Raw genomic sequence first — 120,268 nt, 5'->3', positions numbered from 1 at the left:
TGGAACAGAGCAGAAACAGTCTCTGCTACCCACTCAGGAGTCCACATGCAACTCCAAACCCCACATCTCATTAGGAATGTTTTTGCAATTGATACTAACATTTGGATCACTTTATATTTGATAGATATTGAATAAACTGATTCATAAATAAATGCTGTCTGTAAAATGTCCAGCAGGTGCTTTCCTACCTACAGCCCTGTATGGAACAAAGAAGCAAGGATTCGTCAAATGGTCTCGTGTTTCTGTATGTTCCGATTAACTATTAATTAATTATTACGATTTATTTGTATTGCGGTAATACCTAGGGATCCCAGTCATGAACCAGGATCCCAATGTGCTAGGTGGTGTACCAGCACAGAACAAAAAGACAGTCCTTGCCCCAAAGAGCTCACAAATGTGGGTTACAATTATTTACAGAAGTGATGGCTCAAATTTCCAGAATTGGGAACATGCCGTTCATATGCAATTATTGTAATTGTGCATGCAGTTAGAGTCAATGCTCATGTCAACGTCCGGCTAGACATCTAAGGGCCTTCTGTAGGTGCAATTATTTTGACTCTGAGTACTTTCACTGTATGTGGGGATACAGATTGGTTGTGCACATTCACATGATAACGAACACAGAGTTCTGGAATCAGAGCCTATATGCCTCACTATTTGGCTTCATATCTAGCAATGCTTCCTGACCGTGTGCTCTGTCATCTGTACCACTGAAACAGTCTCCCAAGAAAAATGCTAGAAGCACCACTTAAGATTAGACTGATTAAAGTCTGGGAAAATAAAATAAATCCTGGATGGGCTGGGAGGATGAGCTCAATCACTGAGGGGAACTAAATCTGTGCCCACACAAGATGCACGTGCAAAATGTGCAGGTGCATGTTTGCACATGTGAAAACCTTGTAACAAATTGTGTCTAGCTGCTGGTTTGTGTGCACAAGGGCTAGGCTTGGAGTGCATGAAAGGACAGACCTGCACATTTTGCTAGGGCATTTTCAGAGGCCGGTCCCCATGGGGCTTTCCCATCTCCAGCTTCTTTTGATCCCCTGACTTTGCCCCTAATGCTACAAATGTAGAACTAACCCTCTGGGGTGAGGGGTGGCTGGAGGGGGACTGAGACATTTGGTGAAATGTGCCCCTGCTTTAGAGCATTTAACAGGAGCTCCCCACCTCATTCCCCACAGGCATTGTCTATGGGGTGACGTGCAAGGTGGGTCTGGCCTCCTCAAATAGATTTTTAAATGAGCCAGATTTCTTTTAAAAACCATTTATTGCGGGAGGTTAAAAGAGTTAAAATGAATCAGCATTTCGCAGTGCATTGTGACCCACAAGAGGGAAGAGCTGGGGGTTAGGAAGGGCTATTGCTGCCGTTGCTCCTTTATCCTCTTCAGTCTCATGAAACAATCACGGAAGAGATTCTCTCTCTATAGCAAGGGCTTGCAAAGTGCAGCCGGAGGCCTCAGCGCAGCCTGGGAAGACTTAACAGGAACAGCTGTTCATCTCTAGCGTTTATGACAGGGAAACTCAAGCAGCAGGCAATTTCTACTCAACTGCCAAGAGAGATCCAGCCCGCAGCCTTGAGGCTGTGCATGCTGTATTACAGGTACACCTCTACCCCGATATAACGCGACCCGACATAACAAATTCGGATATAACGCGGTAAAGCAGTGCTCCGGGGGGGCATTGGATTTAGCATTTTCTATCCTCCAGGCACAAGAGGTCTTTTCATTGCCCATACAGCATCTTTCCAGATCCCTTTATATTAATAACTGTCACCGACAAAGTACATAATCAAATGGTGCCGCTGTTTTGGGCTTAGAACAAGAGAAGAGAAGGGGAGCCACTCAGTATAAACCTATCAGACCAGATCATTGTCCAGCAAGCACCATCTAGTGGACTATTTGATTTTATACTATATATTGTGCAGTCAGGAATAAAAATGACAGTCTCTGTATCTTTCTGAATCCTGCAGATATTCACATCCTTTGAGAGTGTGTACTTGGCTGGCAGTCAGACAGTGTGTGGCCTAACAAACCAAGCAAAGGATTGAGAGGCAGGATTGCTGGGTTCTATTCTTGGCTCTAATACTGACATTGTGTGACCTTGAGAAAGTTCCCTTCCCTCCCTCTCCTGTCATCAGTTTCCCCATCTGTAAAATGGGGGTGAGACTGATCTTCCCTACCAGCTATTGTGAAGTGAATTTGCTAGTGTCTGAAAGGTGATGACTGGAAAAATGGAAAGTATCAAACTGCAGGCATGCAAAGGGTTGAACTACTGTGGGCTTGCTAGCTAGGCGATTAGGAGTGAGATTGAAAGGTGGGTGAAAGGCTGAATCCAGGACTTCATAAACACAGAAACATGGCCCAACTTAAAAAAAAAAATGGTGGGAATCAGCTGCTGTGTTTTTTTCAGCTGGCCTGAGCCAGTGAGTGCCAACATGTATCCTATATAATCATAAACATAGGGCTCAGGAGGTTGTCTAGTGAAGTCCATGACCCCCAGGCCAGGGCAGGATTAACTATACCTGCCAGATGTTATCTAACCTATTCTGAGAGTGGAATTCATCCCTCCCCCTTTGAGGAGAAAAATAATTCAGTGAACCCAGCTGCCCTTCTGCACCACACTCAAATGGAGCCATTGCTGAGGCTGGCAAGAGTTAACTTATTTGATGCCTTTGTCTTGCAGCACTCTACATTCTGTGAAAGTAACATGAAGCAAATGAACACGGTGAAGAATTGGCCCAGCTTTGTTAGCTACTTGTTTTGTAATGATTTTGAGCTGTGGCCAGAGGAAGAGTGAGGAGCAGCAGGAATGGAGGAGCTTGTAAGAATAAGAGAGCACCAAAATGAAGGAAGGGGAAGAGGGGCCGTCGCAACTCCTCACTTGCCTTGTCTAGCCACGACCAACCAACAGGGTTTTGTAGGCACTACGGTAGAGGTGAGGCCTGTGAATTATATCCAGGAGTTTTCCCCAGGCAGCATGGAAGAAAGCAGGATGGTGTTTAATGAAGAAGTTGAATGGTGGGCAAGGCAGTCAGGGGATGCTGGCGGATCGAAGGCAGCAGCTGACACCACCATGAGTTATTAGTTAGGCTGAGATAAAGAGGGAGCCAACGAAGGGACTGATGTGATCAGAGAGACAAGCCATGATGATGATCTTAGCAGCAGTATTCTGGATGGACTTGAGGTGAACCAGGCTGAAATAGTCAAGCTGTGAACAATTCCATCTAACTCAGGACACACAGGAAACTTCATTGGAGAACCTGCTTTCGTGCTATTTCCACCTGTTTTGCAGAGCTAAGTTCCATAGTTCAAATAAAACTCCAAGGTCCTTAGTACTTTAGGATGTTTCTTGGAATGGTTTGAGTTCCACTCTTTCCTACATTTTTCCCCCAGCCCGGATCAAATAGCATCAGGACTTGATCCATGCTGTGTGCTGAGAAATCTGCTGATTGGTGCCATCTGCTGCATTTACAATGTTTGAGTTTGATGCCAAATTATCATAGTATCAGCCTGTCAGTCCAGGCTCCCCCCATTTCCTGTACATCTTCCCAGCAGCAAGGTCATTGCTCAATTGCAGTTGTAAGATACAAGCACCACTGTAGTGCTTAGCAGGAGCCGCTGCCCCAAGGTGACCTGGGAGTCCCTTTCACCAAACACAGTAACAATGGAGCTCTCATTGTCAGGGAAAATGGAATGGCTGGGTCAGTTCTCAGTGCTCCCGCTGGTACATGGAGAGTGGGCTTTTGTTTTATGTTTGTTTGCTGTGGGTCACAGACAATGAATACCAGTTTCAAGGGGAATACAGGCATAGCCTAGAAGTCACATGGATGCTTTATAACATGGGTTTGTTAACATCTTGGGCACCTCTCTTAATGGCAGGCAGTCACCATTTTATAAGAGGGTATCTTTGCTAATGACAGCGTTGCAGTCTCACTCCCCTTGAGATCAGGAAATGGCAGAGGGCATTTCTTCATGGAATTCTCTCTAGATGGACATTCTCCATTGGCCCCCTGCTGAGAAATGTTCTTTTTTGAAGAATGGGTTAAAAATCATTAATCCTAAAAAACTACCACCTGTGACAGATTTACTCAAAAGGAAGGAAAGGGACAGATTGGGGAGGGGGTGAGAGGGCGGGGAGTGTGTGTATGGGTAGGAGAAAGCCACAGGAAGGGGATATTGAGTAATGTGGTTTGCAGGGGGATGTGGGAGGGAGAGAGTGAGAAAATGGGTGTGGGTATGCGCAGAGAAACGCAGGGGACATGAGGGAAACTTGGGTGCATGTACAGGGGAATGTGGAGGCCAGGAGCTGGGGGAAACTGGCCAGTACACTCTGGCTGGTTTGTGCTGCTCCAGAGTAGGGTAAAAGCAGAAAGAGCCTCCTGCTGGAATCTGGCCCTAAAAGTTAAAAGAAAAAAAAGATTGAAGCTATCTAATAGCCTTAACATTCTCTTTGCATTTCTTTAGGGTTCATGTATGAAACTTATTAATAAAAAGCAATACAGAGGAATCCCCAGATAAAAACATTGAGCTGGAATTAAAAGGTAACAACATTATAGGGATTTTGTAATTATCAGAAAGCCCAAGAGATTCAGAGTTAAGGCTAAACTTAAAAGAAACCCAAACCGTGTTAAGATATGGAATGCACAGGTAAGGCACCCAAATAACCTTAATTGTGCCTTCTAGTGACATGATGAGAGAGAAAAGTCAACAAAATGAATGTGTCTAAAAATCAGTTTAATCTAATCTGGGACTACAAACACTACTATGCATTAATAATAGTCGTATAGTTATTGCATGGCATCACTAAAGGTAGAACCTGTTGGTTCCAGCTGATGCTTGGAGCTGCGGCGCAACACAGACGATGACGCATTGTTGATGAATGACTGCTGACTAGGTTCAGCGGTGGCCTAGAAGAACTGCATCACGCCACTGAAAATGCCATCGCTTGGCTAGAGGATTATACACATGCTAAATAAAATAAATCACTATGGGGAAAGTTATGGTTCTTTAGGTGCCTTAGCTGTGGGTTTCCAGACTGCAGCATGTTTGGATTTCTTTTAAAAGCATTAACTCTGAACTTCCTGGATTTGCAATGCTTGTTTTGGGGATAATTACAATATCCCTGTAATATATTTACCCATAAATTACTGATCTATACTCAACCTGAACTCCAGATGTAGATTTTATCTGGGAATTCTCACGGAGGTTCCGCAGCACAGAATGAAAGTACAGACACATACACCTGCTACAACCTATTTGTAAAGAAACTGCAGTAGCTCTCAAACCTGCTACCCACTGATCTTGAGGTTTACAAGTAGAGATTGCAATAGTGCTTGGCAGGGCACATGCAGACCGTTGGCCCTTCTATCACAGGCCTGTAGCTGGTGTTCAGTGCGGAGCGAGCTTGGGAAATTATTTGCCCTGTGAAAAAAAAGTAGATGAAAATGGAATTGGGGGGGGGGGGGGGGGGAAGGGTGTCATTTGGTCATTTAAAGAAAACCCCAAAGGTTTTGATTTTTGACAAATGTAAAAACACACAGAGACCCTTCAGTTTTCAAGTGTGTTTTTTGGTGACAATTTCAGTTTAGTCAAAAGTGCCATTTTCTGCCAACAGAATGTTTTGACAGAAAATTTTCATTCAGCTTCAGTGTTATTGCCCTTCACCATCTAGTTTGTATGATGTGTATCTAGTCTCTCTGCCCCATTCCAGACTCTCTGCCTATAGCAACACTGGCCCAGAAACAACCAATGAGGAAAAACCCGTAAGTTGATGTACACAGGAGCTGATTTTCTCCTACAAACGCAGTGTGGCCTAGTGGACTGGGATTCAGATCTGAGTTATTGCCAGCTCTGCTATGGGCCTGCACTGTGACCTTGAGCAAGTCACTTCACTTTTCTCTGCCTCAATTTCCCCATCTATAAAATACACAATACTTACCTCCTTTGCAAAGCACTTTAACATGTACAGATGAACAGTGCTATGAAAGAGCTAATATTATTAATATTATATAGGGTGCAGAAACATGCTCTATTACAGTCTGCACTTCTAAACATAGCTGTGAGGAAGAAGCCTTCAAAATTTGCTTCAAGTAGAACCATCTATGCAATACTCAGATTCAGCAATGAAAGACACCCTGCCCAACACACAGATTATTTACTTATCCTTCCCACACAAGTAGGCTGGTTTAAGACAGAGCCCTAGCTACATATTGTTTCTTTAAGTTACTGGGCCCTACTTTGTCTTAAGTATGTTGCAGTTAAAACGAGAAAGGATCTCCCAAACACCACAAATCCCTTGATTCAATCATAAAAGGCTATTCTTCTAAGACATATAGCGCAAGCAGTACAGGCAGCTCAAATGTCCACAGCACAGACCAAAGAACAGAGGGAGTTTATTTGATCTACAATGAATTCTTTGAGCTTTGCAGAGTTTAATGCATTCTTTTAAAACACTAAGCTCAGAGGCTATTGTCTGTTTTTCACTTTATTAAAAAACTACACTGTATGGTGCAAAGAAACATTTGATCAAATACACAGCAATGAGAATGGCCAAATTCCCACCCCTGGCTCTGAGGGAGCACTTCATCCACTCATTACTACTGAATTTCCAGCCCATGATTCTCCATGGATTCCTTATAGTCAAGTGTACATCATTTCTGCCATGTGGGACATTTTCTTGGGAATATATAAGTAATATTCCATGTATCCTGAAAGATCTTCAATTGTCACATCGTCCACGAAGGCTCGAGCTTGCTCAGAACAAGATCGGGGAGAACCTGATGAAGCCACACCAGAGGGCGATTTGTTCTGCAGAGACTGGGAATGGACTTCTAGCATTGCCTTTTCACATTCCGACAGGACGCTCCGTAAACCAGAAAAAGAGTACACGTCCATGTCTTGCCACTGTCTGCACTGGCATTCCTTGTCCTCGCAAGGACACTGCTTGCTATCGCTGAGCACGGATAATGACTGGAAATCTGAAGGCTGGCTAGAATCCAGGTTGGTTTCAAAGGACGAAGAAACAGCAGCAGAATTCTCTCTTGAATTCTCCAAAGGCTGTCCAGTTGTGGAAGCTCCCAAAGGTTCATTTCTGGCTCTTCTGCAATCACTGGCATCAAAGCAGGAATCATACTTGTCCCCTGTACACGGTCCTTCTGCAACACAAATGTCTGAGCTGATATTACTCTTTGAAGTGTCTGGCTGGCTTTTGTGTTTCAACTGGCTGCGGGCAGAAGATGCTTTCATACTGCAGTAGGTAAACTTGGGAGGATGCAGGACAGGAGACTTGGAACGCCTGCGACGCTGGGTTCTTGATGACCCCCTGGAGGGCTTCCTCACACACCTGTTAGTGAACAAAATATGAACAATTAGGTTACTCAGAACTCAATTCCGGAGCCTAATGCTTTCCAAAACAGGACCTCACGTACAGCAAGACAGTGTCAAGTATCAGACCTGAATGATGATTATCTACACAGCTACAGAAAATCCCAGCACGCCACTGGTATCTGAATACCCTCAGCAGACTAAATCACAGAAGAGAATTGACAAGAGATATTCGGAATCACATTCACAATAGCTACAAATGCCAGTGTTGGTGATTAAACCCTTGTGTGTTTAAATAAAAGGGAATGGGGAGAGAGAACTGACCTTCCCTCCACCCTAGATTATGCTGGAAGCAGAAGAAAGTGGGAGAACAGCATCTAGAGAGGATTGTAAGAAGGATTGTGAGGGAGCGGATACCCCAAAGGAAGGATGCTTTCCTGCTGGAAGATTGTTTTTGTAACTGAACACACCAAGCTGAGGAGGTTTTGAAGTTGCTGTTGAGGGAAGCAGCAACAGACTCAGGAGAAAGAAACTGATGCTGGGTTTTATTTCATTTATATTGAATTACAAAATGATCATCCAGGACACGTAAGGATCAGGGTGGAAGAAAGGAGAGGAAAGGACTGAGATGACAATTGTCACAGATACTGATACTCAGGAGGATGTAATTGATATGATGACAGAAGAGGAGTTGATATGGAATATTGTTATAAATACTGTAGGAGCAGAAATGTATTGATATGTAACCTCGTTATTGAGAGAGTATAAACTTTTACTGGGGTAGTGGAATGTTTACTGCACACCATAATGCCTGGCTTCAATAGGGGCTGTAGGAAGAACAAACGGGGAAGCAAAACAATGGCTTCCCAGATAAGAACATCTAGGTACATACTTGAAAGACAATGAGCCATGGTGTTAGGATCAGGGATCCTGTCTCCTCTGTTTTCATCAAGTTGCAAACTTCCCAGATCAAAGGGCTACAAACACTTAGGAAGTATTTTGATGCGTGGGAAGATGGAGAGGGTTGTCTCTAGTCAGCAGCTGTCTAAGGAGACAAGTTGTCACGGACAGGCTCTGTGGAGGAGTCTGAAGGAACTGGTCCTTCCCAGATCTAAGAAGTGGTAAGCCTTAAGGGGCAGAGCTAGATATACGTACAGGCTGTCCTATATTTTTTAAGATCTGTTTTCTATGAAACGCTTTTGTGCTAAATAACTAATACTTTGCTTTAAGGAGGCTGTTTGGTCACTGCTTACCTCTGTCATTGCCCCAGAGGGAACAGAATTCCAGGGTCTGGAAATATATCAGATCTGTTGAGGTAATCAGTTAGTACCAGGGGACTGATACCTGAAGCCTGGTCTGAGAATGGAAGAATCACACAGTTCGACTCAGAGCCAGGTAGCAGCTAGAGACCTGAGAGCTGAAGGACGATATTACTCAAAAACATCAGGAGTGATCAGAGGTGCAGTTAGCCCAGTAACTGTGACACATATGGATACTAGTATCTCTTGAAGGGAGACAATCAAACAGGATTTGCTTCAAGGGTTTGTTAAAAGGCTATTAAAAAGAATCAAGATGAACTCTAAGTTAAGGTTTCTATAAACAAAAAAAGGGGAGAAATAATATGGCTCAGCTGCTTAATTAAACAAGCAATCCCTGTCTGAAATGATGTTATGCATGTTTTCATCATCTCTAATTAACAAGGAATAAATATACAGTTCAGTTAACAATGTGTTTTACCCATGCCAAGTCTCTTTGGCACAGACAGGTTGAGGTTTGGTTCCATCCATAGCTGTTCTTATCGGTGCTCTCAGACTTGTTCCCTCATCCACAGACAGAGATGCGGTAGATCTGAGTGAGAGGAAAAATGCTACATTAAGACAGTGCCACAACATATGTCTCAAAGTGTCTCCACATTGATGTTGTGCCCTGCCCCGCTCAGAAGGCTATGTTAATGGTAATGGGATGTAAATCCATGTTCCAATTTCTATTGTCACAGGTTCATTGCTAAACAGAGACTTATGGTTTCACTGAAAACAGAAGGACGGGATGTCTATAGCAGGAGACCAAGGAGCCAGTGGGAAGGAAGGGAGATGTGGCAACAGAAGTGAAGAGGCTACCTATCCATTATTCCTCTCAGACAGAAATGAAATGCAAGGCAACTCCTCTATAGGACTCTAGGCCCTGTTTTTCAGAACTGCAAGCATACAATTCCATTACCAGAAATGCCTTGTTTGCCTAACTCTCTCAACTGCAGTAAATGCAAATAGCCAGTCAGAAGTCTAATGAGCCATCTATACATACAAACCCTGTGATTAAACATGTGTTTCCACCCCAGAGGTAACTACATTGCAGTGGTCATTGAAATGACTCCTTTATGTCCCTTACTTACCTGAGGGGAGATTGGAGACTTAGGTAATGCCTCTAAAGCATTGAACAATGGAAGTACAAAGTGTTTTTCATTTTATTAAAACTTGACAAACTGAGCTACTTTTCTACAAGCTCACTTACCCTGCTGCATCTACTCTTAGCTTTTTGAAAGCTGTCTGCAGACTCTCTTCCTCTCTGTCTTTATCTTCTGAGTCCATTGATGAGCTGTCAGAGTAACACTGATTGGGCCATGGAAGTGTGCACTGAAAAATATACAAATTGTGGTTTGATGTTGGGAACTAAAGACTTACTGGTCTCTGAATAAAACTCCACACAACTGAAATGAAACACAACATGGTGACTCATTCCTCTAGTGTCAGTCCCATTGCCTTCAGAGTAAAACCATTCCATTAATATTATTTATTCACCATGAACTGTGTCCTCAGCATTGTTCACAACACAGAGGAAGACACAACCTCTGCCCTGAAGAATTACAATCTAAGTCTTGCCAAGTCCCTACACGCCGTTTTAACACAAGATGTACTTTGGCAGTTGGTATTAGTTTATAAAACAGTAACACTGCCATTCCAATTTCACTTAGGCACTTGTCATTGACAGAAGGGACACTGACCTCAATCAGCCCTACTGAGTAGTTTCTGGTCAGCATGCTGAACCAACTCAAGGAGGAACCTTTGTGTCAATAAGCTAAAGAGAAGCTAGTGAGAAAGAGTGAAGCCTATAAAAAGTATATATATTATCTGCTTGAAATCATACAGAGAAGAGTTCATTTCAGTCTATAGGGCTACACCACAGACAGGAGTGTAGGATTTAGAGACTAAACAGTTAATTGAGTTGTACTGCTTTTGTAATCTGTTACTTTAGATAGGCCACACCTAGCCTAGACAAGGAGATATAAATAACAAGTAGAGCCCTACCAAATTCAGGCTTCCATTAGGTCAATTTCACGGCCACCGGGGTCTTAAAAAAATTGGTCAATTTCATGATTTCAAATGTTTACATCTGAAATGTCACAGTGTTGTAACCCTGGGGGTCCGGATCCAAAAGGGGATTGTGTGGGGGGGGTCCCAAACCTGTTCTACAGGGGTAACAGGATTGCCATTCTCACTTCTGTGCTGCAGAGTTTCCTGCAGCTGGAGGAGGCTCCCGGAGGTGGAGGTAAGCCCGATTTCTCCAGTGTTGCTGGAAGCACCCCAACCGGGTGCTCCTAGCTGCTAGTCAAGGTTAGTGATGGATTAACGCATGGGCCCCGGACAATTTGAAAAATGGGTGCCCCAGCCCTGGCAGGAGCCACAGGGCGGAAGCCCTGAGCCCAGGCAGGAGCTAGGAGTGGGGGCAGAAGCCCCGAGCCTGGGCAGCCTGGAGCTCAGGCAGGAGCTGGGAGGGCAAAAGCTCCAAGTCCCAGCTGCAGCCATGCGGGGTGGCAGCCCCCATCCCAGGTCCCCAAGCCCGGGCAGGAGCCATGGGGGGGCGGAGGCAGCCCTAAGCCTGACAGGAGCTGTGGGGGCTGGAATCGCAGGGGGTGGAAGCACCAAGTCCCGGCTGGAGCCTGGGTGCCCCCAGCCCCGGCAGGAGCTACTGGCGGGGGGACAGCAGCCCTGCGCTTGAGCGCCTAGAGCCTGGGCAGGAGCCATGGGGGGGGGGGGAAGAAAGGGGGGCAGCCCTGAGCTGGGCTGGAGCTGTCTGGGGGTGGCAGCCCCCAGCCCTGGTCTCTGAGCCCAGGCAAGAGCCACAGGGGGTCGAAGTCCCAAGCCCTGGCTGGAGCCACGGGAGGGGGGAGCAGCCCTCAGCCCGGCTGCCCCAAGCCTGGGCAGGAGTTGCAGGGGGCAGCAGCCCCCAGCCTGGGTGCCCCGAGCACTGGCAGGAGCCATGCAAGGGTGGCAGCCTGGAGCCCAGCTCTAGGGCTGCTGCAGCGCAGAAGTGAAGGGGGTACTCATTTCTGCGCTGCCTGTGGAGGTAGATCTGATCTCCCTCCAATAACAGCTGTGCAGGGCAAGTACAAGTCTTGTCCCTCCCCAGCCCGGCTTATTTCCGGGAAATCTGATTTCACGGCGTTGGGCTTATTTCATGGTCCATTACATGTTTTTTTCATGGCTGTGAAATTGGTTGGGCCCCAATAATAGGAATTGAAGTGTTGGGCATAAACAGCATAATTATATGGAAGGACAGAATGTAGAAATATTTACCATTAAACAGTTAGTAGTGTTGTATATATTGCTCTTGCTACTTGATCCCTGACTTGAAGGCAGGTTTCCTCCCTGCCACACCTAGCTTGGACTAGGAGCAGAAGACAATTAAGCCCACATTGGAAGAAAGTACCTCTGTGTACATCTATCCAATCAGTCCTGGGCTATAAAGATTATAGAGAACAAATGAAAGCATTTTGCTGTCTGAATCTTAAGGAGGTGGCTGAGCATAGTGCTCGCTATTGAGAAACTGGCTGATCATAATGCTTGCTATTAAGAATTCACTGCTATCTGTTGTCCTAGGTGGATTTTCTCTTCTGTACACTGCCCCACTGCTACTGGAGAGCTCTCCCATAGGTCTAAGAGCAAATATCAAGGGATCACTTTCTTCCACTACAGCAGAAGGACCAGCACCTTGATCTGGGTCCTCAGACATGAGCTGTGTTCTCCAATATCTATTCTTTCATGCTCTATGTCAGTGGTTCCCAAACTTTTTACTCAGATGACCCACCAACTGCATTTAGTCTTTTTTTGCAACCGACTCAGGGATCATATTTGGGGGGAGGAGGGGCAAAATGGGAGGCCTCCTCACCCTGCTGGGGGGCACCAACCACCCACACCAGCACCCTCTGCCTTGGCCCCACAACCCAAATCTTAGCCTAGTGTGGAGGAGAGGCCTGGGGGAAGGAGGTTGGACAGCAAGCCCACCCTGCACTCACATACCGGTAGATGCTCCTGTCCCATGGACTTGGCCCAGTTACCCACTCTGGGTGTTGTGATCTGGTGCATAGGATTGCGGTGCCACTCAGGTTTGGCCAAGCCACCCCCGAGTAGCAATGCAACCCCAAACATCAGGTCACAATCCCTGGAGCAAGGAACTGGGCCCACCTCTAAGAGAGTGTTTTGGGGTGAGTGCAGGGTGGGCTCACTTTCCAACCCTCCACCTCCGAGTCTCCCCTCTGCACCAGGTTCACAACCCATTTAGAACTTTGTTGGGAGCCACCATTTGGGAAACACTGCTCTATGTGCATCATAGGCTGCAAAGTGAAACTTACAAATTGCTTGGGTACATTTCCCTCTGCAGTCCATAGTGCACATACAGAACTGGCTAAATGGCAAAAAGACACGCAGGAAAAAGGAGAGACAACAAATCAGGGTGGAAGTAGAAAGACAAAGTTAGTCACCTCAGAGCTGAACCAGGACAAAAATGCCTCAGTTGTACTCTCTGCTTATAAATTCCTGGCTTGGAGCAAGGTGCTGCCACTCTCTTTCTGCCCTGATTCAACAGCATCCCAAAGGCTATTTAAGCCTTTTAAAGGTGTGCAATGTACCTTCAGATCTGGGACTAGACAGGAAGGTAGGTGACAACAACCTGACTCTTTGTGTAGTGAAAACTCAACTATTTCAATTTAATAAGCAGTTGTAAATATATTACATTTAACAGATACAATAAAACCTTGCATGCCATACAATGCTAACGACCATGCTTTTTGGACAGCTGCGCTGTCCTTCAGCCTGTCATCCCCAAAGTATTCAAGGGGAGCGTTCTCCGCATGTGCACCTGTTGTGTTGCTGGGTTTCCATTGTATCTATCTAGGCTTTTTACAGTTTAATCACCATGGTATCTGAGCACCATCATATCATGTTGTATATATCTGCAAAGTAGAAAGGTGTGATAAAAATATTCATAGCCAAATAGAAAATAACACAATGTGAAGTGTGATTCTTCTCTAAACGATAACTCTATAAAATGCCATTTCTTACCCTATAGATCTGTGTATTCAGTCATGCTTAGTTTTCTATCAAAAACACATTTTTATTACTGTTTACTTCAGTTAGCTCTGTGCAGCTCTGGGAGAGGAAATGAGATCCTATTCTGGGAGCTCCTCCATCAACAAATTGTTAACCACATTGCTCAGTTTCTGTCCTCAGGGTATGTAAAACCATGAAAGACAACTCAAGGTAATGATGCTACACTGATGCCTGTGAAGGCATAATTTAATCTTCATAACCTGCAATTTGATTTGACTCAGTCCTGGATGAGTTTGTGGAACTGGCACGCAGGAAACATCCACCCCAACACTCACTTGACAAGTACAAAAGGCCACACTTGACTAGGAGTCATTGAAACACAAACATCGAGTCCCACAATGACTCTTCCACACAGCCTTCTCTGAAAAGTGTGGTTTTATTTCCCACCCACCTACACATACACGTTTTGTTTCAAATTTGACTCAGGCCTTGCTACACAGAAAAGTGGTACTGCTTTAACAAAGCCAGGATAGGTGAAGCAGTACAATCCTCACAGTTACACCAGTACAAACGTGCTTACAGTGGTATAGCTTAGGGCTTGTCTACACTGGCACTTTACAGCGCTGCAACTTTCTTGCTCGGGAGTGTGAAAAAACACCCCCCCCCCCGAGCGCTGCAAGTTTCAGCGCTGTAGAGTGCCAGTGTAGACAGTGCACCAGCACTGGGAGTGCCCCTCATGGAGGTGGTTTTCTTAGAGCACTGGGAGAGCTCTCTACCAGTACTGGTGCCGCAAGCCACGTTAAAGCGTGGCCGCAGCAGCGCTTTAAGGTTGCCAGTGAAGACATGCCCCAAGTCACATATATGAAGGGGAATAACCTGTATCGGTATAAGGTATTATTATACTGGTATAGCTGTGTCTACACTAGGGCTTGTACCCACATAATTATTTTCATGAAAAACCAGAGCCCTGGGCGAGGGTTACACTGCAAAACCCCTGTGTGTAGCTCAGGCCTCACTTGCACAGACCCTTCGATCCTGGCCCGGTGCTGCATGAAGAGCAGCAGCTCCCCGCTCCCCTTGTTCTCTGCATTTGTCTCTCCTTGCGTTGGAGAGGAATGAGCCGCACAAGCCGCAGAGGGGCCTGGCTCGGGAGGGGGCGATGCCAGAGCGCGGGTGGGCACAGAGCGCGCTGCTGCCAGGCTCACTGGGCGACCCGAAGAGCAGAGCAGCTCTCCGAGGCAAGGGGCGGCCGCCGTTTAGCGGTGTGCCTACAGCGCCGAGCACACGGGGGCCAGGGCCCTGGCTCGGCCAATACAAGCAGGCCAGATGAGCTGTGGACGCTCCCTGCCGCCCGCAGCCGAAGGGGCACCGTTCCCTGACCCCTCCTCCTCACGCGTGCGATGCTTGCCCGCTGGGAGACCCTGAGCGGCAGCAGCAGAGCTCAGGCGGGCTCCCCTCACAGCCAGCGCGGCCCTATGCCCCGGACGAGACCCCGCCGGGTCACCTCCGGGCCTTCTGGGGTTGCGCGGCCCCGATACTTCTTCCACGAGAAGGGGCATAGAGACCGGGGGGGGGGGGGGGGGCAAGACAGGCCCTCCCCGCCCGGCTGCGTCACTCACCAGAGGGCCTCCGACTCGCTCGCCGAAAGGGGATAAAAACAACAGGAACTGACGTAAGCGCACGCGAGGAGCAGGATTGCTGAGACGCATGCGCAGCCGCGTCCCCTGCAGAACTATCATGCGGGGGAGGGGGCCGCACATGCGCCATTTGTGTTTCTGCGTCCAGCGTTCCCGAAGGGCGCATGCGTGCAACCAGCCAGCCACCGTCCCCTTCCTGATGCTGAGGGTTTTCCTATCCGGGTTATTTGACCCGAACGGTGACTCCCGCCCCGCCCCGGAAGAAGCCGCTGGGTCTCGGGGCGGCGGCGGGCTCCTTCCCTGTGGGGCTGAGCGCGGTAAGTGCGTTGGGCGGGACACCCACTCCCCCTTTGCCCGGCCCGTCCTCCCCGCTAGGTGCCCCCTTCTCGGGCGGCTGCTCTGCCCCTTCCCCCGGGCCAGCGGGCTGTGTCCGTGCGGCAGGACAGCGGAGTCCCCAGCCAGCCGGGAGCCGTCAAGCTCGGTTCCTCCCCGCCCTGACCGAGCGGTGGCCCCCGGCTGGCCCCAGCTCTCGGCTTCCTCCGGGTGACCGTGGCTGTGGGTCCTGAGTCACCCCGGCCGGGCAGCCCGGTCCCCGCTGCGGGGGACGAAACATCGCTCCGGGCTGGGAGCCCAGGGCGGGGCCGGTCCCGGGGGTATGGCTGGGACCTCAGTCACCGAGCTCCCGTCGGGTGCTGCCGGCCAAGGGCGGTGAACGAGTCGGGTTTAAAAAGCGCTAAATTAAAAATTCCCGCTGGGCTCTCATGGCAGCTCCTGGCCCTAGAGGTAACGCTGATGTTCATAAGTGTCTGAGCCTCCTTCAGGCCGGGTTAGACTTTGTATCTCAGGGGACGGACGAACTGATGTCTCGTTTCCGTTTTATTCACTTACAAACGCTTTACCTTTTCGTGTCCAGTGTCCCCACGAGGCTTTTCAGAGACTGGTCTCCAAATGCAATAGAACAGTGGTTTTCAACCTCTGGTCCACGGACCCTGGGGGTCCACAGATTATGCCTAAGCTTTCCAAAGGGGTCTGCAGCTCCATTTGAAATTTTTTAGGGATCTGCAAATGAAAAAAGGTAAAAAAAACCCCGCTGAAATAGAATGACTGTGTTTGCACAGTGATATTCATACAGTCCAGCCTTTTGCCTGGTGGTGAGTTCCCTGTGATTGCTATTTGCAAAAGTAGGTTTTTAGAAGTATTTAAGTCTGTTCTATTGCCTTTGGAAAGAGAAATGGATTGAGATTATATAGTATGAAGACAGGTAAAACAAGAATATAATTTTGGCAGGCATTAGCTAGTTTTAAATCTCCAAAACTTTTTTCTCATGATTACAGTCTTCTGAGTGATCATCAATAATCTGGACAGCTTCTGAAGGACTTAAATTCATCCTAACAGTTTATCATAAAATGCATAAGTTCACAATCAGTTTAATTTTGCTCAGTACTGTTTTGTGTTTTGCCAGTGAATAAAGGCAACAGGATCACATATCCTGTAAAAATTCCACCCAAACTAAAACTGTCACTGTATTAAAAATCTTTTACTAAGATTTTTAAAAAATTTTTGCTCCATTCCCTTGCTACAGCCAACTGCTGCTACGCTTCTTAGGCTGCTGTGATATGAAGTGTTTTGGCATAGCTTCAAGTTTAACTTGGTATCAGTCTAAAATTGGCAAGAAAGTATAAGCTGTTTTTAAGGATAACTTTTCTTTGGGACCGAGAAGAATAATTTTATTGAGGCAGGTCCCCACACTGTATTCATGACAGAAATTGTTTCATCCATGGGAATGGAGCTTGAGTAAACAAACATCCAGGTAAAGTGGTAACAGTACCCAATTAAGAGTGTACCATAAGCCAGCCTGGTTTTTGTTAATCTTTTCTCATTTGTCTGCTCAGATGAACATCACAGTGACCAGTATTGTATTCAACCACTGTCCCTGGTGTTTACTTGCTGCCTGACTCAGTTCATAGTATGTGCGTCAAACACATTATGACACATCCATCTTTCTGGATGTGTCATAATGGCACCCAACTAGCAGCTAAGGAATACATCTGAATGAAGTCATTGCAGAGCGAGCAGCAGACACACCAGCTGGGAGATCTGAGGGGGGCGGGGAGGGGGCAGGTAGAAATGAGATTCTCAGGTAGCAGAATTTACTCTTCATATTTACTTGTTTCATTTTGTCTTTTGAGAATGTGTGACTATTTAGCTGCAGCCCTCTTTCATCTAAATGTATTCTCTCTTCCAGCATATCAAAGAGTTGGAATTAATTTAGAAAATGTATTATTCAAATACCAATATAAGTAGTATTGATTTAATAGCTCTTATTAATTAGCCTTATTATGGTAGTTGATATCTGTTGCTCTTAGGCATCTATCTCTCTAGTGACTTGAGAACTCAGCTCTGTAGTGAGCAATATTCCATTTATATCTGTCATATCAAAGAGCAGCTTCATAAGGAGTTGGGAGACAATGTCTGTGTATGAGGTCTCGCCCGCGGGAGTATATGGAGTTCTTACAAATTAAAAGAATCATTTTAACTATACTTACTGGTCTAGTACTCCTTTACCAATCAAGAAAACTTCAGTTTAAACACCAGGTGTTAAAAGCTTGTTTTAAACTGATGAAAGCACTAGAACAATTACTAATTTGCTTTTGGGCAACTGATTACCAGTAAAATATTGACCTATTGGAAGGAGCTGGAGAAAAGCAACAAAGATTGTTAAAATGATTGAGAGACTGTAAGGATTGATGTTCAGCTAGGCCAACTGACAGCTAGTTGCACGAGAAGTAAGGGACACAAGTTTAGAAATAGTTTTTGGGCCTTAAACATCAAAGAGGAGATAATTAGTATGAAATGCTTGGATATAACAAGGGTCAAAAAACTGAAATTAAGAAAGGGTAAATTCAGCCTGAAAACCTGATAGAACTTTTTGAGGCTGGGATCTAGGCCTGGTCTACACTTAAAAATTAGATCAACCTATCTGTGTTGCACAGGGCTGTGAAAAGTTTTCCACCCTGAGCACTGTAGTTAGGTTGACCTTAACCCCCAGTATAGATGCAGCTTGGTCAATGGAAAAATTATATCATCAACCTAGCTACTGTCTCTGAGGGATGTATTAACTACATAAACGGAAAACCCTCTTCTATTGGGTGTAGGAAGCATCTACATTATAGCGCTACACTAGCACAGCTGTAGCTCCATAGCTGTGCTGCTGTAATGTAGACATACCCCTGGTTTGTGGAGTAGTCTTCAAAGGATATAGTGGAAACCAAATCAATTTACTTTTATAAAACAGGACAAAACCCCAAAGACTGTACTATAGGGCAGCAGTTCTCAAACTGTACCAACAGTGGCCCACAGAAAGTTGATTGGTGTGGTGGTACTGGCCCTCCTTGTTTGCTCTACTGCTTCTGGAGTGGAGTTTTGGTTACAGTAGAACTAAGTATAGGAATCTATAGAAAACTCCTTCATTGAAGAGATCTATCCCATCCCTTGCCCCCACTTGGCTCAGAATTGACACCAAATTATTTTACTGTAAAGGTTTTTATTTGCCTGAGCTGTTACACATGATGATGGCTCTATCATTCTTGCATATCTTCCTGCTCCTCTTTCTGAATCATCTCATGGAAATGTCTTAGTATAGTGACCAGGGCTGTGTGTATGCTACAATTTACTGCTCAGAATTTATTGAGTTATGATGATGATGATGGGTCATTATAGTAAAGTTTTGAACACAGTGCTGGTTGTCTCCATTTTATTTTCAAACACTCACTTTCTGCTTTCAGCACCATAAGGTAACTCTGTCAGCACCCACAGTGCCAAGGATGAAAACAGAAGCTAAGGATGGAGAAGAGGAAAGTCTTCAGACAGCTTTTAAAAAGCTAAGAGTTGATGCAGCAGGGTAAGCAAGCATATAATGAGGTAATGAGAAACTATATGACTGAATTGCTAGGGAACCACTCTACAAATCTGAAGGGTTTGAGGTAGATACCAATGATTAGGTAGTGGAAGGCTTAACTGTAGCACAACAAATTGAAGTCATTTTTTTAAGTTTGTAATCAGAGGGCTGTTTAGCTGTGGGGATTAGTAAATGGGATACAGATCACTTCCCATCTAAGTTGCTGGTTCAAGTCCAACGTGGGCTAGCAGTGACCAAAAATGGCTACTATTTGATAGCTGTCAATTGGTTGCCCATATTAAATGAATTTGGGCTGAGCCCTGGTTATCAGAGGACACGTACACATTATTAGAATGCTGCTAATGTAACTAGTATTTATTGGCAATACCGGCAGCCAGGCCAACCATTGAATTGAACCATGGAGATGGACTCCCTTCTTACCCCCCTCGAGTTAGGTGGTCTTTCCACATCAGTATTGAAGATACTGGTGAGGTGATGTAGGAATCCAGCATTGCCACCATTGGACTCTAGTGTCCAGGAATGACCATTTTTATAACAAAAACACTGAAAGGGAGGATGTTGTGTACATCTTCTCCTTACTTGGGTGATCTGATATGCCGTACTTGATTCACTGCTCCACGATACTAGAGCACAAAAAATCTGTCCGTCTACTTTTAATTCTCACAATGGCAACCCTTTCCTACTTCATAAAAGAACATTCTATACGATTATCAAGTCTCAACTCTCAAACCTGGTCTACATTGGAATTTCACCCACTGGTGTAGCTGCACCAGTGCAAACGCCTAATGTAGGTACAGTTTACACCAGAGCAGCATGATTTGCGGTGATGCAGCCTTCCTTTTTTTTGAAAACAATGTAAACTGGGCTGGTGTAAATAACGCCTGTATAAGCTATTTGCACCAAAGCAACTGAACAGGTGGTTAAAATCCAAGTATAGACAAGGCCTCAGTTTCAAGATGGTTAGGGTGACACTGGAAGCCTCGCAGAGCCCCAGTATATTCAGGGTCTTTCAATACAATTGACCAGGCTCACTAGAAATCTGTGACAAACCCCTTCCCTGCACATGCCCCTCTCTCCAATATGCTTCAACTCTTTTCCAGTAAAGTGAGCTCTAAGAGATGATGTGATCTCTCCCACCTTCAGTCTCCATTTGACTGGTCTGTGTTCATAGCAGTTACAGTAGAAAGAGGAGCTTCTTTCTGAATGTTTATATCTTGGTCTTTTCTACATGTCAACTGTCCTGAGCCCAGGACAGAGTGTAAGGACTGAATTTCATTTCACAGGAAACCTCCACCTCCAGTCTGAACCAATTTAGTGCAAGTGTTGCAAAATAATTCCCTGGTTGGCTGAAATCCAAAGTGTCAACCCTCAACCTGAAAGGATACTCTGGACTATTACAACTCCCTGAAAATGGGGTTTGGGATGGATTTGTGATGTTCTACTTTGACGCTTAAGGAGCATCATAAATAAATGAACACGCTGCACATACCAAGCATATTTAATCCAATGATTTCTGTTTTGATTTTTAACTAATTAGTTCTCTCTCATTTAAAATCTGAAGTTGGGTGCTGGCTCCTTTTAATCAGATTAAATGATTCCTAATCTCAAAGATCAAACATTTGCAACTGACTAAAGAGCCTGAAAATAATCCTATGAGAAATGTCACACACCTATATATTCTCATCTTGCATTCCGATCCTGACCGTGACAGTCACTGTATTCCCCTACCTGATTCACTTTAGCTCTCTGTACCCAAGTTTTTCTGTCTGTATAAATGTTGGTATTACCCTCATTTCAAAGTACTTAGGAGTGAATTATTATAACAATAGTTTTACAAACATAATGTCCACATGGAGTTTTCTTTGCAAGTGCAGTACAGTAAAACATACCTAGGATTCTTATTTCCCATGTTTGGGAGAGGACCAAAATACGTAAGGATAAGGCCACTTCGGTAAACTTAAAATATCAAAGTCCTTGTACAAACACTGCTGCTTGGAGCTGTATAATACTTGGACTTTCCACCAAAGTGCCTTATGAGTAAAGATGAATGATCCATGGATTGGATATATGGAAACTGGAGGACACAGTGGTGATGAATGGGAAGGGTGATTCACTGCTGTTACTAAGTGGAGGTTACTACATCATAAATTCCTACTAGTCTCAAATGTCATGGCAGCAGCTCAGAGCTGCTTTACATCTGTCAAGTGAGCTAAATAGTTTAGGTTGCCAATATGTAGTCTTCATCTTAAAGCAGTTTTAGTTCAGGCCCTACTGGTCTTTACATTAAATGAGCCATTTTTTCTTCTTATAAAGCCTTACTGCCCCTCCACTGACTACTTTGGGTCTGCCCTGGTCCTTCTGCTTCACTGTGATTCCCTACTCCTTTTTAAAATGCAGTTCAAAACCCATCTCTTCAGTGCCTTCAGCTATTGCAGTCATTTGTTTTCCCCACTGCTATACTCTTACCTGACCTCATGCTTCACCTTCTCCTCCTTGTCCATTACTGCCCATTTTCTCTTCCAGGTTAATTGGTTTCTGTCATGAGAGTTAAATGAGCAACTCAGTATGAAACTGTATGAACAGTCTTTTGAGTTAGTGGGAGAGGAGTGAGTATGCTTTCCTGACCTGACTTGTCAGGACTTTCCAGAAGGTTGATAGACATGGGTCTAAACTTTCAGAATTTCAAGCCTAATTTGCACTTGCCCTTTGAGTAACTGCATACACAATTGTAGTTATGTGTACAGACTGTGGGCAGCTTTAAAAATGTGGGCTTGGGAAGCCAGTAAATCTTCAAATTCTATTTAAGCCAAGGCTCTGAGAATGTAATGTAATGTACTTTCAGCTCTGTTGGCCAAACCTACAATAGGGAGAAGAGTTTCTTGTAGCTAACATTTTCCCTGTACACAAGGATGAGTGTGGTTCCAGTTAAACAGTCTATTTATATCAAAGGAATGTTTATATTTAGGAAAGACTGGCTTTAAGACTTTTTTTTTTTTTTTTTTGTGGCTCTAAAAAATTAGGTATTTTCTGGAGTCTGTTTCTCTAGGAAAAATTCCATTTAAGGCTGTTGTGTATAGCTTAGAGTTGCAGTGTGAAGGTCTAATTTAAAAGCTAGTAGCTAAACAGCTGCCATTCCAATTATTTGTTAAAAATTATATCCATATAATGCTCCTAAGCATTTAATCAAAATTCAGAGAAACTCCATGGACATCCTTTACACACACACACACCCCAATTTTCACATAAGTGTAATTGACACCAGCAGTTTTTGTCCTTTCACCTACAGAATCTTCTTTCTACCCTGTTACTCAGGTTGATTTTCTTCTGTTAAGATTTTGTTTGGTTATATTCATCATTCTTCCCACACCATCAAGTGCGTAAGGCAGAAGTCAAACAGCCCCAGTCATCCCTATCCTAGACTTGTTTATCCAGATTTTTTATATTCAGATGTAATAATGCTTCTTCAGCCCCTATTATGCTATGGAACATGCCTCTGTGTCTCTTGCCCTTAGAAATGCTTATTCAGGGTATTCTTGAAATTGACCTGAGACATCTTCAGTCTGTATTACTTGTAGGTGGTTGTGCCCATTCTAGGACCTTTTCTTTACTTGCTCTCAGTCCATTTTAGTTTGAATATTCTATGAAGACACTTTCATTTAAAGCTGTTCAAATGTGCATTGGTCCTATTTTTCCAGGACCCTGCTCCATATAAGGACACTTATAATATTGCTTCTAAAGATCTTAAGTTTGGTGTTTTTGCTAATCACATTGGACTTCCATACTTAATTTTTTTGAAGTACACTTGGCTTTCCTATTCTGGACTCTACATCAAGTTACATTGGATATGTTGTTTCAGCAACTGGCTCTGCTTTTGCAGAGTATCAAGTGGAAGTTATCCAGCAAGAAAGGGTAATGGAGCAGGCTTACTATTTCATATATTCCAAATCATACAGAGTCTTCAAATTCTACTTTGTGGGGAGATTTTCCCTGCACTTAAAGAAACTCACATTTTTGCATTAGGGGCCTAAGTATTTTAGTAATAGGCAAGGAATGGTGCTGAAGTAGACTTGAGTTAGTAAAAGCTCACAGACATGTAAGCTTTCTCATGTCTCCTACTAGTACAGTAGTGTTGTACACTGTTTGAGAGCTGCTGCATTTCACCTTGATAGTTGATTGAGGTTCAACCAATCTGTAAAGTGCTTTGAGATTCTTCATACTGAAAACCTCTCTGTAGAAAACTAATCCATTTGTACACTTAGTGGATTCAGAAAACATGGGTTATAAGCATTCATTCATTGGTCATGGGAGCTATGCTGTGATTAAATCTAACTTTACTTCCTTCTGGTCTTCAGCAATGAGCAGCAACACATAAGCTTCAGACAGAAACTGGATTATATAAGCCCCTGTCCATTCCACTGCTAGTAATCTGCTTTTAAAACCGTTTTCACCTGCCTGAACATGGTTGTAATGCTGTTTGCCCACACTTAACCCATTTTATAACTGTGTGATATCTGAGCATTTTTATAGAATGTAGCTATAGCAAAGACTTATTGGCTCATATACATTATTCTCTATTGTATATTTATTGGTGTTTTCTTGCCCCCTGTTAATGCGTAATTGCAGGTATTGTCTTGGCTAACAGCTTGCAACAAGGTATGGTTTGGTAAATAAGGCTGACTGGAACTGTTATAATCTTATTTAATATTTATTAATTTTAGTGCCAAAAGGTGTGTTAAGAACGTAACAGGACAAATGAAAAACCATGATCCATGCCCGGCAAAGCTTAGACTTCAAAATTAAACATAATGTGATATAACAGATGAGTGTAACAGGGTGAGGAAGGACACAGGTTACTACAATACCATCGTATGCTTACTTAATTGATGTATGTTCACATATTGGTGGTTCATTATGAAAATTCACTGTGAATTTTTAACACTTCAGTTACAAACTAGCACACTGTGTGTCTTTCCTGGTTTGGTGCTTCAATGAAGCTTTTAGGAGACCATTTACAAACAGTTTGCTTAAGGCATTTCTGGTTACAGAAGAATGTGTTTTTTGGGAAAGAAAATTCATAGCCTCTCCACAGTATTTTGACATATATCTTTCTCATTCTCTTCAGTTAATGGCACTGTATTTATGTTCCTCTTTCAGATCCACTGCTTCTCTTCCTGTGGGTGAGGGTACAATTCCAAGAGCACTGGTTAGAACAGCTACAGATGAAACCAAACCTAAGAATGTGTGCACATCTAAAGAAGCCTGGCATGGGTAAGCAGAGGGCAGCCTGGGACTGACTGAACTGTTTTTTAAATGTAAATGAACTGGAATTATTTTAATTCTAATTACCCAATTCTGTTACTGGTTTTGGATTCTAAACAGACTTGTTCACAAAAATTTTACATTTTTTAGTTTCCCTTTTAAAACAAACATGCCTGTCATCTCTTTCCCCTCACTCCCATGCCATTAGTGTTCTGTTTCTAAATATACAAAGTGAAACACCTCTGAGCTGTGGGTGAAGTTCTGAATGCTGCAGTCGCATCAGCATTAGGAACAGGAGCAGTGTAAACCTATCCAGCAAGCTGCTGTACTTGGAAATGAGTCATTTTAAGTCATGAATCCTTTCTTGCAGGATCATTTGGCATCATACCGTAGAGAAACATCTAAGGCACCTCTATCTCTGAATCTTTTGCCTTTTGTTTCCTTAATGCTTAGTGCTTATGCAGCATTTTACATTTTCAAATTGTCGTTAAAACATTCTTGAATCGCTACTATTTTCATGTGGCCTCTGTGTTGTTCTTTCATCCCATGTGCTAAGTACCCTCCCTCACCTCTTTCAGAATCCTCCTTAAAACCACCTTTATTCTTTCTCTTACATTGATCTCTCAGGTGCTAGCTCCACACCTTAGTTTACCAGAACCGGTATCATGTCTGTCTGAGTTCGTACAATCTTGTATACCTGTTCTGTAAAGCTCAGTGGATGCTACTGAACCTCATTAAAATGTAATATAAATACAGTAGAACACCAGAGTTATGAACACCAGAGTTATGGAGTGACGGGTCAACCACACACCTCATTTGGAACCAGAAGTACACAATCAGGCAGCAGCAGAGACCAAAAAAAAAAAGCAAATACAGTACATGCATCTGAAGAAGTGGGTTTTTACCCACGAAAGGTTATGCCCAAATAAATCTGTTAGTCTTTAAGGTGCCACCGGACTCCTTGTTGTTTTTGCAAATACAGTACAGTAGTGTATTAAACATAAACTACTAAAAAAAAAAAAAAGGGAAAGTTTAAAAAAAGCTTTGACAAGGTAAGGAAACTGTGTTTGTTTCATTTAAATTAAGATGGTTAAAAGCAGCATTTTTCTTCTGCATAGTAAAGTTTAAAAGCTGTATTAAGTCAATGTTCTGTTGTAAACTTTTGAAAGAACAGCCATAATGTTTTGTTCAGAATTACGAATATTTCAGAGTTACAAACAACTTCCATTCCTGAGAAGTTCGTAACTCGGAGGCTCTACTGTACAGTGGAGGAGTTTGCTTTTTAAATAATTTTCCTACTCTGATTCACAGAAAAAATAGTACTTGCTCCTGGTTATAGAGTAAACACTCACTTGTGTATCTTCTACTGCTAGGTCTATGAGGAAACCTTCAAGAGGGGCAGTGAGAACCCAGCGTCGGAGGCGTTCTAAGTCTCCAATCCTTCATCCTCCTAAGTTTATCCACTGCAGTTCAAAAACGCCTTCTGTGTGCAGCCATCTGGTACACAAGAGCCAGATTGACACTCCGGACAACAGCACTGGGCTAGGGGTGCCAATCCCAAAGGAATTCTGTGCAAATGAAAAATCCAGTCCTGTTCTTGATGGTGCTGGCCACCAGGGAGTTGGTGCTGAGCATTCGGGGGCTTCTGTTGCAGAACCAGTGCAAGAGAACAAACAGGAAAACTCTTCTGTTGCTGTTTCTCTGATGTCCAAAGCAAGTCTAAAGACCACAGATCTTTCTGACTTCCAGTCAGTGTCCAAACAAAACAAGAGTAAGCCATGTGCATGCATGGACAAGGCCTGTCAGTGTAAGCAATGGCAAGACATGGAAGTGTACAAATTCTCCGGCTTGCAGAACACCATCCCATTGTCACCGGAAAGAACAGTTGCTGAGGACCACTCCCAGCCTTTGCCATCAAGAACTCCCTCAAGCTCTCCACGATCTTGCTCTGAGCAAGCAAGGGCCTATGTGGATGATGTGACTATTGAAGACCTTTCAGGATACATGGAATATTACTTATATATTCCCAAGAAAATGTCTCACATGGCAGAAATGATGTACACCTGACATCAATGGGCTTTAGAGAAAGGGTTTGATTGAAATCTGCCCTCAGTCATGCTCCACATGAGAAGCAATCCACTCCCTGCTCACCGTGCTTGCAATAAAAACACTTCATTGCATCTCAGCTAACTTTTGTTATTTAAACCAGACAAAACACCTTAATTTAGAAAGGTGACAGCTCTAACCCTAGAATGGTGGTTGGTTTGGTTAAAGAACGGTCTCTTCCCATATCTGCTTATGGAACAGATAACTTGGGAAATTCTGCATTGATTAAAGGTCTTATTTAAAAAAAACAACCCTGCAGTTCTGGGTTATTGCACAGACTGGTCCATAGAAAGCACTATATGGGATCAGACCTCTTTATTTGGGAAGCCTGGTGCTGCATCTTAGCTCATCTGAGGTACCTTTTTGATGTTTGATTGCAACTCATATGCAGGCAGTTATGGATTCAGGGTTAGCTTTGGAAACTTGTCAAGTGGGGCTGTGTAGCACCAAATTATGGGAACACTTTAAAAGTGGGGGTCATGCCCCATTTTTTCCTTAAACTTTATATCCATTGCTCTAATTATTTCCAGGTGCCTGAATTTTTGCTTTTCTGGGGGGGTGCAATGTTTGTTTTTTATGATTAAAGAGCAGTTTTGTTTCTAGCAGGATAAACTTTCTCTTCATACTCTCTGACCTTTTCTTCCCTTTTCTTTTCTTCACAGCTCTCCTATTCTCCAAGTTAGTATAGTATCAGGTGCTAGTATTAACATTGCAAGAAGTATTATCACATTAGGCTTCCTAATCAGAGAAATAATTCAGGTAATCAGAGCTTCTACTTTTGTCTGCTGCAGCAGAAGTAGATGGCTTTGTATCTTGAATGTAATTGTTCCTCATTTAATAGCCAAAGGAAAAGCAATTGATGAGGTGAGTTGACTCCTTTGCAGTTTGTTTTTTAAAAAGTGCATCAAAAGACCAAAAATAGCATTTGCCAACTTCTTCAGTGTGCTTGTCTGCACATCCTTCCCCCACTGTAATCCTGATTATTGTTAGACAAAAATACCCAAACTTGTCCTCCCTGCAATTGCTCATTTCTGAGGGCTTGTCTACACTGGTATGCTAGATAGGCGCTGCTGTGATTGATCCAGCGGCATCGATTTAGCAGGTCTGGTAAAGACACAATAAGTCAATGGCAGAGCGCTCTCCCGTCGATTTCAGTACTTCCCCTTTCCGAGAGGCGGAAGGTAAGTCGGCGGGAGAGCATCTCCCACCAAAGTAGTGCAGTGTAGACACCACGTTAGGTCAATGTAAGCTATGTCACTCGGTGGGATTTTTTTTTACACATCCCTGAGTGATGTCACTTACATCGATTTAAGTGGCAGTGTAGACCAGCCCCTTGAGACACATTTTTGACATAATTGAGACATAACAGACCTGCAGGCTTCAACTAACACTTGGTCAATTGCCAAGCCGGGACACCTTGGGCCTTCCTACTGCCTCCATGTGTTCTCCTTTCCCTCCCTTCTGGCAATCCATTTACTAAAACATAAAAATATTGGTAGTGTGATCCTTGTCTTGTCGTGAGGCAGAGTGCTGATGGATACATGTACAGTTCTCCACTGCCTGTAGTGCATATCTCCCTGCACAGAAGAGCAGCTGCAGCTCAAATCTGCATGTGATCACGTCAAAGCAGCACCAACAGCTGTCTCCTGTTCTAGGTTTAGCAGCGGAGAGGTGCAAGGGAGTATACTGCCAGGTACTGAAGCGACCCCTTGTGGGGAGGGCATGAACCAGTGTTATCAATTGCTGATACTTTTGTAGTTCTGTGCCTTGTGTGAGAGACCAGAAGAATTTAGGAGAAACACTTCCTTGCTAAATTCCATTGGCACCTCTGGTTATTAAGAATGTCATCCCTGCCCCATTATCTGCAGCTTGATATGGCTTAATGACCTAGGATGATCATTGTCTATCAGTGTTATAATCTATCCTAGTGAAGTGGCCTCACTATTAAGACAGATTCGATGACCCCAAACTAATTAACATTTCTTAATGTCAGAAGTCCTAAATAGGCAGGCTGTTCTGGGTCCATTTTCCCCTTCAATTTCCCTGCATTCAGATAACTTAATAAGATTTGTCACATGTATTTGAATGTGAAGTAGCTCCATTTCCTTGTGTGTGGTGGTCTGCTGCAGGAATAGAACTAGAATTGTAAACTCTGAAATTTCATTTTCTCCCCCAATTGCTCATTCTTTTGTTTTTTTCCTATATATATAATATGCCAGTACCAGCTCATTGCATTGCTCATCTTCTAATTCATACAGTAGGTATTACATCTGGGGAATGGGAGTAATACCTTTTATAGGGAGGAGGGCCCAGTTACCATTCCACTATTTTGTTTTCTCATTGGAGTCCCATAGACTTAGGGGTAAGGATTTATATTTTGATTGCCCTGTTCTGCAGTACATGAAGTGCAGTGTGGTGGAGCTGGTACAGTCAATTACTTTGTCCTGAATTTGATGAGTGAATCCTGCAGCACAAAGCAATATCTAGTAGGGACCCTAAAGGAAAACTGTACAGTAGTTGGGTATGAACTGTTGATGGTTAGGGAAGGAAAAGCATCTAAACAAGTTGGTAATCCATGTCTGGCCACTAGATGTCACCTTTACTCCATGTCCATGACAATATAGACCCACTGGCTAACTGATACTTACCCTAAACTTTCTAAGTAGTGCATCAGTTCAGTCATTTAGGAGTCCTACAGCCAAGTGGTGCTTAAAATGCATATTTGAATATAATTTTGATTACAGTTTTGTTGTGGAATAGTGTTGCAGTTTGTAATGTAAATAACTTTCATGGTCTTGAACTTGCCCTGTTTTAAGGCATTAACATCATTGGTGGTGGTAAACCAGATAGGGATAATAAACTCTGCTCTTCTAGAACAGCATGAGATGTACTTGAAGACACTTCAGTGTTAATAACTCTTCAATTTTATCACAAGTCTTGCAATATTTTGTTTCTTTTAAAGTCCCAGCACCTGGAGTAAAATGGCTACATGAGAATCTCAGTTCTCATTTAAAAAAAATAAAAATAAATCTACCCCTCAGAGCAGAGTGAGTTGAAAATGTGACCAGTCTGTACCCTAAAGGCTCAAACCAGAAGATAGTGAAAGAACCCAACACTTACTATTTTAGAATCTTATTAAGCCAGTTTTATAACTTGAGGTCTAACTCATGATGTTTGAATGCTTGGGGTTGACAGTTCTGCACCTGGCATTTCTGAGCCTCAGATATGATGCTTAAGATACTATGGTGATAAGTGCAATATAAGAAACTGTAGAATAGAATTTTGTCGCTAGTTCTCTTGTTTGAATGACATCTCTGAGAACCTGAATGGCTGGGTAAGGGAAGATCCTTGGCCAAAAGTGTGCTTTAAAGCTGGTGGTGTGTTTTCTTCTAGAACAAGGTTAGCCTAAGTGACTGTTGCGCTTAACTTTGTTGTGCGTGCATGTGCAAATGGCTAGGTGTATTTGCATGTGGAGCTGCATTTAGGCACCATGTTACATGTACTTTTGCAGTTCTAAAAACTGAAGCCCATAAAGATAGCATCAGTTGTAAAGCCCCGTACAACCATGCAATGGGTTGTCTTAATTTTACAGATGAGACAAGATGTTGCAGCATGCCTGGACCCAGACAACAAATCAGTGGTAGAGCTGGGCTTAGAACTCTGGAGTTCCTACCTCAATACTTTACCTCTTAGTAGGGGTGCATAATGTGCCAGCAGTACCACAGGTTGGCTCCATAACTGCCATTGTTTCCTGCTCCTAGTAATATGGTGGTGACTAAATAGCACATCCTCCTTTTATAGCCTTGCTAAGTATCTCCTTGGAGTATGGGAAAGATTTGGATCAGTGTGACATGCTGCGGTAACTTTCCCCCTCTCGTTCCTGTGTACTCACCAGTCTTGTATTTGAAGATGGGAGTTATGTGCTAAACACTTCCAGATGTGATTTATTTATTTTTTTAAAGTAGGTCCTATGGCCCATCTGAAGTAGGTAGGGAACATTGGGGCAGCCAGCAACCTCTCTTTGGAGATGAATGCATCTTCTGTGCAAACTTGGTCTCAGCTGACCTGGGAAGTGGATTTCAGCAGATGCTTCGCATGCATTTACAGTTGCTTGTTCATTGAGAGCTTGTCTATATTTGAAAACATGCACTGGCTAGCTAAAGAGATTTAAAATTGATGTAAAAATGTGCAAACCCTCCCAGTCTAGATCCACCCCAACTGCTTTAAACCTTACTTAAATCTGTTTAGTTTAATTCTGTAAATTACAGATCCAAGCAAAACTGGTTTAAACACATCTACACTAGTGGCTTGAATAAACTAGATTTTTTTCAATGCAGACCAGGCTTAAGATAACCCTGGCTCGGACTACGCATCGCAGCATGAAAATGGGAAAGTGCAGTGCTCAATTACACCTGTACGATTGGTGACAAGACACTGCATTGTCAGCAGGGCAACTGACATCCCTTGGCATGAGTGATGGAGATGAGCATAATTTCAAATAATGTTTGTAACTCAAAACCTTTCTTGGGGTTTCACTTTAATGTGTATATTCTTGTCTTCCTCTTGCCCCCCTCCCCCCAGTACTGCCTGTGAGTGAATAAATGGGCTTTAATTTAAAATTTTAGTGCTTCATGCAGCATACTTCATCTCATTCCCCAAAGTTTTTGTCACCTGAACACTAAACTGCCTGTTCAATGTGGCCTCTGCCCCATTCATGTAACTGTCAGAAACTTTGGTGGAAGGAATGGTGTTACTGGGGAGCAAGACTGAGCGGATGGGTGAAATTGGCAGGTAACAGACCTGAGCCACTTCCCTGCAGATGGTAAAGGTCCTATTGTGTCCCCCTTAGCAGGAGAGGCAGCCAGAGGTCTTGTAAGGCTGCCTCCTGTCCTGAGAATTGTGGGACTGGTCTGAGTCTAGTTCTTGCTCTTCAACTGTGCTGGGAAAGAGGGAGGGGAGGGGATATTTAGAAAGCTGTTATCCCTTTGCTTCAGTGAGCGGGGAAGGCGTGGGAGCAGTTTGCAGACGCATGTTGGGGGGACAGTGCTGCCTCAAACACTAGCTTTATATGAGCTTTTTGCCTTGACTGGTGTTTCTGCTCCCCATAAGGATGGAAGCAGGACAGCAGCAGCTGGGGTGGGACATGGTGGCCCTTTGCTCTCTCTCCCCCCCCGCCCCCCAGTCCTAGCCATTGTTGTGGGATGACTGTGTTCTGAGAGCAAACCCGTAGTCATCTGTCCACTTCCTGCCCCCTACATCCTCCAGTTCCCCCCTGCCCTCCCTCCTCCCTGCCCCAAATCAGGAAACATGCCCCAGCCACTGAGCAGATCTCTGTGCAATGGAGGAAAAATGCCAAAGTAACTAGCAGAAGCTCTCCCCCCTCTTTCACGCACCTCCCCTAGCTACTTCCCAGGGTCTATTTTTAAGCAGGCACTTACTTACTTTCCCAGCTTCTCCCCTCCCCTCTTCTTTTTCTGGATTCCTGCCCAAGGGGGTGGGGGGGTGTCTCTTTCCTCCTTCATAAAAGGCCCCTGGAGCAGGGGCTGGGCCTGTGGGGGTTTATTTTGGGAGCAGCTCCTGGGATCCGATGGCCTTGTTAGGGCAGCGCTGACCTTTCTACCGCAGGAGGAGGAGAGAGGGAAGGGGGAAGGGGCTGCGAAGGAGAGACAGACACACACACAATGGGACTCTGAGGAGGGAGGGACTCTGCAGGCAGCCGGAGCAGCAGCAGGAGCCGTGGGGCATAGCAGCCTGGGCGGGTATGATCAGGAAAGGGGGACCCCCCCCAGAGAAGCCTGGGCCCCCCCGCCCTTTCCTGAAAAGCCTCTTAAAGGGGCCGGACGCTTCCCCAATGCACTGTCCGGGAAATGCGAAGCCTGCAGAGATACAAGTCAGATCTTGCAACTGAGAGTTTTATCCCTCTCCCCCTAGTCTGCCCCAGTCCCACAGCATGGTCCATGCTTGATTGTCCAGTCCCCTAGGTGGCAGGTGGGTGCTGGGTTGCAGAAAGGTCCCTGTGGCGTTCACAGTGTTTGCAGTGTCCTCACCAGATCCTTCTCCAAGACAGGATCCCTTCCCAAATCCCTCCCTCTCTCCCTCTATCCTCTGGCTGGGCAGCACAAGGCAATCATCCCCTTGGTGCAGTACCTTGCTTTGAGCATGTTTAATTTGGAAATGTGGCAACATTTTAAACTCTCCAAATTTTCGCTTATGAAAAACAGTCCAGCTAAGTAGGAAGGGAAGAGGGAAAGAAAGAGGAAGGAAGGAAGGAGCAAAGTGGAGATCCCGGCTTGCTGAGCTTCGATGGCACCATGAGTGGAGGAAGGTTTGATTTTGATGATGGAGGAGCATATTGTGGGGGCTGGGAAGGGGGGAAAGCCCATGGCCATGGCATCTGCACTGGTCCCAAGGGCCAAGGGGAGTACTCGGGTTCGTGGAACTATGGTTTTGAAGTGGTGGGCATATACACGTGGCCCAGTGGCAACACCTATGAAGGCTACTGGTCGCAAGGCAAGAGGCACGGTTTGGGGATCGAGACTAAAGGACGGTGGCTTTACAAAGGCGAATGGACCCATGGCTTTAAGGGACGCTATGGGACAAGGCAGAGCATGAGCAGTGGAGCAAAGTACGAAGGCACGTGGAATAACGGGCTGCAGGACGGTTATGGCACTGAGACTTACGCAGATGGAGGTAAGGATGACACTGGAGGGGCCAGTTGGGGTCAGGTCAGTGAGCAACATATTTGACCTGTAAATCCAGAGACTGTAAATCATCCCAGGAGAGAGGGAGTTCAAGTCAGATCACCAATAGCAAAAGCTGGGGAGGAGAAATCAAGGCACTTTACTAGAACATTCTACCTCTACCATATATCTTTATATATTTCTGTGTGTGAGCGAGCTTTGTGTGTGACAACTTTTTAATCTACTCGCATTTAGGCCCTAATTTCTGTAATCTGGCTGCCCCTTGGAAAATTGCAACACTCAGTAATCTACACACATTCCCTTTTCCGTACACCAGAAAAATGAGACAGACCTCAAATAATTGTAAAGCTTCTGGATGACTATGCTTTCTATGTGAAAAACTTCCTCAAATGTCTTGATTATAGATTTTTTTTCTCCAAACTTTATTTTCTATAGCGTGAGACTAGTGAAAGACTGGATTATATTATGGGACATCTGAAGAATTATGGGCCCATGACTACAGCAAACTATAAAGTAATAAGCATTAATTCTCATTGGGCAAAGAGTTGTGAATGTTTTCGCCTTATACATCACTGTATCATCTACAGCATTTTAATGTTCTGTGTCTATTTATTAAATACCAAATTGCATGAATGCACTGAACATGTGTCTGACTAAAACTCAACCCGAATGTTTATCAAAGCTGTCTAGAGAATTTAGTCACCTATCTTCCACTAGTATAAATCCCCTAGACCTTGAAAATCTCAGCCCGTGTTCACGCACAGAGGCACTCAGTATACAAGTATTCGTCAGACATTTTGCAAATGCTCTGAACGGTAAAGAAAAAAATTAATTAGATGAGGTGGGAAGCGTCTGAAACTGATGAACAATCATAATGCAACATCACAGGAATCCTGTGCAAGTAATTCTGCAACTCTTCAATAGTGGAACAGTGCGTGCTGCCATGTTTCGTATGGCTAGTCAAGAGGGTGATTTGTGGGGGAGGGGAGTACTCGCGGATATATTCCTGAGGATTGCACTTCATTATTATTATTCAGGACCCACAATGCCAATTATTTATGAAGAAAAATCATTTGAGAAATGTATCTCTTCATAATAAAAAGGCATATCACATTTACAGCATTTCTCAACTGCGGCCACAAAGGGCTTTTCTTGCGGTCACAGCCTCGTGGGTGCTGATTCAGGGCAGGGCAAAGCAGCAATCCCTCCCCCAGTGTCACCAGCAGGTGCTGGTCCATGCCCCCTTCTGAAGGCACAACCACTGTAGGATCAGGTGACCAGTGTGAGTTCTCCATCTTCCCAGGGGTGGTGCTGCTTGGGCTTCAGCCCTGGTGTGGTGGGTGGCAGTCTCTGGCTGTGCGGCATAAGGCTCTGGCCCCCTGCGGCAGGGCTTTGGGTTCCGGCCCCGGAGATCCGGTCCCAGGCTCACCCCCCGCACGTCACCCCAGCCCCTCCTGCCTCTTCCAGTCTCCAGACATGCAGCGGGACCCCAGGTTCCGGGCTCACCCCTGCCCTCCATTGCCCCGACTCCCACTGCCACCTCAAGCCCCCACATCACCCCTGGTATCCCAGCCGCCCTAGCCAACTCCCCATCCAGGGTTTAATTTGTCACCCAGCTTTCTGGGGTTAAGTAAGTCTGCTGTGAAAATGATATTTACAAATATTGCTTTTCACAGTAGCAGACTTACTAGCTAGCAAGTCTAAAAAAAAAAAATTCAACCAAAAAAGCAAAACATGCAAAGCACCTTATTTAAGTTTCTATTCTGTTTCGGTCCAGTAAAGAATAGAGACAACTGTACATTATTTTTATTATTGAGTCTGCAAAAACCCCAACATACATAAATTACAATGATTTGGACACATATATGTGCATATTTATTTGTTTTTCCTAAAGTTAATTAAGCATTTTAGGAAAAATTGTCCGAGTGGCCACCAGCAAGAGTTTTGTTGGTGAGAAAAAAAATTTGTTGTGAGAACCCCTTAGAATAATAGGAGAGTTCAAGCTACAGTATTGGCTTTCCAGGGCTTTGCTTTAATGTGCCCTTATTCAGCAAGTTACTTAAGCACATGCCTAACTTTAAGCAAGTGCTGAAGTTCTTACACTTATGGCACATGAAGTTGCAGTTAAAGCTGCAGATTAGAAGTGACCAATTTCATTTGTCCAGTTTTTTAAACCTCATCCTTCTTCTATCTTCAGGCTATGTGATTTGTTAAATAATCCAATGCAGTTTACTATACAGTGATAATAGAGAGCAGGGACTAAACTATGTGTTTGTAATGAATTGAACTATTGACATGAGGATCTTTAGGTCATTTGTAAAGTGTATATATATGTTTAGTGTAATGACACACTAATACAGCTGTTGTCCAGCTACTATCTTTCATTTATATAACACCTTTCATTCTGAAGGATGTCAAACTGCCTTAAACCATATGCAGCGATTGCTTCATCCACCAGTGAAATGCAGCTACCTTTGCGGGGAGGGATAGCTCAGTGGTTTGAGCATTGGCCTGAACCCCAGGGTTGTGAGTTCAATCCTTGAGGGGGCCACTTAGGGATCTGGGGCAAAATCAGTACTTGGTCCTGCTAGTGAAGGCAGGGGGCTGGACTCTATGACCTTTCAGGATCCCTTCCAGCTCTATGAGATAGGTATATCTCCATATATTAAAAAGATATTCAACAGCTCACATTAGCACTACAAAAGAAGGGCATCTAGGCAGGCAAAAAATTGGCATAAAACTTAGAGTTTAACACTTGAACACTTCCCTACTCTTGCATGTAAAAAACCCCTCTATTGGCGATAGTGCTCACTTTTACTCCTGGGGGAGTTCTGAGCCAAAAAATTAATTCTGTGCACAATATTTTAAAATTCTGCATATTTTATTTGTCAAAATAACACAATGTAATCATGCCAGTTTCAATTATTTTGGTCATTTATTTCAAAATACCTGTCAGCAAGTATGTCTGTAACAGTACAGACAACAGAAAAGATTCAGGAAATGTTTTTTTGATAAATAACATACTAGGCATATTAATACAGAACTGTGAGTAATAATTCATGTACACTACAATACAGAAATGGATTTCCCCTCAAAAGCAGTGCAAAGGCTTGGGGGGAGTCAGGAGCAATGGAGGAGCTGAGGGAGTGGCAAGTAATTGCTGGGAAGGAGCCTGGGAGTGAACCTGGAGGGTTGCTGGGTGTGGGTGGGAGAAGTGTGGAACAGGGTTTTTTTGGGGGGGGAGGGGCAAAGGGATTGTTAGGGAGTTGGTGGGGAGCCTCTCCCATGCAGATCCTGGCTGACCCCCTCACATCTCCCATTCAGTCAGGCACATCTGCTCCCTTCCCTGTGTATCCCTGCACTCCCCCCATCCCTGTGTGTCCCTGCCTCCCCACTCAGCCACCTCCTCCTCCCTGTCCCCATGTGGTCCTGCACCCCTACTCCTATTCAGTCAATGCTGTCACCCCATTAGCTCCTGTGTCCCCACACCAGTCTCCCCCCAGTAGCCCTTCTGAACCCCAGTCTATGTGACTCCCCAGGAGCCCTGTGTGCCCCATTCTGTCCATTCCCCCCATATCTGTGCCTCCTCACCTGGGCCCATGGGCAGGGCACTTTGAGGGATGCAGCCTCTGACCCCTCCTTCTCCGTGGCTGGCTGCTCCGGAACTGAGCCAATTGCCCTCTCTTCTGGTGCCACAGCAGCCCTTGGTGAATGAAAGGTGTAATTGCAGTGCCTCCCCAGCAGAATCCATTTTCTGTGCGGGGGGGGGGGGGGGCGGAAAGACCTGCAGGGGACATGAATTCTGCGTGTGCACAGTGGCACAGAATTTCCCCTGGAGTAGTGTCACTTACACTCATTGGGTCTGGTTCAACATTAAAGCAGAACCCAGACTCATTAGGGACCATGCCACCTAATGTATCCGTAACACATATAAGAACATGAATGTTTGGGTTTTTTTAAATGTGGTTAACTCAAAGCATCATGATATAGTTCTGTTGACAAAGAGTGAGACTGGAGCCCTTTAAGAGAATAGTGCTTTATAGGTAAAGGGGAAGGTGATCTAGGATAGGGAATGCCCTCTGTGTGTGAATGAGCTAAGCATGTTACAGCATTGAGTGAACGATTGCTTGAGCTTCAGTCTCTGACATTATTTCCAAACCCCATCATTTTTTGTGCAAGGAAGAGATGGGGGGGTGTCTGGAGGGGCTCTGGGTGTTTGTTTGATCATACTAAACCACACAGAAGAAGCTGCTAATGTAAAAATCTGGTCTTCAACCCCTGTTTTGCAATACAATGATTGTATAACTTTTTTAAATGTCTTTTGTTCAAGCTGTGGCCTGAAAACAGTATTAAATAGTGCATGACTGTTTCTGGGGAGCTGGGAGAAAGCACTGGTATAAATTCATCTCATGGGAAAATAATTAAATTCAGTTGTCATGAGACCAGTGGGAGAGGGGAAAAGAAATGATGAGGCAAGTTTCAGGTGAGCTATGAAATGAGCTGAAGACTCAGTGAGGTGAAGAGGTACAGAAAGGCTGTTGCAGCTGATTGGAGCTGCAGAGAAAAAGGTTCTTGCACCAACAGTGGTGAAATTATGCGCTGAGAGGAGGAGGCTGGAGAAGAAAAGAGAGAAGGTCTATGGGGTTGGCCAAGGTGAGTCTGTGCAGAGTTTTTAAAACAGGGAGGGCAATTTTTTGGACCCTGAAGTGAATGGGGAACCTGGAAAGGGAACCAAGGAGAGGAGTGATATAGCCATGCTTCTTTGTGTGTACCAGACGGTGAGCAGCAGTAGGGCTGTGCATATTCTGGAGTCTGAGCACCTGGGCCATGTGGAAGCCATCAAAGAGGGAATTAGCAGCAGTAATCAAGCTGAGAGGGGACTGAAGCTTAGAGGAGGATTTCTCTAGAGCTGGAGCTGAGGGAGTAACCATGATTTTGCTGCTAGTTCTGAGTATTGCCAAGTGCAGACACTAGAAAGCAAACGTATATGGAATTCTTCACGCTTCCTACTGCTTCTGAGCTGCAGTCCTCAGACACAGCTAAGGGACTTGGAAGTTTGGGCAAAACTCAGCCCTAGTGTAACTTCATTGACCCCAAAAATAACAATAACAGGGCTTATATAGTACAGTTCCTCCATAGATCTTAAAGTGCTTTACAAAGAAAGCATCACCATTTAACTGAGGATAAGTGATTCACCCAGGGTCATGCAGCAAGTCAGTAGCAGAGGTGGGAACAGACTCCCAGTCGCCCCATTCAGGGTCCAGTTTCCTGTCCACTAGCCCATGTTGTCTTTCCAGCGGCGCTTTACCAAGGCTGAATTTGGCCCCAAAATTGATGCTTTTTAGTTATGCATTGTTTTAAATCAATCCTCACTCAGATGACTTGTTCTAACAGTAAGCACTAAGTTTTCATTAGTTTGTTTTACTTGCGTGTCTATTTAATCTGTCTGTCCATCACACAAAGTATTTCTAACATGTCTATCATCATGGTATCTGTGCATGAAACTTTATGACTGTAAGAATTAGGGATACTATTTTGGCTGTTGCCAGTAAGCTGGCAAGTAAGCTCTTTAAAACTACAGTGAGAGGGTTTTTTTCTTATGCCCAGTGTGGAAAGGGAAGAGGGTGGTGTCTCCTGAAGAATGGACCCTGGTTCATGAAGTGAGATACACTATGTGACACTCAAATTTCAGCCCTGGCCTTTGAGCCCATCAATGACCTGTGGATCATCCTGCCTCTGTACTAATTGACCACAGCTACTTATGGAAGGTGTGATATATTATCCGAGCTAAGCAGAGGGCACACACAATCCATTTGTGAATCAGAGTGATTGAGACTGAGGTCTCCAGAGACAATGATTAATCCGCTCTGCAACTTGATCCTTCCCATCTTGTGCGTATATAAATAGAAAGGGTCAGCTCCATTTAGGAGCAGACCCAGAAATCTCTAGAAACACAGCAAAACCACAGAAACCAGCCGGACTCCCATATGTGCCTCCTAACAGGAGTTACTAAGAGCCAGGTATGGTATCTTTTGTGTAAGAGTGGAGGCGGGCATTTTATAGGATTTCTTGTCATTAAAAAAACAGCAAAGCTTTCCACTGATGATGACATAAAGGGGCATTTTTGGCTTTTTGTTGTTTTTCTTTCCAATCTACACATATCTCCATCCACCCTGTTACTTCATCTATCAGCCCTCTGCCCTGGCCCTGCTAACGTGGGAGTTAATACCAATGGGAAGTTCTTGGCGATTGAGTGACTCTGCAAATTAACATTCTGGCCTTTCACCTCTGCAGATCTGTGTGTTCCAGCTTTGACTTAAGTCACAAGGGAAAGCGAGGCTGTGGCCCATCCTAGTCCTAAATACAGGGTTTTCCACATCACAAAATACACTGCATGTTGGCTGAGATTTTGGGGCCCAGGGCTGCAGTAGCTGGGGTAGCTGTGGGTCAGGGTGGATCTGTGTGGGGCTCAGGACTGGAGTAGCAGGGGTTACTGTATGTCAGGGCTAAGATGCATTGGCGAAGCTCTGCTGGTGGAGACTTCAATAGCTGCCTGCACCAGATCTCATTCTGGCCAGTGCCCTTATTCAGGTTCACAAATTTATACAAGCCATTAAGAAGAACTAAAGAAAATCTGATTCTGTTTACCCACTCCCACTTGCCTCTGTACATTCCTTTCCCTGCTTTGCATCATTGGGCTTGTCCTGATGGGCCTTGGCAGGAGAGGGCCGTTGCTTTCTCTCCAGCTCAGTGATGAGTGGATGTTTTTAGCCAGGCTGGACAGAACACAGCTGTGTGTCTCCTTTCATTGCTCCTCTCCTGCGGCCACCCTTGGTCCTGTGAACAGTTGTATTTCTCAAGGGAGTAGTGGAGAAGAGGCATGCCTGTTCTGTGCTGTGGAATGAGATGCTCCACATTCACACTAGTGGGTGTGAATTATCCCAGCTCTGTGGATCTGAGGAAAGAGGCCAGGCTGACTGCATCAGGGCTGTGCCTTTATTCAGATGTGATTTCCAGCTCAGGTCTCTGTTCCTTTCCCTTCTGCCTCCACTCACCTCTGAGGAATCTACTGTTCCAACTCTAGACAATTTTTCATACCAAGAAGATTATGCCATTAAGCAGCATTTTTCAAAACCGCTTTGAAGACTTTTAGGGTTTTTTTAGCTGTTGCCAGCTCTAAATCCCTGGTTACCAGCACCAAGCTTCTGACTCTAACTAGTGACCTCAAGAGATCACTTCCAGCCCTACATTTCTATGATTCTGACTCTAATGAGAGTACTCAAGGCTTTTGCCCCATCAGGGACAAGATTCACATTTTCAGGGGTCTCCAAACTGCTGCACTTTTGTTCTATGGCCTCTGATTTTGGGGGAAAGCAAATGGGAGATTTCAGAGGCCGGGACCTGTTACTGTGACCATAAAAAAAAAAAAGTGTATTTGATTATTTTCTTTAAAGGTGAAAGCAGGGCCGGCTCCAGCATTTCTGCCGCCCCAAGCAAAAAACAAAACAAAACAAAACAAAAGCCGCGATCGGCAGCGGCAGTTCAGCGGCAGGTCCTTCGCTCCTAGAGGGAGTGAGGGACCTGCCACCCCCGAATTGCCGCAGGTGCCGCCCCTCTCCCTTGGCCGCCCCAAGCACCTGCTTGTTAAGCTGGTGCCTGGAGCCGGCCCTGGGTGAAGGAAGAGGAGAGGAAGTTTTCCCATTAAAATGTCTAACCTGGTCAGGTACAAATCCTTGGCTCAGCCCAGGCAGAGGGAGGAAAGCTGTTGCTGGGGGGAGTGCAGACAGATAGCTATTTCTAAATGTGGATTTCACTAAAGCTGGCCACAATAGGGGGAAAATATCTAGGAAAAAATTTACACACTTTGTCCACACCCCCACCTCCAACCCACCCATATTTGTAGTTAATTTTTTTAACTTTTAAAAAATCTGCAACCAGCTTTGATCTTCACAAAGTGGAAGATGGCTGATTTGCACATGGTTCTAATCCCACATGTATTAATGATTCAGAATAAATAGTTACATATTTCCATTTTACAGCTCCTTTTATCCAGGGAATTTAAAAGGCTTTACACATACTAATTAGCTAAGGACTTGGCTCTGTACAAACTTGCTGCAATTTAGTGCAAGGTGTGTTTTTAAACCAATTTAGTTAAACCAGGACAAAACCCTGCCTGCACACTCTGCACATGTCTACACTAGGAAAATAAAAGGTCAGTGCATTTTTAACCCAGAGTAGCTTCCACGTGTTAAAATCCTAATGTTGAGAAGGCAGTTGTAGTTCTGGCACGTTAGCTTGTCAGTTTAAACCCTAAAGAGGAGTCTCACTAACATATGTTAAAACTACACTTATCTTGTCTACACTAAGATTTTTCCATGTTGGTTATCATGGATTAAAATTATAAACTTTCCCCCCCTAGTTAAGACATTGCCTCATTTTTTAGGGCATGTCTTCACTATAGTTTTATACCTTGTTAATTGATTGCCAGGCTCCAGGTGTTCATGGCTTACCATAGGCTGACCCTGTTAGCCTGGAACACACATTTGGCAAATACCCAGACTGGCCTTTACATAGGTGTTAGCTAGGTCCACGTTGGCTTTGTCTTCACAGACACAAAGGTGGTTATTTACAGCGAGGTAAGTAACAAGGTCACTAGGTGACTCAGTGCTGTATCCCTTTCACCCCTACTCATGGTTGACCGCACCTCCTTTTCTGTGTGCCCTGGGCTAACTGCTGGGCATCCTTCTCCTATAACATTGCTTTTATGCCACTGTAATTCCACTGACTGCAATGAAATCTGCATCTGTTTCTCACTAGTGTAAGTGAGAGGAGAATTGTGTCTTTTAGCAGGCTCGTGAGCTGTGAGTAAAGGTTGACACTAACATTGATTCCATCTCGTCAACACTCCTTTCCCTGGCTTTCTCTCTGCCCCTCTCTGCTCCCCTTGCACTGATCGGGGATCTTGCTAGGAAGAGGATATGGGCATCCCTATCTCTTTGACTGATCCCCATATGCTGTCCTTTGCTATGTGACAGGCAGGCTGGTGCAGGAATAAGTTGTCTTTCTGCTGCTCACTGACTTCATTATTCAGTGCTACACAGCGGTGGCCACCTCAGGCTTTCTAACTACTCTCAGCAGTTGCCCAGGAGGCGCTGGAGTTTGTTTTATGGCTTTTGCTGGGTAAGAGGGTGAAAGCTCTGAGAGAGGCTATAAATCATGGCTTGGGAAGTGACATGGAAAAACACAAAGCTGGGTCCAGGCACTTTACAGGGAATCAGTTTGTCCAAAAACATGCTGTGAGCTCAGTCAAGGACTTTCAGTGCCTTATCTTCTCTGCCTGCTCGGTTTGGGGTTTGTGCTCAGGCCCCATTTACAAGAGGCATTTAGCCACGTGAGCTTAACTGTTTGAAACAAATTCATCTTTAACAAGAGTGGGCTGGGAAGCGTGGTCAGCACCAAAACCAGCTTAAACTGAGTGTAGAATCACTGGCCGGCCAGTCTATATGTAAATCGAGCGGGCTGAACCATTCTAAACCAGCTCTAAAATGATCCAGTGAACACACTTAAAGACCCAGAGTGAGATTTTCAAAAGTGCCTATAGGAGTTAGGCACACATCTCCCTGACAGTCAGTAGGAGATGGGCACATAATTGGGCTTTTAAAAATCCTGCCCCTCCAGTGTGGACGGGTGCTTACAGAATGTGGCTGGGAGGTGGCATTGCCTAATGGTCAGAGCACAGTTGTAGACATCAGGGGATCTTGGCAGAGGCAGGAGGTGTTCATGTTCTGCCTCTGCCACGGACTCGCTGTGTGACCCTGGGGGAGTCGCTTAAACTCTCTGGGCCTCAGAGACTTGCTAGAATTCTGTTTCAAGCTCATTAATATTGAACCAATATTGGATGGAGTCTGCTATCCTTAAGGCATTGAAAGAGGCTGAAGGTCACTAATGTCCTACAGAAAGGTCTCTAATGTCATTCCATATTATGTGTCAGCTCCGCTTTCAGGCTGCAACCCCAGCACAAGCAGAGACAAAGTGGTTGAGTTCAAGGGCCATCCATATACAGAATGTGAACTTATTTATAGATGAGTAATAAAACTTGATAAAGGATCATTGTCACCATTTTACAGAGGGTCAGAGAGGGGCCCAAGCCCCCACAGCTGGTGAGTGGCCGAGCAGGGAATGGAAACCAGGTCTCTTGACTCCCAATCCATGCCCTACCCACCAGACCATGCTGTCTCTTTTCTAAAGCAGTTTCTCCAAACCATGGTAGGAAACAGCATGAAGAGAATTTTGCCATGGTTGGTTGTTCCCGTTCGGCAGGTGGCCACTTCACACCCCAACTCTTCGCTCTAACTGAGCCCTTTGTTTAGCGGCCTCAACAGAGAAACCAAATGCCAAGTGAAGTTTGGATTCCCCCCCCCCCCCACCTTGTGGTTCTAGCTCAGGGTTGAGGCGTTCAGGCACTATGCTGAGGAGTACAATGTGAGAACGTAGATAGCTGGAGAGAGGCACACGGGGAGGGATTTGTGCTGCTGCTGCACCTGGGCACCTCTTCTGTTCCCTGTTGGAGTGTGTAAGTTAACACCCTGCTGACAGGCTCAAAATGGATTTCAATGAAACCGGCAGCTTGGGAGTAAAGATTATTTGGCAGAACTGGCCAGGGAGACTGTAAAATATTCACTCCCATTATTGCCAAAGAAGGAATCAGAAACCATCTCCTGGGCAGGACTATCCTGGGGTTGACTAATAGATTGTGGAATTTAATTTCTTGGAACCAGGCTGATCCTTCCCTTTGGATGAGAGCTGGAGAGGGGAGGGAGAGAATTGACACACATGCTGTCACCACCCTCACCTGACGCTAGTTAGCTAAGCAGTGGTTGCACCCTTTGCAGAGGATCATGCAGTAACTGATGCTACGGCAGGGAGGATGCTTTCTGTGTCCTTCTCTGCGTAGGGTTTGCTTCTCTAAGGGTGACCATACTCTGCTACCTGCCAGTAAATCACTGACACTGTATCTTGTCCCAGTTTAATGGAAAGCGGCCCATTTAGAACAGATGCCCATAAAACTGTCCCCTGCACAGCTGGCCATTTGCCCGTGAGAAACTGAGCCCTTAGGAGGGGCGAGTGGTCATGCTTTGCAATAGTATTTAACAGCTGCACTCCCCTAGCACCTTTCATCTGCTGATCGAGGGCAGCATGGTGCGGGGGACTGTGTTCTGCACTGTGGTTTGGAAAGGGATGGCCCATTCCTAACTCTCAGTGACGAATGGAGGCAGAGCTGAATGCTGCTTTTGTTTTTGGTGGATTGCCAGTTACTGAGGCAACCGTATCAACAGAGTGAGGGAAATCCAGGGAGAGAGGGATTCTGGTGTGAGCAGAATTAGCATTCTGGGGTATTGGCCGGGCAGGAAACGGGCTCCCCCTTGGGAAACCTCCAAAGCAGCCGCAGCAGTGAAACTGCTTCTTTCCGATCGCTCTGTATTGAGGCTCCACAATGATATTCCTGCCCCCAACACAAAAAGCAAAGGTTTTCCCTGTAGCCCATGCTACCCTTCTCTAGTGCCCTCCCGAGGGTGGAGCTTGACATTAGGAAATTAAGCTTCACTCACATCCCAGGACAGAAGGCAGGATTATTGTCTCTGTTTTACAGCGATGGGAACTGTGGCACAGGAGCAGAAGAGACTTCCCCAAAGTCGAGAGAAGAGACCGTTGAGGGGGGGACATAACCATCTTCAAATATGGAAAAGATCATTACAAAGAGGATGGTGATCAGTGGTTCTTCATATCTGCCAAGGGCAGCCCGAGAAGTAAATTGGCTTAGTTCACTGCAAGGGTGATTTAGGTTTGACATTAGAGGAACTTTCTAACTATAAGGATAGGTAAGCTCTGGAACAGGATACCTAGGGAGGCTGTGGAATCCCCATCCCTATAGGTTTTGAAGAACAGGTTAGACAAACACCTGTCAGGGAGGGGCTAGGTATATACCCTGCCTCAGTGTGGGGGGATGAACTAGTGACCTCAAGAGATCACTTCCAGCCCTACCTTTCTCTGATTCAATGACAGTAGCTTATCTAAGGGGCAGTTTGACTCTACACTGAGGTAATGAGTGAGGGACGGCTGCAGTCCACACTGTGTTCCCGCCACTGCAGACCCGCCTGCTGATGAATTGCCAAGTCACTTCCGCTCTGAATGGCTGGCTCATGGCAGCCTTTTGAACTCTGCACATCTGAGGGCATCTTTTCAAATGGCTGGAGGAAAACTGACTGGGAGGCCGCTACAGGAGGGACATTTTAACTCCCCAGCTTAATCATTTTGGGTTGAATCTATCCAGAGCTTTGTAAATGAAGGGACCACAAGTAAGGGCCTCCCTGGTTAGCTAGTAAGAGCACCTAGCAACCTGATCCAAAGCCCACTGAAACTAATGGGAGTCTGATTTCAATAGGCTTTGGGTCAGGCGTCTAATCACATGGCACTGCCAAGCAGAGAGCTGCTTTGGGAAACTGGCCTCCCAGGCCAGCAGAAGCTGGGCGTGCTAGGGAGGCAGCCTGCTCACTCCTGACTGGGAAGGGAGCAGGGCCAGCTCCAGGCACCAGCTTGGCAAGCAGGTGCTTGGGGCGGCCACTCTGGAGAGGGGCGGCAGGTCCAGCTATTCGGCGGCAATTCGGCAGATGGTCCCTCACTCCTGCTCGGAGCGAAGGACCTTCCACCGAATTGCTGCTGCAGATCGCGATCGCCCAAAACCCTGGAGCTGGCCCTCGAAGGGAGCCCTTGGTGTAATTCTTGATGAGCCCCATTCTGTCCCCTTCCACATGGGGATGCTGAGGGAGTCACCCTTAGCTCTCCTCAACCAGAGGGAAGCTTAGTGTAATGCAAATCCTTCAAAGGGGTGAGGGGAAGGGAGAAGGTACCCTGCAAACATCCCAGCCTTGGGTCAGTGCTGGAGGGCTTCTGAGGTGTGGCTGCCTCTCTTTTCTACCTATCCCTAAAGCTCGGAGCTTTATCCATCGTAACAATAAGTTATGGGCTTTGTTCTGGGAACAGTGAAGGGCAGCGTATTCAATGGCTGCAGGAATTGCTCTCCAAGACAGACGCTTTTAGAGTTGTCTCCTAGAGTCTCCCCAGCATTTTGAGGACAGTTTTGGTCTATTTAGATGCTTCTTTGGGCCCAACCATATTAGTATCTGAGCACCTCACAATCTTTTAATGTATTTAGCCTCTCAACACCCCTGTGAAGTAGGAGGGTGTCGTTATCTCCACTATTCAGACGAGGAACTCAGGCTGAGTGACTTGCCCAAGGACTCACAGGAAGAGCCAAAAAACTGACCCCAGTGCCTCAGCCACAAGATCATCCTTCTTCCCAACCTTCAGTTAACTTCCCACCTCTGCTAGGCAGCCCAATGTGTGGCTGGTCCCTGGGGAGAGCACGTTCGCTGTATACAACATTAGTCATTTTCACCGTATGCAATACAATAATGTGAATCACTTGTGCAGCTCTGACCTTTCCCTCCCAGCAGAGGGCAGCAGCTGGTGCACAGGCACGAGGGCAACCGTTATGTCTTGCGGTGGTTTGATTTGCTGTGCATGTTCTTTGTATCGAGGCATCGGTTTGGAAAATAAGTGTCATGCTTAACGAGCTCCTTGTTCTTGCCTTTAGGAACGTACCAGGGCCAGTTCACCAATGGCATGCGCCACGGATACGGCGTCCGTCAGAGCGTCCCATATGGCATGGCGTCTGTGGTCCGCTCCCCTCTCCGAACCTCTCTGTCTTCCCTCCGTAGCGAGCACAGCAACGGCACCTTGCCACAGCAGGACTCGCCGGCGGGCAGCCCAGAAAGCATCCTCATGTCACCCACTATCACTCGGGGAGGCTTTGCCCTCAGTCTGTATGCGGATGCTGGAGCCAGCAAGCCGAAGAAAGGGGGCCTCTTCAGACGGGGCTCTCTGCTGGGGAGGCTAAAGAAATCGGAGTCCAAAACCTCCCTGGCCAGCCAGAAGAGCCGAGTCAGCTTCCTCAAGAGCGAGAGCGGCATCAGCTCCGCTGCCAGCGATGCCACCTCCACCATCAGCTTGGGCGAAGGGGCGGAAGGGGAGGAGTTCCCGCCCTTCGAGTCTGACATCGATGCCACCACCACGGAGTCCTACATGGGCGAGTGGAAGAACGACAAGCGCTCGGGCTTCGGGGTGAGCGAGAGGTCGAGCGGCCTGAAGTACGAGGGCGAGTGGCTGGACAACGTGCGGCACGGCTACGGCTGCACCACCCTGCCAGATGGCAAGAAGGAGGAAGGCAAATACCGGCAGAATGTCCTGATCAAAGGTATGAAGAAGCGGGTGATACCACTGAAGAGCTCCAAGATCAGGCAGAAGGTGGACAGGAGCATGGAAGGGGCTCAGAGGGCCGCAGCTATCGCCCGGCAGAAGGCTGAGATTGCAGTATCCAGGTAGGAGCTCCGGCTCTGACAAAGGCACTAAAGACGCACCAGATTTCATTACTGCTTGTGATGTTTGTTTGTTATTGCAGTTTTATAGAAGAGTAGCTAGGAATCCCCCTGTTCACAGAGCAGAGTGATATGTTGGAGCATGCAGCCCAGCTAGCTTCGGTGTCTGTTTGGCTCCCATAACAGTAGCATCTAGCACCTCACTATCTGGATATCTTCACTACACCCCTGCGTGTTAGGGGAGCACTGTTATCCCCATTTCACAGATGGAGACACTAAGAGACTTGCCCAAGGTCACACAGGAAAGTCTGTGGTAGAGCAGGGACTTGAACCCATATCTCCAGGGTCCCAGACTAATGCTCTAACCACTGAACCATGCTTCCGCTCTGCTGCATAGAGCTGCTTGCACTGATCACTTAAAACCCTTGCAGCTGCTAGGACAGACTTGGGGGGATGAGGAAGAAAGATTGGCTATGGTCTGAGCATCTCGCAGCTCAATTACTTAAGTCCCGTGAACCTTTCAGATTTCTCTGTCTCTCCCCCCCCCCAAATCTAGCAGAGGCCGGACCTAGGGGGTGGGGGAAGGCTACTGAGCCACTAACACTAACCTCAACAGGACAGAAAAGGATGGGGTGGCTGGGCCAGCTCTTTAGCTGTAAATTCGCATGGCTCTGTTGACATCCAATGGGACAATGCCAGCTGAGAATCTGGTCCACTGTGTGAAACTTCGATGCCATCATAGATGCCAATACTCTTAAGCATTTATAGAAATGTTTGGAGATGACAACACAGGGCTGCGCCTTTAGTCCCCAGTGAAACACATTGGAGCAGGTGGATTTTTTTTTATTACTAGGGCAGAATGAAAAATAGTCTGTTTTGGCGACAATAGATCAGGACAGCCTTCTGCACGGGGACAGTTTGGCCTCTGGGTGACCCCTTCTTTATTAAGAGAAAAACCCAACAACAAAACCACCACTCCAGAAACATTCCATCTTACAGTAGAGTCACTGCAGGATTCGGGGTCAATAATGTACAATGCTGCTGCAGCGGCTGTTGGTCTTCTAATGAGGGCTTTCCATCTGTTGGGCACATAGTCACAACTTCGTCACATTGGGCTACAAACAGAACAGCTCAGCGTTTCCTGAGAAGTGTGTGCTGTACCCTGGTTTCCACTCCTTCCCCTATCACAGTGCCACAAGGGTTCAGGGCATGTAGTGATTTGGGGGAACAAGATTATTGTTGTAACCTAATTTTAACAAGCCAAACAATATCAAGGGCTAAAGCCAGGTTCTGCTTGGATTTCATCACTCAGGAGGCAGGTCCCTGAGCTGGGAACCATACTGAATAGTGGGAGATGGCAGACTGGTGCAATGAGTTCCACTGCTAGTCCATGTATCACTCCAGAGAGCGGGGACCTGCTCCAGCGATCTCTTTACATTCACCCAGGTTTTTGAATGATTTACCAGGATTCATGTGCCATGCAGCAGAAGTCAGCTAAACTCTACTACTGACAGCTTGGAAACTGCTCTCTCAGCTCAGACTGGTTTAAGATACTCTGGAAAGTAATAATATGAAATACTTTGGCTAGGTTCTCTCTGCTTTGCCTGTGCACTTAGAATATTTTGTCATACGTCTGCAGGTTGTAAATAAATACTTCTGACTCTCTGCTTAAAGCAACACTGGCTAGTAGCTCAGGCCATACATTTAGGTTGGTATTAAAAAAAAAAAAAAAAAAAAAAAAAAAGATGGGGCTTGCAAAACCTCAGAGAATAGCAATATTGGCAAACATTTAAAATAACTGGAGGTTTTTTAATTGATCTTTCTTCCTGTACTGTTAGAGACCCAAACATAACAGCATGCTACCAAAGGCAGAGAAGAGATGCAAAGTGAAATGGGCTATAAACAGAAGATGGAATTGACCCATCTAGTTTCACCTGACAAGCAGAGTGAAGTGTAAGGGAACCTGCAGCAGTGGTGAAAAAGTGCATTTAGATTTTTGAAAGTTTGTTCAGCTTTAATGATCAAAAGAGTTATTGGTAATCTAGAATAGGAGGATTTTATTAAAATATACACGGCCAGGTGCTTAGGTCTTTACTGAGGGATAGGTTCTGCCACCCTTATGCTAAGTGTAGCTTACTTTGGTGGGGTCCCATTGATTTCAGTATGAGTAATGGTGATGGAATCTAGCCATGAATAAGGACCAAAGGATTTGGCCTTATGTATTTAAAAAACCCAAGCGTTCCTTTGTATGTTACCAGTTTGATTTCAGTGGCATGAGTAATGTACTGCTCAGTGCGAGTGTGGGTGGCAGGATCTGGCACTAGATTTGTACTCACTCCTTACCCAGGCAAACGGCTATTGAAATCAATGGAAGTTTGGCCTGGATGTGGCTCATGGTTCTTTCTTGACTTGTCCCTTTTAACTTTGTTCAGCTTCTCAGGAGATTATTTTTTGATTACTTTGCCTCATTGCCAGGCAGGTGCGAGGAATACCTGGTGAAATACAGCATGGTGCCTCCGTTTAAAAACCATCAACATCCCTTGGAAGCTAGGCAGATCCGTTGCCCAATAATATTTCAGCTCAAAGTTTTGAACCACGGCTCCTGAGGGAATGTTGAGTTTGGCTGCTTTTAGCGTGCTTGGTTAGTGCAAAGACTGTCAGAAAAATATCGGCAAGTTTCGAAAGAGTATCTTGCAGAGACGGCGATGATCAGAATAACAGATCCATGCTGCTGCCTGAGCTCGCGAGCAGCACTGGGCCATGTTCGTCTTGGCACAAGGTGCTCCCTGTTACATCATCTGGACAGGCCTGGTGCTCTCTTCATTCCTGTGTGGCTTTGTAGTGTACTGGAAAAGGCACATTCAAGGAGCAGCGAGGCCATAAATAATGCTGTTAGAGCAGCAAAGCTGCTCCCCAACCTCTGGTCAGTTTATATAAGGCCCTTTTTAGTAGACACGATTTACACTTCAAATCCAAAGGAGACTCTGTGGTGTTTTCCATCAGGGGTTGGAATGCATCCATTGCTCTCACAGGGGCCGGCATCCTCGCTAGCACAGCTTGGAAACCATTTCCTATTAAGGGAACTTTTGAGTCAGAGGAAATAAGGCATTACAGCCCTTTTCCTTAATGAGTCCTCCCCTCTCGTACACTGTGAGCCAGTGGATAGATTGCCTCTGAGCATGCTTCGCTGCTTCTCCAGCTGGGCGCCTATCTAAAACCAAATGTATGTCCTTTCCTAAACTGAAAGCGACGATCAGAACCTGCCAAGGTTCGTGTGCTGCCCTAGTCCGTACCTGGCAGTGTCAGCCTCGCCCCTGCAGTGCCTGGGTTTGCCCTTGTGACAGTTAGCTCAGGGAGCCAGGCTTCCGACTCCTGCCTGCAATGAGTTCTGTTTGCAAATTTGTGTTCGAGCGGCTGCAAGGGGAGGACTGGCCTTGCAGGCGATCCAGCCTGGATGTGGGGGTGCAGACGAGGAGGGGGTGGTGACTCAGGAAAGGGGGGAGCAGAGCTTTGTCTTCTGCTCACTTCACAATCAAGTCACAGTTTCAGTGAATTTTTACCTTTGGGGCCATAATTGCTGCCTTTGCTTCATTAGGGGCTAGCATCCCTACTCACAGCGTCTTTTTTTGTTAATGTGTCCCTTCCCCCTCCTTTAATCTCAGCTTTGAGGGCTAGAGAAAATCTAATGCTCGGAGTGTTGACTGGAGAAACTCTTGAGCTCTACCCTTGCCACTGAGTTTCTCTGTGACCTTGGGCAAGACACTTGCTCTCTGCCTCAGTCTCCCCACCTGTAAAATGAGTCTAATACCTTTCTGAGGGTGTGAGAACTAGTTGACTAATATTTATAAAGTGCTAGGTAATCATTCATTTTCTTCTAACCATAGAGTGTTTCTCCTCCCATCAGTCTTGCCACTGGGCTTCTGTACACTTTCGCAGGTGGAGCTATCTATCTAGCTAAGGTATTTATGGGTATGTCTGCACTGCAGTTAGACACCCGTGGCTGGCCCATGCCAGCTGACTCAAGCTTGTGGGGCTCGGGCTAAGGGGCTGTTTAACTGATGTAGACGTTCAGAAATGCGGGCTCAGACTGCAACCTGAGCCCTGGGACCCTCCCACCTCGCAGGGTTCTAGAGCCTGAGTCCGAATGTCTACACAACAATTACACAGCCCCTTAGTCCAAGCCCCAGTCACCTGGCAAAGGCCAGCTGTGAGTTTTAAGTGCAGTGAAGACATAGCCTATGTGGCCCCCATCACCAGAGCATCTGAGCACCTCATAATTCCTAATGTGTTTATCTTCACAGCACTCCTGTGAGGCAGGGCAGTGCTATGATCCCCATTTTACAGGCGGGAAACTGAGGACCAGAGAGACTAAGTGACTTGCGCAAAGACACCCAGGAAGTCTGTGGGAGCAGGGACTTGAATGCAGGTCTGCCAAGTTCTAGGCTAGCTCCCTAGCAACTGGACCATCCTCCCTCACTTGGAAACCTGTCAGGGCCAGGGCTAGTGCTGGCTTCTTGCTACAGCCCTGTCCCAACTACCTTTCCCTTTGTGTGTCCCCCTAGTGACTCCACACCAATGCAGGGACCTTACGCGGTGTTTGGGTGACTTAGACAATCCCCTCCTGGAGCTCATCCCGAAACCATTTGAGAGACAGGAATTGTTTTCAGTATTAAGAGAATTTCCAATCCCTCATCTCCAATCAGAGCTACCCAGAGACTCTTGGTCCCTGGGGAAACCTCCCTATCCAGCCAGTAGTGACCCATAACACTCTGGCCAAAATCCTCCATCCTAATGCCTAGTGTGACCACCTGCTGAAGCAGGAGACCTTGGCATGTCCTGGGACAAGAACGTTCTCATGACTCTATCAGGATAGTTGCACTGCCAACAAAACTGCGTGTGATGAAAGGGGAGTTGGCCCCTTGCCTGTATAGGGAGGGAACCACCAGCAGCCCCCTCATCTGGGAGTGTAGCAGGGCATTTGCCAATGAGGCAAACTGGGGGAAGCCTGGGTAAATGTGCTGATGTTATGAAGGTGGAACATACGGCTCTGCAAATTAAGGTTTGAAATTTGTGGACTATGAAGGAAGTGACACTGGAATTTAGCAGAAATGGGAAGGTGGCTTCAGAGTGGTAAAATAGTTTCTTTAATGCACAAATTCTAGGGTAGTGAAGCTGGGGGATCAAAATACAGAATGAGCCACTTGAATCATGATATAAAAGTGCATTGAAGTCAATGGAACTGCTTGGCCTTACCTCAGGGCAGAATTTACAGCACAAAACCCTGGTTCCAACTGATGAACAGTATCTTGGCTTCTGGTCCTTATGGAAATGTCTTTAGCTGCATGGGAAGGCTACATGACTCCTCTATTTAGAGGCTAGTGCTCATCTTTATATGGGAATGCCAGGGTATCATTAGGGTCTGGTTACTCAGGCCAAGCAGTCAGATTCTGCAGGAATGTGAATAAATCTGAGCATCTGCATATTTGTACATGATCATGATTTTTCACTGGCTTTTTACACCTCAGGGAGCCATTTAAGGAGCAAGTTCTGGCCTCCTATTGGCATTTCCACCATTCAGAAAGGGAAATATCATGAGAAGACCAGTACTCACTTCTTTTTTTTGGCCCCATGAAAGGTTCCGTGAGGCATGGTAAAACCAGTGAAGCACAAACCCAAAATGCTAGAACCTGCCCAAACCCCAGCTCTTTGCAGCTTTGGCGGCTCAGGCAAGCTGCAGAGGTGTGAAGAAAGATAAACCCACACCTATGCTGCACAGTCTATGCCCAAATGTGCTTCCATATTCTGACCAAAACCCAAACCTTTATTTGGAGCATGACAATCTACATGTAACAAGCATTGACAGATCAGGGGACAAACATGCCATAGACCACTTTACCCCTGGGTCACACCTCTTCCATGTCTCTTGCTGTGAAATGTCACTGTAGCAGCATCTGTGCACTGTTTCAAAGGGAACAGAAACTGGGTTGCAGTTTCTGCCCCCTGCTGGCTGTGGATTTTCTGAGCATCTCCTGCCAGAATATGGCACAGTTGAGTGTGTTTTCCTTCCAGAATTGTATTGTTTTGGCCCTGACAGGTCCCATTATAGTTCTTTCTAAATTAGAAATCCAGCAGTATTCCCAGAAATTTAGATTTTCCTTTTCATGATTTTAGTAAAAAATTGTGGAAGTTATGTTAGTGTAACCCTGAATGTACTGGCTAAGTGTGGACAGACTGTTTGCAGGCTTCCCTCTCGCAGCTTTGTCAGGGCACTGCCCTCCCACCTGGCTGCCACCCTGCCTTTCCAGTCCTGGATCTGCCACACAGCTTTGCCAGTGTATCTCGTTCAAGACCTACAGCAGCCAGTATAATGAGCAGAGACTCTCAGTTAAGCCCAGTTAATGTGTTTGTGATGTTGCCAAGTGTCAAGTGCAAACTAGATTGACCGTCACGCTGGCTTGCAACCCAGATGTTTGGTGCGGTGTGGCACAGCATGAATTCACTAACTGCTGTGCACAAACCGGCCCTCTTCATTCATCAGTTACCCTAGTTTGGGGGCTCGTTAAGTGAAAATGTATAATGCAGTGTGGGTAATGTGGCTAAGGAAAGATGACAAATGGGGTCTTGAGATACCACATGGGAAGTTATTTGTCAATTACCAGTGTAGAACTGTTGGCTACAGGACAAGCATCATGTTAGGGGGAGTGAAAAGAAAATACCTTGTAGAGGCAAATTACCAGGTTATATAAACTAAGAAGGCACGGGCCTACATGGCAAGAAGCTGTATTGGGATGTTTCATTCAAGTGGGAATCACAGTGCCAGGGAATGTTGCCCATTCAAAGAGTGGCCTTTGATTTTCCCTTCTTTGTTCTGTGCCTATGTTCCCCCGTGAACTGGCAGAGCGAGATCCTCTGCATGGGGCATAGTACTAAGGCGAGAGAAATAACTATGGTACACATGCATCTAAGGCCAGTATTTCAGTTTGGGGTGACCCTAGTGAAAGGTGCTCTCCAGGCTGCTAGGTTGTGATTGGAAATCTGCCCTCCCCTTAGGCCAGCCCGAGATTTGTTGAGTCTGTGCAGTAGAGGCCCCAAATACATGAGGCCTCGAGCAGCTGCTAACAGGGCTTGTGTGTCAGGCTGGCATTCTGCTTCCCTGAGAAGCTCCTGTGGTTTCTGGTCAGCAGAAAGAACTCAGACCTACTGAGAGTTGTACAATTAGGAAGGCTGGTGTCTGTGCGGTTACCTGACGGCATCTGTGCTAGAATGCAGGCTATGTGCTAACTTGTCAAGCAGAGGGTAAGCGATCCCTTCGAAAACAGGCAGCTGAGGGACAGCTTTCATCTCCTTAAAAATAAAAACCCAAGATGAGGCACAGAGCCTGGCTGCTTTTTGAGGACCGGAGCCTGGATCTGGGTAAGACTTGAGTGATTCAGCTTGGTTGGTTTGCTGGGGGTCTGAGACCCCCTCAAGTCATTAGCTACAAAGCAGTCCTTACAATTGCTAAGGAGAGTGAATTTCCTTCTTTGCCTAAGAAGGCTTTTAAAAGGGCCAAGATCTACAATGAAAATTCAGCAACCCCTTCTCGCTCTGGGTCACGCTCAGCTCTCCGTGACCCCATCAAATCTCTGCAATTTGGCATTTGTGCCAAATGAAATCCTAGCACTTCTTAGCCAACTGGAATGAAAGCAGCGTTTTTTAAAGGGACACTTCCATGTGTTCTGTAATGTGTACATTGTAGCTTTGGCCCTGTCTTTTGAACACCTTGAAAGTTGTATATCGTGTTAACAAATATCCTCCAGAATATAGCTGTCATGTGACATATAGTATTTATTATCACCAGGAAACCCAGACATGCGACAGCAGGAAGAAATCACTGCCACACTTTACTGATTTATCTATAGGCGCCTCACATGGAGGTATCTAAGCACCAGGATTTTTTACTGGAGACAAACACAAATCAAAATTAGCACAGCTTTATGTTTGGGCTATACAACATCTAAAATCAGTAGGGTATCTACTATTTGACCATACATCTTTCCACGGCTTTATAACATAGATTCAAAGTGCTTCCACATTGTCCTTTTAATACATAATGGAAAAACTCTCAAGAATAAATTTAAGGAGAGGCCAGGCAGTGTATAAATAGCATAACAGAAATGGGATGAAGTTGCGGGTACCGGAAAACACTCTGGGATTTTCTTTCCCAAAGCCTGGCCTCAATTAAAATTGTGTGTGAGATTCTCTTCTTGCCAGTTTAATGGTTTACTCCAAGGTTTTGAATTCTAAATAGCCTTGCTGTCTGTGTTCTGTGGGGCACTTCTGAGCTCTCCCTTCAACTAACAGAGGCACTTGTCTGCTGAGACGTGAACTGAAACTGTCATATCATTTTTCTGAACTATTCTGCCTGTTCACATTCTTAAGCAATGTTACTTATATCTCCATGTGCTCAGCCTTTCAAACTTACGTTACCTAGGCAGGAATGAGCGTCTCCTTAGGGGACCGTGGTGTATGGTGTAAATGACGTACTGAAAGCACTGGAGTCAGCAGAGAGTCCCTGACTAAATAAGGGAATGCACAGCAATGGTTTATCAGAGCTACAGGAGAATGCAACAGCTGACAGCCAAGGCCTGTGACTCTTAGCCAATAAAACTTGAGCCAACTCAGGTGGACCTTAGCTTCATGGTTCCAGTAATAAAGTACTTGGATGTGGCTTGAGAAAGTTTTGACAGTTCAAGAGCCACCATCCATTCTGTTCTGGGGTATTTGAAAGGGTTACACCAGCCACTAGAGAAATCAAACAGCAAAAGGAATGGCTCACAGCCTTTCACAAAGCAACTCCATACATAATGTTCAAAGAGCTGGACCTCACCTGTGATGTTTGGAGCCAAACTGACGCCTAGTCCTGGAGTATGAACTTCCAGTTCAGTCTATGATATAGGCAGGTGATAACTGCAAAGTTTGTATCTGTATGTAAACTTCCCCAAAGTCGGGGAGCGTGTGGATCTGGGAGGTTCAGTATTGCCAGCCCCAAGCATTCAAAACTTACTAGTTGGGTCTCAATATTGTGAATTTGGCTTTAAAATAAAGAGATTTTTAATAACAGTACATATGGGGTTCATTTTCTTTCCCTTCTGGTTTGTGGGTGTTCAGCGTGCAATCCGGTCATGGTGTAAGCTCTTCTCCACAACCATGAAGGGTAGAAACATACTTTTTTATGATTATATTGATGACAGCTAAGTATTCACATAGTTATGTATTCACAGAGCTGCATGAGCTGAGGCTTTGAGAAAAAAACCCAAAGCTTGTGAGTCTAATAATAAAATTGCAAGAGTTGGCAATGCTGGAGTGTAGTTCAGGCCCATCAGTACTAGGGAGGTTTCCCCAAGTTTAGATAAGGCTCTGGGCCCTTCTGCATTGTTCTGATTTTTGTGGCCTTTAATGCTCACTCCCGGCTTGGGTACCACATAGTGGATGTGTAATGAATAGAATTGCGGTCTATCCATGTAACAAGCAGATAATATGGAGGAACTAAAGTGAGCCTGCTTACTAAGGACAGAATCCCGTGCTGAGTTCTACATGGGACATTTGATATAAGGCAGAATAGTTGGGAACAGCATTTACATAGTAACGTGATCAGACCCCTTAACAAGAAAAAAAGGAGTCGACCGAAATAAAGTTCTGTTGCCAGTTACGGTTCCGTAGTCAGTGCTCACCGGTCCCTGCTGCTCCCATGAGAGGAGACACCGGTCACATCACAGCACACGCTCTCATTCCAGCCCGTTTCCATAGTATGAGCAAAGAAACATTGAGAAGGCAGGAGGGAGAGATCATTCCCAGTCCTTTAGTTTGCTCCATTGAAGAACCCTTCTCCTTGCCAAGTTGGGTTATGCACACTCCCCTCTAGTGCCCATTAAAGCTTCCCTGAGTATCCATCACTTGAAGCTTTACATTTTCTAAAAGATACCATCTAGCTCAACCAGAAGTCATTGGGCTCGATGCAGGAATCACTTGGTGGAATTCTCTAGCCTGTGTTACGTAGGGAGGTCGGACTCGCTAATCATAATGGTCACTTCTGGCTTTGAAGTCTATGAAGTAGTAAGAGGGGGAGTCACTCCAGGTCTGCAAAAGGCACCCCAAGCTCATGCTGTGCGGGGGAGTAAGTGACTGAACCGTGGAGCCAAACTCAAATCCCACACGCAGCAGCATGTTCAGCCTCCACTAATCAGCCAGGTTGTCCACGCGTCCTTTGATCTGGAATCAAATGAATGAACATCTCACCTGCTCAGCAGACACAAACACATGGGAGTTACTGTACATATGGGCAGGGAGATGTGAATGTACCCATGACCCGCACGCCTGTACCCTGTGTGCTACTCCCCTGGACTCCGGGATAATGAATGCAGTGGTTAAGGGAAGCTGCTTAGGCTCTCTTTTCCGAGTGAGTGTATGTCTACGCGTCGAGCTAGGGGTGTCATTTTCGGCTTGAGGAAACATACCTGTGCTAGTTGTGCTTGAGCAGCGGCGCAAGGGGTGGTAGCTGCCCCAAGGACGATCCTGTCTGAGGCTCTAGGTATGTACTCAGGGCAGCTAACTGGTCTTGCGCCACGGCTACACTTTATTTTTAGGTAGGTCTCCTCACATTGGAAATTACACCTCCAGCTTGAAGTGTCAATGTACCATGAGACAGCTCCCATACCATTAACATTCCATGTATTTGAAAAGGGCGTGACACTAAATAAAGCCTGTTAATTCATCATAAAGTCAGATATCCCCAAACCACCTGCCTTTATTTTAGCACCAGCTGAAGTCCGGGGCCTTACTACATTGGTTTGTGGCTTTTTATAGGCATGCTACAGCTGCACTAGCCCCAGAAATGTTTGTTTCTCTCACATGAAGCAGAACGAGGAATGCTCTTCCTTTTGCATCTGTAGAGCCCTGCACTGTGCATGACGCTGTTTGTCTCCATGAGCTGGGCTGCTGAGCACACATGATCCTATATGTGCTGTTTGCCGGTGCAAACTCAAGCGCTATGCATACCAGGGAGGGCGCACAAGCAGAAAAGGGAGGCTTGCTGAACATGTGGGCTTCAACAGTCAAGCTGCCAATTTTGGTTGGACGTATTCCTGGAGGTTTCATCACATGACATACTCTTTAATTAAAGATTAATCTTTAATTCCTGCAGACTCCAGGATTGTCAACCCCATTCAACAGCCACAGCATTCAGCTTATTGACCCATCACCAGCCTCCTATGACATATGGCCTGAGGGAGCCTTTGGCTGGGGAATCACTGACAAGAGAGACCTCAGGGGCTTTCACAGAATCTACTGCCTGCACCGTAGTGGGTTATTGTAGTTCACAGTGTCTATTTGGGAGAAAGAGAGCACTTCCACGCTCCTGTTTGCTTTCCTTGCCTCAGAGTCTCACGTACCATAACTTCCTTTCCAGGCTGACTCATGTATGCACATAAAATGGGTCTGTCTGCAAAACATGAGGAAAGTCCATTAGCCTGCTAGCATGGACGGAGCCTGGTGCCAAGCACGGGAACACCTAGAGGAATCCGCTCATTGGTTTGGTCACTAGAGCTGGGAAACAAGAATGGCTGCGGTGGTCATGGGTGGAGTAGCCAGGCCACCTTGCATGTTTTGACCTAGATTAATGTGATCTGATGAGCTCTGATGTGTATTGAAGAAACATTTTCCACCACTTCCTTGACAGCTATCTATAGTAATTGGTCCCTTCTTTAGAAAGCTCAGCAGAGAGGCCAAGCACTGAATAGGCCAGGGAGACTCCGCTCCTTTCTCATCCTTAGAGGTTGTTCCTCCAGGCCAGGGATGAAGAGCACTTGGTGGGGAGCAGTGCAGGGGAAGCCTGTCCTGTCACTGCCTGTGCCAGACCTGGCCTTGAGACACATTGGGCTGTAGTTTTTAGCTCTCGGGGAGTGGGGAGGATGGTACAGACACACACATGGACCGTGTGGTCTGAAATTTTCTGCTGCCGCTGGGACATTAGCCGTGTTGGCTGGTGTGAGTGCAGTCCTTCCCTCTCGTGTGTGATGGCTGCAGAAAGCTCCTGCCTCTGTTTTTCCAGGCTGTTGTGTTGCTGAATGGATGTGAATGTCACACTCTCTGCTGAGGTCAACCTTGCTGGCATCCGGACAGCGCAGGCTGCATTGCTAGGCAGGACGTGCTGCTGGGCTGCTTTTCTCTGGTGCTTCCTCTCACGTCTACCTTTTCTATCTCCCCTCCCGGAAGTGACATTTCTCCTAGAGTTTGGGCCACTGTTTGCCTCAAATCTACTTGGAAAAAGAATATGCAAGGCCATCGTGAGTTAAAGTTTGGCTGCATCATTTGGGATTACTAGAGAAGGAGGAATATTTCAACAGGATCTGTTGAGCTCCCTACCCAATTCTACTCCCCCAAAGTGGCAGATCAGCAATCTAGTGGCCCTTATCACACAGTTCGTGTCCTGGAGCTACTCAGCTGGTCACTTGAGCTTCATGAGCCTGAATTATAGGGGCTGGTTTGGGCTTTTATTTATTTTTTTAACCAAAGAGTGTGGCCCTCCACCTAGCCAAGAACCCCAGGGAAACAATTCTTGTGTTTGCAGAGACGGCGCAGGGCAGTTGTCGCTACAAAAATCCTGAAAGTTAAATCAGAAGAAGGTTGTGCTTCTTAAAGAAAAAATTACAAGAAATACTTTGGTATTCTTCAGTACGGCTCCCAGACACCAATACTGAGCCCTTATAAAATGCTCCGTGTGTGTCAAAGCACTGTAGAAACTTCAACTGCTCTCTCCTCATCCCCTCACTGTGAAGGAAGTGTCAGTATCCCTGGGGAGACTGAGCCCACAGGTGTCAGAGGGATTCAGTGTCAAAGATGAGATTAGAAGTCGGCAGTGTTTGTCTCTCTCTCAAGTGAGTGCAGTTTCCTAGTTATTACCGAAGGGTTCTTCAGTACAGCTCTGAAGAAGGGCAGAATGTTTTAGTCAGGTTACAGTAGTGTCTGCTTCTTTCTTTTGAATCGGGTTTTGTAAGGAGGGACTGAGATCATCATGGATTTCTATTCTCCTTTTTGAATCTCGCTTGCATTGATAAGGATGAAGAGTTTAAAGGTATTGAGGCACCAATACATGTAGATAGGTGCCCAGTGGGATTTTCTAAAGCACCTAGGTGCCTAATTCCCATTGAAATTTATGGGAGTTGGGCACCTAGGCACTGTTGTAAATCCCACCAGATGCCTGTCTGTATCTTTAGGCATCTCAATGCCTTTCACATTGGCCATAAGGGACTGCAGTGTTTCTGGAAGGTGCCAGTTGCTCTCAGATAGTTGAGCTAGCTATGATCTCGCCTGTAGAATGCCTTTGATTCAGGGCTGGAAGGAAGGATGGCTGCATGACACTAACTCCCTTCCGTGTGTGTGGTAAATGATGCCGCAGGAAACCTGGTGAATGGAGAGCAGACCCTTTAAGGAAATCACATTCACCTGGTTTGTGGACTCTGCAGGCTCATATAAGCTTCAGCTGGTGCACTAGTACTGTTTGTGCAGAAAGTAGGTTTGCTGGGGAAGAGGGGGGAGTTACTGCTGTGTTTGCTACTATTCTACACCACTAGCTTAAGCTGGCCTTATGCAGGTTCTCTAACGTGGGCAGGGGGTGAACATTACACATCTGACTGTAGCTGAAGGGGATTTTGTTCCTTGCAGTTTGGATGGGTGCTATTTTGCCATTGGTGCAGCTAAAACTCTTTCCCTTTGTATTAACAGTTTCTGAGTGCTCATCCCAGGGCTCCCAGACTTTGCCTCTCTGGTGCCTAATGAGCACAGTCCTGACTCCCAGTGTGTGGGGTTCATTGCTCTTAGTGGCAGTAGTAAATATTCATAGGAGAACTTTAATGTTCTGGGTGGACTGGGAGGGAAGCTGAGGTCTCCAGGCTTCTCTGATTTCAGACATTTGACATGGGTGGGTGTGTTCTGAAAGGGAGACCCTGTGTCGTATCTTCCCATCCCTTCCCTTCTCTGTTCTATCTGGGCTCTTCATCTGGGCCCATCAATGCCACACAGATGAGATTCCCCCTGCTCCTCTCAATAGTAACAGTTGGGTAGCACAGTTAGTGGCTAGAACAAATCCTTCTCTAAAAGGGACTAGATCCCCAAGACATTTAGCCTACCTCCCTTAATCACCATTGTAGCCCAGGGCCTGTAGAACCATTTCCACTGAATCCCTTGTAGTCTACTGCAGGCTCATCATTTCAGTGAGGCTTCTCCTCCAACTGGGTTCTCATAGAGGTCATCCTGGAATGACACTACTTCTCTTTTAATACTAAGGAAATGGAATAACAAAAAGTCCTTGCTGCTCTCATCTGTTCTCCTTTTCCTTTAGTAGCCTAGCAGAGAAGTGAGATTCCCTTTGGTTATTTTCACAGATAGTTATTCTGGGAATAAAAGTGTAGAATTTGGGTTAACCTAACCATTCTTTCCAATGCACCTACGCTGTGAGCAGGACAGATGGTCTTGGGGTTAGGGTACAGGATTGGGGGTCAGGAGAACTGGGTTCTACTGATTGGTCTGCTGCATACTTCCTGTGTGCCTCAGTTTTCCCATGTGTAAAATGGGGCTGATAATACAGGGGTTGTATTAATGTTTGATGTGTGAGAAGATACTATAGTTATGAACACCAGAGAAATGCATGTAAATAAGACACTTGATACAAATTGCCCTTTTCAGATCTTCCCCAGAACTGAGTTTTCATCTAAAACACAGACTAGCCGCTGCTTCTGCAGAATCAAAGCCACAGGTGTTGATATATTTTTGGCCTAGCACATTTTTAAACTGAGAAGGATTTCATCTTCTAAAGGCATTTGCACACAGCCCTGTCAGTTTTCCAGATCCCTCATCTCAAGGGGAAAAATACAGGAAAATCCAAATGCAGCTTCGCTTTGAAAAGTGACTGTAAAAATGTCAGCTTCTTGATCAACAGAACTGCTATGTGTGATGCAGAGCCAAAGCAACTGTGCTTCTGACAAACATGAGATTTTTCTTTTTTTATTCCAGTTAGCCCTGCTGAGCCTCCACACACAAGACAGGGAGCTGGATTCTATTCCTTCATGTGCATCGTCAACAGAATTGTGTACTGAGTTTCAATCAGTGACACTTGGGAAAACCCACAAAAGACAATGGGGGGGGGCAAGGTGTCACTGAGGGGCTATATTTACTGCACAACCTTTCTGACTGGTGATGGTACTGTGAGGGAGATAACCCAGAACTGCATGAAATTCCACAGTCTGTGTTATGCAGGAGGTCGGACTAGACGATCATAATGGTCCCTTCTGGACTTAAAATCTGTGAATTTTGACCCTTGAGGCCAAAAGGGCTGGTAGAAAAATTTGTGTCAAAGCTTATTTGCAATGAATAATTGCCCTTTTGCTTTAATGGAACATTTTTCACCGAAACTTTTTGATTTCCTTGAAAATTTCCAATTTTTTCTGTTTGTTGGAAAATAGAAAAACCCATACTGAAAATATTTTGGTTTTTCACAGTTTTAGGCCAAAAATATTTTTGGTTTATGGTTGCCAAAAACTGAGCAATATGTGGGTTTTGTTTTTGATGAAAAATCAACATTTTCCTCGGGCAAAAATACCCATTCCTGATTAGCTCTTGAGCCCAAGTAGTTTGCAGGGCTGTCAGTCAGAAAAACATACCTTTACTAATAAATGCAACATATTTAATCTTGGTACCACTGAGAAATTTGCTCCCTTCATCATTCATGGAATCTATATTTAGTCCTGTGACCCCACCTTTCTCCCTGAGTCAGACTGCACTTGAAATGAACAAGAGGGGACTGCTGGCAGGGTGTTCTCCATGTGGGATCCTTGATTTTGGAATTGATTTCCTCCACCCCCCTTCACAAACGTGTGTGTGCACTTGGTATGGAATAGTCCATATTTGTCAACCTAAGGAGCATGCTGTTAGGCCCAAATGCATCCCAGGGAGGGAGTGGGCTGAAGATTGGAAGAGCTTGATTGCTGTGACTTCTGTAAAGGGGTTTTGCTTTATTGTCTTTGATGTATTTGTCGGTGGAATGCATCATCCAGTTTGATCTTACTGTGAAAGTTAATTATAAAAGGGGTGTCCAGAGCATGAGATGAGCACCTTTTTATATAATTTATCAATCTAAATCACTAGCATTTGCAGTGATTGTTCACAGCATGAGGGCAGTGTGCCTTGGCGTATTACTGTGGGGCTGATCGCAGGCACTGGGCTGCACAGACTGATTTGTTATCATAGGGTTGCTGGGCTGTGCACTCTGATTGGAAGAAGTTATATACTCATGCTAATAGGCAAAGCAGCAGACAAAAGCCTGGGAGCAGGCCAAGAAATCGGGCGAAAGGAAGCGCAACAGCTAATAGTGAGAGATTGAATCTACCCTTCTGTCTGCAGAGAACTGCACTGACTTTGTCATGACATACTTTCCAGCCAGGTTGGAGGGTGAATGGAAAAGCTTTTCACCAGCTGAAACTCTAGTTCAGGGCTCTGTGTTCTTCCTGGAGCAGGAGATGACAGCAGTAAGAGTTAAAGCATTTGTTACATTCCTTACACTGATATCTCTGAGGCCCTCCACTCTTGCAGGGCAAACAAGGCCCATGTAGTTGTTCAATACAGCCGGCTTTATCTCTGATATGTGTGGCGTATGGAGTCTGCAAGTCCCAGTAGGCAGCGTTCCATCCTGAGCTGCCTCTGGGCACTGCATGTTGGGGCCTGCAATCTGCATTAGCGGCATCTCTATATGAAAGAGAATGGCAGCTGACTCCCAGACAGTTGCTCATGTTGGCCCCTCATCTGGGTCAATAGCTGCCTGAGCTGCGGCATTAAAGAACATGGTATATTAATGAAGCAGCAAGAAAGCAATACTGAGAATTAGAAAACCTTAGAATGTTTAGCTAACCAGTTTCCCTTGCTCAGAATGGGGATCCTTTGGTAGACGCCTTGATGAAGATAGCTGCCGACTCGTCTGCTGTAAGATTAATATCACTTTAACTGTTCTGTGAGGAAGTATCATTCACTGAAGGATACAAATGGCTTTGAGCTATTTAGGGCTGAGGATAACATTTCAGTATTTTAAAAATTCACCAGGTAATCATAAAGACTAATGCTTGCTGAGCTTGTTAAATTTCAGTGAACTTTGACAACAATTCCTTGCTCCTAAAGCATTCCCTAAAAAAACAATGCTTTTTTCCAAAACAAGATGGTCTGGGCATTACCCTTTATGCCAGAAGGAAGGAGAGAAGGTACTGTTTAGCTAGCATAGGTATTTACACAGTGCCAATCACTTCAGTAGCTGAGTGCTGGTACCACTGAGTGAAAATCCCAGTGCATCTCACAAATGGGTTGTTTGAGAAATGATATTGGAAATCGAAGTAATTTCAAGGTTATTACGTTTTATCTTTTTTTAAAATACAGTGATATGCTGTAGAACAGTAAGTATATTTCCTGCATTAAGTAGTTGCTAGATTGTATTGTATTTACTACTTACACAGCACCCTTGGTGTGCATGAGCATTAACAACTATCAGCAAAAACCCTGCCCTAAGGAGTTTACAGTCTAAATTGGATGGATACGAAACACACAAGGTTGATATGCAAAGGATGAGCGGATAGTGAGGCCGCCATCTAGCCCAGTGGTTCCCAAACTAGGGGCGCACTTGTTCAGGGTAAGCCCCTGGCGGGCCGGGCCGGTTTGTTTACCTGCCGTGTCCGCAGGTTCGGCCGATCGCAGCTCCCAGTGGCCACAGTTCGCCACTCCAGGCCAATGGGGGCTGCGGGAAGCACTGGCCAGCACGTCCCTCAGCCCGCGCCGCTTCCTGCAGCTCCCATTGTCCTGGGAAGGACAAAATGCAATAGACTTGATATTTGAAATATACAATATCTTTCCCGCCCCCTATACACTACTACTGCAATGTACCAAATATGGCATTTATTGATTAAATGGACAGCAGCCATCAAGACCCAGACTTTTAGAAGAGTTAGATGTGCACTTTGCAGGTGAAGTTAGAGTGATTGTACATGCAAAATCAGGTACTTGCACACTCAAAATGAACATAATCAGCCATTTGTATATACAGTTATCGAGTTTGGACTTGCAAGTGCAGCAATTGTGCATTCAGTTAGATGTGCAATTCTATCTTCATTTTGCACATCCAACTTTTCTGAAAACCAAAGGCCAACAAACATGTTACATGCATGATATGTAGGGTTATCTGACCTGTCAAATTAATGCATGTAATATACAGGCATTCATATTATTATTTGTATTATGGTAGCACTTAGGAATCCCAGAGAGGACCAGGGCCTCATTGTGCTAGGCACCGTACAAACTAGTAACTAAGAAAGTCCTGCCCCAGAGAGCTTACGAGACAGGACACAACAAGCTGATGAAACAAACGGGGTAGGTGTGCGTCGAGAATAGACTGTAACAACAGAACAAACAGGGTTGATCAGAGAAGCCAAGTTGCCTTTCATTAACATGTTAATTAGTGAAAATTCATGTCACATTTTTGAACCAGTGATATTTGGAATGATCAGGAAAAAGGGGCTCAGTTAGTCATTCCTGATGGAGGTCTCTGAATCAGTCTGATAAGGCAAAACACTGAGTGGTAAGAGCTGTGCTGAATGGGGCTGTACTTCCTGTACCATGTACAGAATAACTCTCCCTACCGGACGTGAAATAGTTGGGGCAGGCATCTGAGTTATTCCACTATTTCTGGCTACAAGGTCAACTCAGCACCTGTAGGTTGTAAGTGGCTCTCGGGCTGTCTCTGGCATTTGCAGTATTCTTTACTCATTCTAATCTCATCTACAGTCCAACGAAATGTGGATGCGCAAAACACAAGAACAGTCCAAGAAGACAGGTTTATTGGCTTGGCTTATGGGCTCACCTGTTAGTGATCGGGCTCAACTTCAGCTCCGATACCCTCAGAGGATTTTAGTAGCAATCAGAGGAATGGATTGGGCAGCAGCACTACTGGGAGTCAGCCAGAAAAGAGAGGAATGGTGCTGTATCCCTGCGCTTGTACAAAAACTATTACAGCATTAGAGCTTTTCTACTCTCTCAAATGGAGTGCTAGCTAAATCTCAAGCCATGCTGGCGGCTCAAGAGCAGCAAAAAGCATCACCATACAGGAAAGAGTGATTCTGGATCAATAGTAGGATGCCAGCTCCCCAAAGCACCTGAAAGGGGGACTAAAATACAGGGCAGTGCACTCCAGAGGCAATGGGCAGTGTGCAGCATGCATCACATGCACATCTCCTCTTGACCTCTGCTTTAGACGAGTGCTCCCCTTCCAAAGAATTCATGCAAGCTATTTTTAACTGTGCCGACTGGGAAGCTGAAATTAGGAAGAGAACTTCTCCACTGCTACAACCTGAAGTCTGTGCTCCCTAATATGTAGGTGCTGCTGGCTGTCCCCAGGGGTGCATTCCTAGATCACTGCCTTCCTAGTTGGGACAGAGAGTTCTGTCATGATTTTTAAGGGGCCCTTTCCTTCCTTTCCATTTACTGTTACACATTAGATTTGGATTGTGTATTGTGTAGTTCTGTTTTGAAGAAGAGCTATTGACTTCTGCGCTGGTAAGTTTAGAGTGGAATTTTCAAAGGTGCCAGTCCCTGCAGCACCTTCCTTCCCACGCAAATATTCTGCCTTGCTTGTCTTCCCCTTGAATTGCTCCCTGGTGTGGCACTAGATGTTTGCATAGAGTTGGTAGAAAAACGTCACTTTTTTCAGGAAAAATTCACCCTGTTTTTGACCAGCTAAAGAGCTGGCTGAAAAAATTCAAATTTCTAAATTTTTTTGCAAAAAGTGTTCCTGTTTTTTACCAGCTCTAGCCTTGGGGGAAATTGCTGCCTCTTAAGCACTTTGAGGTCTATAGTTGAAAAGCTACTTCTTTGTCCTTCTTCAAATCCCTCCTTAAAACTCTCCTTGGCTGTGATGCCTACAAAAAATGTAGCAATGGTTAGGCGGCTGGTGTGCTGAGTCCATTGCCCGTCGTGCTGAGCGAGCAGTATTGTCTCATTGTTTCCTGGTGCTTTCCCGTCTGTCTCTCCACTTGTTGCCTGTTGTCTTGTACCTAGATTGCAAGCTCTCTGGGACGGGGACCATCTTTTTGTTCTGTGTTTGTACAGCACCTAGCACGATGGGGGCCTGGTCATGCCTGGGGCTCCCGGGTGTTATGGTAATACAAAGAATTCATAATTTCAGAAGGGCTCTGTAAGAGCTAGGTTTTGTTATTATTCAGAATCACTAACCAGCATCTGACTGGCCAACAAACACTATGATTGCATGCCTGTTCCTATCCTAGTGCAGCTGGCTGAATACAAGCTCCTCTGCTGTAGAGTTGTGCCTTTTCTCCCCACCCCACCCACCAGCCCAGCATGTTAATAAATCCTTAGCGGTCCCCCTCAGATGGTAATGAACAGTGGCAATCTCCACTCATACCTTCCTGGCCGCTACAGTCCCAGTATCACCTGGCTATGAGCACGCTGTCGGTGGAAGCTGAATGCAACATATTTACCTCCAAAGCCCATCAAGGTCTGCAAAACCCAGGCACTAATCCCAGAACCTGTGCTATAATAAATTATCTAAATCACGGTAGCCCACAAGTCCAGGGAGCCAGCATCTTAACGTGGGAGCAGGGTCCTGATGTCTGTGTGGGGTAATCAGACATTGAAGCGGTGGACAAAAGCCCGTGGGGAAGAGAGCTTGTTTGAGTTGCATAGGCACAGGTTTGAGAGCTGACTCAGCTGCTCAGGCTCCCAGCGCCTGGCAGATCATAGACTCATCGTCTCAACACGTGATGCGAGTAAGGTGCCAGTTTCTAAGCAGTAGCTCCAGAGCATGTTGTAGCCCTAGGCCCCAAGCTCATGGTGTTAGAAGAATTGCAGGAAAATGCTACATCAGTGGGAGTGAGGCAAAGGCCAGCCTCACAAAGCGAGGGGAATCAGCCGCCAGCATAACAATATCTCTTATTTACGCAGCCCCTGGAGGACCCCAAACTCAGACTATGTGCTGGGGGGGAGGGGGGGCAGATTACCAGTTACAGTGGTGAGAATCCAGATTCACTCCACCGTCTGCAATAACTGAGGTCAGGATTGGCCCCGCCCACATCCCAGTGAGGCGACTACAGTCTGCTGAGCTACAGACCTGCTGCCCTTTCAGTTGGGTAGTGTGCTCTCCTTCTCTTCCAGACCTGAACTCCTGTGCAGTTCCCCTCGAGGAAGTAGCTAGGCTCTGCTCTCACGCCAGTGTAACTCCGCAGTTGCTCCATTGACTTCAAAGGTGTTGCACCCGCTTATGCTAGGGTTAGGTCTGGATCGCCATCACCAGGCCCTGCAGCTTTCCTCATCCAAGCACTGAACTCAGCCCAGCTGTGCTCAGCTTGGGAGGACTGACAGGATCATTGCACCAGGTCACATGGTTCAGGCTGCCTTTACTGTACTGTTCTTGCCTGGCCTGGGTCTTGGCCTGTAGGAACTGTATTACTTCAGAGGAAGCATCGCTAGAGCCCCACGCAGCAGTCTGATAAGCACAAGATACAGCAGCCTGTTAGAAGGAAGGGAAGCCTCTGTGTACCAAACCGGGACTGCCACAGGATTAGCGTAATCAGGAGTTGTCTTGTCTGGTGTAACCCCCCAGGCCATGCCGTAGCTGTGTTTCATCCTGGTGCATTAAGGAATGAGCTGGGGTATCTGCACTGGCTGTTGCTAACATGTTAGCGTGTGCATTCCTCACGCACCAGTGAGGAGGGAAGCCCACTTTCGGGTATCAACGTGGTAGAGCCGTATGCACCCGCTCCAAGTCCCTCACCATCCTCTGCTTGAGTAGCTTGTTCTAATAACTGAGCCATGCAATGTCCCACTTGGGGTGTTTGTGCTGACCAAGCCTGAGCGAGACAGGAGCTCTGAAAGCTCTGACTTTCCACGCCTCACCATAAATCAGTATGTGACATGACTGATGGCAACTATGTCTCAGGCCTTGTCAATTTGCAAACTCTAGAAAGGGGATAAGACGGTATCTCATCACATGGCAAATCACTTCCTCTCTTTGCCCTTCAGGGAGAGACTGAGGTCATGTCTACACAGGGACATCCAGGAAAATAAATCTGAATGAACTAACAGTGTGAATTTGAGGTGGATTTGTTAAACTGCATTGAATTCCGGTGTGGATGCAGTTATTCAGAATGAAAGTGGCCTTAATTCGATTTAGCATAATTCACTTTGGAAGTGAATTAAACTAAACTGAATTAAGGCGACTTTACTTTTAAATGAGGGTGTTCACACAGGGTTTTTAATGCAGTTTAACTAATCCACTTCAGTTCAGATCTTTAGTTAATTTGGATTAATTATCCTCAATGTCCCTGTGTAGACAAGCCCTAATACATCCAGAGCTGGTTCCTAGTTTTAGTTCCCTAAAAGTACATTCAAGTTAATCACCTAAGGGCGAGGCCCCACTATCATGTTAGCCCATACCACAATATACTAAAGGCAAGCAGGCTGCTGATGATAGGGAGGTGACCCTCCATCCAATTTAACCCCCAGAATGGCAAGTCGAGGTGGCTGCAAATAGGAATGTGCCTGCCTGATGTCTCCCAGTCTGAGAATGTTTGTTTCTTATTCTATCATATGTCTCTCCCTTGGACATTCTGCTACTGAACATCCCAATACCCCATTCTTCACAAACCCTGGGCTTTGGTTTAGGAGCCAGATACCACAACAAGGGCTGGATTTGTGCAGCCCTTCCTAGCCATGGCAAGCACGTGCTCCCACAAGTGGTCCCACTGGACCAGAGTCTGTGCTCTGCTCCAGCCTCTTCATGCCACTCTACCGGCAGTAAACCTAGCAGAGATGGCCTCTGGGGATCATGGTACCTCAGAATGGCTCTACACTGCCTCTCTCACAGCCCCCAGCATAGAGGGTGTGTTGGGGGAGGAAGGGGACATGGCCACAGCATGATGAGTATAAGTTAGGGTGGCCATGAGGCAGCTCTGACTTAAAACAAGGGCCAAGAGAAGCTCAGGAATGTGGAAGTTGCAATGGTGGCTTAAAGCCCCTCTGTCCCTATGCTGGAGGAACAGAAGATCTGGCCCATCCTCTTCAATGGGACAACAAGGGAATGAGCGCTCACCAACACACACAAGGGTGGCCCGTTCTAGCCCCAAGCATGCAACTTCAACCACTTGATCAATGGGGCAGACAACGTCCTCAGACACTGTAGGGCAAGTGCTGAGATTCCCACCCTAATTTAGTAGCTAAAGCCTGGGCTTCTTTCTCTGGATTGCCCCCTCCGGGATCCAAGTGCGAAAAATAATTTTGGACAGAAAAACAAAAATTGTAGAAAACTACCCGAGACAGCTCAGCTTGCAAGCTAAGAAGGAAGATGATGGGTAAATGTAAGCAATAGGATGACTCCTGTTTGGATTGCCCCCTCCGGGATCCAAGTGCAAGAGCGGAACTGTTAGTGTTTGTCAAACTTCACTCTTTCCCGGAGCATTGCTTTGGAGAGTTAAAAGGAGCACCTCTCTGCAAAGTGAAGGCTGCTTTCAGGCTCTGCGCTGAGCACTGTGAATCCACCCTGATTCCCCAGGCACGAAAAGCACATAAATATGCCACTAGGCCCTCCCCAGATTGTAGTGGAATTAATCACACTGATTATATGCTACCAAAAAAGGAGACACTTTCTCTGTTTACAGCTTCCCGTGATCTCCTGCATGCAGTCGAGGTTTAAAATTGCAGACTTCTGTCTCATCAGCTAGTGTCTCTGGATGTTTCAGGAGCTCTAATAATTTTGGACAGAAAAACAGTTTTCTACAATTTTTATCTGAGACAGCTCAGTTTACAAGCTAAGAAGGAAGGTGATGGGTAAATGTAAGCAATAGGATGACTCCTGTTTTCAACATAAAGGGAGATGATTCCAGATATAGGAATTCTGAAGCATAGGGGGGATGTATATTGTGGTCATTTGCATGTTAAGAGTCAGAATGCCCTTCTAGTTCACAGGTATTTTACAGCATTGCTGAGCATGAAGTTTTGGGAACATGCTAGCCATTTAATTCTTTTCCATAATCTTTGCAACCAAGAATCATGGAAGTTCTCTCGCTTTTCATCGTAAAGAAACTTGGGGGCAAAATTTGAGCAGCCTCTTTTATTGCACCAGCAATATTTGTGTGCGCCAACCCCCTCCCCCCTCATGCATATGTAAGTGGGGATTTGGTGAAAGAGAATTAATCCTGGTGTCCTGGCTAAATTGAAACTCTGGTGATTACATTCTATCTAAAATTCCCTTTGCAGAATACAGTATCTTTCCTCAGTTCCAGTTCTGAGATGTTGCTCTACCATTGTGTGCCATCAAACAGCATCTGTACTTCACCCCAAAGGGGTCTGTGTATCAGTGTGGGGAAAAGGATCACTGCATGTCACTTAACTAGCTCACAGATTATTGCAAGGCTGAATTAATGCTTGTAATTAATAGTATTCATGTTTACACATACAGATCGATAATCATACATCTAACTGTCCTTATGCATACAAATACATGTGGTTTTGTATATGCACATTTACATATCCACGAATATGGATTGGTGTGATTCTGGAAGCTGCTGAAAATCTGGTCTTCATGACAGTGTTAGGAAAACAAGTATCCTTAGCCTGGGATGGAACAGGGTGGCTTGTGTGTGCACAGAATTGGTCTCTTCTGTTCTGAAGGCTCAATTTCATTGTTGAAGTCAGCTTCATACTTAGGGTGACCAGATGAGAGGAAGAAAATATCGGGACACATGGGAGGGAGGGGGTCACCAGCGGAGCAAAAAAAAATAATAAAAACCCACTGGAGTGTGAAATATCAGGACAAATGCCTAAATATTGGGACAGTCCCGATTTTATCGGGACATCTGGTCACCCTATTCATACGAAACAGGCATCTTTGTTCCAAAGCTAGCTTAACTTCTCATGTGAAGATCATAGGGACCAAAATGCTAGGTATCTTAGCAATATCACAGACAGACAGATAACTTAGTTAGCCTTATGAAGCAAGCAGGAGATGTTTCTCTACAGGACTCAAGAAGCCAAGGTATGGAAGAGGAGACATCTGTGCCACCGCTGGTGGTTTTCATATTACAAGGGCAGCTCTGGAGGTTGGTATGGATAGGGGAATCTGCCTGAAAGACTGGACTCTTGTTTCTTTTATGGTCACTTGAGAGGCATTCAGGACAGAACTTGCCAAACTTTGCCCACTGTTGCATGCTGGGATCTGCAGTTCCATAGCCTGCTCCTATTCAGGAAAGATGAAGTTTTCTGTGTACCACACTCGAGACTTTTGAGGCTGCAATTGGCCCTTAGGCCATAATGTTGTTGTCATGTACATTGTATAAGTGTCCAAACTGTGCAAGACACATATGAGGGCATGGTCCCTGCCCCAAGAACTTATAATTTTAAATACAAACAAACTGACAAAAGGTAGGGGAAAGGAGTGTTCCTTGGTGTTCCCTGGCTATGGAAATGGAATCCCATCCTACAGAATTGCAAGGATGCCACATCTCGGAGGGGGCCTTTCCTTCCGTGTCCCACTACAGCAGGTGTAATTGGCTGGGGCACTCCTGCTCCAAGTCCCCAAGGTTGAAGGTGTGGAAGCCATGCAATAGAGCTGTGCCGTTTGTTAGCATAATTACTGGCTAATTAGGCACATTTGCAAGCACCATTACCCTATTCTTATGCACAGCTAGGTGTGCACGTGAACACACACTATGCTTAAGCAGTTGTGCAACTAACTTATTTGCCAGTCTGTTCCGTTTTGCTTGGCTGTCCATAGGCTGTGGATTTTCATTTCCATTGGGTGGCTTCTGTTTGCTGGCAGGTGGGGTTAGCTTAGTGCAGTGCTAGTTTGCCACCTGTCGATGGGTAATAATCATGGCTGTTTTTAACTACGTAATGGTGCCCAGGTCTATGGCAGTAGGGGTGGCAGGAAACATCCTAGGAAAATGACTAGTTGGCTGGTAAACTTTTCACTGCTCCTTCAGTCCACTTGTCAAAGGGATTATTGGGAAATGAGGTGCCAGATTTTTAATTCTTCAGTGTTCTCTGTGTAGCCAATGCCATGTGCTTGGGCCATGCTGATCATAGCTTCGGGAGATACTTAATGTCATGATGGTGTTTTCTTCACAGGACCTCCCATGCCAAAGCCAAGGCAGATGGAGCTGAGCAAGCAGCTCAGGCAGCTAACAGTGAATCGAGCGTAGCCAGGACTATGGCCAGGGAACTATCTCCAGACTTCTATCAGCCAGGTAAGCTGGGGGAGCAGCTTCTACTTAATCCTCAGGTGCTGTGCCCCAATCAGCAGGGAGCGGGAGGGTGCAAGCAGAGGCTGAGAAGAGCAGAGGAGTGTTTTGCGATTTCCCAGGGGGTCGAACGCAGCCCATTGGTACAATGTGGACTGGCCAGTTTACTCAGTGATATTGACCCAAGACACTTTCCCAAAAGCTTTTTGCTCCCCAGGTCAGCAAGGGCTAGAAAGACTTGGAGGAAAAGAAGCAAATAAAGAATTAAAGAAATTGGTGCTCGCACCCCCCCCCAATTCACCCCGCCCTTTCTATAGGTCTGGCTGCAGATTTGCCTGGGCCCCAGTTGTGTTCCCATAACCCACTGCTTGTGCATTGGGTGTTGGAGCAGTTCATCATATGCAGGCCTGCACTTTTGAAGAGCTTTACCTTGATTTTTGTTGGTCCAGCTTTGCCAGAGGAATTCATAGTTTCATGTGTCTCCACACTGGACAGGGGGTTGTCAGGTTTAGCTAGTTAATGCCTATAAAATGCGGTGAGAAAGTTACTACTGCAAAATATTATCATTCATTACTATTTAATTTCTTCCCACAGATGCAGATTATTCTGTTAAGAAAATCCTTGGCAGGCTATTTCTTGAGATCGAGCAGTAGGGAGTTAATAGATGTGATGTTTACTACTAGAACCTGATCATAAATGCCAGAAACTTTGCCGAATTACAGCCAACTGGAAATGCATTCTTCTTACGTTTTGTAAACCTGACTTTGTCGACTGAGGGAGCAGATCTAGTGGCTAGTGCAGACAACTTGCGGTCCTAACTCTGACATCTTTCTCCTGACTTGTTTTGTTACCTCAAGCAAGTCACTCCACCTCTCAGTGCCTGAATTTACAAAGAGGCTAGGTGATTTGCCTAAGGTAATACAGGAAATCAGTAGCAGAGATGGGAATAGAACCCAAGTGTCCAGACTCCCAATCCCCTTCATTAACCAGTAGGCTGTGATGCTTACTTCTCCTTTGGTTTGAATACCTTGAGGATTACAATGATCTCTGGTATTAACATGAAAACAGGACACACAGTAGGAAAGAAAAATTGCTCCTCTCCAACACAGAGAGAAATTCTGCAGGTTGAAGGAGAAAAATCCCCACAGATATTGTCCAAATTCCCTGCAGACTTCTGTTGTCCCTGGCTTTAATAGCCGAGATACATCACTCTGTGGGAGGACTTCCTGGGTACCCAAAGCATGGTCAATTCTGTTGTAGCTGGCTTTAAGCTGGGAAGCACCATCACACGTTGGCATGTGTGTGAGCCAACATATGACGCTTCAGTTAACAATAGCTCATTTGATCCCAGCATGAGACTGTCAGCTGTCACTTATGGTTCCACAATTCACCTAGCACACACCAGGGTATTTATAGCATGCATGTAAGAGGAAATTGGAATTCCCAGTGTGGGTTTTTTTTTTAAGTATATATTTAGATTTTTTTGCATCTGTGGTGGTTCCATGATGTAATTTGTGCACTCTTTGCAAAATGCCCCCCCCCCCTCCCCGGGCTGAAACAGCATGTCATTCCTGCTTCAAACCTCAAATGCTTGAATCAGCTAAATGCCTTTTGAATTTAGAGTCACATCAGATTCTTGCATCTTCTAATATTTTATTAGCATTCCTGTTTTCCTTCTTTTGCTCTCTTTTTAATGCAAATTATGTTTTATTGAGAGAGTGGAGTACAGAAAAGCAAAATGACACAACACTACCAGGAAAACATGCACCTGTAAACAAAACTGTAATGGCCTGAATTTTCATTTACACTCAAATCCCTTTATACCACTCTGCCAGTTTAAAAGGGCATAAACGTAGCGTAACTGAGAATCTGGCCCACTAGCAATCAAATTCCAACCAAGTGTTATACAAATGGAATTTCTTCATGTCAATCTTTCTTATGTCAGGCTGTTCCTCTCTCTTTTACTGAGTTTTATTTTAAGTACGTGATTTTTAAATAATACAACAACCTCCAGTTTATCTGCAGACTTGAGTTTATGGGGATCAAATAAAGACCCAGAAATCACATGTACACAAAAGAGAAAATAAATGTCATTTATTCGCTTTTGCATGGTTTCAACCCATGGCAGTAACTCCCATGACTTCTCATCACGTGACACATCAGTCATTTCTATTCACAGTGCTGTCTCCTCCGGATTCAGGCCATGATTGGTTGCACACATCTGGCAGTGTGATGTCTCATTGTAGATGCATCCTTCCCCCTCTGTTATGGGTGCGAGGTAGAGCTGGGTAAAAATTTTTGGATGAAACTTTTTGGCAATAGCAAAAGTTTCGCAAATTCATGTCAATTTTGTCAGTTTGGTTCAGATGGAAAAAATCTGAAAAAGTCGAAACCTTTGACGTCAATGTTTTCAAAATGAAATGTTTTGAGGTTTTGGGGTCAAAATGACTTTTTATTGCAACATTTCTGTCTTATTTTTTTTTAAATGCAAAAATGTACAAGCACTGCTCAGATTAAAAACCAAACGTTTCATTTTGGGTCAACCAAAATATTTCTTTCAAGCCAAAATGATTTTTTTTTTTTTTTTTTTTTTTACTTTTTGCTTCACTGAAAACTCCAAAAAATTTCATTTTTGGTTAGACTTGAAACAATTTTTGTCCTGATTTTTCGGAACGATCAGTGAACTGAAAAGTCCATTATTTGCCTAGCTCTTGTGAGAGGAGTCCTGGACTTACACAGCTACGTTCCCAAGGGTATGTCTTCACTGCAGAGTTAGCTTGGGGGATTGGGACGCAAGTCTCAGCACCCTGATTAGCCTAGCCTGGCTGTTAGCATCCCCACAGCAAAGCTACACCTATGTTACTGTGTCCTCACTGGTTCTGCACTTGACCATGCATCCTTGGGGGCATATCCCGTGGTTCTTCTTCGAGTGCTTGCTCATGTCGATTCCATTCTAGGTGTGCGTGCGCCCATGTGCGCGGCCGTCGGAGATTTTTGCCTCAGTGGTACCCAAAGGACCGGCTGTAGTGCCCTCTAGAGTGCCATGCTCATACCGCGATTTATCAGGCACTGCCGGCCCACACCCTCTCAGTTCCTTCTTACTGCCATGGTGGTCAGTCAGAGCGCCTCTCTTGCTTGTCAAGAGCTAGCAGTTTCTCCCATTGGACTTCATGCCTTCAGGCCTTTGTTTGATTGTAGTTAGTGTTAAGTAGTTGTTAAGTGCATAGTTAGCTGATAGTTAAGGTCTCAGCATGCCCCGAGCTCCCAGGTTTAAGCCCTGCTCGGTCTGTGGCAGACCTATGCCTGTGAATGACCCCCCAACAGCTGCCTTGGGGGAATCACACATCAAGGAGCGTTGCCAAATCTGTAAGAACTTTCGGCCTCACACCCAGAAGGAGAGGGACATTCGCCTCAGGGCTCTCCTGATGGAGTTCGCTGCCCGCCCGGCTTCCGAGCCCTCTGCGCAGGCCGTACTGAATACTTCGGCCTCTGTGCGCAGTGCGCCACCGGCGCCCAGCTCCTCTTGGCAACGTTCGCTGTCACTGGTGCTGAAGAAGAAGGCAAAGAAGCACCCGCCAGTGCCAAGCAAGAAGGCCCGGGGTCATCCAGTAGAGAGACCAGGCCTGTCCGCTAACCTTCTCCAGAGCAACACAAGCCTGCCTCTGCAGCTGGAGCTCTTAGCCCTCTTAAAGGTCCATCACTGACTCTGGTGAGCAGACTGGGACCCACCATCCTGCCTGCACTGTCGTCATCCCAAACCCAGGCGCAGAGAGAGCACAGTTCGCCCTTTCGCTGATCCGCATCTAGACGTCGGTCTTGGTCACCAGCAGCGTGGGACCGCTCCCCCTTGTGTTACCGGTCTCCGCGGCACCATTCCCCCTGATGCCAGTTCTCCCCGGTAGTGGGACCATTCTCCCCAGTATAACAACCGGTCACTTACGTGTGGCCAGCGCTCACCAGTAGCCACAAACAGCAAGCAGACCCAGGAGTCGATGGCTCCTTCCTGGTCGCTGGAGAGTGGTTCCTCTGGTGCAGAGGCCCAATTCAGCCCATTGCCTCAGTCTCCATGATGGGATTGGGCACCGGAAACTGCTCTGCCGTCCACGGCACCGCAGTGGCAGCAAGGCCAGTGGCCAACACAGTGGCCATATTGGGGAGCATAGGGAGTTCTGGTGATGACAATGCCTCCTTCGCAGCACGCATCAGTGGCCGTGTCAGAGCGAAGATCGACGGCCCCACCGGCACCAGGCCCGATACCAGAAGCTCGCTCTGAGGTCAGGGTGGAGGATCCGGTGCCCACCCCCAAACCTCCCTCTCCAGTGGCTGCCAAGCCCTCGGCGCCTCCACTGGTAGCCAGGGCCGCCTCCTCTTCTCCGGAGGAGGCAGTCGTGGGACGTTCCAGGGCCAGCCCCCCAGATGACTTTAAAGAACACCAAGCCCTTCTCAGGTGGGTGGCCCAGAACTTGGGGCTGGAAGTGCAGGAGATGGCGGAGCAGGAGGACACCCTTTTCAATGTCCTCTCAGCCTCCACGCTCCCCCGGATTGCCCAATCTGTACATGATGGGGTCCTCAAGATTGCTAAGGCTTTGTGGCAGACCCCATCCTCTATCCCACCCACCTCGAAACGGGCCAAGAAAAAGTACTTTGTGCCAGCCAAAGGTTTCGAGTGCTTGTATACCCACCCTCCCCTGTGCTCGCTGGTGGTGTCAGCGGCCAACGAGAAGGACAAGCAGGTCCCCCCTACCTCTACCCCCAAGAACAAAGAAGCCAAGAAACTTGATTTATTTGGCAGAAAAATTTATTCAACAGTCAGCTTACAATTTTGGGTGGCAAACCATCAGGCCCTGCCGGGCCGATACAATTTTAACCTCTGGGACAGCCTCCAGAAGTTCCAGGACTCTCTTCCTTGGGGTCAGGCTCAGGAGTTTGGTACCCTGGTATAAGAAGGGACCGCAGCAGCTCAGCAGTGAGGGTTGTCGCATTGGCAGTGGTTATGCGACGCAACTTCTGGTTCCAAATGGCGGGCCTTTTCCAGGAGATGCAGGCCTCAATTCAAGACCTCCCCTTTGACAGAGTTGGGCTCTTCTCCGATCAGACGGACACCAGGCTACACGGGTTGAAGGACACTAAGGCTACCCTTCGTTCATTGGGCATGCAAGGAGAAGGGACACCGGGTTTAGCCGTTGCCGCCCTTCCTCCTCTCTCTCCCCAGCCCAGCCCGAACCTGCTAAGCACCTGAGGGGGGCTAAAAACAATCGTTTTGAGGGTGCACTTGAGAGCAATTCCCCAGTCAGCTGGCCAGATCCTGCCCATCCTTTCCTCAACCACCTTTCTCCCTACCACTCGGCCTGGTCGCGGGTTACCTTGGACCGCTGGGTCCTGGACATAGTAGCTCGGGGCTATACCTTGCAGTTTGTGAATACCCCTCCTTCCCACTCCCCTGCTTCCCCGTCCCTCTTCAGGGATCCCTCTCACGAGCAACTCCTGGTTCAGGAGGTCGACAAGCTTCTGCAGTTGGGGGCTGTGGAGGCGGTTCCTCAGGACATGGAAGAAAGAAGATTCTACTCCCGATACTTCCTAATCCCGAAGGCTAACCTGGGGCCTCAGACCCATCCTGGACCTGCATGGCCTCAACAAGTCTCTCAAGAAGTTGAAGTTCCACATGGTCTCCCTGGCCTCCATTATCCCCTCCCTGGATCCAAGGGACTGGTACTCCGTTCTCAACTTAAAGGACGCTTATTTCCATGTCTCCATATTCCCAGGACACAGACGGTTCTTGTATTTCATAGTGGCAGGGTGCTACTTCCAGTTCACGGTGCTACCATTCGACCTGTCCTTAGCCCCCAGGGTGTTCACGAAATGCATGGCGCCAGTAGCGGCTTACCTCAGACGCCGGGGGGTCCAGATCTTTCCGTACCTTGACGACTGGTTCATCAAGGGCAGGTCTCTGGGACAGGTGCGGAGAAGCCTCGATCTGGTATGCTCCACTTGCAGCGACCTGGGCCTGTTGATAAACACGGAAAAGTGCACGTTAACACTGGTCCAGTGCATAGAGTTTATCGGAGTGGTTCTCAATTCCTGGGCCTTCCTTCCGGAAACACACTCTCAGGCCATGGTGGATCTCATTGCCCACGTGAGGAGACATCCGATCACCACGGCCCTCACTTGCCTGCAGCTGATGGGCCACATGGCAGCGTGCACGTACATGGTCAGGCATGCCCGGCTTCATCTGCAACCCCTGCAAATGTGGCTAGCAACGGTCTATGTTCCCAGCAGGCATCCCCTAGACCGAGCGGTCACTGTGCTGGACCACGTCCTCTCGCTCTTGAACTGGTGGCTAGACCCCAAGTCAGTGCTGCGGGGGATTCCCTTTGTGTCCCCATCACTGTCGCTCACTCTGGTCTCGGACGCGTCAGTTCTGGGCTGCGGAGCCCACGTGGGCGAGCTCAGCACCCAAGGTCGGTGGATGCAGCACGACTTAGCTCTTCATATCAACGTCAGGGAGCTCAAGATGGTGCGCCTGGCCTATCAGGCATTTTTGTCCCACCTGAAAGGCAAGGTGGTGCAGGTCCTCATGGACAACACGGCCGCAATGTATTACATCAACAGGCAAGCGGAGCTCAGCCTCTGGGTCCTTTGTGTGCAGAACGCCATCCACCTGGTGGCCGCTCACGTACCTGGAACCAGGAACATCCTGACAGATCGCCTCAGCAGGGCCTTCTCCTCTCGCCATGAGTGGTCACTCCATCCGGAGGTGGTCAATCTGATCTTCCGACGATGGGGGACTCCCCAGGTGGACCTGTTTGTGTCCAGGCAGAACAGGAAGTGCCACGTGTTCTGCTTCATATACGGCGGGGACAAGGGTTCCCTGTTGGACACCTTCCTGATCCCGTGGTCGGGAGCGCTGATGTACACCTTTCCACCAGTGCCGCTTATCCACAGCGTCCTCCTAAAGGTGAAGCAAGACAGAGCGTGCATCATTCTCATTGCCCCGCGTGGCCTTACCAGCACTGGTTCGGCAGGCTGCTGAGTCTTTCGGTGGCCGACCCGCTGCAGTTACCTCTCCGTCCGGATCTGCAATCCCAGAACCACGGCAATCTGCTGCACCTGAACCTGGCGTCGCTGCACCTGACGGCGTGGCTGCTCTGTGTCTAAGCATGGACGAGCGAGAGTGCTCTGCAGCAGTCCAACAGGTCCTGCTGGGCAGCAGGAAACCTTCCACCACGGCTACCTACGTGGCCAAGTGGAAACGCTTCGCATGTTGGTCCTTGGATAAGTGTGTTCGTCCTGAGGAGGCCTCCTTGCAGGACATCCTGGACTGTATGCTGCATCTAAAACTCCAGGGCTTGTCGCTGTCTTCGGTCAGGGTGCACCTGGTGGCCATTTCTGCATTCCACCCTCCGCTTCAGGGCAGGTCTATCTTCGCCCATCCCATGACGGCACAATTCCTGAAAGGTCTAGAGCGCCTGTACCCACACGTCCGAGACCCGGTTCCCCCGTGGGACCTGAATCTGGTGCTCTTGAAGCTCATGGGCCCTCCTTTTGAACCCCTAGCTTCCTGCTCCCTCCTGCTCCTTCCCTCGAAGGCATCCTTCTTGGTCGCTATAATGTCGGCACGTCGGGAGTCCGAGATCAGGGCGCTCACGTTGGAGCCACCCTATACGGTCTTCTACAAGGACAAGGTCCAGCTGCACCCACATCCGGCTTTTCTGCCCAAAGTTGTTTCCCAGTTCCACATGGGCCAGGACAGTTACTTACCAGTCCTCTGTCCAAAGCCTCACGCATCAGATGAGGGGCGCAGGTTGCATACACTGGACGTCAGACGGGCGCTGGCCTTCTACATCGATAGAATGCGGCCGTTCCCTATGCAGTTGTTTGTTGCTGTCGTGGACAGGATGAAGAGCTGCCAGGTGTCAGGCCAGAGAATTTTGTCTTGGATCACGGCGTGCATCCGCCAGTGCTAGGAGCTGGCGACAGTGCCCCCACCAGTGGCTGTGACGGTTCATTCCACTAGAGCACAGGCGTCTTCTGTGGCCTTCCTGGCACAGGTGCCGATCCAAGAGATCTGTCGGGCCGCCACCTGGTCATCCGTCCATACGTTCACATTGCACTACGCACTGACCCAGCAGGGGCGATTCCTGAAAGGTCTGCCGGCTTTGGTAGAGCTGTACTACAAGCTGCACGACGATGAACTCCAAGCCCACCTCCATGGATACTGCTTGCGAGTCACCTAGAATGGAATCGACATGAGCAAGCACTCGAAGAAGAAAAAACGGTTACCTTTCGTAACTGTTGTTCTTCGAGATGTGTTGCTCATGTCCATTCCATTACCCGCCCTCCTGCCCCTTGGTCGGAGTTGTTGGTAAGAAGGAACTGAGAGGGTGTAGGGATATACCGCTGCATAAGTGCGGCAATCTAGAGGGCGCTACAGCCGGCTTTACCGGTACCGCTAAGGCAAAAATCTCTGATGTTCACGCACATGTGCGCGCGCGTACCTAGAATGGAATGGAATGGACTGGACATGAGCAACACATCTCAAAGAACAACAGTTACGAAAGGCAGGTAACCATTTTTTCTCTGTGCTGAGAGGCTCTAGGAGTCATTCCCAGTTAATTATGTCAATTGTGTGAGAACTTGTCTCTTCCCTGGGTGGAATCGTGGGAAAGCATTGGAGGACTGTCGTTACTTGAGTGATTTTGCCTGCATCCTCACTACAAAGTGAGCAGTTTCCAGCTTGAGTGAAGCACCCAGGTTCTAACCCACACTCTCAGCCGGGCCAACCAGCCCAGACTTAAAGCACCTCCAAACACAGGTCAGAGGTTTTTTTGTGTGGACAGTTGGGGGGTTTGGGCTAAAACCCAGATAGGGGCCTTGGTAACTGTGCAGTGAAGACATACCCCAAGAGGGCTGCCCCTCTTTTGTGGGTGCCACTCAAGTAGTTAGAAATACAAAGTGCTGTTCATTTAGACGGGTGCAAAAAGAGTGCCTACGTTGCCAGTGCAAATCGCACCAGCCCTTTAGTAAGTATTCTGCACAGTGTCCCAGCCAGTATCACGGGTGTAACAAAAAGGGGCAAAAATCCCGCAGGGAAAGGGCCTCGCTGAAATGTCGCACTCAGAGGCAGGCGACAAGGCACAGGCTGAGCAAACGCCGGAGAGTGAGAGAGGTGGGGAGTGCCGGCATTTGTGAGATTGATTTTTCTTGTGTGAATTATTCAGAGGGAGAAGACGGCACCAGCTGAGAGGTGAGGAACCCAAGGCAGGTGGGGAGGCCGCTGGGCGCTATTTTGAGGAGACTGAACAACTGGTGAAATGGCCTCCAAATAATCTAGTTGCAGCCAGAAATAAATGGCCCTGAATGGGTCTCTTTATGATTGACAGGAGCGTGCAGGCAGGGCAGGATGGCTAAAATAAATCCTATACTTCTCCCCTACCCCCACCTTTGGTAGGAGTCACCCTATACAGGCCAGAGTTAGCAGCATACTGCTCACACCACTGATTTTTTAGCAGGAGTCAATCAACTTCCAGGCCAGGCTCAAAACCTCAGTTAATACTTGGAGGAAGGGAGAAAAAGAGATTGAACGGCTAGATAGTCCACTGCAGGGAGACTGAAAGGCCCTGTTCCTTTGGAGCACATACTCTGCTACATACCTCTGTGTTCCCCAGAAGCTCTCAGGATCAGCAGAACCACACAGGGGATGCTGCTTCCAAAGACAGTTGTAGGTGGCATGGCTTGAACAGGAGCCAAAAGCATAATTCAGAGCAAATAATGTTTTAATGTGTGTTGCTTCAGTCTGTTCCTAGACTGCAGCTTAAGATTGGCTCGAATTATTATTGATCATTTGTATTACCACAGCACCTAGGAGCTCCTGTTGTGGACTAGCACCCCATTGTGCTAGGTGCTGGACAAATTCATTGTTCAAAATGGTTCGCCAAGTAATTCCTGCCAGTGGTTCTTGCTCTGCTGATCAGTCACAGGCAGCATGTTGCATTTGACGTTCAAAACGCAAACTGGACCCCTGGAGTATTTCTGTTCCCTGACCAGCTAAGCAGAGCTCTTGGAATCAGGTTTCTGGTCTGAATAGTCAGGATTACAAATGTAAAATTTGCTTTACATGAATGATATGCTTGAATAGTCCCTTAAAATTCACTGTCTCGGCCAGCACACTTGTTTGCTGAAATACTGGCAGAAAGTGACCACAAAAGGGCGTGAACTCAGAGTGAATAGAGTCTTTTACTCAGATGAATAGCCACAGACATGTTTCACTTAGGCACCCACCTCTAATTAAATCCGGGTTGTTTGCTCTAGTGTAGGCAGGATTTTTTGGCAATTGTACTGGACGAAACAGACTCCATCTTCTCCACCACCTCTCAGAAGGATTCTTAGCAGGGGTGTTGGATTGGGACCATGTGGAGTGGAAGGAAGCTGCAACCAGTGGGAACATGATGTGGTCTCCTGCATAGGGCACTAGGGCTCTGCCACTAAACTGCTATGTGACCTTGGGCAAATCACTTCCTCTCTCTGTGTCCTCTCCCACCCTTTGTCTGTCTCATCTATTTAGACTGCAGGTGCTTTGGGCAGCGGCCGTCTCTTACAATGTGTATGTACAGCACCTAGCACAATGCAGCCCTGGTCTCTGTTGGGGCCTCTAGGCACCACTGTAATATCAGTAACAATAACCACCCTCCTGTAGACCAGGGGCCAAAGTACCATCCCTGCATCCTCACCTTTGCCTGCTGCCCTTTGACAACTGGCATAGGCCAACGACTCTACCCCATTCTGTTCAGATTCCTGCACTCTGCCCCCTGGTATCACACCTTCCAGCAGTGCTTTAAGCGATGTGACCACGCATCTATTTGTTGTTTGTTTTTTTCATCATCTCCCCACAGGGAGAAGCGTGTGCAGGGCATGTTGGGTTGGTAGGGTTTTGTTGTTTGTTTTAAAGAGGCCAGATTGTACTACTGTACTTCAAAATATAAGCAGGTTTGTTTGGTGGGGACTTGCTGTGCAGTCTTTGTGCAGGGCTACCGAGAAGCAAAGATTTACTGATAGGCAAACAATGATCTAAGATGTGTTGACACCAGCAAGTCAGATGAGGTCAGACGTCAGAGTGAAATCTAAAGCCTGGAGTCACCTTGTGGAATTGTGATGGGTCTTTGCTCTGCTGTTCTGAACAGGATCTCCATGCCAGAGGTCACTTAGCTGAACATTGCACAGGTCTGCGGAGCCAGGCTTCATCTACACACTTGGCTGTCACAGCAGGCCCTTTTGCCTGGATGACTCATTTGGCTTTCCCTGTACAGGTGCAGGGAAGTCCAGCCAGGGAATGACTTTTTGTTTTGACCTATAGCTCCTTGTCTCAGTTTTCCCTTAGCTGTCTGTTTGAAGGGCAGTGTCAGAGATAGAGATAAGTGTCTGTTTCCAATGTGTGGTGAATCTCTTCTGAAAACATACGGTGATTTTAGGAGTTTAGATGTATTGCAGAAAATCCAACCTGGCTCTTTTCACATGAGATGGTTAGAAAGTCCTTTCTTCAGGCAAAGGGAAATCAATGCATGGAACAAATTTCTAGGGCAAGTGACTAGAACAAAGAATATAAGAGTGAGAGACATTCACATTTGTTTCAGAAGGAGGGGAGTGAAGGGATCTGGAGAAAGTCAGGAAGGTGAGGTTGAGACTATGTCTACACTGATTTTCCAGTGCGTGTACACGCACTCGCACTTGCTGTCATCATGCTAGTAGCGGCAGTCAAGGCACAGCTGAGCCGTGTCAAGTACAAACCAGTGGGTATGTACTCTTCACAGTCAGGACTCTGGGATCCTATTCCAGCTCTTCACGTGACTTACTGTGTGACCTGGGAACATCACCTTGTATCTCTATGCCTCAGCTTCTCCATCTGCGTAATGGAGAGAACAGCAGCTACCTCACTGTGTTTCGACTGAGCTGCGATTGTGATATTGATTGTTTGTAAAGAATATTTTGCTTCTTGGGTGAAAGGAGCTACAAAGGTGTATGGGAGAATTTTTATTTCCCTCTCCCTAGAATAGCAGGGATTTTTCTTTAGTTGACAGGTTTATTAACAGAGAGGGAGAGAATCTTCTCTTGGCCTTTTCAGTGTATCCTTTAACCCGGAACGGGGTGTCATCTTCAGTAAAAGTCCCAGCTAGTTAAGTCACTCGGAGAAATGCAGCAGGACTGTTTAGCTGCTGGGAAATGCAACAAAAGGCCGGTTTGGGAGGAACTTGAATGAAATACAATAATATTCTCTAAGTGAGAAGAACCTTCTTGTCGTTCTGCATATTATCTATTTTTTCAGTGGAACCCTGCAGGGTCTGTGTGCCGGTTTCAGATAGGAATGTGTTGAATCACCGACTGGTGCCTGTATCAGACTGGCCTTGCAGAACACAGGATGAACCCATAAAATCAGGGCTGTCCTTAAAAATATAGTATGGGTGGTACACAATCTTCCTGCTGGGTCACATCCAAACTATTGACCTAGACAGTCTCCCATGGAACTAGACAGTCCCCATAAGTGGGCTTCAGAATATTTTAAGGTAAAGGCTTAGTTACTTGAACCTGGTGCTTTATATAGAGTCCATGTCAGAAACGGCACATGGCCGAGTACAGGCAGGAGGCCTGCAGGAACCATCCAGCACACGCAGAGTGAGTTACGTTACCTTGACCTGAAGAAGAGCTCTGTATAGCTCAAAATCTTGTCTCTTCCACCAACAGCAGTTGCTCCAATAAAAGATATTACCTCACCCACTTTTTCTCTCTTGTTTACCTTATCCTAGGCTAGGATCTTGGCAAAGTGACAATGTAGACATTACAGTCTGTGAGCAGGTCCTGCTTCTAACTGAAGAGAGCAATCCCGGCCAATCCAACTAGACTACAGGATCTTTCCCATCTATAATGTCTATGATTCTGAAAACCCCCTGTTCCTGATTTTCAGATATTTAGTTTCGGAGGTGCAAAGTTGGGTCTGTGATGCATATTAGTAGAGAGAATCTAACTTCCTGTTTGTACCTACAAATCAGGTCATTTGATGTGTAGTATTTGCACCTGCAGTGAAGTACAGACACAAAAATGTAGATGCAGTTTTATGCAGGCACAAACTTGCACCCTCAAAAACAGTTGCCAGGTCATGGAGCACCAGAAAAGTAGGTCCCTTGTGTTCCCACATGATAACAAGAATTGGAAGGGGCCCTTAAGCATGTGTTTACGTAGACCCTTTAGCTCATGAGAACCAAGAGGCAGGCAGAAGGTGACCAACTACTCATAGAGGATGCTGTAAATCTCTTCCTTTCTTCTCCTCCAGGCCCTGAGTACCAGAAGAGGAAGCTGCTCCAGGAGATCATTGAGAATGTCGAGAATGTGGCGAACATGGAAGCAGTACTGCCACCAACCAAATCACCACCACCGTCAACCCCTCCAGAAAACCCTCAGCTCCACGAGAAAGACTCTGACAACCGCAAGGAAAATCCAGCCCGAATGCCATCTCCGAGTCCTGCTGGAACGCCGCCGGAGGCAAAGCGGGCAAAGCAGAGTTCACAGAGGGATGGCTTCCTCAGCCCCGGCAACTGGAATGGGGATCACAGCAGAGACGGGAGCCTCACAGGAAGTAGGCCCAGCACACCATCCAATGCACTGTTGGCACATGGGGAGAAGGCAGCAGCCAGTAGCAGACCTGCCTCACAGAACTCCATTCGGCTCAGCAGTACCAGGACTTCAGCAGACCAGATGGAGATCAAGCCCCTTCAGAGGATAGTGCAAGAACCTGATGTCGAATTATACCAAGGCTATCACAGCTATGCAGTGAGGACCTCCCCAGTCACTCCCCCCTTGGACTTTGAGGAAGAACCATTCCCTGTCCCCAAATCACCTACCAAGTCGGTCTCCCCAGAGCCAAGAACTGACGTGAGGGCTACTGAACACAAAGCAGAACTTCAGAGGAGGGGAGGTACACCCATCACTCAGCAGGAACCACCACCTGAAGAGAAACCAGTGCCCAAAGCAGAATCTAAACCAGAGCAGTCCGGGCCAGAGCCCAAACATAAACAAGAGCTGAAGCAAAACCATGTAGCCGAGCACAAGGCTGCCGTGAAAACAGAAGCTGCAACTGAAGCCAAGCCTGAGCAAAAGACTGAGACCAAGGCTCTGGCTAAACCTGAACCTACAGTGGTAGCTAAGAAGGAACCTTCCCCTGAAGCAGTGACACAGGAAGTGGATGAATTTGAAGAGGTGATGTTGCATGGTAGCCTTATTAGAATGGGAATTTTATGCGTGTGGGGCAAGATTTTCAAAGCTGCCTTTGAAATTGTGCATTCTCTTGGGGTGGTTGCACACCTCTCACCAATTTGCAGGTGCAAGTGTGGGTACAAAATCTGCACATGCACTTTGGAAGGCTGGTTTGAGAGTTCAACTTCTAGTGAAGCATCTTGCCAGTATCTTGGTTAATTGGAGGTAATTTAAATGTAATATAACTTTAGATGAGACCAGATGCCCCAGCGTTTCTTCTGGCCTTAAAATCTATGAAACTATGAAAGATCTCTGGGATAGTTTTATCCATGCCGAATGCAAGGTTTTCTGCTAGCGACCAGGATGGCTCAGGAGATTGGGAATTGACCTTTCACCTCCAGTTCACTGGTTTGTATCTGGAACAACTGGGCAGTGAATATTAACAGGTGAACTTCAAAAGGGTCTGAAGGTTTAGATACTTAGAGTTTCAGAGGCTTCTTCAAACCTTTACGGCCTAGAAATTGGGCTGGAACCCTCATAAGAAGCGGCTTTCCCAGTGTCTGCAGGATTAAGCTGGACCACAAAGATGGTGTTTCTCATCTGATTTAAAGATAGTTCTGCTTCCAGTCTCAGGTGAAGGAGGTGCTTGGAATCTTTTGTTACAAATATTAATTGTTTTGACTGTCATATGAAGTTTGGGTTTGACTTTCTGCCTCAAGGTTTGGGTGATTGAAAGGGCGGGTTCTTATTTTATCCTCATTGGCTTACCTCTTCCTAATCAAAAGCCGTTGTTACCACCAGATGGGTTGGTGGCCTGTATCAAGCGAACCGTGGTCTAAAGCCACCATAGTGGCCTAGTGGACGGATGCCCACATCACAAAACCCCTGTCCACATAATCTATCTAAGGTACTTTTATGGCCCTCGTTGCCATAGTACCTGAGTGCCTCACAATCTTTTTACTATATTTAACCTCCCAATGTCTCTGTGTTATTACAGATGGGGAGCTGAGGCACAGAGAGACCAACTGTGAGTTTCAAAAGTAACTGGTGATTTCACATGCTTCAATTTGGGGTGCCTCAACCTGAGACAATGTAAAGGGCCCTCATTTTCAGAAAGTGCTGAACACTCATCCCCTGAAAATCAGGCCTATTTCCAGTATCTCAAGCTAGGCTCCCCAAATTTCAGACACTCAGCATCATTAGTTGCTTTTGAAAATCTTGGCCTAAGTGACTTGGCCAAGGTCATACAGGAAGTCTATGGCAGAGTGGGGAATTGAATGCAGGTTTTCTGTGCTCTGGGCTACCACCCTAACCACTGGACTGTCATTCCTCCCTGATAGTGGGACAGGCCCCTGCCCTGAAATTGGGATCTGAATGTTCCCTGAAGCTCCTGATTGTGTTCTGATGCCAGGTTTAAGTTTGCCCACTAGAGAGGAAGGGGCTGGCCAGCAGATCAGGATCCCAAGTCCTGGGGGCAGTTGAATCTGGGGTTGTGGTTTGGGCTCATGGCTTGAAGGCAGAAGTTTAAAAGTTATTCTGATCCAGTCTGAGGCGTCCCTGATGACAAGCATGTGAGGGTGACTGATCGTTACAGCCTCAGGTTACTGTATAAAAGTGAAAAGGAATCCAGTTACTCTTCAGCCTGAAAGTAATATGCATTCAGTTTGATGACTTTTGTTAGCAGCTCCTTTCTCCTGCCCCAGGTCAGGTAATGGCCTTCCTTTCCCCGGTCATTGTAACCCCAACTGCTGCTGCAGTCTAGCTATGCAATTCACACGCGTGACACTAAAGGGACCAAAATTGATCCACAACTTCTGGCTTTTGTGCAATGTAATCATTTACATGCATCCAGTTCCCTTTTGGATCCCATAGCCATTTGTAAGAGGGGTTTGTTTGTTTTTTCTCCCAAAGCAACTTTCACAGCCAGTCCTGCCTCTGGATGAAAAAGAGATCGTCACACAGAAAATTATTGTCCAACATTGTATTTAAAATGTTCCTTTGTCTCTCTCTATTCCTGGAATAGTTTTCACACATCAGATGTGGGTGTGTAAAATAAGCGTGTGCTTCATCTATCTCTCAACCTACAAGGAAATTAAAATTGTTTTTGCCCAGCCCCATGGCAGTGTTGGAACATCAAATAATACAATAAAACAACAATGACGGAAAATCAATATCACAAGAAAATGGCTTTTCTTTTCTCAACATGCTGTTTTCTCTTCTAGTCCCAAATTAAGACAATCTAACAAAAATAAAGTGTTTTTCTTCTTAAAAACAGCAACATTGCAAACATGGACAATTTGTGGCAGAGGCAATGGAATTTTGAAAAACAACTTGAAATGAATTGTACTAGTTGTTTGCCCAAGTCCAGAGAGACTGCCATGGTCTTTTCAGCCTGGTCACATAGCGAAGAAGATTTAATCATAGGACAAGAGTGAGAACTGCTGGATACTCAGCACTTTTGAAAATTAGGCCAGTTATTTAGGTGTCTAGACTTAGGCACTCATTTTTGAAAGAAATTGGTTTAAAAGTGTCTTTTGAATTGGGTGGTAGCTCAGGGAACTGTAGCTATGTCTGCATTTGAATCATGGTGGTTAATACTTTGCTTTGAATTTTTTCCCTTAGGGACCTAACACAATCATGATCTGCATGGTCATCTTATTGAATATTGGTCTGGCCATCTTATTTGTACATTTTCTGACATGATGTGCCCCTCAGTCAAGGTAAGATCGACATATACATGGAAATGAAACAGTGAAATGAGTTCAGTGGGAGAAAATTCCCTGCTCCTGTTTTGAATATATTTCCTTAAAGAAAGACTCCAACTTCTTCCTTTTTAAAATGGCCAACTTTGCCGGCTGTGCCAATAATTCACAGCCAATAATTTATTCAATAAGTGTCGCCTCTTTTTGTGTTTGCAATTAGTTTGCAAACCAATAGGGATTCTCAAATGTATTCATTATCAAAAACATTAGTTGAAGAATTCTTGGTCAGTTGTTTTTTCATGGGGGTGGGACTTCGTTTTTCAACATTCAAATCTGAACTGTTTTGACTGAGTGTAAGTCACATGATATATTTTTAACCTCCCTCCCCCACCCCAGTTAGATGAGCATGACTTACAGAGTAAGATTTCCAGCTGTGGTAGATCTAGCCTGGTTCAGATTAGGGTTAAACTAGGGATCAGAGACTGGTCTGGACACTGAATGGGGATGAAGGTTTAGCTTAGGCTTGGTGGCACTAAAATCTTGCACGCAGTCCCTGTGAGGCTACAGGCCCAAACAGTAAATCTCTCATAAGTTCACACAAGCTTTCTATCATCTTGGGCTGAAAATGTGCAAGAAAACTATTGAATTTTCACCCTAACCTTAGTCCTGACTTGGCCTCAAGCCTGAACTAATGCTCACAGGCCCTTCTTCAGCTCATGCCCATTCAAAGTTTGACTCAAGCTCCTGTTCTGTTGGGACGACCAGTAGCTAAAACAGCTCAGCTAAACTCTGCTTTATTTAGCTTAATGTATTAATCATTATTCCAACGGTGTGAATGAAACCTGTGGGGGGAAATACATTAATAGTCTTTACTGCCTTTTGCAATAGGATAAACAGCAGCTCTTAGCGGCCAGGTTTCAAGTTCATTCCAAATCTGCCCACAGACAACTTGCAGCATGTGAAGCATGTGTTTCGGTCTCAAGGACTGAGCCCAGCTTCCTCCCTTATAAAGGATCCAGGCAGAAAGGGACATGCCATCCTAGCACACTCCCTCTGACCAGAAGCTCCTCATGCTCTCATACAACATACCTAGGAATGGCTGTACATATTGCTCTTCACTAACTCTTCCATTGATCTTTGCCCAGAACAGGTGTTACCATTGATGTAGACCATGGACCTTGGCAGGGATTAAACTCTTGGACATATGGAAACATCAAAGAGGAGGACTTTAGAACCTAAAGTTGCACCACAAACATGAACCTTAAAATAAAGCTTTCAGATTATCTGGTTAGCATCACTGCTCCCAGTTGGTGGGTGACTCTCCAGTCCAACAAAAAGAAGCCTGGATTTTTGCAACCCTTCCTCGTTCTTTCCTTTGTAGGAACTAGCCATTGCCTTAAAGTGTTCTCACCAAAGTCACTGATCGTGCCAGGGAAGAGGGATTTATCTGTAGTTGTAGAAGCATGTACATTTAAGTGCCCTGTGTTCTTTGACTCCCTTGAGGGACCCCGCGTCAGAGATTTTCCCAGAGAATGTCAGTAAACGCAAGGAGATAATACAATGCACACGTTAGCCAGGAACATTCATAACAGCCAGGCCAGAGCTGGGGATGTTCAACCACTCCACTAAATCCAAGAGTATTATCAATCCACTGTTAGCAAAAGCCTTAGGCTGCTTCCCCTGCTGCTACAGAAATGGAGTTAAAGTATTTACTAACAAGGCATAGCCTTGAGGGAACCCATAGTTGGAAGGCAGTGAATCTAATATCATCCAAGGTGAAGAAACCAAAAGCATTTCCTCTCCTGGCTTCCGTAATAATTTCCTGCTGAGGGGCAACTGAAATTGGGCTGAGTGTAAAGCCAGCTAGCATCCTCAGACCAGATAGCTGGATCACACACGCTGCTGCTGAAGAACCAGTAGGCAGGTTGCATTGCGTTGTACATGCTTGACAGATGGGCTAATCAGTGGGCACTTGAGTGGGCAAATACTAGCAGATGGAGACCATGTCCGCTTAAGGACTCTGCAGCACCCACACACTGGGTCTTTTTGCTGAGAGTTGTCCACGACACCAGCAGTTAGATAGGATCATTTTGCAGCAAATTACTCCACAGCTGTAATTTATGAAGAAATATTTGGCCTGAATTCCTTTGTTTCAAACAAACAAACAAACAAACCAACCCCAGTTTAAATGTTGCATTCAGAACCTGATGTAAGTTGCTATTAAACGAGGCAACTAGCTTCCAAATACAGAGATGCCATTATTGCGCATCTCCAGTGTCTTCTCTCGCTCATCCTTGGGCTGCAGGCATGGCCTTCCGGCCTTGTTGTTCCAACAAAAGGGAATGGATTTTCCAAATAATCGTATGCAGCACCATTCAAATGACAGAGGTCAGGTATTTTTGTGAGAAAACAAAACAAGGGATCCAGTCAGACTCCAGCGTATCTGGGCCTCCGGCTGAAAAAGACACAGCACATAGGCTTTAATCAGCAATAAAATAAAGAGGGGACAATTCTAGGCGTTGTTCTGGTGTTCTAGACATAGAGGCCTTAGCGATATGCAATAATCCTTACAAAGAACTACAAACTGACAGTCCGACTGTACTTTTGTAATGAGATATTTCCTTCACAATATGTTCTGACCCTTAGCAATACAAGCATATAAAGATGGCACAGATGAAGTTACAGTTTAGTGTGAGACTGAGTGCTTGGACAGTTCTTTCTTTTTAAAATCAATATGTATTTTGTATCAATTTCTAAGGTATTTTAAAAATGTATTTACAGTAGATCATGCACCTCATGTACCCTGAAGTCCCACAGCACAGTACCAGCTGGGAGAAAATGAGAGAGAGAAAAGAATGGCAGAAAACTGATGGATAAAGGGAAAAATTAAAACAGTTCCAAATGCCAATCTGTAAAGATTTGAGATACAATGTGGCAAATGTGCAGGGGTTAATACAGATTGGAGACACAGGTAAAATCCTCTGTGCAGTTTAGGTATAATTTATCAGTTGTTGAAGATAAAATTCAGATAAACAGGAGTGATAGTTCTTTTCTCTCCCTTCCCCCCCTCCCCCGACCATATTTATTTTGTGACTATATTTAGCTCAGGAATGTTACCACAGTAGCACTTACATGGTATTAATTGTGGGAGGAGAAATTAATTTGATCCCTGTCTGGAAACCATGTGTCTGTTCCAGCCCTGAGAAAGCAGAGAAGTATCTCTTAGGAACTTTCACAGAGCACAGGGGGGTAGCAATTCATCTTTTTTGAACCTGTCTTCTTTTTCTAAATATAAATGTATTGTAAACACCAGCCTCAGTTGCTTTGAAATTTTATGACCCATTTGCTGGCACTTAGTTGCCAGCTGTACCGTTTCAATATGCCTGTTGCTTTTTTTAACCACATATATGATTGAGAGATCTAAGAGATCTTTATTTATCTCTAAGCACAAAACCGGATCTTGTAAAAAATGCTAAGGCGATTTCTCTCCCAGTTTGTATGCATGTGATGTGCACTCAGTAATGTGCTTTGTTCCCAGTAATGTTCTGAGAAAAGTAGATAGATTTGCTTTTATAAACAAAAGCCCTAAGGGGCTACATGCGCATATATATATATATATATATATATATACACACACAGAGAGAGAGAGAGAGACAGCCTCTTAGGGCTTTTGTTTCTTTAGATGCAAAGTAACAGATTTACCTCAAACTGCATGCCTTCAAAAATGACTAGGATATTTTGATAAACTTTTCAGGTCTTACAAAGGTAGAGATACATTTAATTCTTCACAAGGACTGCCTTCTTCACAGGTTTTGCAAGATGTGTACTGTCCATGATCGGTGTAATACCGGCCAGAATTTTAAGTCAGTTCTGCTGGATTACGTGCAATAATAAACAGTTATCTGCTCACTTTATTTATTGTGTATTTTTAGAGTCAAAGGCCGGGGAGGGTGTGTTTAGGACATGGTAACGTGGCTTCCTTACCTCATTTGTTAAAGGAATGCTTAGGATTGTGTGGCCCAGAATTTGACTTATAACACCTGACTTTGTTCCCTTACATCTGTGTGAAAAATTCATGGCTTTTTTAAGGAATGCTTTTTCAAAACACGTGTCAATTCTGGCTTTTAAAAACTTTGATGCCAGCAGCCCAGCTCCCATTTAGAACCCTACAATAAAAAAACCCATGCATGCTCCCCACTGCTCACGAGTGACCCCACAACACTGTAACAAATCAGCGCACACAATTCAGCATTATGGCGGAGACCCTACAATAACAAAGCAGGGCATGCTCCCCACTGCTCACGAGTGACCCCACAACACTGTAACAAATAAGAGTACAACATTTCAGCACTCAGGGAAGAGACCCTTCAATAAATAACAAGCTAGTGTGTGCAGATCTTTGCTCATGAGCAACCTACAGTAACCAATTTATAAACACCTACAGGTACAGTAGAGGGGAAGTCATTGTACTTATGGAACCGATTTTAATTTCAAGGAAGAACTTTTCAAAAAGTGGGCAACTTTGAGTGCAGCCCAGAACGGCACTGTCACTCGAAGGGCTGGGGACTGGGGTGGATGGCCTGGGAGCACTACAGAGGCAGCCTACTCTGCCCATTGGCCCGCACACGCCCCTCAGTTTCCCCTGCAGTGTTATTCACCGGCTCCAGAACACTCGCTGCCTTCCTCAGCTGAAGGGTTGGTTCAGCCTAACGCGGGTTGTTGGTTTGGGAGGGGGACAGTTTGGGAGAAATAAAGGAGACTCTCATCCCCATTAAGACATATCTGAAAGCTGTGAGACGATATGCATGTTACTGCAAGGGAAAGATTCCAAACCTAATACCCCGCAGAGATTCCAGCCCAGAAATACCAGCTGCAGTATAGAATGGAGAAACTGTAAAATAACTCTCGGGCAGAAAGTGATCATGCCAACCAAAGGCAGCAGTTGTCTTCCTATTCCCTTATATTTGGGGCGCTAGAACCCTCTGCTGGAAAAGTGATGCCATTACACACTAAAGGGCGATACACACAGACCAAGAATGTACACTGAGACGAGAGCAGGGTGTGAATATGGCTTTGGGCGTGGTTTCGCTATACAGAATTCTAATGGAAATGGTGAGGTCATAGCTAATGGGAACTGATCCTGGTAAGAGTGGGTGAGTGGGATTAAAACCCTACGGCCAGATTTTGAACAGTGCTCAGCATACAGCAGCTCCCATCATTCTCAGATGGGGGACGGGGACCTGCGCACTTTTGAAAACCTGGCCATCAGCGTCTATGCCTAGTCAAGGTGACAGATGATAGTGCAGCCTCTTCACAATCAGCAGCCCTGGGAGGAGGCTGTGAGCTGGCACCTTTGCAGACTTCATACCTGGGCTCTGGTGCCTCGCCTCTCTCAGATGATTTCACTAGCTCCTCCTGCTGCCTTTTCTGGATTCCTTACAAGTCCTGGCTATACATATAATGTGCACAATGGGAGAACAAGTTATCTGCTCTCTAAATCCTGGCCACTTGTTGCTAGTCTTATGCATCCATGCATAGAGACGCACCCACATGCACATGCATATGTTTCGACAGCTGTGTCACCATTGAAAAGTCAGCCTTTACCAACAACTGCCACACAGTGAGATGTGATATAGCTCAGGGTATGTCTACACTACGAGAGTAGTTCGATTTTAGTTAAATCGAATATGTGGAGTCGATATTACAAAGTCGAACGTGTGTGTCCACACTAAGGACAGTAATTCGACTTTGTCAGTCCACACTAACGGGGCAAGCGTCGACATTGGAAGCGGTGCACTGTGGGCAGCTATCCCACAGTTCCCGCAGTCCCCGCTGCCCATTGGAATTCTGGGTCGAGCCGCCATTGCCTTCTGGGTAAAAAAATGTGTCGAGGGTGCTTTTGGGTAACTGTCGTCATCCAACCGTCACTCCCGCCCTCCCTCCCTGAAAGCGCCGGCGGGAAATCAGTTCGCGCACTTTTCTGGTCAGTGACAGCGCGGACGCCACAGCACTGCGAGCATGGATCCCGCTGTGACCATCGCTGCAGTTGTGGCCGTTGTCAACGCATCGCAGCTCATCATCGACCTTTCACTGAGGCAGATAGAGAGAAATCAGGCGAGGAGGCTACGGCACCGGGGTCAGGACCTGAACTCCGAGAGTAGCACACGCCTGTCTGAAACCACGACACCCAGTGCCGAGGACATCACGGTGGCAATGGGTCTTGTGGATACTGTGGAACGGCGATTCTGGGCCCGTGAAACAAGCACGGACTGGTGGGACCGCATAGTGCTTCAGGTCTGGGATGAATCCCAGTGGCTGCGAAACTTTCGCATGCGGAAGGGGACTTTCCTCGAACTTTGTGAGTTGCTGTCCCCTGCCCTGAAGCGCAAGGACACCCGGATGCGAGCAGCCCTGACTGTCCAGAAGCGAGTGGCCATAGCCCTCTGGAAGCTCGCAACGCCGGACAGCTACCGGTCAGTCGCGAACCAGTTTGGCGTGGGCAAGTCTACCGTGGGGGTTGTTGTCATGCAAGTAGCCAAGGCAATCGTGAAGGTACTGCTGTCAAAGGTAGTGACCCTGGGAAACGCGCAGGCCATCATAGATGGCTTCGCCGCGATGGGATTCCCAAACTGCGGTGGGGCTATAGATGGGACTCACATCCCTATCCTGGGACCGGACCACCAGGCCAGCCAGTACATCAACCGAAAGGGCTACTTTTCAATGGTGCTGCAAGCACTGGTGGACCATAAGGGACGTTTTACTAACATCAACGTTGGATGGCCGGGCAAGGTTCATGACGCTCGCGTGTTCAGGAACTCTGGTCTGTTTAGAAGGCTGCAGGAAGGTATTTACTTCCCGGACCACAAAATAACTCTTGGGGATGTGGAGATGCCTACAGTGATCCTCGGGGACCCAGCATACCCGCTAATGCCCTGGCTCATGAAGCCCTATACTGGCGCCCTGGACACAGAAAAAGAACTGTTCAACTACCGGCTCAGCAAGTGCAGAATGGTGGTGGAGTGTGCTTTTGGCCGTCTCAAGGGGAGATGGAGAAGCTTACTGACTCGCTGTGATCTCAGCGAAACCAATATCCCCATTGTTATTGCAGCTTGCTGTGTGCTCCACAATCTCTGTGAGAGCAAGGGGGAGACCTTTATGGTGGGGTGGGAGGTTGAGGCAAATCGCCTGGCTGCTGATTACTCCCAGCCAGACAGCCGGGAGATTAGAAGAGCCCAGCGGGACGCACTGTGCATCCGGGAGGCTTTGAAAGACAGTTTCCAGACTGAGCAGGGTCACCAGTGAATTTTAAGTTTGTGGACTCAGAACCTGAACTTGCCACCGTTTCTTTACCCAGTTACCGTTGACTATCCTCTCCAGTTACATACCCCCTTCACCCCCTTCCCAAAAAATAAAATCTGTTCTGTTTTGTTAATGAACACCGTTGTCTTTATTACTGTTTTCGCGGGAATGTTTTAAACCTGGGACGCAGACTGTGGCGGGGTGCGGGTTTACTGTTGTGATGCAAATGATGCTTCTAAACTCCAGGAATGACGGGTTCCGCAGTGGTGGACTGGTTGTTTCAACAGAGCCTGCCAGCCCTCCTGGGCGGGACAGCGTGTATGTGTCGGCTATGTGACTGTCTGGCAGGGGGAGGAGGGTTACAGCTCCCCTGCTGCGGGGCTCTGTGATGCATTAGATCTGTAACTGCCCTCCCCCGCCACAAAGTCACAGAGCAACCCCCCCCCCCCCAGAACACGAAAACCACCTCCCAGATTGAACAGGGTCACTAGTCACTGCACTGGGTATGTGTCCTGATCCTGGACCTGACCCCGCCTCTGTACCCTGGTAAAGGTGACTGTCCTGTCCAATTACCATGCCCCTTCCCCTCGTTCAGACAGACTCTCCTCCAAAATAAAATCATGGAAACAGTAATTAACAGAAACGAATATTTTATTATGAACCACACATGAAACGTGGGGGTTGAAACTTGCACGGGGGCTTCTGTGAGGTGTGTAGGAAAGGACTTTTAAAATTTTGGGGAATGAGAGCCTTCTAGTGCTAGAGCAGTCTGCAGGGGTTGACTGAAAGTTTTAACGGCCCTTGCCGCCCCTCCTTCTTTGTACTTTGGGTGAGGGGGGTGTGGGACTTGGTGGCGGGGGAGGGCGGTTAGAGATAGACCGCAGCGGGGCTCTGTCCTCCTGCCTCCGGTCTTGCAGAACATCCACAAGGCGCCGGAGCGTGTCCGTTTGCTCCCTCAGAAGTCCAAGCAGCTTTTCAGTAGCCTGCTGGTCCTCCTGACGCCACCTCTCCTCCCGTTCCATGACTGCTCGGTGCATTTGGGACAAGTTCTCCCTCCACTGTGTCTGCTGGGCTGCCTGGGCTCGGGAACAGCTCATTAGTTCTGAGAACATGTCCTCCCGCGTCTTCTTCTTCCTCCTCCTAATCTGCGCTAGCCTCTGGGAGTGTGCTGACAGGCTGGGTTGGGAGACAGTCGCAGATGTGTCTGTGTGAATGGGAAAAATGGAGTGAATTCCTGAGACAGATAAATGAAGTTGTGTACAAAGAACCTAGTCTTTCTCTGTGAACAAGACCATGCACTGCACCTCTCACATGCGCACTCAGGACAAGGTCGAATTTTCGGCCATCGCCTTCAGTGCCTGGGGTCCTGCAGTGGTCTTGCAGTTATCTGAGAAGCGTGGCAGGACACCTGAACTTCTGTAGCGTGCAATCATGGTAAGCCGTAGACTTCTGGCTGCTTAAAACTGTACTAGTAGCACTGGCCTCCTTTCACATTGAAAGCAATGCCAGTCTCTGCTGCCAGCAATCAGGACAGCATGAACTATGCCCCTGTCCCACCCCCTCGCGGCTGTTCCAGGGAAAGATCCCTGTATGCTGCCCCTCTCCCTCCACCGCGTGGCTGTAAAGCAGTCCCAATACTAACATTCCCCTCCCTAATTCAAAGCAGGGCGTAATGAGCGACATCACCCTGCTGAGGATCTCGGAGTCCCAGAGGGAAAGGATGTTTCGAGAAAGCCTTCAGAAACCAGGGCCGTTTGCCGCTATGCTCTGCAGGGCAATGATACCAGACTATCTGATGGTGTCGTGGCGCGGTAACGTGTCCTACCACGGAGGGCCCAATAAGATCGCCCTACCCAGGAACCTGATGAACAGGCTGGAAATGTACCTTCTTGAGACCTACGAGGAGTTCTCCTATGAGGATTTCGCCTCCATCCCCGGCCATATTGACCGGATTTTCGCGTAGGTGCACTGGGACTAAAGAGTGGAGCGTCTTGGGCAGCATAATCATGACTTACCGGACATTGTAAAAAAAATTTTAAATACTTGGGACTAAATTGTGAAGAGCCTAAGGCAGACAAATCATGAAAAACCCTTTGTTACGATTGTAAATATTCCAGTTTTTTTGCAGTTAATTGTTTACATGTTTAAGCACTTTAATAAACAGCCATTGTTAATATTATAAATATTCTAGTTCTTGTAAAAATAAATGTTTAGATATTTAAAGCACTCACTGCTTGATCCTTCCCCTGATTCTGTCTCCGGGGTAAGGGATGGGGACGGTTGGTAGGGGATCTCGGTAAGGGTGATGAAGAGCTCCTGGCTGTCGGGGAAATCAGCGGTGCCAGCGCTGTCGACTGCCTCGTCCTCCTCATCTCCTTCTTCATCTTCCCCGTCCGCTAACATGTCCGACGAGGAACCTGCCGCGGACAATATCCCATCCTCAGAGTCCACGGTCAGTGGTGGGGTAGTGGTGGCGGCCGCACCTAGGATGGAATGCAGTGCCTCGTAGAAACGGGATGTGTGGGGATGGGATCCGGAGCGTCCGTTTGCCTCTTTGGTTTTTTGGTAGCCTTGTCTCAGCTCCTTGATTTTCACGCGGCACTGCGTTGCATCCCGGCTGTATCCTCTCTCTGCCATGGCTTTAGAGATCTTCTCGTAGATCTTTGCATTCCGTCTTTTGGAGCGCAGCTCTGAAAGCACGGACTCATCGCCCCACACAGCGATGAGATCCAAGACTTCCCGATCAGTCCATGCTGGGGCCCTCCTTCTATTAGATTGCATGACCATCTCTGCTGGAGAGCTCTGCATCGTTGCCAGTGCTGCTGAGCTCGCCACGCTGTCCAAACAGGGAATGAGATTCAAACTGGCCAGACAGGAAAAGGAATTCAAATTTTCCCGGGGCTTTTCCTGTGTGGCTGATCAGAGCATCCGAGCTCGGACTGCTGTCCAGAGCGTCAACAGAGTGGTGCACTGTGGGATAGCTCCCGGAGCTATTACCGTCGATTTCCATCCACACCTAGCCTAATTCGATATGGCCATTTCGAATTTAGCGCTACTCCTCTCGGGGTATGTCTACACTACGAGAGTAGTTCGATTTTAGTTAAATCGAATATGTGGAGTCGATATTACAAAGTCGAACGTGTGTGTCCACACTAAGGACAGTAATTCGACTTTGTCAGTCCACACTAACGGGGCAAGCGTCGACATTGGAAGCGGTGCACTGTGGGCAGCTATCCCACAGTTCCCGCAGTCCCCGCTGCCCATTGGAATTCTGGGTCGAGCCGCCATTGCCTTCTGGGTAAAAAAATGTGTCGAGGGTGCTTTTGGGTAACTGTCGTCATCCAACCGTCACTCCCGCCCTCCCTCCCTGAAAGCGCCGGCGGGAAATCAGTTCGCGCACTTTTCTGGTCAGTGACAGCGCGGACGCCACAGCACTGCGAGCATGGATCCCGCTGTGACCATCGCTGCAGTTGTGGCCGTTGTCAACGCATCGCAGCTCATCATCGACCTTTCACTGAGGCAGATAGAGAGAAATCAGGCGAGGAGGCTACGGCACCGGGGTCAGGACCTGAACTCCGAGAGTAGCACACGCCTGTCTGAAACCACGACACCCAGTGCCGAGGACATCACGGTGGCAATGGGTCTTGTGGATACTGTGGAACGGCGATTCTGGGCCCGTGAAACAAGCACGGACTGGTGGGACCGCATAGTGCTTCAGGTCTGGGATGAATCCCAGTGGCTGCGAAACTTTCGCATGCGGAAGGGGACTTTCCTCGAACTTTGTGAGTTGCTGTCCCCTGCCCTGAAGCGCAAGGACACCCGGATGCGAGCAGCCCTGACTGTCCAGAAGCGAGTGGCCATAGCCCTCTGGAAGCTCGCAACGCCGGACAGCTACCGGTCAGTCGCGAACCAGTTTGGCGTGGGCAAGTCTACCGTGGGGGTTGTTGTCATGCAAGTAGCCAAGGCAATCGTGAAGGTACTGCTGTCAAAGGTAGTGACCCTGGGAAACGCGCAGGCCATCATAGATGGCTTCGCCGCGATGGGATTCCCAAACTGCGGTGGGGCTATAGATGGGACTCACATCCCTATCCTGGGACCGGACCACCAGGCCAGCCAGTACATCAACCGAAAGGGCTACTTTTCAATGGTGCTGCAAGCACTGGTGGACCATAAGGGACGTTTTACTAACATCAACGTTGGATGGCCGGGCAAGGTTCATGACGCTCGCGTGTTCAGGAACTCTGGTCTGTTTAGAAGGCTGCAGGAAGGTATTTACTTCCCGGACCACAAAATAACTCTTGGGGATGTGGAGATGCCTACAGTGATCCTCGGGGACCCAGCATACCCGCTAATGCCCTGGCTCATGAAGCCCTATACTGGCGCCCTGGACACAGAAAAAGAACTGTTCAACTACCGGCTCAGCAAGTGCAGAATGGTGGTGGAGTGTGCTTTTGGCCGTCTCAAGGGGAGATGGAGAAGCTTACTGACTCGCTGTGATCTCAGCGAAACCAATATCCCCATTGTTATTGCAGCTTGCTGTGTGCTCCACAATCTCTGTGAGAGCAAGGGGGAGACCTTTATGGTGGGGTGGGAGGTTGAGGCAAATCGCCTGGCTGCTGATTACTCCCAGCCAGACAGCCGGGAGATTAGAAGAGCCCAGCGGGACGCACTGTGCATCCGGGAGGCTTTGAAAGACAGTTTCCAGACTGAGCAGGGTCACCAGTGAATTTTAAGTTTGTGGACTCAGAACCTGAACTTGCCACCGTTTCTTTACCCAGTTACCGTTGACTATCCTCTCCAGTTACATACCCCCTTCACCCCCTTCCCAAAAAATAAAATCTGTTCTGTTTTGTTAATGAACACCGTTGTCTTTATTACTGTTTTCGCGGGAATGTTTTAAACCTGGGACGCAGACTGTGGCGGGGTGCGGGTTTACTGTTGTGATGCAAATGATGCTTCTAAACTCCAGGAATGACGGGTTCCGCAGTGGTGGACTGGTTGTTTCAACAGAGCCTGCCAGCCCTCCTGGGCGGGACAGCGTGTATGTGTCGGCTATGTGACTGTCTGGCAGGGGGAGGAGGGTTACAGCTCCCCTGCTGCGGGGCTCTGTGATGCATTAGATCTGTAACTGCCCTCCCCCGCCACAAAGTCACAGAGCAACCCCCCCCCCCCCCAGAACACGAAAACCACCTCCCAGATTGAACAGGGTCACTAGTCACTGCACTGGGTATGTGTCCTGATCCTGGACCTGACCCCGCCTCTGTACCCTGGTAAAGGTGACTGTCCTGTCCAATTACCATGCCCCTTCCCCTCGTTCAGACAGACTCTCCTCCAAAATAAAATCATGGAAACAGTAATTAACAGAAACGAATATTTTATTATGAACCACACATGAAACGTGGGGGTTGAAACTTGCACGGGGGCTTCTGTGAGGTGTGTAGGAAAGGACTTTTAAAATTTTGGGGAATGAGAGCCTTCTAGTGCTAGAGCAGTCTGCAGGGGTTGACTGAAAGTTTTAACGGCCCTTGCCGCCCCTCCTTCTTTGTACTTTGGGTGAGGGGGGTGTGGGACTTGGTGGCGGGGGAGGGCGGTTAGAGATAGACCGCAGCGGGGCTCTGTCCTCCTGCCTCCGGTCTTGCAGAACATCCACAAGGCGCCGGAGCGTGTCCGTTTGCTCCCTCAGAAGTCCAAGCAGCTTTTCAGTAGCCTGCTGGTCCTCCTGACGCCACCTCTCCTCCCGTTCCATGACTGCTCGGTGCATTTGGGACAAGTTCTCCCTCCACTGTGTCTGCTGGGCTGCCTGGGCTCGGGAACAGCTCATTAGTTCTGAGAACATGTCCTCCCGCGTCTTCTTCTTCCTCCTCCTAATCTGCGCTAGCCTCTGGGAGTGTGCTGACAGGCTGGGTTGGGAGACAGTCGCAGATGTGTCTGTGTGAATGGGAAAAATGGAGTGAATTCCTGAGACAGATAAATGAAGTTGTGTACAAAGAACCTAGTCTTTCTCTGTGAACAAGACCATGCACTGCACCTCTCACATGCGCACTCAGGACAAGGTCGAATTTTCGGCCATCGCCTTCAGTGCCTGGGGTCCTGCAGTGGTCTTGCAGTTATCTGAGAAGCGTGGCAGGACACCTGAACTTCTGTAGCGTGCAATCATGGTAAGCCGTAGACTTCTGGCTGCTTAAAACTGTACTAGTAGCACTGGCCTCCTTTCACATTGAAAGCAATGCCAGTCTCTGCTGCCAGCAATCAGGACAGCATGAACTATGCCCCTGTCCCACCCCCTCGCGGCTGTTCCAGGGAAAGATCCCTGTATGCTGCCCCTCTCCCTCCACCGCGTGGCTGTAAAGCAGTCCCAATACTAACATTCCCCTCCCTAATTCAAAGCAGGGCGTAATGAGCGACATCACCCTGCTGAGGATCTCGGAGTCCCAGAGGGAAAGGATGTTTCGAGAAAGCCTTCAGAAACCAGGGCCGTTTGCCGCTATGCTCTGCAGGGCAATGATACCAGACTATCTGATGGTGTCGTGGCGCGGTAACGTGTCCTACCACGGAGGGCCCAATAAGATCGCCCTACCCAGGAACCTGATGAACAGGCTGGAAATGTACCTTCTTGAGACCTACGAGGAGTTCTCCTATGAGGATTTCGCCTCCATCCCCGGCCATATTGACCGGATTTTCGCGTAGGTGCACTGGGACTAAAGAGTGGAGCGTCTTGGGCAGCATAATCATGACTTACCGGACATTGTAAAAAAAATTTTAAATACTTGGGACTAAATTGTGAAGAGCCTAAGGCAGACAAATCATGAAAAACCCTTTGTTACGATTGTAAATATTCCAGTTTTTTTGCAGTTAATTGTTTACATGTTTAAGCACTTTAATAAACAGCCATTGTTAATATTATAAATATTCTAGTTCTTGTAAAAATAAATGTTTAGATATTTAAAGCACTCACTGCTTGATCCTTCCCCTGATTCTGTCTCCGGGGTAAGGGATGGGGACGGTTGGTAGGGGATCTCGGTAAGGGTGATGAAGAGCTCCTGGCTGTCGGGGAAATCAGCGGTGCCAGCGCTGTCGACTGCCTCGTCCTCCTCATCTCCTTCTTCATCTTCCCCGTCCGCTAACATGTCCGACGAGGAACCTGCCGCGGACAATATCCCATCCTCAGAGTCCACGGTCAGTGGTGGGGTAGTGGTGGCGGCCGCACCTAGGATGGAATGCAGTGCCTCGTAGAAACGGGATGTGTGGGGATGGGATCCGGAGCGTCCGTTTGCCTCTTTGGTTTTTTGGTAGCCTTGTCTCAGCTCCTTGATTTTCACGCGGCACTGCGTTGCATCCCGGCTGTATCCTCTCTCTGCCATGGCTTTAGAGATCTTCTCGTAGATCTTTGCATTCCGTCTTTTGGAGCGCAGCTCTGAAAGCACGGACTCATCGCCCCACACAGCGATGAGATCCAAGACTTCCCGATCAGTCCATGCTGGGGCCCTCCTTCTATTAGATTGCATGACCATCTCTGCTGGAGAGCTCTGCATCGTTGCCAGTGCTGCTGAGCTCGCCACGCTGTCCAAACAGGGAATGAGATTCAAACTGGCCAGACAGGAAAAGGAATTCAAATTTTCCCGGGGCTTTTCCTGTGTGGCTGATCAGAGCATCCGAGCTCGGACTGCTGTCCAGAGCGTCAACAGAGTGGTGCACTGTGGGATAGCTCCCGGAGCTATTACCGTCGATTTCCATCCACACCTAGCCTAATTCGATATGGCCATTTCGAATTTAGCGCTACTCCTCTCGTTTTGGAGGAGTACAGAAGTCGAATTTAAGAGAGCTCTATGTCGAACTAAATAGCTTCGTGGTGTGGACGGGTGCAGGGTTAATTCGATGTAACGGCGCTAAATTCGACATAAAAGCCTAGTGTAGACCAGGCCTCGTTTTGGAGGAGTACAGAAGTCGAATTTAAGAGAGCTCTATGTCGAACTAAATAGCTTCGTGGTGTGGACGGGTGCAGGGTTAATTCGATGTAACGGCGCTAAATTCGACATAAAAGCCTAGTGTAGACCAGGCCTCAGTGTTCTCCTACGTTTAGAATGAGAACTACAGTAGTGACTAGAATAAGAATAGAGCCAGTAAACATAATTAGAACACTCATATACTGTGGTTTGGAAATGCAATAAAGTTCAACTTTACAGTGATGAGCACAGGACATTCACTCATAGATGCAAACCCGTCCTGTAATTGAGACACACAGACAATGGGTGTACAGACACACAATTGTACAAATATGTCACACACACACACACACACACACACACACTATAGAAATGTAGGGCTGGAAGGAATCTCAAGAGGTTCTCTAGTCCTGCCCACCATGCTGAGACAGAATAAAGTAAACCTAGTCCATCCCTGACAGGTGTTTGTCTAACTTGTTCTTAAATTCCTTCATGGGCAGGGATCCCACAGCCTCCTTGGGCAACCTATTCTGGTGCAGAACTGTCCTTGATGTTTCTCCTAATATCTAACATACACACATAGACACACACAGAGGCTTCTCTGATACTTATTTGTAGGACCAAAGTTTCAGAAGAGCTGAGGCTCCCTTCTTGTGGGTGTAATTGGGGCCCACATTTTTGTATCTAAGGGAACAAATCTGGGCACTTGCTCCTTTCACGACATCGTTTCCAGTGAGATTAATTTGCTTTATTCGATGGGAAGGCTGCTCTGTTGCTGGGTGATCATTCCAACTGGACTATGAATTTTGCGCATTGTCCTGATGCCCAGGGCTTGCCTGTAGGCTTTTAAATTAAATCTAAAGAGGCTATAAAAACTGTACAGTGCAGGTGGTCTGATTGGCACTCACAATTCATTTTGCAAGCAGAAGACAATGGGTGTGAATTCATTGCACCCCCATGACGGGAGATGGCCAGGCTTCAGGCCTTTTGAAAAATCACCCCATAAAACCGCAAACAGAACAACACAGGGTAATGTTAAAGGTGTAACTGGATGGTGACTTTTGAGGCTGACCTTCCATCCTTAACTCCCTGAAAAGGTGACCTCTCTTCCTCCCATACACACACTGGCCGCTGGCAAACCCTGTGCTCACTGCTTGACTTTTGAAATCGTTGGCCTGAAAGCTGGATTCTTCTCCTTCCTTGCCACAGGGTGGCACAAAGGATGTTTTGCAGCCAAGATGTGCACAGACTGCGCTCTCCAATGTACAGAACCTTGGTTTCCTACAGCAGATTCTATCCTACAGGTGTCTCTGGGCAGCAGCCTCTCATGTATAAGAGTAACCATGTTTGCCCCGTGGCTTTCTCTCAGCAGCAGTTGTGACTGTGTATGTACATTCTCCAACCCAAACGGCTGAGTGGAATCAGAATCTTAGCAACACCTTCCTGGGACTAGCTCACCATAGCCTCCAGACAGGGTAAACTTACAGCTCTCCCTTGATCCAGGTTATTTTGCTCTGAAACAGGCCTGTAATTAGGTCATGAATCCCATTCCCTGTTACAGTTAATTGGCTTTATTACTTGTCCACTGTGCATTTCTGTAAAGCTCATTCTAACTCTTACCCCCGTTCCTTCCCTTCTCCCTCCTTCACCATGAATGTAAAGTGAGACCCAAGGTCCATGTGCCTTTTTTCATAGGAGACTTGCAAATGCAAACAGTTTAAAGGTCTAATCACCCACCACATGCCCCCATGGCTGATCTGCACAAGTAAGTGGAGTACCACTGAGCCCCCTGATCCACCAGCCTGGGCTCCCTTTACACTGTACTGCTGTGACCAGCCTGCCGAGCCCTCTCCCAGGTTCCTGCCTACACTTTTACCAGCACACATACAAGTAGGGACACACCCAGCTGCAGTTACATACAGATGCTCTAATCAGCTCTGCATGGGGAGGCTTCAGCTAAGGAACCTCCCAGCTACTCAGGCACACACTCCCCTCTGGAGTGTAAACCCAAAATTATACCATCTTGCGCTGCACAGGGAACTGTACAGCATAAGCTCATGAAATTCACCCCCTCCCTCAATGTGGAGAGGAAATATACAACAGCTTTCTGCCCCGAGTTATAATTTCCACATACACCGGTTTTAGACAAAGCAAAAACAAGTTTATTAACTACAAAAGATAGATTTTAAGTGATTATAAGGGATAGCAAACTGATCAAAGCAGATTACCTAGCAAATAAACAAAACACACAAACTAAGCTTAACATACTAAAGAGACTGGATATGAATAGCAGATTCTCACCCTAAGTGGTGATACCAGCAGGCTGCAGATTCTTAAGGGGCAAGCTGCACTAATTTACAGCTTAAAATCCCCAGGTGTTCCATTCACATGCTAAAAATCCCTTTAGCCTGGATCCAGCACTTCCCCCAGTTCAGTCTCTCTGTTCCTTAGGTGTTGCCAAGAGTCTCTTTGGGTGGGGAGTCAGTGAAGAACCTTGATGATGTCACTCCCCTGCCTTATATAGCTTTTGCATATGGTGGGAACTCATTGTTTCAAAGCTTGGTTCCCACACCAGATAGTGGAAAAACACTGGTATTCCAAGATGGAGTCCGGCATCAGTTGATCTGGTAGTGTCACAGCGGCCATGAGTCAGAGGCTGTTTGTAGCATCCTCAGAAAGACTCCCCAGGTTCAGGAATATAAGCTTCTCCTAAGGCCTATTGTTTTCCTAATGGCTCATTAACCTGAATGGGCCCTTCCCAGCCAGCCATCTAGATTGAGGTTATGTCTACACCAGTGGTCCCCAACCTTTTCTGTAGGGCGGGCGCCGGATGACTAGCCGCCGAGGACCGTGGCCGCCGGACAAGCAGCCGCCGAAATGCCGCCGTGAAGCAGCAACGTCAAGAGGCGTCGCCACCGAAATGCCGCCGTGAAGCAGCGTCATCAAGGCTTCTTGACGTTGCCGCTTCTCAGTGGCATTTCGGCGGCTGCTTGTCCAGCGGCCAGTAGGCGGGCGCACATGGATGCCCCGGCAGGCACCATGGCACCCACGGGCACCGCGTTGGGGACCCCTGGTCTACACAGTTGACATTAAAGCACTGCTGCGGCTGTAATAAAACCACCTCCATGAGGGGAATAGCTACCAGTGTAGCACTATCTACACTGCCACTTTACAGCACTGAAACTTGCATCACTCAGAGAGGTGTTTCAGCACAGTAAGTGGCAGTGTAGACAAGGCCTGAGAGTCTTTTGCCTAGTGGGCATTCCCCAGGTGTAAACACATTTGTAATACAGATATATAGTCAATATTCCTAACTTCAGATACAAAAATGATACATGCATACAAATTCATGTTCAGTAAATCATAACCTTTCCAATGATATCTCACATGACCCAGCTTGCATAAAATACATCAGAATTATGCCATAATCATATCATAATAATATCACTGTGAAGAATATGGGGTGCAATGTCACACTCACAAATGTGTGTACATGTGTGTATATATATATATGTATATATATATATATATGTATATATATATATATATATATATATATATATATATATATATATATATATATATATATATTTGACAGCAATAATACACAGTGGAAATATCATATCATGCTGTGTGTGCATAGCCACAACCACCCATGTTCAGACTTATTTGCTATAACTCTGGATACAGATATACTAGAGCTGTGCAGAGGATGGTAATTCCATCTCATGAAGGATTTTGACATTTCAAAATTTGGCTTCATTCCAAATCAGAACGAAACCCGAAAATTCTCCGCAAAGCAAAAGGGGTTTATTTTTACATTGTTTTGGGTCAACTGAAATGTTTCATTTTGACTTTTTTTTTATTTTAATATTATAATAGTACATAGTATCATACAAAATGAAAAAATAAAGAAACAAAAAGTCATTTTAAAATGAAATAAATTGAAAAATCCTTCCGAACGTTTTTTTTCCAAAACAAAATTTCAGCTAAATTGACACAATTTCATGAAACATTTTAGTTTTGATGGCACCATTGAAGTTTTTCTCACCAGCTCTACCATATACATCTTTCTCTTCAGCTATGTCATTCTCACGTGCCCTCCTCCATCATAACAGGAATATTTCAGACCTCACTGTTCTTCTGTTGTCATTCAATTCTTACCACTCTGTGGATGATAATGGTTTTAATAGGGTGTTAAACTGCTAATGTATTCAGTTGGGTATGTGGTCTTCAAGGATGGCTAACACCACCATTTTCATATTTACAGGAGAATCTAATTGATGGGACAGGAGAGCAGTGTGGACAATCAACAGATGATTCATGAGAACATGTCTATTTAATATTTATACAGCCCAACCACTTCATACGAAGAGCAGAAAAAAAGAAAGTTCTCTGAAGTACTAGCATTTAACCACAGACAAATTGGAGAATTGGTCTGAAATCAACAAGATGAAATTAAGTAAAGAGAAATGCAAGGAAAAATCAAATGCACAAATACAAAATGGGAAATAACTGGCTAGGCTGAAATGGATCTGGGGTTACAGTGGATCACAAACTGAATATGAGTCAACAGTGTGATGCAGATGCAAAAAAGGTTAATATCATTCTGGGGTGTGTCAACAGGAGTGTTGTGTGTAAGACACGGGAGGTTATTGTCCCGCTCTACTCAGCACTGATGAGGCCTCAGCTGGAGCATTGTGTCCAATTCTGGGCGCCACACTTTAGGAGAGATGTGGACAAATTGGAGAGAGAGTCCAGAGGAGAGCAACAAAAATGATAAAAGGTTTAGAAAACCTGACCTATGAGGAAAGATTAAAAAAACAAACTGGGCATGTTTTGTCTTGAGAAAAGAAGATTGAGAGAGGACCTGATAGCAGCCTTCAAATGTGTTAAGGGCTGTTATAAAGAGGACTGTGATCAATTGTTCTCCATGTCCACTGAAGGCAGGACAAAAAGTAATGGGCTTAATTTACACCAAGGGAGGTTTATGTTAGGTATGAGGAAAAAATCCTAACTACTTAAGCTCTGGAATAGGCTTCCAAAGGAGGTTATGGAATCCCTGTCATTGGAGAATTTTAAGAACAGGTTAAACAAACACCTGCCAGGAATGGTCTAAGTTTACTTGGTCCTGCCTCAGCACAGTGGTCTGGCCTCTCAAAGTCCCTTCCAGCCCTAAATTTCTATGCTCCTATGATTTCACAGCCACACATTGCACAGATAGACTTCATAGCCTTTTCTAACACAAATGGGGTTTGTGAGAAGACAGATCATTTGACACCACATCCATTATTATTAAGGCTATGTTTTAGTCATGGGTATTTTTGTAAAAGTCATGGATAGGTCATGGGCAATAAACAAAAATTCACGGCCTGTGACCTGTCCATGACTTGTACTCTATACCCCTAACTAAAACTTGAGCCGGGGGTGCTCTGAGGGGGAGCAGTCCAGGGGCACCCCGGGTGCTCGGGGGTGGCCCGGGAACCCCGCTGGTGCTGGGGGGGAGAATTGGTGGGGCTGGCAGGCTCCCTACCCGGCTCTGCATGTCCCTGCAGCTCCTGGGGGGGGGGGAGAAGGCTAGAGGGGTCCCGGCAATAGGAGCTGCGGGGGTGGCGCCTGTGGGCGGGGGCAGCACGCAGAGCCCCCTGGCCCCTCTGCTTAGGAGCTGCAGGAACATGCCGGCCACTTCCAGGGACCTTCCCCTCCCCCCCCGAGGTAAGCATCACCCCGCATCCCAACACCCTGCCCCAGCCCTGAGCACCCTCCCCCACCCAAACTGCCCCAGCAGCAGCCAGTGTGGCTGGCCCAGGGGCTGCCTGATCCGCTCGGGCAGTCCCAGAGCCAGCTGCACCGGCTGCTGCACAAAGGTCACAGAAAGTCACGAAATCCGTGACTTCTACAACCTCCATGACAGACACTCAGCCTTAATTATTATTCATTGTACAAGGTACAAGCTTAAAGAAGGAAAATCTTGTCTGAATGTCTTTTCCCCCACAAGAGTTATTTCCATCAAAGACAGGATTCCCAGTTCTAGTGCCAGTCGTGAGCACTTTACTTCTAACATCTGAATTCCCACACTGGCCTCACATGCTCAGTTGCATATTGTGAAGTCCCGATGCGCTGCCTTTGGCACGGTTCATATAATCTTGGTAATGACGGAGTCCTGTTGGTTTGTCTCGTTTTATTCTGCAATTGTTGCAATTCTGTCACTTCTGCCTGCTTGGTGAAGTGCCTGTATTAGGCCATTCCTTAGCTTCCTTCATTGGTTTCTCTGATGAGTCTTTGGGAGGAATGTGTCCCAGGGAGAGGCTCATTGGAAGTATCTGGATATTGCAAGTGCTGCCAGTCCCCAGGATCTTTCCACACCCTAAGATGATGGTTACTTCACAGCCTCTCATTATTTAATGCTGCCACTTGCAGCTGTTCATTTACTATTAATTATTTGTATTGCTGGATGGAGGCTCGTAGACATTGATCGACGGAAGCTCATTCACCCCTGTTGACTGCATGGTAGCAATGCAGACAGTCATACATGTGGTGGAGAAGTGTACGATTGAAGGTGTGAGGCAAACCTGCAGCCAGACCAGGGCTGCTCACTCAGCTTCAATGACTCACCCCCCTCCATCAGAGCCTGCATCCCTCAGACATGCTGCAGCAGCCTATCCTTGGGCAGGGCCTGGGTCAGATGACCCCCCCCCCCCCCCCCCAGGTACAGGTATTTCATTCTCACCACCAGCACCATGAGTTAGTCTGTGCAATAGCACCACTCAGCTAGGAACCCTCCTACTGCCTTGTGGTGTTACAAACTTCCTAGGTTTACAGCCTTCCCTCAATCCTGTCCCTGACCCTACCTCAGTCTTGTTCCAGCCTGCTTCAGCCTTATCCAGGACCAATTCCAACTCGCTCCAGCCCTGCTCCTGAACCCCTCCAGCCCAGCACCCAGCTCTTGACCCTGAGGCCCTTGGACTGACTCCAACCTGGTTTTGACCTTTGGCCTGCATCTGGACTCCAAACTACAATCCCGATTTGGCTTGTCTATGGAGGGTGACCCAGGTTCTGACCCACAGCCTGTCCCCTGGCCTCAGTTTCAGCACTGTCCTTGGCCCGGTCCTGACACTACATCCAGCTCCTTGGTACCTATTCTGAACATGCACAACCTGACAGACGAGTGGACTGCACTCTTGTGCCACTCTCGATGTTCAGCCATCTGACTGCTGGATCAGTCTAGATAGCGACTTGTAACACATACGAAAGAAGAGGATTTGTATTATGGTAGCACCTAGGACCCTCAGTCATGGACCAAGGAGCCATTGCGCTAGGCACTGTACAAACACAACAAAATGATGGTTCCTGCCCCCAAAGAGCTTACAGTCTAAGTATAAGGCAAGAGACAGCTGGTGCATATAGACAGGAGAGCACAAGGAAACAGAAAGACAATACTGGTCAGGAGAAAGGCAGTGGTCTCCGCAAACCAGCTGTCTAACCATTGCCAAGTTTTTGTAGGCATCCCTGCTCAGGAGAGCTTTTAGGAGGGGTTTTAAGGAGCACAATGAGGTGGCTTTCCACATGTTCATAGGGAGACGTGACGGGCAGCATGTGAGAAAGCATGAAAGCGCCGGTTTAAAAATGTTTTAAGGGGCAATGAAGGCTGGCATCATTAGCAGAACGGGTGGGAGTCGACATCTAAAATTGCTACTCATATTCACTGCTACTGGGCTCCTTGACTCCATTCAGCAAACCACTTATATATGTGCTTTTCATTGGCTTTTATAGGATGTAAACATATCTGAAGTGCTTTGCTGAATTGGGAGGAATAAATGTGGGCCAAAGGCATGTATGTATAGTTCTGGGACAGTGACTGAAGAATGCTCTAAATAGAGCATCAATCCCTCTTTGCACCCCAGAGCCCTGCGGAGACTGAACAATCCCAAAGCCGATAAACTGGTTTCCTGAGTATCTTGCTCTCTGGCTTCCTGAGACAGTTTTGTGCTTTGGTTTCTATTACATTGGAATTTACCATTGGCTCTCAGTTTACTCCTTCGTCTCCATAATCTCTCTGGATTTACAGAGAAGAGATAAAGTGGAACAGTAATTTTCTTTCTCTCTCTGAACTACTGCCTTAAAGCCAGTTTGTGCGTTGATTTAAGGGCTTTATGATGTAGTCAATACCCTAGTACTGACAACCAACTAGACAGCTGTACTGGTCAAATTCAGATAGGAACAGAGATTTGATATTAGTTTAGAATTTCATATCAATGCACCTTCAAGACTTGTTAGTGAAAGCATATGCTCTGGTTGCATTTCACCTGCAGTACTTGCAATTTTAAATTATAGCAGTTTATATATATATTCTTGTATAGCACCTTTCATTCTAAAGATCACAAAGTGCTTTACACACAATATAGATAGGGACTATTCACTCGCCATTGAAATTCACAATCCTCTGGAGTGAAGTATAGCAAGAATTCACCACACAGTTGTTGCTACAAGGGGAAATGGAAAATAATCTCCTTGATAGTTTCAATCAGGGAGAAAGCAGGTCAGCAGAATGTAATTACCTGATTGGAATTTAGCCTTGCTCACATTTCTGATTTTGTGAAAAGCGCCTCAGTCTTGCATCTCATAAGAAAGACAGACAAAGAGGTCGATTTTCAGTGGGGGCCTTACTTGTACTCCACCTCACTGCCCAATTTTGTATGCAGACATACATGTTGCTAAACATCTACAGCCCAACAGCTGCAAACACAGAAATATTAGCACTTGCATCTGCAAAGCTATCCCCTTCAATTCTAAGATTAGACTACGGTGCACAAACAGATGTTAATACACAGAAGCATATGTTATATACCTGCAAAGTACTGGTGGAAGTGTGAGTGTCCACCAAAGGGAAACTGGAATCCTTTTGTTTCCTAGGTTACAAAGGAAGAGGAGGGAGTCTCTGTGACATACAGACTGAAGAGACTCCAGAGCTGTCAATGGGTTAATAACATTTTTTCTGATACTTCCTTGCTGAATTGCATCAGGAAATGGTGTAGAGCCACGTCTTAAAACTAATGACTCAGGGAACTAATTAAACATTGGGTAAAACAACTGGGGAATGAATGAGAAGAAAAATGAACTATCCAGATGCCTTTCTGAAAGAGCTTATTGGAATCCACACCTGCATTCCCAGTGGTGAATAGACCAATTCATGGCAAACCCCTGCTCATCTTCTAGATTGACTAGGCCTAGGGTTGCAATAGGAAAGCATCCATGGTCATGTGTTTTGCAAGACAAAAGGCTGGTGTGTTCAGTTCAGGGTAAGTCTACTCTTAAAAAGCTACAACCGCACAGCTGCAGCTGTACCACTGTAGAGCTTCAGTGAAGACCCTCACTACAGCAATGGGAAGGGTTCTCTCAGGGGTGTGGATGTTTCAAGATGAAGAAGTCACCCCATTGGAAAAACCTTTTGGGGATGATATCCCCAATTGTTCAGAAACTCTCATGTTCACGTTGGCCTGTTCCTGCAACTCTGCGTGAGGTGTTCAGCCAGCCCAGCTGGAAAATCCAATGCTCCCACCTCCTCCTGTGGTGCTTTCACAGCAGTTCGGAGCCAGTGGATTGTGCTGTGGTTATGCACTTAGGCATTGTGCACCAAGAGGAGTAACCACGTACACTCCTAAGTTAAGACCAGCAATTAGTTGCTGCTTCTCTTGTATGCAAGATTTTCAAGTGTGCAGGTGGTAAATTAGTGGGATGCAAGACTGTGTGTGTGTGTGTGTGTGTGTTTGGGGTTTCCTCTAAGCTCATTCTTTTGAACAGTCTTTCCCCTTCATGCTGTTCTTTCTGTAGGTTCTGAGTTTTCTCCCAGGCTTAAGGGTAAGATGGTACATTACATACAACCAGCCCATCTAGCTAGATCGGCACAGGAATAATCATTTATCATCAAATGTTCCGGGGAGTCATAGTTTCATAGAGTTTGAGGCCCCGGAAGGGACAATTAGAGCACCCATGTTGGGCCCAATTACTTCAGTTAAACCAAAGCTTTCTAGTCCTCAGGAGGAGAATAAAATGTTGTGTGCCACAGGCAGAGGTGCCATCAACACCGCGTTCCTGCAATGGCAGGGAATTGATTTGGTGAGACAAACGTTTGCACAACAGCAAAATGTTCCTTGTCTTTACTTTGAAGGGTTTGGTGAAAGTGGCAGGCAGTTTCCCCAGGAGGGAAATGGTCATTTTTACCATGCACGTATTCATCAAGTGAAAACAGGTTATTCTGCCAAGTGCTACCCTTAACTGCCATCTACTTTTGATTCCTCAGGTAGTCAACATTACCACCACACAACAGGCCTGCCCATCCCATACTAATAAACTGTCCTGGAATTAGCCCCTCACAGTAGGTGGGGGCTGTGCTTCCTTAAAGACACTATAGCCATATTTAGGGCACTAATTAGTCACTGAAGATATTTCAGGCAATGATTTTGTTTGTATTGAAGCCAGCAGTGGGTGCTTAGCACCTCTGAAAATCAGGCTGTAGGTGTCTCAAGTTAGCCACCCAAAAATGGAGGTACCAAAATCAGTGGCCACTTATGAAAATGGGAGCCTTACCTGCTGCATGACTCAGTTTTCCCCTCTGTAAAATGGGTGTAAGCTTGCCGACTTCACAGGGGAGCTCTGAAATGTATTTCATTAATTGCCTCAAGTTAATGAGTGCTTGTACTGGGAGTATTAAGTCTGCAAGCCTCTGATGCAAGGTGCTGTAGAAGGGCAAAATATTGTTAACATTTTATTATAATATTATTCACTATGTTTAAAATGTACCTAAAGTTCTTCCTCATTCAGCTTTAACAGGCATTGTCCAAATTAGGGGAAATCAGGGCACCGGTACAAACCAACCCACCCTCTTTCTCATGGATAATTCACTTGCATCTACGGTCTGTCTAACCTTTCTGTCTAGAGTATTAAGGTACCTATCACCTGGATATCTCGGCACCATCCAAGAGATCAGAAATACAGAGGAAAGAGTGGAATGTTTCATGTAACTGTTGCTAAGAAAAACCTGGCAGTTTGGGTTCCTCATGGTTGCTTGGCTTTATCTCTTTCCCAGACAGGCAGTCACACCGCAGGGCCCTGGGGAAGCTTGTGAAAGAGAGAAGGTGAGCAGCAAATGCAGGGGAAAGACTTTGAAATGTAAAAGAACAAAGGAGAGAGAGGGAGAGAAAACAACAAATTTATTCTAAAAGTATTGGAGTAAAGGTTAGCATCTGAACCCACTGCTTTAATTACCTCCACTGTAATGGCAATTAAAAACAACAGCTAGTTAGCTGCTAGGATTTAGGATGCATTAGCAGCCCAAACACCATGCACTCTAGTCATTAAGCAAATGTTCCCACTCAATAGCTGAACATGCTGTGAAGCAAATTTCCCGAAACACACACACATATATAATATCACTTTGCATAGATGTCTGTAATGTGAGCATCCCTCCATGCTTTGCAAATATGCAAGGGAGGCAGTAGGTCTAGTGGAGAGAAGCTCTGGGATGGGAATGTCTGGATTCTGTTCTTGGCCCTGCCATAGACTCTCTGTGTGATCCTGGGCAAGTCACTTCACCTCTCCAGGATCCATTTTCCCACCTGTAAAACGGGGATAATCGTACTGTGGTACTACTCCGGAGGATTGTGAACATGAATGAGTGATTATTTGTATGGTGAGAAAGTGTAAAGTGCTCAATAATGCTATGGCTTGGGTCCTTGGTGACCTGTGGCCCCTTTGTGAAGGCGATGTGAGCACAAAGGAGCCACAAAGCAGTTGTAAGACTGCCCCTCCACCCTCTTGTCACGTTGTCTGGAGTGGTTCAGGAGCATGAGTGCCAACCTCAGGGCAGATTGTCCAGGAACAGGGCACAAACCCAAACTGGGTTTATGTTCTATAATTAGATTTCACCAACCAAGTATGAAGTGTGAACTCCTAAAGCACGCTAATGGCCTTAACATGGAGTCACAGACACTGTTCTTGGGCACTCCGGTCTATCTTGCCATCCTGGCAAGCTTGTCTCTGTGATAGATGGTCCCTTACACCAAAAAGCACAACAATATTCAGGTACTCCTTGTCCCAAGGGACCAATAACTTATCCCAGGTCAGTTGTACTCGGATCTCAAACCAAAGACAACACTTGTAACCAATCCTGTAACAAACTAACTAAAGACATATTAACTAGGTAAAAGAAATAAGTGGGTTATTTACAAGATTAAATCAGGTAAACATACACACTCAAATGAGATATAGTCTTAGGTACCAAAAGATGATAATAGCTGCTATAATATGCAAGCTTTATATGTCCTTGAGGGCTAACCCAAGCTTAATAGCTGTAGATCCCTTGCTTACACTTAGAAATCTTCACCCCTGAGAGTTCAAGCAGCATAAGAATAACAATTTCTGCTTAACAGGTATTTTTATTCTCTTCCCCTAGTGTTCAGGCTGTGAGGGGATGAGGGTTTGTGCACATGCCTTCTTCAGGTGTGTGGGGGAAGCAATCAACAAAGTCTTAGGCCCAAAATGGCTTGTCCGATGTCTGTAGACCTTCTCTTGTTGGGGAGGAGATGACACCTCTTGTGGTAAACTAGTATTTCACTCTTGGAAATGCTTCTCCCCTGACTGTGGGGGTTTTACAGTCTTAGCAAACATTTTTAAAGTTACAGAGCAAACATTTAAATATTACCTTATAACATGGGATACAGATATTATAAGTAGGATTAACACATGCAGCAACCTACAGGCATTTCATAAAGTCTGAACACATTCTTATAAAACTAATATCAATTGTAACTATACTAACCCACAGGTGAGCCAGACTGGTTCCAGCTATGCATTTGTCAGTGTTCAGTGAGGCCTGGGGACTTGGCATGAGCTGGCATCACAACTCTGTCCCAGGGTATATGTCTGGGCAGGGACTGGCTTGGGAGTGAAGGAGAGTTGGGGGCAGACCAGGGGCAAGAGGAGGCCTGAGCAGGATATTCCTACACCCCACCAATTCCCCAGCTTCTCCAAGGCCCACAGAGGCTGTGACAACCAGGACACAATTTAGGACAGTCTTCAATTTAGGACAACCTGCCCTAGTGCCATAGCATCCCCAGCAGCTGCAAGACAGGGGTGTGATCGGGTGCAAGACGGCCACGTTTGAGCCTTATCCTGGCCTTTTACAGATGGGGAAACTGAGGCACAGAGCGAGTAAGGTGTCCAAATCAGTGGAAAAGCTGGATGTTTAACCCAGGAACCCTGATTCCCAGTCCCTGCTCTGATCACTGAATAGTGGTGCCTTGATTCTACCAGCAAGTGGGAGAAGCTGCTTCTTCCTTTCCCTGCCCAGTCTCACATTGGTTCCTAGCAACCATGTGTTTGTTCTGCTTTTCGACCCTCAGCCAGTGGCATGCAACTCAGTGATGCACGTCCAGGGCATGCCAACTTCTCAAGGTGTTCCACCTAGTCCAGTTAGACACAGCCCCAAACCTGCTAGGCAGACATTGAGCGTATACACCAGGGGCCACCGAACAGACAGATTCAAGGGGCAGCATAGGAAGCAGTGGGTGAAATGAAGGGAAAGGCGGTGTGAGTGAGTGCAGTGCTGTGAGGCCAGGGGACCGACATGGCTCTCTCTGCAAACAGAGATGGAGCTGAGCTGCAGCAGGAAGAGCTAATCGAATTCATACCCTCGTCCTGAGCATTTGGACCTGGGGGTTTGGCTTCGGTCCAGTGGCAAATCTGCACTGTTAATAATCAACAGGATATCACCATTGCTCTTACTAGGCATCTCCAAATCAGTGATGAATCTAGTCTATGCAGTGCACCGCACTCGCCACTATATCAGCTCCTCTTGGGGAGATGGTTTTTACACCAATCTGCCAAACAACCCCACGGCTGTGAATTGTTTGCTAACCCTCCAAGCAGCAATGACATCACCATGAAGATGGCGGGAAGATTTATGGGTGAGGAAGGAGAGCAATGCTTAGCTCCGCCCTCCTGGGCCCAGCAGGGGTTGATCAGCTAACAGCCGTGGAGGAATCCAGAGTAGCTGGAACCTCAGATTCATG

The 120,268-nt window shown here is 46.5% G+C and overlaps 3 protein-coding genes across 7 annotated transcripts; 2 read left to right on the top strand and 1 right to left on the bottom strand.

Annotated features, from left to right (window-relative positions):
* Nucleotides 1–6,459: 6,459 nt before the first annotated feature.
* Nucleotides 6,460–15,405, bottom strand: LOC135886602 (oxidative stress-responsive serine-rich protein 1-like). Of its 5 annotated transcripts, none has more exons than XM_065414361.1 (4): nucleotides 15,265–15,405; nucleotides 9,831–9,952; nucleotides 9,060–9,170; nucleotides 6,460–7,341 (listed from the first exon to the last, which is right to left on the bottom strand). In XM_065414361.1, exons 1-4 carry the CDS (start codon nucleotides 15,403–15,405, stop codon nucleotides 6,639–6,641), a joined length of 1,077 nt encoding a protein of 358 aa, XP_065270433.1. In that variant the 3' UTR covers nucleotides 6,460–6,638. The 5 variants fall into 5 exon arrangements, with proteins under 5 accessions (XP_065270433.1, XP_065270436.1, XP_065270437.1 ...); XM_065414364.1 differs by lacking the exon at nucleotides 15,265–15,405 and adding an exon at nucleotides 15,039–15,180; XM_065414365.1 differs by lacking the exon at nucleotides 15,265–15,405 and adding an exon at nucleotides 13,455–13,543.
* A 53-nt stretch (nucleotides 15,406–15,458) lies between these two features.
* OSER1 (oxidative stress responsive serine rich 1) lies at nucleotides 15,459–26,645 on the top strand. Its single transcript, XM_065414366.1, has 4 exons — nucleotides 15,459–15,599; nucleotides 19,068–19,183; nucleotides 24,356–24,469; nucleotides 25,834–26,645. Exons 2-4 carry the CDS (start codon nucleotides 19,107–19,109, stop codon nucleotides 26,525–26,527), a joined length of 885 nt encoding a protein of 294 aa, XP_065270438.1. The 5' UTR covers nucleotides 15,459–15,599; nucleotides 19,068–19,106; the 3' UTR covers nucleotides 26,528–26,645.
* Nucleotides 26,646–32,877: 6,232 nt separating this feature from the next.
* JPH2 (junctophilin 2) lies at nucleotides 32,878–90,958 on the top strand. The gene is made up of 5 exons (XM_065414756.1): nucleotides 32,878–33,256; nucleotides 46,922–47,705; nucleotides 73,905–74,023; nucleotides 87,336–88,258; nucleotides 90,878–90,958. The coding sequence occupies exons 1-5, from the start codon at nucleotides 32,878–32,880 to the stop codon at nucleotides 90,956–90,958; spliced, it is 2,286 nt and encodes a 761-aa protein (XP_065270828.1).
* Nucleotides 90,959–120,268: the final 29,310 nt, after the last annotated feature.

The sequence above is a fragment of the Emys orbicularis genome, chromosome 12 (assembly GCF_028017835.1).
Source record: "Emys orbicularis isolate rEmyOrb1 chromosome 12, rEmyOrb1.hap1, whole genome shotgun sequence".
Taxonomy (NCBI): domain Eukaryota; kingdom Metazoa; phylum Chordata; order Testudines; family Emydidae; genus Emys; species Emys orbicularis.
Note: the sequence above shows the minus strand (reverse complement) of the source record. Positions and strands in the feature narration are given on the sequence as shown.

What these genes read in the sequence shown, in the direction of transcription:
- LOC135886602 (XM_065414361.1), bottom strand. Translation starts at nt 15,405, where the DNA reads ATGTGCGGCCCCCTCCCCCGCATGATAGTTCTGCAGGGGACGCGGCTG. An exon ending in AGCGAGTCGGAGGCCCTCTG is followed by an intron (nt 9,953 to 15,264) that starts GTGAGTGACGCA and finishes TATATTTTTCAG; the next exon opens with TGCACACTTCCATGGCCCAA. An exon ending in CTAAGAGTAGATGCAGCAGG is followed by an intron (nt 9,171 to 9,830) that starts GTAAGTGAGCTT and finishes CCTCTCACTCAG; the next exon opens with ATCTACCGCATCTCTGTCTG.
- OSER1 (XM_065414366.1), top strand. Translation starts at nt 19,107, where the DNA reads ATGAAAACAGAAGCTAAGGATGGAGAAGAGGAAAGTCTTCAGACAGCT. An exon ending in CTAAGAGTTGATGCAGCAGG is followed by an intron (nt 19,184 to 24,355) that starts GTAAGCAAGCAT and finishes TTCCTCTTTCAG; the next exon opens with ATCCACTGCTTCTCTTCCTG. An exon ending in TCTAAAGAAGCCTGGCATGG is followed by an intron (nt 24,470 to 25,833) that starts GTAAGCAGAGGG and finishes TTCTACTGCTAG; the next exon opens with GTCTATGAGGAAACCTTCAA.
- JPH2 (XM_065414756.1), top strand. Translation starts at nt 32,878, where the DNA reads ATGAGTGGAGGAAGGTTTGATTTTGATGATGGAGGAGCATATTGTGGG. An exon ending in TGAGACTTACGCAGATGGAG is followed by an intron (nt 33,257 to 46,921) that starts GTAAGGATGACA and finishes TCTTGCCTTTAG; the next exon opens with GAACGTACCAGGGCCAGTTC. An exon ending in TCCAGACTTCTATCAGCCAG is followed by an intron (nt 74,024 to 87,335) that starts GTAAGCTGGGGG and finishes CTTCTCCTCCAG; the next exon opens with GCCCTGAGTACCAGAAGAGG.